This window comes from Aquarana catesbeiana, linkage group LG02 (genome assembly GCF_042186555.1).
Source record: "Aquarana catesbeiana isolate 2022-GZ linkage group LG02, ASM4218655v1, whole genome shotgun sequence".
NCBI lineage: Eukaryota > Metazoa > Chordata > Amphibia > Anura > Ranidae > Aquarana > Aquarana catesbeiana.
In genome coordinates this window covers 455,403,226-455,547,404 of record NC_133325.1, presented here as the reverse complement: position 1 = coordinate 455,547,404, position 144,179 = coordinate 455,403,226, and the positions used below count along the sequence as shown (strand labels likewise).

General features: G+C 42.4%; 1 protein-coding gene across 6 annotated transcripts; it reads right to left on the bottom strand.

The window, feature by feature from the left end:
• Positions 1–28,660: 28,660 nt before the first annotated feature.
• On the bottom strand, positions 28,661–142,259 carry THRAP3 (thyroid hormone receptor associated protein 3). 6 transcript variants are annotated; one of them, XM_073615614.1, is made up of 12 exons: positions 142,107–142,258; positions 104,200–104,262; positions 83,485–83,642; positions 60,186–61,040; positions 53,288–53,914; positions 47,969–48,141; positions 45,413–45,527; positions 44,775–44,859; positions 41,578–41,756; positions 37,367–37,556; positions 30,910–31,056; positions 28,661–29,389 (listed from the first exon to the last, which is right to left on the bottom strand). In XM_073615614.1, the coding sequence occupies exons 3-12, from the start codon at positions 83,610–83,612 to the stop codon at positions 29,177–29,179; spliced, it is 2,712 nt and encodes a 903-aa protein (XP_073471715.1). In that variant the 5' UTR covers positions 83,613–83,642; positions 104,200–104,262; positions 142,107–142,258; the 3' UTR covers positions 28,661–29,176. The 6 variants fall into 6 exon arrangements, with proteins under 6 accessions (XP_073471715.1, XP_073471718.1, XP_073471716.1 ...); XM_073615618.1 differs by having other exon boundaries at positions 29,359–29,494; positions 142,107–142,259; XM_073615617.1 differs by lacking the exon at positions 30,910–31,056 and having other exon boundaries at positions 142,107–142,259.
• Positions 142,260–144,179: the final 1,920 nt, after the last annotated feature.

Below are 144,179 nucleotides of genomic sequence, written 5' to 3'. Positions count from 1 at the left end.
GATGGAGCACTTTTTTTTTACTGCCATCCTGAAATATGACAGAACATCCTATTATAATCTAAGAAAATCAATGTTTAAGCAGTATAAACAATATGACAATATGTAAACACAATTTTTTAGTAAGTAAACATTTCCATTCCATTACTTCCATGTGCACAAAAAGAATACAATTTTGTCTGACTGAGCCGACCTTAACCACTTGCCGATCATCCGCCGCAGTTGTACTGCGGCAGAATGGTACAGCTGGGTGAAACGAAGTTATGTAACCTCGTTTTGCCCTGTGGCTCGCCCCCCGAGCCAATGCGAGTGGCTGGCGGTCACGATCACCGCCAGGCTCCTGCGATCGCTCGGGGCACACGGAGAACTGGGATCTGTGTGTGTAAACACACAGTTTCCGTTTCTCTGAGGGGAGAACAGACAGATCGTCTGTTCATACAGAGTATGAACAGCGATCTGTCATCTCCCCTGCACAGCCCCCTCCCCCCTTCAGTTAGAACACAAACTAGGGAACACATTAACCCCTTGATTGCCCCCTAGTGGTTAAGCCCTTCACTGCCAGTGACATTTTTAAAGTAATCAAGGCATTTTCTATAGCATTGATCGCTGTAATAATGCCAATGGATCCAAAAATGTGTCAGAATTCTCCGATGTGTCTGCCATAATGTTGCAGTCCTGATAAAAATCGCAGATCGCCACCATTACTAGTAAAAAAAAATTACTAATAAAAATGCCATAAAACTATCCCCTATTTTGTAGACGCTATAACTTTTGCGCAAACCAACAATATATGCTTATTGCGATTTTTTTTACCAAAAATATGTAGAAGAGTACATATCAGCCTAAACTGAGGAAAAAAATATTTTTTATAATATATTTTTTGGGGGTATTTATTACAGCAAAAAGTAAAAAATAATGTGTTTTTTTCAAAATTGTCGCTCTTTTTTTTATAGCGCAAAAAATAAAAACCGCAGAGGTGATCAAATACCACCAAAAGAAAGCTCTATTTGTGGGAAAAAAAGGACTTCAATTTTATTTGGGTACAATGTCGCACGATCGCGCAATTGTCAGTTAAAGCGACGCAGTGCCGAATCGCAAAAAGTGCTCTGGTCAGGAAGGGAGTAAAACCTTCCGGGGCTGAAGCGGTTAAAGAAGAACTTCATTAAAAACAGCAACTGTTGAGATAGTGAACACCTTGGTCAGGACTATGTAATTTACAACATAATGTATAGCATGCAGGGGTCAGGATAGGTACCATACAAAACAACTTATAGAGTGCAGCAGTCAGGATGAGCCTTCTGTTTACATCATAGTCCAACCTTATATCGAAATCCCCCCTCACATCAGGGTTTTTAGAGTCCCCAGTATTCCCCCTTACATCATTGTACCCCTCTTACGTCAGAGATACCCCTTAAATCAGAGTCTTTCCAGCATTCCTTCCTTACATCAAAGTCAAAACAGTCTCCCCTTACATTAGAGTCCCCCTTACTTTAGAGTTCCCAAAGCACTCCTTACATCACTGTACATTACAGTGCAAGATGGAACTCTGCAGACCCTGATGCAAAAGGGAACTCTGCGGACCCTAGTGTAGGGGGAAAACTATGGACACTGGTATAAAGGGCAACTCTGATGTAAGGGGGTCTCTGGTCACCAGAGCCCCCCTCCTTACCTTAGGGCCCCTATTCCTTCCTTACATCAGTGACCCCTACAGACTCTTTTCGGATGGAAAAAACTTTTACAGAAGCTTATTCCCATTCATTGATAATTACAGACGGGATCAAAGCTTCCTGCTTTTTCACAAACATAACTCTGCTTTGGGGGGTTTAGACACCTCTGACCCCCCCCCCCCCCCATATCTACATCCCTGATTGACAAGCAGGATGGAACAGGGAACCAATCTTGTCTGTTTGGAAGAGGCCAAGGTTTGTCCACCAGAAGTCTGAGCATGTCTGTGTACCATGTTCCTCTGGGCCAATTTGGCGTGATGAAAATAACCAGGACCCTTTCCTCCCCTATCTTGTCAAGCAGTTGAAGGGGCATCTTCTTCAGAGGGAAAGCATAAACAAGTTAAAATTGAGTCCAAGGAATCACCAGAGCATCTACTGCGAAGTTTAGAGGACCCCTGGTCTTGAGACACAAACTTGTTCAGCTTATTGTTGAACCTAGAACAAAGAACAAGGATGCGCTTCTCTCGTACATCAAGCCCACCATGGCCTAAAACTTAACTTTTATTAGATATATGTAGCAAGGTCCCAGGCCTCCTTCGGTCTAATGAGAACCTCAAGGGCCAGGGATAGCTGACATCCTTCTGTATGTAGTGGGTTGTGAGGCATAGTGGGTGCAAAGATGGTGAAAGTCATTGGGCGCCAGACACTTCTTGGATGTAAAAGATGTTTTATTTCTCTTAACAGTCCTTTTTGTATTTTGGGGGAAAGAGGGTTAGAGCCAGGACACCCTTAGATAGTTGCAAACTCAGTTAGTAGACTCCGAGACTTCAATAGAAGGACAGCCGTGCAGGCAAAGGCCTTCAGCAAGACGCCACATCTGCACATGCAGGAATGCTGTCTCCTATGGCAACAGTCTTACAGTTCCTAATACAAAGCGTAACAGTCCTTTCAACTTCACTTCAACTTCTCCTTTTAGTTCTTTCATACATTGAGCTCCCGGTCTCTCACTAGATCCACTGATTCACTGCCACTGAATCCCTTGTGCGTACGGTGGTATCTTCCTCAAGCGCCACCCCTGCTTCTCTGCTGGGTCCCTAGCTTGGCACTCTAGATACCTCTCAAGCTTCACCCACACTGGCCCGCTTGGTCACTAGCTTGACACTCAAGGCTGCTCTGCAAGCCTCACCTCCACTGGCTGGGTCCCTGGCTTGATTCCCACTGAAGTTTCCTGATTCTTCACCGTTCCCGGTTGGTGAGAATGTTGCTCTGATACTTGCTTCAGTTACTCACTGTTGTCCCTGGTAATAAGGTGGTTGGTCCCTTAGTGGCAACAGCTTCCCCTCTACCTCCGACCATGACAGGCTCTCCAGTCGACAGAACCGTCACTTTTGGTTGGACTGCAAGTCCCAACCCTGGGCTGCTCTCTTGCTTCTGGATAGGCCCTCAGATAGCATAGCAGCCAGATGCCCCTGGGATAGGCCCAATCTCTGGATTAGCAGCCCAGGCAATACAACATGCGTCCACCCAGACAGCCGTCCAGGTGGCACAGAACCCAGATCACCTGACTCCACCCGAATATATAGGTTCTCCCAGCAGGCCAAGGGATTCAAGAAAACCTCTGCCCATTGGCTGAGACACCCCACATACCCATAACCTGACATTGGGTTGCCCTTCTCATATCTAGTACCACCAAGTACCCGGCCACCTAGTGGTAGAGGAGAAAAGTGCAACAAGGCAAACTTAGGGAGAAATCAATAGATTTCTATCAATCAACCGGGACAACTACTCCTGGCAAGTAAATTTGTGAGGAGCTCCCTGCCTAAACTACAGGGTGCTACATATACATTAATTGTAAAGTCTCAAGGTTTTTCACCCTAATGCATTCTATGCATTAAGGTGAAAAACCTTCTTTGCTCCAGCTGCCCCCAAAGCCCCCCTTTTTCTTGCCTGAGTCCATCTTTTCCAGCGATGTGCATAAGCCCAGCAGCTCCAGCCGCTGTCTCTGTCCTCATTGGACAGATTGATAGCAGCAGGAGCCATTGGCTCCCGCTGCTGTCAATCAAATCCAGTGAAACGGGAGTGGGGGGCGGGGCTGAGTCCTGTTGTCTGTGTCAATTGAAGCAGCACGCCCGTATGTGTGCCCCCATGGAAAGCGACTCTCCGTGAGGGCACCGGATGAAGGAGAGGAGCCAGTAGCGCCGGCGGGGAACCCCAAAAGAGGAGAATTGGTGCTGCTTTTTGCAAAACCACTACACAGAGTAGGTAAGAATAGGAATGTTTGGTATTTTTATTTTTAAAAAATCTGTACCTTTACAACCCCTTTAAGAATGCTTTCAGAAATAGAAGTGGTAATAGTTTATTTTTATCAATTAACAAAATGAAAAGTAAATGAACATAAGAGAAATTCAAATCAAATCAATATTTGGTGTAACCACCCTTTGCCTTCAAAACAGCATCAATTCTTCTAGGTACACTTTTGCACACAGTTTTTGAAGGGACTCGGCAGGTAGGTTGTTCCAAACATCTTGGAGAACTAACCACAGATCTTTTGTAGATGTAGGCGCTCTGAAATCCTTCTGTCTCTTCATGTAATGCCAGACAGAGTCAATGATGTTAAGATAAGGGTTGTTATCCTGCTGCAGAAAAATTTGGAGGCCAATCACACACCTCCCTAATGGTATGGCATGAATGATGAGTATTTGTCTGTATTATTCAGCATTGAAGACACCATTGATCCTGAGAAATTCTCAACTCCATTTGCAGAAATGCAGCCCCAAATTTGCAAGGAACCTCCACCATGCTTCATTCTTGCTTGCAGACATTCATTATTGTTCTGCTTTCCAGCTCTTCTGTACCCCAGTTCCTATGTTTTTGTGCATAGTTGAGTCGCTTAGCCTTGTTTCCACATCGGAAGAATGGCTTTTTGGCTGCAATTTTTCCATTAACACCACTTCTGGACAGTAGATGATGTACCTGGGTCCCATTGGTTTCTGTCAGTTCTGTGCTGATGGCACTGCTGGAAATCTTTCAATGTCACAGAGAAGTAAGCATGATGTCTTTCATCTTTTGCGTTGTTTCCTTGGCCGACCACTGTGTATACAGTCCTCAACGTTGCCCATTTTTTTATGCTTCTTCCAAAATACTTGAACCCCCAGGCTGTTTTAAAATCTTGGTCTGGAAGTGACCTTGCTGAAGCAGTATAACTACCTTGGTTCTTGTTGCTGTGCCATGGTGTATGATCTGTGACATGAAACTGTCTTCCACAACCTCACCTTATTATCAGAGTTTGGCTGCTCCTCACCCAGTTTTAAGCCTCCTACACAGCTGTATCTGTTGCAGTTAATGACTGTGTTTCAATCCACATATGAAATTGATGATCGTTAGCACCTGCTTGGTATAGCTGATTACTCATAAACCTGACTAATTCTACAAAATATTTGATTTTGTAAGAACTGATGCTGTTTTGAAGCCAAAGGGTAGTCACAGCAAATATTGATTTAACTTTTTTCTTCTGTTCGCTCACTTTGCATTTTGTAAATTGATACAAATAAACAATTCAAATATAATATTTTTGAAAGCATTCTTATTTTACAGCATTTCTTCACACCCGACTAAAACTTTTGCACAGTACTGTGTATATATAAATATATATATATATATAAAAAATCAAATAGAAATATAATTGTAAGTTGAAGTACAAGTGACATGCAGGAGCAACAGTTAAAGTGTAAGTAACCCCCCTATCGTTTTCAGCCAAGGAAGCTGCCATCTTTGCCTCTGTTTAATCTACAACTGCCATAATGCTGCACATGTGATCAGTTTTAACACCAGCCATTGGATGGTTTGACAGTTTGGTTGAGAGCACAACCAATGGGAGTGTTATATTTCCAGCACGTGCAGGAAATTAAACTGTTTTATGGATGGGTTTACTTCCGCTTTAATATTGCTGGAGGTTATTACACAAAATATTTCCCCAACAATGGAAGATCTTGCTATTTCTCGCTGCAGTCCCATTCTATGTTCACAGAGAGAATTACCACTGCTAAGGAGGAGTGTATAAAGGGTGGTCTGTATATTGACCTACCCTTACTAACTACAGGCTTGGACTAATACTACGGGGTACTGTTCCAGGAAGTGAGTAGAGCCACTGTGGAACACAAAGGCAGAATGTGATGTCACACCTAGGGCTGGCTGGTTGCTATGATAACACAATTTGGAACTCCTATTTGCTCCTTTCTTAAACCCAATGTTCTTTCTGGAACGTTGGACTTGGTTTCTTCACTAGCAACACACTGTTTGTTGTCACAAGCGGCTCTTCTGGTAGACAGCTTCCATCCAATGTGGCATGGCTCAGGGGCGGATCCAGAGTCTAGTCTCGGGAGGGGCACTGCCAGAAAATATATTTTTTTGGGGTACATCTTTCGGGGAAATGGCTGGTGTTGGCGCTTCAATCATCACGGCACCATGGTTGTTATGGTGTCAGGATGATTGAAGCGCATTATTACTATTATTACATTGTTATAAAAAATTAAATAGATTAACTCACCATAATGCAGAATCAGTGGGAGCCCTGAGCGTCGCCTGCCACATGTTGCGGATTTTCACTTGCCACGTCACCTGTCACCAGATGCAGATTGTCACTTGCCACGTCGCCTGCCACATGTTGCGGATTTTCACTTGCCACGTCACCTGTCACCAGATGCAGATTGTCACTTGCCACGTCGCCTGCCACATGTTGCGGATTGTCACTTGCCACGTCGCCTGTCACCAGATGCAGATCGTCACTTGCCACGTCGCCTGCCACGTTGCGGATTGTCACTTGCCATGTCACTTGCCACATCGCCTGCCACATGTTGCGGATTGTCACTTGCCACGTCGCCTGTCACCAGATGAAGATTGTCACTTGCCACCTGCTAAGGTGGTCTCTTGTGTCCCAGAGACAGGCAGCAGAGAGATGATGTAATCTCTCTGCTGCCGCAGCTGCCTGCATGGTGGGGGGGAACTGCAGGGATGCAGGGCGGGCGCCGGGCGGTGAGAGATGATGTCATATCTCTGCTCCCCTGCCCGCCGGCTCCCTGATTGGCCAGCAGCCCGCCCACAAACACAAACAAATGCACATGTCAGCGGCGGCTCTCTCTCTCTCATCTATGGAGCCGCCCGGCAGCTCTCTCACAGTGACAGTCACTCAGACTCACCTGCATTTCTCGGAGGGGGCAATTGACCCGTTGCCCCCCCCCTGGATCCGCCCCTGGCATGGCTGCAAATAAGCTCTTTGATTTTATATTTCTGTGAGTTTGCATTTGGCTTTTTAATCATCATAAATCCATTGATGCTGCACTTAGCTGGCACCACCTTGTGTTTCTTTTTCATAATTTCAGAAATTTGTTCCTGTCTTAGGTGGAGCTGCCTACTGAAGTACAACACCCTTCCTATGGGATTTTTTATGACCTCCTTATGAACATTTTATGAACAGGTGTGTGACACATCCTGAGTTCTTAGGGGTTCATGCTGGGACCTGTAGTCCTTCACTTTTGGGGGGGGGTCACATCCACTACAAGTCCCAGCATGAACTACTTTGATCCAAGGATGTGACCCCCTCCCAACTAGTGAGGGACTACAAGTCCCAGCATGAACCCCTGCGATGTGACCCCCTTAGATCTCACAGGTAAATGCTGTGACCTGTAGTCCTTCACTAGCTGGGGGGTGCGACACATCCTAAGCTCTGAGGGGTTCATGCTGGGACCTGTAGTCACCTGTAGTCCTTCACTTTTAGAGGGTCACATCCCCTCCAAAAGTAGTATATAGACAGGCTAGGGTATTATACGGACAGCCTAGGGTAGTATATAGACAGGCTAGGGTAGTATACGGACAGGCTAGGGTAGTATAAGGACAGGCTAGGGTAGTATATAGACAGGCTAGGGTAGTAAGCAGACACAGGGGTGGCTCATATTCTACATATAAGAATAAACACATAGTTCCATGTGGGACTGTCACATCAGACAGTCAGATGACTTCTTCCACCAATCAGGTCCCTTCAGCCCTATGACCCCTAATACAGAGCCCATATACTTCTCCAGAAGTGGCATAATGTGAAGGCAGGATGTGATGCCCCAGGTGTGACATCACATCCTGCCTTTGTGTTCCACAGTGGCTCTACTCACTTCCTGGAACAGTACCCGTAGTATTAGTCCAAGCCTGTAGTTATTAAGGGTAGGTCAATATACAGACCACCCTTTATACACTCCTCCTTAGCAGTGGTAATTCTCTCTGTGAACATAGAATGGGACTGCAGCGAGAAATAGCAAGATCTTCCATTGTAGGGGAAATATTTTGTCTAATAACCTCCAGCAATATTAAAGCGGAAGTAAACCCATCCATAAAACAGTTTAATTTCCCACACTTCCCGGAAATGTAACACTCCCATTGGTTGTGCTCTCAACCAAACTGTCAAACCATCCAATGGCTGGTGTTCAGAAGGAAGACCGGGCAAACATGGAAGCTGCTAGAGACCGAGGAGAGCCTTGTCAGCACAACGTTGGAGGGCTATGTCTGCAGGTAAGTCTGTCATAATGTACAGTACTAGTATGCAGTGCATACTAGTATATTATGATCTAAGCCTGCACGAGGGATCATTTTAAAAAAAAAAAGAAACTTTAATATAGTGTAGTGGTATACTAATATTTAAGTTACACAGGTGTATGCAGCCTTCTATCATATAACCAGGTGTGTCAAAGGGTAAGCGCTAAATGTACAAATAAGATGCCTTATTTTTTTTCTCATCCATTGAAGGACACAAGAAGATGTAAACCTTCATGGAATTCAAAAGCAGTCTAAGTGACAGGTGGGCAACACAGCAACAATCGCTAACAGGCTCAAGATAAACACCAGACAGCTAAAGACTGACTACAACTCAATGAGCCACCTGAAGGACCTTGCATCTGAAGCTGGCATTAGGTGAGGCAGAAATATCAACCTGGTAAAACATCAAGAACAAGTGAACAGAAGACCAAGTGGCAGCCTTGCAAAACTAAGAAACCGATGCTTGATTAATGATTATGAAAAGCCCAAGATCTAGGAAAGTGCACCATGACAGGAAAAGGTGGATCCTGATCCTTGAGACCATAAGCATGAGTGATAATCTGTCTAAACTAACTATAGATGTTGACAAAAAGGGAATCACCCTTTCTGAAAGAAGCAGTGGCCGACAGGGACTCTCACAGCCCAAACCACATCTAGACGATGGGGGGAAAGCAGAAACTGCATAATGTAGATAGTCTTGGGCCTCAAAACCACCTTGTCCTTGTAGAAAGCTAAAAGGAATTCTTTGCAAGATAAGGGTGCCAGCTTTAGAAACTCACCTTGCAGAAGTGATGGATATACAATGAAAACTACTTGTGGGTGAAACTAGAGAGAGGAATACCACTAATGGGTCCCAATTGCAGTTTCTGAAGCACAGAGAGAACACGATTCAAGTCCAATAGGGTCACTGGGGCATAGGCAGGGTGAGCTACATAAGAGACCTGCTCGAGGCCAACAATCTCAGAAATGGGATAGAAAGAATAGAAACCTGACCCCTGATTGTGCCGAGTGCCAAACACTGTATCAGACTCAGCTGCAGGAAGGAGAGTGATTCATTCCAAGGAGGAACTCTTTGTGTGAATGTCACAAGACTCACACCAAGTGAAAAATGCCTTCCACATCTGATGGGAAACATTGCAGGAAGTAGACTTTCTAGCTTCGAACATCAAAAAGAATCATGGATTTAAATGCACTTGTCCCTCAGGACTTGAGCTTCCATAGCAATACTGTTAGATCCAGACACCAGGAAGCAGGATGGTAAATTTGTCTTTAGGACTGAAAATTCTGACGTTCAGCCAGGAGTCTTACCAGGTTGATGTACCACATCCATCCAACGAGTCCGGTACAAAGATGATCACTGGAATGTCCTCTATCTCCATCCTGTGAAGCAGCAAAGTAGTTTGAGGAGAGGAAATACATAAACAAGGGGTGTACTGATAGAAACAAAGAAGAATGGCAGCACATCCAGAAGTAAAACCAAAAGAACTTATTGAAAGTCAATAAAATCAAGCGAACATGACAAACATCAATCCAAAAAAGGTGCTCAGTGGCAGTGTTTCACACAGACATGCTTACTCATCACAAACACGTCAGTGTGAAACGCGTCCACTGAGCACCTTTTTTGGATTGATGTTTGTCATGTTCGCCTTGATTTTAGGGGCTTTCAATAAATTCTTTTGATTTTACTTCGGGATGTGCCGCCATTCTTCCTTGTCTCAATTGGATTTCCCTGGCTGCGGACCAGACGGGCACCCGGATCTCTTCAACAGTTCATGAGATCCTCACAGGTGGCTTTAAGCGGTGTGTTCCCAGCTCTTTCTCTCAAGGGGTGTACTGATGCCACAGAGCCACCTGAGCATTCACTGCTTCTTCTAGAAGATCCCTGCACTTGGAAACAAACTTGTACAGATTTATGTTGAACCTTGAGACCAGGAGGTCCACATCCTAAGTCTCCTACCAGTGACACAGGTCCTGGAACACTTCTGAGTGTAAGGACTGTTACCATGTGTCCAGGCACTGCTCACTGAGGAATTCTGCCTGCCAACTGTCTACCTCTGGAATTTACACAGCTGACAAAGCTGGAACACAAAGTTCTGCTCAAGAGAGGATCTATTTAGTCCCTCTTGTCTCAGCAAGATGTGTGTTTTCCTCCATGATGGTTGATGTACGCCACTGCTGTGGTGTTGTCTGACTGAACCTGGATTAAACGACTCTTCAGGAGGACAGTCCAACGCTGCTGAAACAAATTGCTTGAAGCTCCAGGATGTTGATTGGAGAAATACACTGCACCAACAGAGTTTCTAGGACTCCTACTCAGTCAGCCAGACAGCTAGTGTCCTTTATGAGGATCTTCCATGTCAGGAAGAAAAGACTTCTCTGGCTTCAGGGCCAGATTTCTCAGCCATCAAGCCAGAAACAACCTGGTCCATGGCATCACCCGGGTCAGTTTGTCCAGAGCCCAGTTAATCCCACAATGTCAGAATGTTACATTGTAGATGTATGGAGTGACATGGAGCAAGGTCAACTGCTTCAAAGAAAGGTACCATTAGGCCCATGACTCACCATTAACAAAATCAGAGAGTCTGCTTCTGTACTGAAGTGTTCAAGCCTGGGATGGTAGACTCTGAAGTTTCTCCCATGGAAGCAACACTCTGCCATTTGGCTTTGGAACTGTAAAAAAGTTTGAGTAAAACCACAAAACCTTTGAACTCTGGAACTGAAAGGATCACTCCTTAAGACTGAAGATTATCAAAAGCCTGCAAAACAACAATTCTTTTTTGCAGCTTAAAAAAAAAGTGAAAGCATGAAGTGCAGAGGAGGAACATTTTGGAATCCCAGCTTGTATCCATGAGCTATTGTACAGTGGGCTTATTCATCTGCTACCTTCTGCCATACTTCTGCAAAAAACCTGCAAACATTCCCGCTCCCAAGTGAGTGGGGACATCCCTTCCCTGGGAAGGAACCTTGGAGTATAAGTCTTACACACTAAAAACTTCTAGATATACTTATCCAAACCTGTTCCAAACAAGGGTTCCCTGTGTAAAGGAAAACTTGCCAACAAAAAATGTTTTGAAATACAAACCTGTTGGTCAGGATATACAGGTGGTCATCTGCTAAAGTGTTTTGTCATCATCAAAGGTTCAGAATTAGTCATGGCAAGAAGTAACTTGTGAATGCATGGTAGACTGGAATTTGGGTGGAGGGAAAATAGATGATCATCCTCTTAAAAACATATAATCTGGTGACTGAAGAAGATATGAATCTGATGAATTCCTTTCATATATCACATGTGTTTAACACATCCTCAGTTTCAGTTTCATAATTACCAACAATACATATGGAAATAATATGCTTCTTGCAAAACCCGCTGTAGTCAAGACAATATATTGAAAACAAATATGGGAGCTGTCATTGCTGACTTTTGCAAGGTACCACTTATAAGACTGTCACTCAGTCAGAACCCTGGAACAAACATGCAGCCAATGTATTAAAAGCCCCCAAACTACATGTTTGTTCATGGTCTGCTGTAAGTAATGGTGGAAGAAAATACATATAAAGAGGTAGGTGGCGCTGCCAAGAGACTTAGGGGGTTATTTACGAAAGGCAAATCCACTTTGCACTACAAGTGCACTGCAAGTACACTTGGAAGTGCAGTCACTGTAAATCTAAGGGGTAGATCTGAAATGAGGGGAAGCTCTGCTGATGTTATCATCCAATCATGTGCAAGCTAAAATGCTGTTTTTTATTTTCCTAGCATGTCCCCCTCGGGTTTACAGCGACTGCACTTTCAAGTGCACTGCAAGTGCACTTTTAGTGCAAAGTGAATTTGCCTTTCGTAAATAACCCCCTTAGTAATATATTGACCAAAGCAATCTTAAAAAAATGCTAAAGTGCATGTGCAAGTGCAAATTGTTACCAAAACTGCAAATGATCCTATTGTGCCAAAAACTTCATCATTAAAAATAAAAAAATGTTTTTCAAAACTTCAAATACTGCTGTGTGCCATCCCTGTTAAAATGTCAGGTTTTTGTGATGTAAAAAAATTAGACAAAGCTAAATCATTTCAGAACTTTTTCCACCTTTTAATGTGACCTATAAACTGTGCAACTCAATTGAAAAACAAACTGAAATCATTTAGGGGGAGGGAGTAAAAATGTAAAAATAAAATAATGTAGTTGCAAAAGTGTGTACACCCTCTTATAACTGGGGATGTAGCTTTGTTCACAATTAAGCAATCACATTCAAACTCATGTTAACTGCTTCAGCCCTGGAAGATTTTACCCCCTTCCTGACCAGAGCACTTTATGCAATTCGGCACTGCATCGCTTTAACTGACAATTGCGTGGTTGTGCGACGTTGCACCCAAACAAAATTGACGTCCTTTTTTTCCCACAAATAGAGTTTTCTTTTGGTGATATTTGATCACCTCTGCGGTTTTTATTTTTTGCGCTATAAACAAAAAAAGAGCGACAATTTTGAAAAAAACGCAATATTTTTACTTTTTGCTATAATAAATATCTCCGAAAAATATATAAAGAAACAATTTTTTCCTCAGTTTAGGCCGATATGTATTCTACATTATTTTGGTAAAAAAAATAGCAATAAGCGTATATTGATTGGTTTGCGCAAAAGTTATAGCCGTCTCAACCAATGGAGATACACTCCTCTTTATGGGAGAACTCCACCCCCCCCCCCCCCCCCCATTACTTCTTATTAGTGTCCACCAGTTCATAGGAGGAGTCCCTTCAGTTCTCCCATAAAGAGGAGTGTATCTTCCATGGTTTAGACGCAGGATCTTTCATTCTTTTACTAGTGTAGGACCCACTAATGAAGGGGTACTTTGATACAGTAAGTGGGCTGCCATATAGTGTGACCAAATCCCCATATTTTTTGAATATGTTCAGGTGTTTTTAAATAGCCTTGCAGGATTTAAATGTCATTTGTGTATGTGTGTAACACACACTACAAGAGATGGTCAGAGATTGTGAACATGATACAAGAGATGATCAAAGACTGCAGACATGATGCAGGAGATGGTCAGAGACTGCAGACATGGTACAGGAGATGGTCAGAGATTGCGGACATGGTACAGGAGATGGTCAGAGTCTGCGGACATGGTACAGGAGATGGTCAGAGACTGTGGACATGGTACAGGAGATGGTCAGAGACTGCAGACATGATATAGGAGATGGTCAGAGACTGCAGACATGATACAGGAGATGGTCAGAGATTGCAGACACATTAGAGGAGATGGTCAGAGACTGCAGACATGATACAGGAGACGGTCAGAGACCGCAGACATGATACAATAGTTGGTCAGAGACTGCAGACATGATACAGGAGATGGTCAGAGACTGCAGACATGATACAAGAGATGGTCAGAGATTGCGGACATGATACAGGAGATGGTTAGAGATTGCAGACACATTAGAGGAGATGGTCAGAGACTGCAGACATGATAAGGAGATGGTCAGAGACTGCAGACTAAGGATGAGCTCCGGCGTGTTCACACACCCCACGTGCAGAGCCCGCCAGGAAGTCGGCACTGCGCTGTGCTAATCACAGGCAGTGAGACATTTCCTGATCTCTGCAGCCGCGCAACGGGACAATGTCTCACTGCTTGTGATTAGCGCAGCGCCGACTTCCTGGCGGGCTCTGCACGTGGGGTGTGCGAACAAGCCAGAGCTCATCCTTACTGCAGACATGATACAGGGGATGGTTAGATACTGCAGACATAGTACAGGAGATGGGCAGAGAATGCATGTATGGCTGAACTCAGTGTAAAAGCGTATAGTAGGGCTGTGCCACTCTACTTACACCAGCTCTTCAAGATCAAGTTAGTAATCCTCCTTTTAAAGTACAACTAAGTGCCAGAAGACAGCAACACATCCAATTTCCAAAATTCAAATTGTCTTACAGTGAAGTGGTCAGGATTAGTGGAGAACAGTAAACAGTTAATGAGTCTGTGAAGCTTCTAGCCTGAATCAGCAGTAAACCATCCAAAAAACAGCAAACTGTGCAGAACACACAGAGCTCTGGCTAAATAGCTGAGCTGAAATGGTTAACAGCCAGCCATGTGTGACCCATCACTGGACACAGAATGCTGGCTGGCTGCAGCGTCTCCCAGAGATCTTATCAGTGTGCAGGTTAGGAAGCTAAAAAAAACAGAGTACAGAGCCAGACAGGATGGGGGGAGGCTGATTGGTAACCTGCACACTGCCCAAAAGGCATAGATTTCTGGATGACACCGGCCAGCCAGCATTACATATGACATTGCTCCCGACGATCTTGTTTCCATTCAGCCAGAGCTCTGTGTGCTGCAGGGTTAGTTTTGCTGTGGCTGTGGTCATACCTTCCTCTATCTCCTCGGCTTCAGGTACTGTGTATCTCCCTCCTTATGGCCCCATTTATCCCCGATCCAGCACCTGGGCACATTTAAATGTGGTGGGCTGGAGGGGGGGGGGTTACACTGTCTGCTGCACGATGGTTACTTGCTCCTTCGGCCCCCGCTGCTACACATTTCCTCAGCCAGCCCCGCCTCCTGTTCACAGCACAGCCACTGACGCTTCTCTCTCAGCTGTTCTTTTTTAAAAAAAAAAAGTTCCAGAGCTCCTAGCTGACAGCGGCCTCAGAGCAGGCGGCCTACCGGGAAATTTCCCGCTATTCCAGTAGGCCAGTCCGGCCCTGCTGACATTTTCTTAGTTGCGTTCTACAGCAAAAGCCATAGTCCGCAGAGAGCTTCTAAAGCATCAGAGTGATCTCATTGTTAAAAGGTATCAGTCAGGAGAAGGGTACAAAAGAGTTTACAGGGCATTAGATATACCATGGAACACAGTGAAGACAGTCAGGGAAGGATAAGAGGTCACACCTGGGGTGAGCTGATTGCTACAGTGACGCATTTTAGAACTCCTATTGGTTCCTTTCTAATACATTTTTTGATGCTTCACTTAGCTGGTGCCCCTTGGTGCCTCTGTTTTGTAATTATAGAGATTCGTTCCTGTCTCAGGTGGAGCTGCCTACTGAAGTACAACACCCTTCTTTTGGAATTTTTTATGAACTTCTTATGAATATTTTATGAACTCCTGATGCTTCACAAGCATATATCTTTACATTTATCTAGGGGGGTAGAGGCTTACTCTTGTGGATGGTGCATTAGCATTCGTTTGCACCACATTTTCAATTGTTTGCTCCAGGAAAGTGACTTACACAGCACTGAAGTCAGGCAGCTAGCATTTTTCAAGGTGGTCAGTAACGACAGTTTCCATATTTAGGTTCACTTTAGCATATCTTATTACACCCCCCCCCCCTTGCCTCCTTCCCCCCAAAAAATTATTTTACCAATCATTAGATGTAGCGACAGCATTAGTTTTATTTTTGCATACTTTCTTTTTTTATGCCTCAAAATCCCAAGAATACCACACCTGTCTCTAGGTAAGGGCTACACAACATTCTGGTATTATGAAGGCAGCCATGGTTGAACATCAAACATGTCTGACTTTGGCTTACCAAAGAAAGATAAAAGGAATTTTAACTTACCTGTAAATATCATATCATGGAGTACAGTGCAGGACACAGACTGAATATTCATAGACCCTGGTTATAGCCTTGTATAGCCTTGTAACTTAAGGTGATTGGACACGGGAGAGCGTTTGAGGACACACTCCCTACCCCACTTTGTAAATCCTACATTTTGTAGCAAGCAATGCAGAGTAACCCAGGAATAGAAGGAAGGGAGGCCTGTGTACTCCAAAATATAAAAAGCAGAAATACCTTTTATCTTGATCGTACAGTACAGGACACAGGTTGAATATTCATAGACCCTGGGGCGATCCCAAGCAATGAATGAGAAGGGCGGGCAACAAATAGGCAAACAGAACTGTGTCAACAAACCCAACTTCAGAGTGCTGCTGTAAGACCCTTGTGGCCATAAATTGGATGTCTACCTGGTAGAACTTTGACCAGGTGGCAGCCTTACAAAGCTGAGCAACCGAGGCTTGATGCCAGAATGCCCAGAAAACCCCCGCTGACCTGGCAGAGTGAAAGCATAAAAGCAGGGTTTAAGCTCTGGCAATGAGTTGTCCTATCCATCTAGTGATGATGAACATGGAAGCAGGCTGTCCCTTGTGAGGTTCTGAGGGTAAAACAAATAGGAATTTCATCTTCCTCATAGAAGCTGTTGCTTTAAGGTAGACTCTGAGGCTTTGACTACATACCAGAAGTGAATTTCCTTTGGGTACTTAGCAGCAGGGCGCAAAGATGGAGGACAATGGGGTTGATTGACTAAATCTGGTGCAGTTGTGCTGGTTCTAACTTCACATTGTTCAACTAAGCTTTGACAATAAAACCTGGAAGGTAATTCATTTCTATGGAGAGCTGCATCCGATTTTGCACACTCCAGCTTTAGTAAACCAACCCCATTGTCTTCACTAGGGTGGAAGACTTATACGAATAAACAATCTTGGGTGCAAGACTACCGACGCAGTGTGAAAGTGTGCTGTGGAAACACCCAATACAAAGTGGTAGATTTAAAGGAACAGAGCACTTTTCTTTGAAATACGGACACAAAGCACTTTTTGGAAAAGGGACACTAAGCACTTTTTTTTAATGAACTTTATTCGGCCAAAGATACTTTATGATGTTGGAAGTAATGAATTTGAGTATTTTTAATTTCTATTCAACTTGTACTTTATTAATAAGCATTTGTGAATGGCAGCTGCACAGAGTAAGCCCAGGATTTGGCAATTTTATTAAGCACATAGATGGATTTGTATTTATTTATGGCTCAATGTATGAATTTTGAAATAGTTTGTCTGCATACAAAATTTGCATATTGGGACAAATATTGTTTGCTGCTGCTGCTGCAGCAGATGAGGTGATTAGGGTGGTGCAGGTATACAAAAAAGCATTGGTGGTAAAATTATGTCCTGCTCCAGAGCAAGGGAAGCCTGGTCACTATGAGATTGCGTGTTGTGCAGGGCTTCAACAGAGCGAACATTTGCCTGAGCTTTTGCTATGGCTCCCTTTCCAATGGTTTACACAATGCTATGGGTGAGGGTATTCTCCTGAAGTTGGGTGTGAAATTAGGGTAAGCATGTCTCAAAAGGAATACACAGCAACCCAGATGAAGCATAATGCCCTGTACACACGATAGGATTTTCCGACAACAAATTCCATTTTTTTTTTCCAACGGATGTTGGCTAAAACTTGTCTTGCATACACACGGTCACACAAAGTTGGTTGGAAATTCCGAACGTCAAGAACGCAGGTCATCCATCTGAGACTAAGCTCTGAGTAGTTGAATTTTAGCTCCAAATGGGAAAGTTTACCCTGTAAATATTAATAAATTCCAAGCACAGTCCATTTTATTTTATTCTTTTACAGTAACAGTCAGATATACGGGGTGACCCTATCTTACCTGTCCCTGGTCCCTTTAGAGGTTCCATGTTTCACCTGGCACAGTGGGCACACCCCTGAAGTGCTACAGGGATGGACCATGGACCTCTATAAAACCCTGTGGCCAACTACATGCATTGCACAAAGTGCCAAGGTGAGCGACCTTGCAAATCCAAAGCCCGAAGGGACATAACAGGTTGTCCACACAATGTGATGCTGGGTACAACGCTCAGGGTTTTACGGAGGTTGCTCAGATCTGGATGAACTGCTTCTATTGTTGTATTAGAAGACAGTGAGGAGTTGACTGAAGAATAGGAAGAGAAAAACAGGATTTTTATAACAGCTTACCTGTAAAATCCTTTTCTTGGAGTACATCATGGGACACAGAGCCTAAGTAATAACTTAATGGGTTATGGGCCACCTTCAGGTGATGGACACTGGTATACCCAATACAGGAAGTTCACTCCCCTATATAACCCCTCCTCCTTCCAGGAGTTCCCTCAGTTTTTGTAGCAAAGCAATATACTTAAACCCAATAAAAGAGGGGAGGGACCTCTGTGTCCCATGATGTACTCCAAGAAAAGGATTTTACAGGTAAGCTGTTATAAAAATCCTATTTTCTTTATCGTACATGGGACACAGAGCCTAAGTAATAACTTAATGGGATATCCCATAGCAATGCTAATTTAGGGGAGGGAGAGCCACCCCGTAGGTCACCCCAAGACTTGAGGACTTATACTGCTGCCTGCAGCACACTGCGCCCAAAGGCGATATCCTCATACCTCCTTACATCCACCTGATAACATTTTGTGAATGTACATACTGAAGACCAAGTTGCAGCCTTGCAGATCTGAGCCATTGAGGCCTGGTGACGCACTGCCCAAGAAGCACTAAGTGACCTGGTAGTGTGCGCTTTGACTTGAAAAGGAGGAATCTTTCCCCTTAAATCATAAGTCTGAATTATAACTTGCCGAATCCACTTAGCGACAGTGGATTTCAACGCTGCCTGTCCTTTCTTAGGACCTTCTGGCAGAATAAATAAGACATCAGTCTTTCTAATCTGAGCAGTTGTCTTTAAATAGATTTTCAATGCTCTCACCACATCAAGGCAATGTAGTGACTTTTCTTCCCTGGAACATGGTTTTGGAAAAAACGATGGCAGGACAATATCTTGGTTCAGGTGAAAACCTGAGACCACTTTTGGCAAAAAATCTGGACGAGGGCGTAACAGCTCTCTGTCCTCATGAATAATCAAGTATGGCTCTTTACAAGAAAGAGCAGCCAATTCCGAAACCCTCCTTGCTGAGGATATAGCAACCAAGAACACTAGCTTCCTTGTCAGAAGGACTAAGGGAATATCAGTATCGGTTCAAATGGCTGTTTTTGTAACACTGACAAAAAGTTCAAGTCCCAAGGGCTCAAAGGTGATTTAACTGGCGGATTAATCCACATCACCCCTTGCATAAAACCCCGGACTAAAGAATGCGTAGTAAGCGGTCTTTGAAATAAGATCAATAAGGCTGAGACTTGGCCCTTAATAGCACTCAAGGCCAACTTCATCTCTACCCCTAATTGTAGAAAGGCAAGAATTCTGCCTATGATATATCTCCGAGGGTGCCAACCCTTGGATTCACACCAGGAAACATAAGCTCTCCAGACTCTATAATATATAGTTCTGGAAGCTGGCTTCCTTGCATTAATCAAAGTAGAGATAACTGACCCGGAAAGCCCACGTTTCTTCAGAATGTGGGTTTCAATAGCCAGGCTGTTAAATTTAGTGTTCGTAAAGTAGGATGGAATATCGGCCCCTGTGAGAGCAGGTCTGGCCTTAGTGGAAGCAACCATGGATCCTCCACTGCCATCTTTACGATTTCTGCATACCATGACTGCAAAGAAATCGTGGTAGCAACTGAATAGGGGGAAAGCATAGATCACTGATTCCACAGGGTTACCAACGCATGTTCCACATGCGAGTAGATCCCTTGTCCTGGACACAAAGTTGACTAACTTCACGTTGAATCTGGACGCTAGAAGATCTATGTCCGGAGCACCCATCTTTGGCAAACAGCCCGAAAAATGTCGGGGTGAAGAGGCCATTCCACCGGGAATAACTGCTGGCGACTTAAGTAATCCGCCTGCCAATTCTTTACTCCCGGAATAAAGACTGCTGATAGGCACGGAACATTCCTTTCTGCCCAAGGTTGAATTTGGTTCACCTCTCTCTGCGCTGAGAAACTCTTGGTGCCCCCTTGGTGACTGATATAGGCCACAGCTGTGGCATTGTCGGACTGGATCCTGACAGGACAATCCCTTAACCTGAAAGTCCAGGCCTTCAGAGCCAGATGCACTGCCCGAATCTCTAGGATGTTGATGGGCCAGGCTCTTTCGGTTCTTGACCACTGTCCCTGGACAGTTGTCTTCTCTAGTACTGCTCCCCAGCCAGAAAGGCTGGCATCTGTCGTTACTACTTTCCAGATAATTGGTCTGAATGATTTTCCTTTCAACAGATTCTGGGTTAGTAACCACCAACTGAGGCTTTGTGACACCCTCCTTGGGGACAGGCGCATTGGCAAGTTTAAAGCTTGGATCATTTTGTTCCAAGCAGATTGGATACTGTTTTGCAACAGTCTTGAATAGAACTAGGGGACTGCTTCGAACAAAGCCATCATCTTTCCTAACAACCTCATGCAAAGGCGAATGGAGGGATCTCCTTTGGACTTGACCATCCACACCAACTCTCGTATGGAGCGGATTTTTGACGGAGGCAAGAACACCTTTTTCTGGGCTGTGTCTATGATCAGGCCCACATACTCCAGCTTTTTTAAGTTTTAAGGAACACTTCTCTAGGTTGAGAATTCAACCCAGACTTTCCAGGTAACTGGTTGTAATGCGTACACTTTGCTCCAAGCGAGCCACTGACTGGTCTATTAGCAATAGATCGTCTAGGTACGCCAAGACTGTTATGCCTTGTGCCCTTAACCTGGCTAGAGGTGGAGCCAGCACTTTTGTGAACACCCAGGGTGCTGCAGCTAGCCCGAAGGGCGAGGCTACAAACTGAAAGTGCCGCTGTTCTACTTCGAATCGCAGAAATCTTTGGTGAGCGGGAAATATAGGGACATGCAGATATGCACCCCTGATGTCGATGGATGCCGGAAGTTCTCTTCCTTGTAGGATAGAAACTACTGACCTGATCGACACCATGCGAAAGGAGCAGATTTTCAGGAACTGATTTAGATTCTTTAGCTCTAGAATGGGTCTGACATCTCCATTTGGTTTTGGTACTGTAAACAGGTTTGAATAAAACCCCAAACCTTGCTCTTCTGTGGGGATCTGTATGATCACTCCCAAGCCAATAATCGGTCTAATGCTTGAAACAGAGATTGCCTTTTCCCTGGATCTTTGGGAACATTTGATCACAGAAAACGAGACGGTGGAAACTCCTGAAATTCTAGTTTGAGTCCTAGAGACACTATGGAGATGAACCATTTGTCCTGAATTTCCTTTTGCCAGACTTTTGAGTATTGCAGAAGTCTTCCCCCCACTCTGGCGAGGGGGGCGCCTCTTCATGATGAGGCTTTAGTATTCTGCTTTGCAAATTCCCAGCCCCAGGTCTTCTTTTGTGCCTGGCCCTGACCCTGAGGTTTTTCTCTAGAGTCTGACGGCAGAAGCCGTTGCCACTGCCTAGAGGCGGATGCCCCTGGCGCAGGAGAAAAAGTCTGTTTAAATGAAGGACGTTTATACTTTCTTTGGACTGGCAAATGAAAATGTATTTTATTTCACTTTATTAAATAAATTTTTATTACATTTTTAAAAAATATTTATTTTATTTATTCAAATTTATTTATCCAAATCATCCCCAAATAGTCGCTCCCCATGAAAAGGGAAACTAGTCAGAAGCCTTTTGCAAGGTGCTTCGGCTGACCAATTATTTAACCAAAGGGTCCTACGCATGTGTACTAGCACAAGCGCAAGGCGGGACGCCTGGTGAATAGAGTCTTTCATAGCGTCTATGGCAAAACATAATGCCTTTGGTATTTCGGCCAACTCAGGGGCCTGTTGTGCAGGGACTTCCTTAAGGGCCTCTCTGAACTGGTCCTTTAGGGACTGACAGATGCCTATTGCAGCGACTGAGTAATGGCCCCTGCCAAGGAAAAAGAGGGTTTTAACAGGAATTCCAACTTTTTATCTGTTGGACCTTTAAGCATTTGTGCATTGTCTACTGGACAAGTTATGCTTTTATTCACACTGGAAATCGCAGCGTCAACTGCTGGTACATTCCATCTTTTGGTGAATTGCTCCTCCATGGGATAGAGAACTGAGAATCACTTTGGAGGGAGAAAATGCTTATCCAGGTGATCCTATTCAGCATAAATAAGCTTTTCTAGTAATGCATTGACCGGAAACGCATGAAAAGGCTGTAAAGGTTTTAAAGAACCCAAGGAAGAAACCGAACTTTCAGTTGACTCTGTTAGGGGTAGTATGAAAGTGGAACGAACCATCTCCGTAAGAGTTTGTACCAGCAATTTCTCAGATTGCAAGGCCGAAAAAGATTCATCAACTGTTGTTTCCTCTGCAGAGGAATAATCGGCTTGTTTTTCCTCATGATCGCCTGAGGGTAATACCTCATCCTGTACCCAACGTTCCTTTGGTAAAGGGTTTGAGGTGGGGGAGGGGAATCTAGCACACTTCCTATCCATTTGGATGGAGGATGCAATTAAAGCCGCTAATCTTCCTTCTAGGCCCTGCAGGGCAGAGGAAAATGAAATGCATCTTCAGTCAGGTATACAGGAGCTGAAGTGTGAGAAGCAGTTGCACCACCAATTGGTTCCAATGACTCACACTGGCTTGCCATGTCTGGTATCTCCGGAGAGGATGACAGTGTGGAGGCATGACTGGAGTTCCCAGCGCCTGGGGGTGGAACTTTTGGAACCTTTGTGGTAGTTCTGGAAGTCATAGTGCTAAGCACAAAAGCAGAGGCACTTTAAGAAAAATGTACTACTTGCTGAGTAATAGTCTATCAAAACAACGCCACCATATGCAGACCCGATGAGGAGGCTGCGATCGTTGTCTGGCACTCTTGCCAGAGTTCTGAACGCACTGCCTTGTACAAGGGCTGGAGAGCAACAATTTCTCCTCCATGGGATAGTGGGCTTATATAAAAGGCAAGTATATAGCAATGTAATACCCATATGGGAAGCTGCCACAGCACCTCTCCGGGAAAGGAGGGGGGAGTTTTATCAGCAGTAGTAGGTTTGGCTCCCAGTTTGCAAGATAATGTAGTGACTTGTTTTATTAGGAGCCACTATACATGACAATATTTTGTTTATGAACTGCTACTGTACCCCCACTTAGTTCCCTCAGAAGAGGAAACGCCATCTGTTCAATTAAGAACCCCCCTTGGCCGCTGGGACACACACACATGCTGTTATAGCTGGACACAGAGTACCAGAACGTACCAAGGTATGTGTATTTTACTTCCTCTAGTGGAGATTTTAAGGCATACGTTTTTCATATGGAAGAAAAAAAAGCATAGGTGGACTTTTTACAGTTCCTAGGCTTCTTCCCTTACCCTCGCTGCAGGATACTGCTGTAACAGACAGATCCAAACTTCACCCATCACGGCGGGTTGCGTTAGTAAACCTTCAAAGACTGGTTCCCTATTATAGGGGTTCCACTCCTTTGGACCTGTATAGCACCCCTCAGGAGCAACTTTAGGTAATGTAGCAAGACCAAAAAGAGTCCTGAGTCCAGCCCTCAAAGAGAGGCGTTACAGGCAAAACCTTGTTCTTCTATGCGAGGCCCGGGTACCATCTTTTGGCCTCAGTGGCTTGGATGGATCCGGTGTGTGGAGGTTATTTACATCCAGCATGGATGCCTCTTGGAGCTCCTCAGAGCACATGTTCACTCGTGACCAACACCTTAGACACTGGCGAAAAAAGCTGAGGTACTCCTGGAAGGAGGAGGGGTTATATAGGGGAGTGAACTTCCTGTATTGGGTATAATAGTGTCCATCACCTGAAGGTGGCCCATACCCCATTAAGTTATTACTTAGGCTCTGTGTCCCATGATGTACGATAAAGAAATAATGAATTCGTAAAGCAAGGTACTCAATCACCTGAAGGTACCAACCTGTAACCAATGTGCTATGCAATTAAGATAAGATTGTTTTGTTTCCAAGCTAGCTAAAAGGAAGCGACAAGGACACAGATTCTGGTCAGAGCAACAGGTACTGTATTTTCTAAGTACTGGTAAACTGCAATATATTAGATTATTGGACTTGGTTTTAGTTATCTCTTATGCATTAGTGTGTATTGTAGCCTTTGACGGTGCAAGCCACACTTGGCACAATGGGGACAATCAATATACGTCAATATCAATGACGTCAATATATTTTTGAGTGTAAACTAAAGAAAAATAAGGGTTTTATAAAATTTAAATGAGGCTAATATTTTTGGACTAAATGAGAAATCAACCAGCAATTAAACATTTCAATTGTAACAAAAGTAAATAGCCTTTTAACCTGTGTCTGCTTTATAATGTTAAATATAATAGTGAATATGTGTTTTTGCTTGCAACAGTAAATTAAGCCTTTATTTAACAGTTTGCTTTTATAAATTGTGAACAAACTGGATATTATAGAACACAGTTCCAGGCAAAAAGTATTCATTGGCCATTGAAAGAACTAAAGACTACACCAGCCTTTTTCAACCTTGGCAAAGACTTAAAAAAACCACCCCAAAGCTCAGGGCTGAGCAATCTGTAGAATGCGATCTGGGCTTGTTGACCCACCATCCCAGAGCATCAAAAAGAGTGCAATGCAGAGGGATTACTTGTAAATTTGGAACTATAATAGGGCTCAAGAGCCGCATAAGCCAATGCCTCCTCTGTAATGCAGGATCCTGCCTAATGTTGAGTGATACCAACTGCACTCCATCTCTTATCCTGGCTAGCGGTCTCCAGAGTGGTGCCAGCAGCAGGAAAGAAGAGATCTTAAGGTCAGTGTGAAGCAGTACACTGGACATAATAGTATAGGGCTACTTTTACACTGATGTGCTTTGGTTTACCCACACTGCGGACACAGTGCAGCGTACCTGCAACTTTCCTGCACTTAGCCATCGACTTCTATTATATCCTGCTGTTTTACCACCCCAAAACTTTAGGTGTGAATGAGCCCTAAGGGTGTGTTGACAGGTATCGATATGTTGCCTCCTCACCACGTGATTTAAACCTATGATTGCTGTGAAATGCAGGCATTTGTGACACAGTAGTACTGCAATTAAGAGGTTTAAATCAGATGTTAAGAGGCGACACTGTGACCGGTGATCTTTGACTTCTCCCATGTTGTTCAGGTATTTCTCCACCCCTTTAAGGTTGCCTATCCCTGCATTAGCATTGAATGGATCCGAGCAACTGAGGTTGAAGAGAAACTCTGGAATACTAGTCAGTACCAGCATGCCAAGGTATATTGCTTTGTAAAAATAATCTCCAACATTGGGTGTTCTACATGTGACAATGCTGCTACATTACGCAAAACTATTTGTTTAGTTGTGCAGAGTTGCCACCACAGCTGCAAAATCCCCAACTGCATTGGGGACATGAACAAAAGGTGGAGGAAGGAGTGCAGCAGGATCAACCAGGTTTTTTGCAGAATACAGAAAACTAATCACATAGTGACAGAGTGTGTATGAACAGCATGTAATACACCATTTATTGATAGTTTTTTTTTATGATGTGGATATGACGACACCTCACAGTAACATGGTTATACTTTGATTTTCTCCTTTTCAGACTTCCAAATGCCCAACTGTGCTTCTGATCCTAAAACAAATGCCTTCTGAGTATGCAGCAAGTGATGTCACAGGACTGAAGCCATTGAATCCACATACCAGCTAGGCCTCAGGAAAGGTCTGCAGGGCAAACTTGTGTCTTTCAAAAGTAAACCTCTCCAGGGAGTAGAAAGAACAAAGTATAGTTGTGCACAACCCGAACAACCTCCAAATGTTTGTCATAGTCAGCCACCAGCTCATTCTTGCTTGGCCAATGCTTTTTGTGCAGAAATATCCTTAGGTTGCCTTGCATGTTTGAGATTTACACAAAGGTTATTAAAGCGGACCTTCAGTCTTTTTTTCCCATCTATTAAATTTTCTGCCCTTGTTATTTTACCTTTGGATAGTAAAACATTTTTTTTCCTGCCAGTAAATACCTTATACAGCCCACTTCCTGTTTGTCTTGTAAAAAGCCTAGGCTTATAACATGCACAACTCTCACTCTCACAAAAGTTTTCAAGGAAGGGAGGGGGGAATGAGTCATAAGAGGGCCAACTGGGGCTGGAGGTGCGTCTGTGTAAATCCAGGAAGTGGACAGCAGACCCAGCTGCCCACAGTTAAAATGGTTGCAGCCAGACTCAGTGGAGGGAGATTTTTGCAGGATATTTGGCAAGTACAGAATCACAGTACATATAAAAAAATATGCAAAGTGGTTGGAGGGAAGCTTCAGAATAGCAAAGATGTTTTTATTACAAATTATGTGAGCAGACTGCAGTTCATCTTTAATCATTTTGATTAGGGAATATGAAAGCCTTTAAAATAACAATTGTTTCTCAAAGTAGTTGATTTTAATGTTAATTTTGGAAGAATTTCATACTAGTAAAGAAATATGAGGAATAAAGAAAAAAAAGAAAAAAAAGAAAAAAGGGTTAGGGGGTCGTTAGCCTCCATTAGCTGGCAATACTGCAATAAATATACAGTCTTCTATATGTACCAAGTGCCACTAGAAACCACAAAATCATATAGCAAAAAAATAGATCCACTTAATATAAGTTTCAGACCACAGCGCGTAGTTCCAAAATACCTCCTTGTGGGTTTTGCATACTTAAATTGAAGAATATCTGTAATGAGATTACAAATATGGCCACCCTGCCAATGACTGTCCCATAAAAATCATATTAATGCACCACTGACATTAAGCTTTCCAGAAAGTGGTTTCCATCCCGGAGGTTTTTGGGTTTTCATTCTTACTTTCCAGTGGCAAGAAAACGTATGTAAACCCCTCTGAAGCATCTGGTTTTCTGCAGGAATTTGCCAAAAGTCACAATAGACAAAACACAATCCCTGTAACAGAAAAATACTGGAGCAGATTTTGTGAAAATTACTCTCGTGTTCTAAAAGAGGTGCAGCATGCAGCACATTCATGTACCGGTCTAGAACTTGCTCTTGAATTTGGCTGCGCCACTTTTAGAAAGCGCACAAGAAACTTTGGCAAAATCAGTCTGCACCAGTTTCTCCCTGTACACCAAAAAAAAAAAGAGTTGGCATACAGGGAGCTCCAATTTCGTAGGATACAAACTCAGTATTTTACATTACATTTTGGCTTATTGAATGTGACACAATATATTTCGGTGCATTCAATGCGACAATGTAAAAGTGGCACATTTAGGAATTTGATACACGAGTTGCTGTCAGACAAAAGTGTTGCATATGCTTCATGAATCTTGCGCAATACCATAACAAGGTGGAAAAACCAGAATAGTGGAGCAGTAAGCTAACACACAAACTATTCCAATTCCTCGTGTCTTTATTGAACACACCCATTAAACATTTACAGTGCTAGAGGAAAAAAGAAAGTGAACCCCTGGCCTTAATAGCCGTTCAAAGCTCTTTTGGCAGGAAGAACTTCAAGGTAGCTCTGGAGAATGCCTGCAGAACGTTCAGGAGAAATTTGACCATTCACTCTGACATTATTTTGTGGGAAATCTGGTAAACGTAGGAATTTATTTTCCCCTGAATGATGCCAAGTGGTCCAGGCCCTGAGGCAGCAAAACAAGTCCAAATTGTGATGTCCCCCCTACCATACTACTTCAGTTGGGACGAGGTTTTAATGTTGATAAGCTGTGTCCTTTTTGTGTGATACATAGTGATGAGTATTCTTCCTGAACAATTCAACTTTTTGGTCCACAAAACATTTTCCCAATAGAGTTGGACTTTATGTAGCATATATACTGTTTATGTAATTCTGCAAAAGAAGCACATTTGATCTTTGCAGAAGCTGTGCAACAATGAAACACCTGTTTACCGGAGAAAAGAATCTAAGTGTTTTAACAAGTGTAATCAGCATGTGTGTGCGTTCACTGTATTACCAACTAAAGCTGGCCATAGATGGATTAAAATTTGGCTGGTTCAGCAGGGACCAGACAAAATTGATCCATCTATGGTGGTTCCTGTTCGAGGGAAGCTTATCTAAAGATGGACGCATCTCGAACGGGACTGCAGGTAAATTTTCATTCGACAAGCATCTGCAAGCCAATCAGGAGCATTGCTGATCAGAGTATTTTGACACAGGTGCTCCTGCTGTCAACATCCAATAGTGCAGCAGGGAGGATTCCTCTATCCACCTTGATTGTGGAATCATCTATTTACTGAGCTAATTGTGTATCCTTTTCTTTTGGAGAGTTGTAGATCTTCCTTGATATATTAGAACAGTATCTATGTATTGTGCTTTTCTCCAAATCACCACCTTGCTTGATTACTGTAGATTTTGTATTTACTACAATTTTTTCTACAAGGTATACTTCTGTATATCATTTCTTAACTTTTTTTTTTTTTTACTTACATAATTTTACACCCTTTTTGTGTAGAATCAGATGTAGGGTTAGCACCTGTTCACATTTTTGTCAGTGGTTCAAAAAACTCAATCAAGGTCCTCTTTACATATCTAGGATCAAGGCTTAGCACATCTAAAAGTCTATGTACACCTTTACTAGTAGGTTGCATAAAAGAAATCTGTCATGATAGAAACAGATTGTCATTGCTGACCTTCTGAAAATGCTAGTTGCCCACTCAAATTTATATTTTATTCTTCATGTGTTTGATATGGGAAGATAAGCGTTTTGTCATTTTATGAACATACATTAGGTCACTGTAAATGCCAAAAGTAGAAAATTTAATTTTGTACCCATTTCTAAAGGACATAGTAACTAACTTGTTATGTATAATTAAAACATTTCATACAAAAAACACTAAACACAATTGTTTGTACCCATAAACGTTTATTTTAACGTTAAGGAAAAGACTCAAAATATTTCTCTAAAAAGGTACCATATTTGTGGTAACTATGTATTAAGCAAGCTTAAAACAGGTACAGGTAATTAAAAAAACAAACAAAAAAACAAAAAAAAAAACAAATTCTTTACAGGAATTCCAATATAACAAAATGATACATGACATTGCTTTGTGGATGGCATGTTAAAGTTACACACAAATATCCGATTTAGGTTTCATAAAAGATCAAAATGTATGCATACACAGGGTAGGTAGTGGAAATGTGTCAAGGTCCAGGCCTAAAGTATCCCCTTAAATTTATATTATTCACCAAAATTGACATAACATATGAATAAAACAAAAAAAATTACAAATCAAATGAGTGAAAAATATAAAATCAAGTCAATAGAGAACTATTTGATTACGTGGAAAAATATCAGCAGATCACAATATCCTATGGAAGGGGTTGTAGGAAAGAGTCCAATGTTAGAATCTGAAATCTGGCTAATCCATTTGCAAGCTGCCTTTCTCATCCTTTTCTGCTCCACTCTCGTCTTCCTCTATTTCTCCCTCCTCTCCGCTGAACTTGTCATGGGACCACTTAGGACTGGTGCCAGGCTTTCGAAATAAGAATCTGCCCCTTCCTCGAGGAAAACTGGCACGGCCTCTCCCACGATTCACCCATTTTTCCTCGTTTTCCCCTTCCCGGTCATCATGCTGCAGAGAGATGAGAATGGATCAAGACGGTGTCGGGATACTGAATGTCACTGTAATGTATGGGCGACTCCACATTATGCACTGGTCTTTTGTTTACCACCGCACCTGAAAATGAACATGCTGCTATAACACGCAAAATGGGAACATGACCTTTTATTCTAAGCTGTTTAACGTGCAAAATTACCCTCCATAAAACAAAATTACTAAATATTTATTCTGTAAATTTTGTAACCAGTTCTGTGCCCATTAGGATTAGACAGTTTCAGAGTGTTGAATGCTAAAGGAAATAAGTAGGACGACCATGTACAAATCACTAAAAACTATATAATCTAAAGTGACAGTTTAGGTAAAGATGCTAAACAAAAGTCCATCTTCCAGGCAGCACTTATCAAAAAAGAGCAAAGGAGACATATTGAATAGAAATGAAAGGCTCCTGTCACATGGCTTCCTGTCCCCAAGCACAGATCCCATGAAGTGTTCTTGAATATACATAATTCAGCCCACTTAACCACTTCAGCCCCGGAAGAAACGGCTGCTTAATGACCAGGCCATTTTTTGCGATACGGCACTGCGTCGCTTTAACTGACAATTGCGCGGTCATGCGACGCTGTACCCAAACAAAATTTAAGTCTTTTTTTCCACAAATAGAGCTTTCTTTTGGTGGTATTTGATCACTTCTGTGGGTTTTATTTTTTTGCGCTTTAAACAAAAGAGCGACAATTTTGAAAGGAAAAACAAAACCAAAAAAAAAAACACAATACAATATTTTGTACTTTTTGCTATAATAAATATCCCACTTTTTTTCTAAAAACCAAATTTTTTCCTCAGTTTAGGCCGATATGTATTCTTCTATATATATATATATTTTTTTTTAAAACAAAAATAATCGCAACGTATATTGAGTGGTTTGCGCAAAAGTTATAGCATCTACAAAATAGGGGATAGATTTATGGCTTTTAAAAATTATTTTCTTTCATTCACTAGTAATGGCGGCGATCTGTGATTTGTATTGAGACTGCGATATTGCGGCGGACAAATTGGACACATTTTTGGGACCATTGACATTTATACAGCGATCAGTGCTATAAAAATGCACTGATTACTGTATAAATGTCACTGGCAGGAAGGGGTTAACACTAGGGGGTGATCAAGGGGTTACCTCTGTTCCCTAGTGTGTGTTCCAACTGTGGGGGGATAGGACTGTTCTAGGAGAGAGAGAGAGATTGGTGTTCATACTTAGTATGAACACACAATCCGTCTCTACTCTCCCGAAAGAACCGGGATTTGTGTGTGTCACAAGTGATCGTGGCTGCCCGGTGGCCATCACTCCCACCGGGCACTCGCATCGGCCCCGGGCACATGCTGCGGGCGCTCCCCTAGTGGCCAAAAGACGAAGTGACGTAAGGCAACGTCGCTTTGACCAGCCGAGCCAACCTGCCGCAGTTAAACTGCGGCGGCTGGTCCGGATGAGGTTAAAAGCGCACCAATTCAACTACCAAAACTATTGGAAGCATACTTACCAGGTAGTACTTTTTGCTTTTGGGTGTGTACTCTGGATCCCATTCCTCTTCCCGGTTGTTTCGTTTCTGGAAATCATTATTGTTGTTATTGTTATTTCCTGGAAATGCACCTCTGCCCCAAGGTCTTGTCCCTCTGGCCCTGTATTGCTGTGGGGACAGATTCCAATTTTAAATTCACATAGAAAACAAATGTCACCGTCAATTAAACTGAAAGAGCAGGTTAACGCACAAAGAATTCAATGTACTGGTGTGTAAGCATAATGCTAAGAGATGCAAACTTTTTTAATCATAATTGCATCCACACAAGCCAACAGCTGTTTCTACAAGGCAAACTGAGAATGTTAGTACAGCACCTTCCATCAACTGAAGCACAACAGTGAGTTTTGGAATAAAACCTACAGAGTTGTGTAATTGCACAGAAAATAAAAAAAAAACTCCTAAATTCACTCCTCTTTTCTGGAGACAACAAAAGTAAAAACGGATTTCAATATATCTATCCCTAAAGAAACATTGCAGTATATAGTAGACATACAGATTTCTGTATCTCTACACAGCACTCGGTTTTTCCACATTCCCCATGCAGAATAGTTTTTCTTGTAAATGTGTTTGGGTTAAGGCAACTAGGTCAATGCCACCTGCATCTTTGCATACATATTCAGCTGCAGTTCTTAAGGGAAAGAAAAATAAACTCAGCACAAAACTACCCTATAATTTATGTTATATGCGATTTTCTGAAACTAAAGAAACACAAATCCAAAAAATAAGTACTTTTTCCCCTATTTTAGGATAGTGGATGGGGCACTGCAAATCATACCTTGGTGGCCAACTTACAGCCAGAACTAGGGGTTTACAGTATAGACCCAGCCTATTACAGAGTAAATAATTTCAGACTACATACAGCAGTTTCAAGCTAGCTGGCCATCAGCGCAGTGTAAGGAAACTATTGCTTCTGTGGAGCAGAAGGAAGGGGCACATGCTTACAACCCCAAAAAAAGTTGGGACACAGTAAAAACTACATAAAAAAAAAAAAAAAACAGAAAGCAATGATTTGGAAATCTCAAACTCATTGTATATATGATAGAAAACACAAAACAAATGTTTAAACTAAGAAAATGTATCATTTTAATAAAAAAAGGAAGTCATTTTGAAATTGATGGCAGCAAGAGGTCTCAAAACAGTTGGGACAGTACAACAAAAAGCTGGAAAAGTAAGCAGTACTAACAAGAGGTGAAAGAACATTTTGCAACTAATTAGGTTAATTGGCAACAGGTCAGTAATGTGATTGGGTATTAAAAAAAAAGAGCATCTTAGAGGGTCAGAGGGTCCCAGAAGTAAAGGTTCACCAATCTGTAAAAAGCTACAACTAAAAATGTGTTCAATTTAATAATATTACTAAACGTAAAATTGTAAAGCTTTAAGAATATCATCTACAGTACACATCAAAAGACTCAGAATCTGAGGAAATCTCAATGTAAGGGGGACAAGCTGAAAGCAATGCTTGGATACCCATGATCTTCAGGCACTACATTAAAAGACAGGCATGTTTCTGTGATGGACATCCCTGCATGGATTCAGAAAGACTTCCAAAAATCACTGACTGAACACAGTTCACCGTGCTATCCAAATATGCAAGGTAAAGCTCTATCATACAAAGAAGCAGCCATAGCTGAACATGAACCAGAAAACACTGCCGTCTTCTCTAGGCCAAAGCTCATTTAAAGGATATGTTTACTTCAAAGGAGCCTGTAAAGCATCATACCAGCGACCAGCAGACCGTTGGAGTCATCCAGGTCTCCTGCAGTCAGTATGAGCTGACTGTCCATGCATCAGACAGGCAGGCAGTTTCACATAACAGGAAGAATTAACTATCTACCACAGCACTCAACAGCGCCCTGGTAGTTCATTGAGAACTGCAAGCAGAAAGCCGAAAAGGCTGTTGGCAGTTGTAGTTCATCCATTCACAGAACTCTGAATTAATGACACGGCGGATCCCTGCACAGCCACCCTTGTTTCAAAAAGTGACAGCTAGCACATGGAAGTTCTCCCTGAACTGCCGTCAGAGTGCGGGAATCGCCAAGTGTCTGCAGGAACAGTTACATGTTCCATCCTAAACGAGTGCCACGTCCTGCTCCGTTACCAGTGCTCAGTTCAAAAGCCTGTACCCTTTGATGCTATGCGGGTTTGTATGGAATGGGCAGCTTGCACATTAGAAAAAGCATCATCAATGCTAAAAGATATATCCAGGATTTAGAGCAGCATATGCTCCTATCCAGATGTCTTTTTCAGAGAAGGCCTTTCATATTTCAGCAGAACATTGCTGCATCTATGACAACAGCATGGCTTCGCAGAAGAGTCTGGGTGCCTAACTTGCCTGCCTACATAATAGATCTTTCAGCAATATAAAATATTTAGCGCATCTTGAAACTAAAAATATGACAAGGCTGACCCAGGACTGTTGAGCAGTCAGAATCCTATATCAGGCAAGAATGGGACAACATTACTCTCCCAAAACTCCAGCAACTGGTCTCCTCAGTTCCCAGATGTCTACAGAGTGTTAAAAGAAGAGGGGATAATAGCCCTGACAGGGCCCTGTAGCCAAGACTACTGGAAAGTGTTACAACTTCAACACTTCTTCAGTTCTCTTCCTCTGCCAAGCAACTATTGGCGTCTGTTGACTACCTTTGAATAACTCCATACTGCATAAGGTACCCTACCTCGCACTCTATCCAAAATGCATTCCCCGTTAGTTTCATCATCGGATGACCTCACCTTGCCTTATCTCCATAAATGTGAGACTGACTTGGGCAGAACATCCACAGAGGATCAAAAGAGGATCAAAAGAGGCTTTACCGTTAAATCATTCATCTGTACAAGAACACAGGAAAACAACTTCAAGATCTTTACCGGGTGGTATCGTACCCCATCTGGTCTTCACAAATATTTTACGGAGGAACAGAGGATGCTGCTGCACATCTTTTGGTCCTGCCCGAGACCTGACTGCTTCTGGAAGGAAGTGCGCAGAATACCACAAAAGTTTACTATCGGATGCCAGAGGATCCTTCCTTTTATCTTCTTTAGGTCTCAGACATTCCGACTAAAACTTATAGGGAATTATGCGCCATCTTCTTAACACTGAAAAATCATGCATTTTGCTCCCGTGGAAAGATCCACAAACCTCCCTCCATTGGGCTCTGGCTCAACAGGGTAGAAGAGCTCAACCAGATGGAGGACCTTGTGCTTTTTGCTCAAAATAAACACACAACATTGTATGGCAAAACCTGGATCCTTTGGAACATATATCTATTTTGAAGAGGGTAAGGCTCTCCTCAAGACGAGTCCTGTTGGTTGCCGAGTTCCCCCTAGCCGGCTTCCCAGATCTGCAGTATCCTACTCCCCTTTGGCCCCCTTTTTTGGATGTGAGATAGGATACCTACTGGAACATTCCATGCTAGGGAACAACGACCGAACCGTTGTCATATCTTTGAGGTCTGGGTTTCAATCCATGTCCACTTTGTTGTACTGGTTTGCATCCAGCATATATGTTGGGTCCTCTTAGGAAAAACAGTTATTGTTTTGCATATTGGCCAGGTCGCTTTGTTTCTGGTCAGTGATTTGTGCGCTTCAAGTAGTATGGTTTCCATCGTCGTTTTCTATACAGCTTGTTGGATGCTGCAATTCTTAAATAAAATTAAAAAACGGAAGGGTGCTACACCGTTGTAATTATGGCTCTGTCCCAACTTTTTTTTTGAGACATGCTGCCGTCCATCTCGAAACAAATTTTTTTTCTTAATATGGTACTTTCTCAGTTAAAGCGGTAGTAAACTTTTTTCTAAATTGTCCCTACAGGTAAGCCCATTTTAAGGCTTACCTGTAGGTGTAGTGAATATCTGCTAAACTTGTGATGTTTAGGAGATAATCACACTGGATGCAGCCAGTGACATCACTGGCGCATGCGCTCTGAAGGTCCGGCATACCTTGCTGGATCTTCAGAGCGTCGTGCCAGAGCCGAGGACTCCTGCGCGCATGTGCAGGAGGTAAGTCACCCGCTTGTCCTGGCCACTCAGCTGGAGCTTGCAAACCCAGAAGGAAGACAGGGGGAAGATGGAAGCCCTGTATGCGTGCCAATGGAGGGCTTAGTCCCAAGGTAAATATTTAATAATGTGCTAGTATGCAATGCATAACTAGCACATTATGCCTTTGCCTTGCAAGGGTTGTTTTTTTTACTTGGCATGGTTTACTACCGCTTTAAAACATTTGATAGTTTTTCTATTTCGAATAAAATATGGGTTTATGAGAATTTGCAAATCACTGCATTCTGTTTTTATGTAGATTGTACACAGTGTCCCAACTTTTTTGGAATTGGGTGTATTTTAAAAGGCCGACAACAGAACAACCAGACATGTTATGGTTAGGTGGGCTAAATAAAGGATTTGCATGGTTCCACCCACTATCCTATTAGGAGTGATAAAGCCCCTATTTTTTGGATCTGTGAGTGAAGCTAGACCTGCAATTACATGCATTTTAGGTAGACCTTGCTGTGTTCCACAATAGGTAGGGAGTTTTTTGGTTTAGTGCACATGACTATACAGTGTCTGCTTGTACTGTTGTCTCAGTCCATAAGCCCTACTCCACAAAAGCCAAGGTTTCCTTATACTGCAGTAATGACTGTTAACTAGCCCAAACCCGATCTGAATGTGCAGTTGGCCACAAAACAGCATAAAGTGACAGACTGCATGAAATGAGAAATAATCTGGATCTGTGATGAAAATAAGACTTGCAAATACACTCGGTTTTAAGAAGGCTCTACTGTGTTGCTTGCTACATGGGGGCTTTTTGATTCCTTTTAACCCACCTCAGACACCAGTATTAGTAGGGCAAAACTGCCATTTCTTATCACTTAACCACTTGTTCATACTAGCAGTGATAACTGCAATCTGCATTCAGATCACTTTTCAGAGAGCATGCGACAGCTGCTGAGGAAGCGCATATTATTGGGTGCTTGCCGGGTGGCCCCATTTACATGAATGGCTTGTGTTAGGCAGGTGTTGTGCTACAAAGCACAGTTAAAATGGGTAGTAGTAGTTGGGGATGGCAAAAGTGCAGCTCAACCACGGGTTTTGCCACACCCCAACCATTACATGTGAACAAGCCCTTAAAGTTTCAGTAATAACACAGATGTTGTTACTCATTTCCATAACAAACTCAACTGATGTTTCCAGATTGGGATATGGAACACTTAAAATCTGAATTCTGGAAAATAACTTTGTGCAAGCACCATAAATGGTCTTCCCATTTGTTTCTTGCTGCTGACTCAAACAGGGTATACACACTTTTTTTTTTTTCATTCAAGCAGTGGGTTGAAAAAAACAAAAAGCAAACTTCTTCTAAAAGCAGAGATCTTTCTCGCTATGATATTGTATTCTGACAGTGGGGACTCAAGTCACACCCCCACCAGAACACACAGATCAGCACTGCTGCAGAAATTGACTGAAAGCGCTGATTGAATGCTGTGTGCCGCTCCTGCAACCACTGTGTGAACTACACGGTTTTAAAAAGGTAAAAAGAACTAAAATTATATATATATATATATATATATATATATATATATATATATATATATATATATATATATATATTTTTTTTTTAAATTACACAAACTGTCACCAGTGTCCCTGATCACCGCCCCACCAGTCATATGATGATGGTGTACTGCACTGGTGGCCGTATGTAAATAAATACATTTCTTCATTTTCCAAAAAAATGTAACAAAAAAAATTACAACCTCAAAAAACTTGACGTGCCGCTTAATAAATCTCAGACTAATTTTCAAAAAATGGGTCATTTGGGGGGTATTTGTACTGGCCTGGCATTTTAAGAGCCTCAACAAGAGAGATCGGCTGTCAGTATATCAGAAATGATCAATTTTCAAATCTATATACCATAGTTCGTAGACGCTATAACTTTCACACAAACCAATTAACATACACTTAGGATTTTTTTTTTTTTACCAAAGACATGTAGCAGAACACATTTTAGCCTAAATTTATGAAGGCATTTGATGTTTTGATCATTTTATTGGATATGTATCATAACAGAAAGTAGAAAATATCAGTTTTTTTCTGCAAAATGTTTGGTCTTTTTTGCATTTAAAGAAAAAAATAAACCCAGTGGTGATCAAATGCCACCAAAAGAAAGCTCTATTTAAAAAAAATGCTATAAATTTAATTTGCATACTGTTGCAGGACCGCGCAATTACCAATTAAAAGTAGCGCAGTGCAGAATAGCAAAAAAATAGGGGGTAAAACCTTCTGGAGCTCAAATGGTTAAAAAATGCTATTGAACGTTGTTGCAGAATACCAACTATAAAAAAATCAAGAGCCATTATATTTATGCAGTATTCTGCATTTTCCAGTGCAGTCTAGTTATTCCACTGCTCCGGATGCTATTAATAGCTTACAAAAGTTCCTCTTGCTCGTCCTCTGTCACTGCTTCCTTGGAAATCCTTGTTTCCTAAACGTGCAGAGCTTTCCTCTTTTTCTTCACTATCATGAGGGAATTCTTCTGTTGCCGGTGGTGCTCGCATGGAATGGGAAGAACGCGAGGAAGAAGAGGAAGAGCGAGATCGCTCCCGCACTTTCCTGTGCTTCCTGTTAAAATAAAAAAAAAAAAAAGAAAAAAAGGTCAGATGTCCATGAAACTAAGATTTACAGATTTTCCACAAGTATCCAACTCCATAGCTAGCTACTGTATAAAAGTAATATCTAACAGCATGAATACTATGGCATGTTAAAGACAATAGCTTTTCACTCATGGCATACTTGTAAACAAGTAAAAAAGTTTTTTCATCATGGGGACTGCCAATCCTGTTGCCACCAACGCCATACACGTGGCATGTGGAAATAATTCTTATTAAATGATATGAATAATGCATATGGATAATGCCTATACTAAAAAAACAAACAGAATCTTGCGAGCTACCATGTGAAAATCCAAATAATAATTAGAGATGATTAAAGGACATCTGCTAGCATTGATCACGTCACATATGCTCGTGCCAAAAAGTTTTGTACCAATATAATGCTGCGCTATCCAAATGTAATCATACTGTAACCGTAACTAAATCATATTACTGGCTGCAGTTAAATAGTGGTGGTGAGATATTCTATTCCTATATAAAAAAAATCTAGTGAATATAATAATGAAATCTTATGCGATTATAAGTTGTGATCATGAATAAAAATTGCAATCCTATGCGATCCTCCCAATGACAACCTATGTAGCATACATACCTCTATATACACATGTAGTATTCATATGCAATAGAGACATTTGCAACCCAGTTTTATCATCTGCAATGAGCACCAGAAGAATGGAGTAATTAAGAATAGACTTAATGCTGCGATTTTATGGACACAGATTAATGCATGAATTAGTTTGGCACAAGAGCACTTTAAACAAGGTTCACTTTATTTCTATATTGATTATTGTATATTGATGCTATGGATGCATCGAAATTTTGGCGGCCAAAACATATCGTTTGAAAATGGCATTTTCTGCACTTTGCCGAAAGAGAAGTCACTCCGATAATGGGGCCGAAAATGGGGCGGGGCACCGTCCCTGGTGCCGCCCATTACGGGGGTGTCATTCTGGCACGGCACGCTGCAGTCCACTACTTCCCTCTCGCCGCGATCTCCGTGTATCACGGAGCTTAACTACACAGACCGCAGTAACAATGTCCCTCCTGCTGTGACAGGCGGCACACTGATCCAATGGTGGGACATTGAATCAGTGTGACGTGATTACAGGAGGCGGGACATCGTTACTGTGACCCGGGCAATTAAAATGCAGCTCCATGACACACGAAAATCGCCGCTCTGATTCGGGAACTGGCAAGCTACATGACGGGCACTGGCAAGCTGCATGACGGGCACAGGTGAGGCTGCATGACGGGCACAGGTGAGGCTGCATGACGGGCACAGGTGAGGCTGCATGACGGGCACAGGTGAGGCTGCATCTGACAGGCACTGGTGAGGCTGCATCTGACAGGCACTGGTGAGGCTGCATCTGACAGGCACTGGTGAGGCTGCATCTGACAGGCACTGGTGAGGCTGCATCTGACAGGCACTGGTGAGGCTGCATCTGACAGGCACTGGTGAGGCTGCATCTGACAGGCACTGGTGAGGCTGCATTGATCTCTTGTATCATGTCCCCAGTCTCTGACCATATCCTGTACCATGTCCCCAGTCTCTGGACCATCTCCTGTATCATATCTGCTAGAGGTGTACTGCATGGAAATTTTACTAATACTGTTAGAAATGTGGTATAAAAAAAATGTATACATTTTATTTAAAATATCTAAAAATATTTTTTTTAAATAGTCATTTTTCAGTATCGGTCATTTTCGGTTTTTGGCCTAGTGTATTTTTCATTTTAGGTATCAGTTTTGGCACCAAAAGGATCGCATTGGATTGCAATTTTTTATTGTTCATGATCGCAACTTATAAATCGCATAAGACTGCATTATTATATTCACTAGATTTTTTTTATATAGGAATAGAATATATCTCACCACCACTGCAGCCAGTAATATTCTGATTTAGTACGGTTACCGTATGATTACATTTGGATAGCGCAGCATTATATTGGTACAAGATAATGCCTATACTGTTTACACAAAGCCAACTAGTGACTCCTTGATCAGATCAATCAACAGATATAGGTCTTTAGAAAGATGGCCTATAATAAATCATTTTGGATAAAAGTGTATAAGCCTAAAGCAGTATTAAACCCAAAAGCAAACATTTAATTTATTGCAGCTTAACACTACTTAGATGTGATGGCTGTATTAGTTTTATTAGGCTTTTTCCTTTTCACCTGGTGATCCAGCCAGTATTTTTGCTGTTTTTCAAAAGAACAAGCTCTCCAGCAGAATATATAAGTTTACAGGGATGAGACCAACCATTAAACACTGGCAGGGGTGCTTAAAATGATCAGCTTTTATTTATATTTTATGTAAAACCTTTATCTTAAAGAGGAGTTCCACCCATTTAAAAGTCAGAAGCTACAAAAAAAGTGTAGCTGCTTGCTGACTTTTAATAATCAGACACTCACCTGTCCCACAGTCCAGCAATGCGGGCACACAAAGCCCCGCTCCTCTCCCTCCTCCTCCACATGGAGCCAGCATTCTAACTGTGGCTTCCAGCCCAGAGCGCACGCGCATCCCAGAAGATTGCAGGGAGGGGGAGAGGTGATCTTCCTTCCGGCGCCAGGGGAGGAAGTGGGAGCTGGGTGCTTCTAAAAACAGGGTACCCACTCCCCCCCCAAAAAATGACATGCCAAATGTGGCATGTCAGGAGGTCACCAGCACTTAAAGCGGAAGTTCAATTTTTGGGTGGAACTCTGCTTTAAAAAAGGTAAAAAAAATTAAAAAAAAAAAAAAAAGTGTTTGCTTTAACTGATTGAATATAAAGTGTGATCTGGAGTTTGGTGTCAATTTGCTAGAGTATTAAAATCTACTAGTACATCTAATACTTTCCTCCCCTCAGACTGACAATTCTGCTGTCCAAAAGGTCCTCCCTGAGCTCCTTAATCCAGAGTAGGGGCACTCTAATACAGGAGGTGAGTTACTGGCCAGAGCACCAGGTGAAAACAGAGGGGAAAAAAGCCTAAAGGAAAAAGAAAAAAAAAAAAAAAAAAAAAAAAAAGAAAAAAAAAGCTGATGCAGCCACCACATCTGACTGGTAAGCTGCAATATATTACATTATTAGTTTTGGGTTTAATACCACTTAAAGGTGATTTGGCATGTGGCCACTGTACCTGTGCAGTAGTCACAAATGACAATATTTCGGGAACGGTGTACTACAAGCTTGAAAGACCACATCAAAGATGCATAAAGGTTCTTTGGTGTGGTTCCCATTAAGACTCCATACATTTATGCACACCACCATACACCATGTACTGTATTAATTGTAGTCAACACGTGGTGACCATAGACCAAATTAGCACAGTAACCACATTCTAGGACAGCCACTGTTTTATTCTTTGTAGAACATTCCCCCTAAAATTAAATTCACAGAATAAAGAAACTGTCTCTATTCTCAGAGAAATTGCCTGTTACTACTTTCAAACCAGGTCCATGGCACAGAACAGCACTAAAGCATACTCTGGGAAAAAACCATAAACCATAAACACCCAAGCAACTGAGAGATTTCATCATAATACGATTACAATCATTGACAGTAAAATTTGTTCCTAAGACACTTCTGCAATATATAAAACATCAGTGCTATTACATGTTGATATTTTGGTAAAGGCTCAATTCACTAAAATAGCTAAACATTTTCTGCCACACATTATTTTTTTACTGCATAAAAAAAAAAAAAAAAAAAAAAAAAAAATTGTTGTAGCAACTAAATTCTTCTGAGAAGTTGTCAAATATAAGGGTCAATTTACATCTATCCATTCAGGGAAGCTGCTGTTGCAGAAACACATCAAACAAGCATTCGTGCATTGCAGTACATTTTCATGGGTATCCCAAGGTCCTAAGGAAACGTACCTCTGAGTCGCATACATTTTGGCACATGCAGCACATCCTCTGACATGGTGAAAGCCCGCCATGGAGAACAAAGTAAGCAGAATTTCTAATAACTAATTTTTAGTCTCACATACTTGTGTTTTTTTGAGGACTTCCTAGTCTTCTCTGGTTTTTCAGGTGACCTCTCCCTGGACCGACTTGAATCTCGAGAGTCTCCAGAGTCCCTGGAATGGTCACGCTTGTCCTTATGTTTTTTGCGGCGCTCAATATCCTGCCGCAGATCAGAAGGCTCCTCTCTGTATTTTCCTTCCCCCTAGAGTGGTAAAGAAGCAAATGAAACAGTGCCTAAAGAAACTAAAGCACATACATCAAAAAAAGGTGGGTGGGTGGGTGGGTGGGTGTGTGTGTGTGTGTGTGTGTGTGTGTGTGTGTGTGTGTGTGTGTATATATATATACACATATACACACACACACACACACACACACACACACACACACGGGGTCTTCAAAACATTTTAAGAGAGTTGAATTAAAAAAAAAAAAAAAAAAAAGGAAAATTTTTGAAGAACACATATATACACACACAAAACTGAATTGTCAATTACATTAGTCATACCAGTGACAATTTCTGAGAAATGTATGCACCATGAAACAAGTATCTCCTCAATTTATTTTACTACTAAATAACTGTGCTTGCACCTTAAATATGCAGATAGTTTTACCCCAAACCTAGCTTCATAAAATCAACACCACATTAAAAAAGGTCCATGCACACTGGTTTTAAAAATCGCTGCTTCTACAGGAGTTGTGTTTTACATGTAGAAGCAGCCAGATGTTATCCTATGTGTCCATGCACATTGGGACAATTAGAAGCATATTTTAGACTCAGCATTTAGAGGCAGGGAAAAAAAACAAAAAAAACACATTCAGGTTTGCGTTTTTGATTGGAGCTCTCTAGCATAAAAAAACGCTACTCTTCTAAACCCGTATTTTTTCTGCCAAGGAAACCGGCATGCTTTTTTTTTTTTTTTTTTTTTATTTTTTTTAAGCCCAGTGCGCATGAATTATATATCTTATATCTTTTATTACTAAATACCTAGAATCAATAAATCTTAGTACCAAAAAAAAAAACTGGTCTTCCCAGCACTGATCCTATGAATGCATACAGGTACATTATTCTCTTTCAAACTGTATAGTGATAAGACACATTAAGCTAGAACTACTTCATCTGTCACAAAATGTTTAATAAAAATTAAAAACGACAGCAAAATGGCTGAAAATAATTATGATGACAAACCGGTAGACTGAGTATTATATTACAGTAATCTGTTATACATTTCAAAACTGTTGCTCTATAATAGTGGATAGAGAACCATTTGAAAGTAAGCAACCATTTAGCAGCTGGTTTCTAGTTGCACTTATGACCACTAACACCCATATCAAAAATCAGAGGATCACCCTAAGGCACAGCAGTTGTTTCTGCGCTATAAAAGTTGTGCGATTTAAAAACAATTTTAAGCTTTCACTGTTGCTACAGTGGGTACGGCAAAGCATGGCACAACAAATCTGATTAAAAAGACCCCGTCACTAGCTGTTTTCACAACAAATCTTCCTATAAGATTATATATGTGGGTTTATTGCATTTTATATACCTATGTAGACATCCAAAAGGTCTAAGACTACAGCTGGGCACCATTATCTTGGATGGGATTATCAGCGGCTCTAGCAGACACTGAGCTGTCACTCAAGCGACACACTATAGCATACTCCTTTCCTCATTTTTCAACAGCTACATAAATGGTTATGCAAGTAGGGTGAGGAGTGGAGATGCTAGATCAGCGTAAATGAAAGATATTCTCAGAAAAGAAGGCTATGATGGACAAGGGAAGGGGCTTTTTAAGTTGGTGACAGGGTCTCTTTAAGGCTACCAATCTGCAAATATCCATATTATCCTTTATAAAAAGTAAAGCATAAAAATAAAACAAATCAGACCTGTATTAGGTACTAATAGCAGGCTGCGACATTACAATGCAAACATCTATAAATGCCAGTACATATACTCACATGATTTATATAGATTCCCAGGTGCCCTGAACTGCTGGCTGAGCAGTATTGAGAACTGATCCCCTATTATGTCTTATCAACCCATCACAATGGATGCCGTCTTGGAAATGGAAACCATTAGAAACCTCTAGTAAAGGGGCTGGCTAGCTTGAGACCAAAGCAAGATACTGATTTGTGCATTACAGCAGCCTGGGATTTTGGTATCTTTAGAATCTGGGGGAGTTATCCATTTGTGTGCACAGGTGCTAGTTGCCTGCATTCTAAGGCCGGCCATAGACGGCTCGAATCCCGGCTAGTTCAGCAGGAACCAGACAAGATTTGAACCACATATGGGTAGGCTAAATGTAAATACTATTTTTGCTAGCGGCTGATATAGCCACTAGCTAGCAGTAAACACGGGTTTCTTCAGGCAGGGGCGGCTTCCCCCACCAGGGGAACACAATGGCTTGGCAGGAGGGATTCACCTGTTAACAATGTGTTAAAGGGGGACCATGCGAATTAAAGAAAATTTGCTCCATGTATAGCCTGCCTAAGGCCACTGCCTGACAAATACCTCTAAAAGGTAATGACAATTCTTACATACCTAGAAGTCGTAACCAACTAGAAAAGCAATAGAAATATATGTCAGCAACAGTAAACATAGAAGTATAATCCTGCAGACAAAAACCCCATTTCATTTCATAGATGTTTTAGAAGAATGAACTGCAGTAAGCATTCTTTTTGTAATATATATATATATATATATATATATATATATATATATATATATATATATATAGTGTGCATACCAACTAACTCGTGGCAATGGTGGCAATGTTTGCCAAAGCAAAACAACTAAACACTGAAGATGGAATTCCCATCTTCCAAGACATGCAATTGGCTTTTATGAACACAGCGAGTCTTGTATACAATAGAGTAAGATACTTACAAGCAGAACCTCAAAAATACATTAGGGTCACTTTGCTCATCATTGGAGATTTTGGATCCAAATTTCCTCTTTTTTTCAAGTTCAATCACAATAGACTTTGGAGTGATTTCATTTTTTACCATATCCTAAACCACTTCATAAAGGTTGTTGATATATAGATTTTGTTTTATTAAAAATTTAACATTTTTGCAGTTTTTTTTTTAGAATTATTTCACATCCTTAAAAGAAAAACACAAACTTAAGTAGAGAGCAAGAGAGAAGCATGGCTTATTAGATAGAAAACACCTACTTAGATCTTTTAGTCCACAATGCCAATTTGTTACTAGAGCACTTCCTTACCTTGTGGCTGCCTTCTTTTGTGTGTTTTCCCTCCTCCTGCATAAATCCATGCTTTCTAAAAGCACTGGGAGAAATGTCAATTCTCCTGCAGAAGACATTAAATACTGCATCAGAAACGAAAGCAAATAGGAAGTAGAATTTCATGAAACATACATGCAAAGTGCACAATACAGACACATTCCTGGCTAAGGCACCGTCCAAACAAAAGTTGCCCAGCCAATTGTCATTTGACTCCAAAGAAAGATTTTGCAGAAGATAAAAGGATGCTTTTGAAATCACAGATGTGTTTTCAACATATTGAATATTGTCCCATTCACATCAATTTGTTTCAGTCCATTGAGAATATCATATTAGAAGTTAATTTCAGATCAGTGAATTAAGATGCTAAATCTCACTGCTGCTTGCAGCCCACTTAATAGAATAGCCGTTCTGCATTGAAGAAGAGTAACGATTCCAGTTTCTACCACGTTGGTTTTTATACAATTATTGCAGAAAGCACAATGTGATCACACTATTCATTCAGTGGAACTATCAACAAGCATTCTTAGATGTCCATGTAGCGCGAGTCAAACATGAAGTGAGGCGAGACTAAGCTCCCCTTCTTTAGGAATTGGGCAGGTAAGGACAATGACAAGCACCTGTGAATTTCTGGACTCTTTCGAGTTTTTGATGAAGGCTCCTGCTCCTTTGTTTTCTTTAGGTAGCTGGAAAAACGCTCACTCAATGTCATCGTTGTTGGACCAAAATTATGTTCTGGAAAGATAAAAGCATTACTTTGCAATAAAGAAAAACAAATTAACTGTCCTGTCTGGATTACAATTCCTGACTTGTGTAAAGAACATAGTGTGCGTGCAATTGGAATTTGTATTGCTGTATGGTTTTGAGTACATTATTACACATCATACTATTTTGGGGCTCCGTGTGGTGATCTATTTATCATAGAGGGCGAGCTGCCCAGACATGTCTGACCAGTATTGAGCCATCCATTGTGGGGATCAGGATGGAAGTTACATGTGATGGCACAACTATCAGGCTTACTCTTCTCATTAACTCTGGTGCATAGTGGTGGTGGAATCATTACAAAGTGCAATGGTTATACAATATAGGCTTACACAAAGAAGCTCTTTCAGCGGTACTCATCTTGGAAATACCCTTGTTTGGACATTTGATTATATGAACTATTATTTTGCGTTTATATAATTTATGAGTATATCCTATGCATTTTGGCACATTAATTTTAAAGCGTTTGTATACCCCCAGGGAAAAAAAACACAACTGTAAGGCAAAGGCATAATGAGCTAGTATGCAGTGCATACTAGCTCATTATGAAATACCTTAGAACGAGGCATTGGTATCTAATCCCGGTCCACGCCGAGGGAGCTGACATTTTGCCCTTGGCGTGTCTTCCAGGTTCGTGGCTACGGCGCTGTGAGTGGCCGGAGCCGCGATGACGTCACTCCAGCAGCATCTGCCGGACCTTCAGCCGGGCATTCACAGCGCATGCGCCGCCGATGTCAGCATGCAAAGTGAATATCTCCTAAACCATACAGGTTTAGGAGATATTAATTGTATCTACAGGTAAGCCTTATTATAAGCTTACCTGTAGATAAAAATAATCAGGGTACACAACCACTTTAATTTTTGTATTTACTTTTATGCGTCTTTTGCACTTTCAATATTGCTGTGCACTGCTGCTTTTATATATGAATGTGACTAGTTTTTCAAAAGTTTAAAACGGTTTATTGACACTTATATATTTATTGACACTTATAAATATTGACACTTTAAATATTATAAATATTGACACTTTGGGCCCAATTTGGACATTTTCACTTAGGGATGTACAATAAATATATATATATATATATATATATATATATATATATATATATACACACACACACACACACAATTTTTTTTAGATATATAAAATCTGTTCAGCTGGATTTTTTTGCACAAAATGCACATTCTGCTGCTCAAAAGAAATGGAAGAATTTTTTTTTTTTAACCAATCATTTGTGTATGAAAACTTTTCTTCAAGCCTAAGGCTAGGTGGTTATGCATGCAGTGTTTGTACAGGCACATTCATTTGGATGGGCTGCTGTACCTGTGTTTCCTGCAGGGGGGGAAAAAAAAAAAAAAAAAAAAAATCACCACGTGCATTTTAAACCGCATGCAAAAAAAAAAAAAAAAAAAAAACCGCACTGTGTTGGGGTGCCATTAAAAAAAGTTGCTTTTCCAAAAAATAAAAACAAAATCACTCACCTAAGTGGATACAGCGTCACTGCGATGCTGCATCTATTCCTTGCCGCTTTTAAGACCAGACACGAGCGATCAAAGACCGTTAAATCACTCAGTTCTCAGTGAGCAGAGAGCGGTGACTGTCTAACTGCTCTTCGCTCTGCCCCTCCACTGCTCACTGGAGCGTCAAGCTGTGCAGGAAGCGGGAGGACCTGTCTCAGAGATAGTTGCCGGTCAGGCATCTGGGCAAAACCTGACATTGTTGTGATCCTTTAACATAGCCTGGACTAGCTCTGTGATGTCAATCAACAGCGGACTTTATCCCACTGGCGGATGAATCTGGATCAAAGGAGTGCAGAACCAAGTGAATGGCCAAAAGAGCTTTGGCTGTACTTCTCCTTTAACCACTTAATGATAATGGCTCACTCACACGTTTTCCTAACGCAGAATGTTTTTCGTGCAGCTGAATGCAGGCGCTTTATGCACACTCCCACACATATGTGAACCTAGCCTATACTTTCGATGCACTAAACCCTACCAATCTTGAATGCTGCCTCAATTGCCATATATACACACATGTACAAAGCAAGTGTGAAGGAAACCACTATACTGGGGGTCTGTATCTACCTGCACTATACGAAGCTCTACAATATGGCCAGTACACACCTGCTCTTCAGGTTTTAAAAAAGTAAGCAGGATGCCACGTGTGCAGGAGGTTTTCAAAGAAGCGGACTGCTTTTGATTTTGGGGTATGCATATTATTCACTGACTAGTGTTTTTCTTCCCAAAACTACATCAAATGAACAAAGACATTGCATTTCAAGATGCATAGCAGGGGCTGAACATGTAACAAAACATTCTTGTGGGGGGAAAGACTGTCTGTGGGAGGAAATCTTTTACAGATTAATGAAGGTCATCCTATTCACAACATCCACAATAAAAACAGAACTTACCTCTAACATGATGGACAATGGTCACAATATGCTGCGCAAACAGCTCAGATGGACTGCGCTGGGACTGTGCAGACTGGATGTGCTGAAAAATGGACTTAAACTCCTGATCCTTCTTATTGCTGTGGACAAGATCTCGTGACAGCTTCCTCTCATGAGCCATTACTCCAGTTGGACTACAAACCAGGGAAGAGAGGAAAAAAAAAATGAATATTTGTACTATTTTATATATTCAATTTCTTCAAAGCTATTTATTTTTTGCAGACACACCAAATAATTCAATAAAATGGCACAAGATACTCTGAAAGGAAAGTTCAGGGGCAATGAGTGCTTAAAGGTTAAAGTGTTACTAAAGGGCCCTGCATTCACTATATCTGGTCTCCCACAGTACACAGAACGTGGAATTGCAATCGTTTTAGGAAATCTAAAAACTGTAGGGCTGAAACAACTAATCGATTATGAAATTAATCGATTACTATTTTCATAATCGATTAATCGGCCAGTAACAATGTGGTTTAAAAAAAAAAAAAAAAAAAACACTAAAATGAACCCTTTATTTGTACAAAAAGAGCAAATAATTGCTACTGTACCGTATATACTCGAGTATAAGTTGATCCGAGTATAAGTCGAGGCCCTAATTTACCACAAAAAACTGGGAAAAACTTATTGACCCGAGTATAAGACTAGGGTGAGAAATGAAGCAGCTACTGTAAGTGGAAAAAAGGGTCAACAATGCCCATCTGCAGCTGCATGCGTCCCTGCGCATGTGTCCTGTGCATGCCTCCATGTGGCGATCTCCATCCTCTGTGTGCCGCTCTGCACCGATCAGCCTGTGATAATACCATTCAGCGGCCAATCTACTGTTCAAAAGCCGCGCCTCCTCCTCGTCTGTGATAGGCAGAACACTCCATTTCCCAGCAGTCAGCCTATCACGGACATTCTCTCATCCTCATACCACGGACGAGGATGAGAGAATGTGAGTGATATGCTGTACACTGACTGCTGGAAAATGGAATTTTCTGCCTATCACAGACGAGGAGGAGGCGCGGCTTTTGAACAGTGGACAGGCCGCCGAATGGTAATATCACACGCTGGCCGCCGTCTGTCTACATGACACGCTGATCATGTAGGCAGACGGCGGTGACTCGAGTATAAGTCGAGGGGGGCACTTTCAGCCCAAAAAAAAAAAAAAAAAACGGCTGAAAATCTCGACTTACACTCGAGTATATATGGTAAATATTACTTTCACAGTTCTACAGTAAAAAAAATGAACCCTTTACAGTAGTGATTATTTGCTTTTTTGTACTAAAGGGCTATTTTTAGTTTAACCCCATTACGTTACTAAAAGTCTTAGACCTGGTTCAAATCCATGTGTTTTTTGGTGCTTTTTGCAGAAATGCACTACAGTTCATTTACATGGTTTCCTATAGGACACGTTCACATCAATGCTTTTTTCAGCCACTGCGTATTTGGAAAGGGTTGGGGACTTTTTTTTTTTTTTTTTTCCCTTACGCAAAACGGTGCTTTTTTAGTTCAATATACTTTAATGGAGAAGCTGCAGAAAAGAATGTAATGCGTTTTTGCAGCAATTTGTGTTTAATCTGTACAACAAATTGGCCAAAAAAAAAAAAAAAAAAAAAAAAGCAAAAACGCAAATCGCAGCAAAATCACGTGCGCAAAAAAATCAAAATGCACAGCAAAAACGAATCAAAAGCAAACTGCATAGGTGTGTACCGAGCCTTATGCTGGCCACCCAGATCAATTTTCAGACGAGAATATTTAGACGAAAAATCTTTGTACATTTGCTGAATGAAAGAATGTTGTTTGACATTTTCACTTGTTTTTAACATTTTGTTTTGAAAATGAATGTAATTTCTGAATGAAAACCACATACACTGTCTGAAAATTCCTTTGACCAAGAAGTTTTCTATTATTTCTAAATTTTCTCATCACTGTGGTTGAAAATGGTCGATTTGACTCCACTAATTAGAAAATCGAACAAACGTTCTTAAAATGACAATTTTTTTGAAGGAAGACATTGTTGCCTTTTTTTTAAATAAAAATAATTTGATCTGAGTCTGATATTTACCAGATTCACCCTTTAATAGTATATCTCTCCTCTAATAGTATATACACAGTATATATCCTCTAATAGTATATACACAGTACATATCCTCTAATAGTATATACAGTATATCGACTAATAGTATATTAAGTATATTTCTACTATTTGTTATTCTCATATTGGATTGGAGATTTTGCTCTCTAACCATATAGTTCGTTATTTATATTTACCACTGCAGAAAGATATTTAAGAATAAATTGCCTTTTTTTAAAAACTTTACATATCAACTAAATTATACACAATTTTTTTAAAGGTTATTAACCGATTAATCGAAACAATAATCGGCCAACTAATAGATTATGAAAATAATCGTTAGATGCAGCCCTAAAAAACTTTTCTCATCAGCATTATATAGCAGGCTTGTGACTCATTAGTGCCTGGTAAAGCTTATAGGAGTTTTCATACTGCACTGAGCTGTACCATCAGGGTGCAAGACCCCTGACTCTGTACAATGTCGATGGGCCCTGTGCTGATCACATGCACCCTTCCAAGGCGAAAAAAACAAAAAAAAAAACCTCCAGCAATACACACCAAACGGAGCATGTGCATCTTGACTCCAAAGGCTCTGTCTTATCCGGACATGTTCTGGAGTCAGTGGAAGGATCTGTGCATACAGGATCAAACAGCCTTTTTACCCAATGCACAGGATTAACCCCTTAGGTTCCACAATAAGTATAACAAGCATGCTTTACTGCATATACAGACTGATTTTACTGTTGTGGGTTTAGTAACACTAACTCCACAAGAAAAAAAAAAAAAAAACTGGTTACATTCACATTTAGGCCCCTTACACACACACACACACACACACACACACACACACCCGCTTTAATGGACTCCGGTCGCTCAGGAGGGATCGCTCCTTTGAGCCAGCGGATGACAGGTCTGTCTCTGCTTACTGTGCAGGGACGGACCTGTCAGAGCTCCGCTCTCCTCTATGGGGACAGCCTGTCCAGTTTCATCCGATAGACTGATGGAAAATAGGGTTTCTATCCGTCTGGAATCAGCGGATCGGATGTCAGCGGACATGTCACCGCTGACATCCGTTGCTCCATAGACCTGCAAGGAGGGTCCGTTCAGGTCCGCATGTGTGAAAGGGGCCTAAGCGTTACATGCTACAAGGTCAAGGCCCAGGATCTCTCATACTTTTCCCATCACAGACTTTTCAGGAATGATCAAAGGCAAAGCAGTAACCTATAGCTTTGGGGCAAAACTCAACCTCTCAAATGAGAAACAGTGCAAAAGCAAGGAAGGAACATTTGTTTTAATTTCCTATACCCGGACCGGTGTCCAAAACATCTTCATATTGATTACTTGTTAGTAGGCATCCTTGGAGGCCTGTGCTTAAAGTGAATAATGAGCACCATTACAAGCCAAACCCATCGCTTCTAATTCTTGAAATTCTTTGCTTTCTACAGAAAGAATCACATACTGGCTGCAAGAGATTTTAAAGTTTACAGTAAAATCTCATTAACACCCCTAAAGACCATAACTGGGCAAACAGCCCCCAACCTTCCAAAACATTATGGCTGCCTAAAGTATGTTATGGTAAGTACAGTGGCTTGCGAAAGCATTCGGCCCCCTTAAACTTTTCAACTTTTTGCCACATTTCAGGCTTCAAACATAAAGATATAACATTTTAATTTTTTGTGAAGAATCACCAACAAGTGGGACACAATTGTGAAGTGGAACGAAATCTATTGGATCTTTTAAACTTTTTTAGCAATTAAAAAACTGAAAAGTGGTGCGTGCAAAATTATTCGGCCCTTTACTTTCAGTGCAGCAAACTCACTCCAGAAGTTCAGCGAGGATCTCTGAATGATCCAATGTTGTCCTAAATGACTGATGGTGATAAATAGAATCCACCTGTGTGTAATCAAGTCTCTGTATAAATGCACCTGCTCTGTGATAGTCTCAGGGTTGTTGAAAGCGCAGAGAGCATCATGAAGACCAAGGAACACACCAGGCAGGTCCGTAATACTGTTTTGGAGAAGTTTAAAGCCGGATTTGGATACAAAAAGATTTCCCAAGCTTTAAACATCCCAAGGAGCACTGTGAAAGCGATCATTTTGAAATGGAAGGAGTATCAGACCACCGCAAATCTACCAAGACCTGGCTGCCCCTCTAAACTTTCAGCTCAGACAAGGAGAAGACTGATCAGAGATGCAGCCAAGAGGCCCATGATCACTCTGGATGAACTGCAGAGAACTACAGCTGAGGTGGGAGAGTCTGTCCATAGGACAACAATCAGTCGTACACTGCACAAATCTGGCCTTTATGGAAGAGTGGCAAGAAGAAAGCCATTTCTCAAAGATATCCATAAAAAGTCTCGTCTAAAGTTTGCCACAAGCCACCTGGGAGACACACCAAACATGTGGAAGAAGGTGCTCTGGTCCGATGAAACCAAAATCAAACTTTTTGGCCACAATGCAAAACGATATTTTTGGCGTAAAAGCAACACAGCTCATCACACTCAACACACCATCCCCACTGTCAAACATGGTGGTGGCAGCATCATGGTTTGGGCCTGCTTTTCTTCAGCAGGGACAAGGAAGATGGTTAAAATTGAGGGGAAGATGGATGCAGCCAAATACAGGACCATTCTGGATGAAAACCTGTCAGTCTGCAAAAGACCTGAAACTGGGACGGAGATTTATCTTCCAACAAGACAATGATCCCAAACATACAGCAAAATCTACAAAGGAATGGTTCACAAATAAACGTATCCAGGTGTTAGAATGGCCAAGTCAAAGTCTAGACCTGAATCCAATCGAGAATCTGTGGAAAGAGCTGAAAACTGCTGTTCACAAACGCTCTCCATCCAGCCTCACTGAGCTCGAGCTGTTTTGCAAGGAAGAATGGGCAAGAATTTCAGTCTCTCGATGTGCAAAACTGATAGACATACCCCAAGCGACTTGCAGCTGTAATTGCAGCAAAAGGTGGCTCTACAAAGTATTAACGCAAGGGGGCCGAATAATTTTGCATGCCCCACTTTTCATTTTTTTATTAAAGTTTCAAAAATCCAAAAGATTTCGTTCCACTTCACAATTGTGTCCCACTTGTTGGTGATTCTTCACAAAAAATAAAAATTTTATATCTTTATGTTTGAAGCCTGAAATGTAGCAAGAGGTTGAAAAGTTCAAGGGGGCCGAATACTTTCGCAAGCCACTGTAAGATCTATATCAATCTTAACTTACCGTGCCAGATCCTCATCAAAGGAATCCATTCGGAGACTAGGACCAGTTTCTCGACTAACTGAGAAATTTGATTTTGAGAAGGAAATATCTTCTTTGGATAAAAGCTTCTCTTTGCTTTCTGATTTTCTAGGTGGTGGGGATTCACTTTTCTCTTTAGAAGCCTTAAAGTTTGTGACTCTGAAGTTTTTTTCAGGTAGAAATCCTTTATGGCTAGACTTTGTGGCTCTCTCTTCTTTCTTAGACTTTTCCATATATATTTCATCATCTGTATCTTCAGACTTCTTTCGTTTATCTTTGGAGCTTGGTATGAAAGACAGCTCTTCCCACTTTGCAGGGTCGTATGGGTCTTGATTCTTGGAATCACTATCAGAGTCTTTCCTTGCTCTTCCCCTTTTCTCCTGTTCAAGTTCCTCCTTTGCGTATCTCAATTCAGCCAACTTTAATTTTTCCATATCCTCTTTCTTATAGCGCTTGGGGGATATGCTTTTTTTATAAGCCCTTTCCAACTCGCTCATAGCAAAATCAGTAGGACTGCTACGATCCTTCATTTTCTCCAAATTAGACAGTTTATCTTTCCCGTTTTCTTTTTCTAGTTCTGATGCCTTGTTTTTCTGTTCTTCCATAAACCTTTAGAGGAAAGGAAAATGAATGAAGTCTGGCCCACAAAGCACTGCATAAACACAAACAGTAGAGAACATACAAAAACACGATTCAAAAGCTTCCCTCAGTTACTTCCAGTAAGCATAGCTGTTCATGAAACAGTTGCAAGTCCACTCATCACAACCACTTCCCGTGTGCAGCTGACAGAGTTCTCTTTTTATTGACAGTCACAACTTTGTCAACTAAAGCAGCCAAATCCAAAACTGTAAATTGAAGGACCTCTCACTTGTACACTGTTAAACAATACCTTAAATAGGTATTAACGATATTGGAAGAAGCAAATCAAAATTTGCAGATGGATAAAAAAAAAAAAAGCACAGTTAGTTAAAAATGTCACAGAAATAGCAAAAATAGAAACTCTAGCACACTAGGATCTAACATATGCATATGAAATGAAATTCATGGGGGGGGGGGAACCACACACACCAAAAAGTAAATCTTGGGGAAAAGAATAGTTACAAATGAACATACATGAAAGCAGCAGTTCTACATGTGCACTTTATTAAAGCAGAATCTACCTCGCACAAAACATGTCTCACATGATTTTCTTTTGACAAAACATTGCCTTTTTGATAAGAATAATGTTTTTTCAATGTGTGCAACTTCTACCATTTAAGTCACCCCAAACTGCCAGCGAAAAAACACAGGATTTTATTTTGGCAGGTCTGTAAGAGTTAGGGTATTTGTTGCAACTCTTAAAGTATATTTCCACTTTTGCAGACAAATTTGTGAAAATGCATCGGTGTGTTATGTGTTCCCATTAATACAGGGTACCTTTTTTTCATAATTACCTTTTAAAAGTTTCTTAGGAGAAGGTGTCATGGCTAATTACAAACATTTCCAAACAAGTTCGGTGTTAGTCTGTCCAATACGATAGCCTTAAGCCAGCCATAGAGGGATCGAATCTTGGTTCAGCAAAGACCGTCTGAGATTTGAACCCTCTATGGGCAGGCCGATTGTACCCAAGTTGATCCATTCATCAACTTGATTACAGCCACCATGTCAGATTTTTAGCATGCGATTATTTCCATCAGCTATAGCCGCTAGCAGTAATTATTGTGCTCTCCCAGCAGGGACACAAAAGCTTTTCGGGAGTGAACAAACAGTGTGTTGAAAGAAAATCGCATAATCTAGGACTTGTCTTATGCCCCGTACACATGGGCCGAATAGCAGGCTGTATCGGCCGGTTCAACAGAAACCAAGCGACATTAGGCCCGTGTGTAGGGCAGCCTGTCTGACTTCTGTCAAAGGGGCATGACTGAAAAACCTTTGCCGAACGCGGAGAGCACTGACTGGCGTGTTCTGGTAGGGGGAACTGCACAGCTCCACGGGGAGATCACTGTACTAATATCGGATAGTTAGTAGAGCAAGCACCTCAGAACTGATAGCGTGTGCCCAGCTTTGGAACTAGATGAGAGCCCTCTCAATAACATACTACGAAGGTAAGCTTTTAAACCTGTAACTTTTTTTTTTAGGACAGGCAGTGTGCAAATCTAGTTTACAGCTATGAGATCTGCAAGCAAGAAACATCTTGAAAGGTAAGCTGCAATTTACAATTTTTTCTTTTAACGCTATGGGAATGGACTATATAGATGTTATTCCAATTTGGCAGCAAGAGTGGAAATGCACATTAAAGTAGAACTTTGGCTTCCCTTTAAAAGAAAATATGGGCTGCAGAATTTAAATTCAAGTTCATCTACATTTACAGTCCCCTGCTATGTCCCAAACACACGCTGAGGCTGCAAAATTTTCATTTATATAGGCCATTGTCTGCTTGTACTACAGTGGGATGAAAAAAATGTTGCAGGTGGTGTGGCTTCTGATCCACAAGCCCGTCACTTGGCAGCACAAGGTGTGGCCAGATGCTGATGGACAACAGCTTTCTGGATTGGCAGAACAGATGGTACCATTAAAACCAGAGACACAAAGAAGGATCTGGCTCAGTCAGTAACGTTAAAGGAATTTGATTTTGTTTACTTCATTATACTTGTGCCATCACAAAGCAACTAGATTTGGCTTACATGGTTATATAGGAGCCTTTAGTTGTATTTAAGGAGGTAAAAAATAAAATGTAATAGACTCCAGTGTATCAGGGTATCAACTAACTTCAAAAATTACCAATTTTGCTTCACAGGAGAAAAAAAGATGTTATCTCGACTCCGCAAGGGTTGGATCAATTCCTGAATGAAAATATTTCCATTTTACCCTTCAGTAATTTTATCATTAGATGCAAGAACATTAAACAGTCCATATTATAAATTCCATGATTTATTTCGTCATTGATAGCTCATGTGGGAATGCATTCCACAACTAAACCACTGAGGTCTTATTTCCTTTATAAAGCGAGGAAAAAAAAAAATAAACACTCCATACCATTATTTGGTTTGCCTGGTTTTGATTGAACCCTCTGCGTTACAGTGTGGTGGCCAAAATTTTACCTCACCCAGTGGAGCTGCTGCTTTAGGATGAAACAATGATTCACATACAATACCCATCTGTGCGCAGTTAAAACCAGTTACTTACCACGGTTTGTCCTAAACCTATAACGTGATCCTAAATAGAATTTATGCTTTCATCCAAGCTACTTGAGTCACTTTACCAACCTGAACTTGGTAGAACAGCATTTTTGAATGTGCTTTTTATATTATGTTATTTGGTCTGAATTTAAGAACATGATTTTTTTTTTCTCCTCTGCAGCGGAGCGATTCTCTTTAAAAACAAACTGGAAAAGAAAGCCTCAACAGGCTAAAAAATACTTGAACATTGCTGAAAGTCTCCTAGAGGGTTTAAAAATTGCCTGCACACTGTAAATAAAATAAAAACAAAAATATATATATAAAAAAACTTGGAAAAGGAAAACATTTTTATTAGTCTGGCCAAAACTACAGTCAAGATTTTTTTTGGGGGGGAGAATGTTGCCCCCTAGAACCAACATAATTGTAGAATTATTCACAAGTCTCAATAAGGATTTGTTCACATCTAGGTACAGTTCCTGAAAACAGACACCTTTTAGGACAAACTTTATTGCACACATGGGAATTTATTTTACACAGGCCACACATTTAGAATTTCCTTCTAAGACCAGATCAATATTTATAATATTTCAATGTACATTAGTAATTTATCAGCTCTTAGCCTAGGTTGACATTGGAGCGATTTCACATGTCAAATCGCATGCCAAATCAGCAGCAATTGCACCATCCGAATTGGTGCGACTCCACATTTGCGGCACCACACCGATTCCCAAAAGTAGTTTTTGTACTGCTTTTGGCGACTTCGGGTGCGATTTCCATAGACATCTGTGCAGCAACCCACACAGATGTCTCTGAAATCGCCAAAGACAGGACTGACATGCAGGAATGAAGTTGTGAGAGTTCAGCTGAACTCTCACAAATTAATTCCTGCTGTCAGTGTGAACCTGGGAAGAAATTTAGATTAAAAAAAAAAAAAAAAAAAGAAGGAGATACTTACCTAGGTGGAGGTAGTGGTGGTCTGATGCTGCATCTGTCCCCTGCCAGCTTTAAGACTGAGAACCAAGCGATCACCGCTGATTGCAGTTCACAGAGCTCCGTGACATGAGAGCTGGTTACTGTCAGTCACTGACTCTCTGCGCTCACTAGAGCGCTGGGCTGTGAAGGGATTGGGAGCGGCCGGTTCAGGCTGTCAATGGCACACAGAGGCTGAGCTGGGTGCCGGTCCAGGCATGTGGACGAATCCTGACTTTGTCGCGATCTTGCCCCAGTATGAACTGGCTCTGTGACATCGGCCGACATCAGGCTTAAACCCGCTGTCTGCTGAAAACGGGTTACAGGAGTGTAGAATGGAAATGAGCTTTGGGGGGATTCCCCATACAGTGGGCTAATGGGTTAATGGCTCATTTTGGCTAAAGGTGAACACCGAGCTTATGCGCACCCAATCCTTTAGAAAACCGCACTCCCCCACGTCCAGCGCAGACTATTACTGTGTCCTCACATCCAGAACCAGTCTATGACATCACAAACAGCCCACCGCGGGGGGGCTGGGATAGGATGTGGCAGCGACTGGTCTTGTGCTGGAAAGATCGGACGATTAGGTGAGGGAGTATCTCGGCTCTCCTCTCCCCTAGAGAAAAACAGTCAAAAATATTTTTCTCTAAAGTACTGCTTCAAGACAGTGATTGGATATGTCCCAAGCATTCTGCAGTGACATCACCTCGTACAGCAACTCCATTATAAGCTACTGACTGTAATATCAGAAAAAATGTATTCAGATGCTGAACAGCATCGTGAAAGGAGTGCACGAAGGCTTGTCAACACTCACTAAAGCTCATGCATTAACACAAGTTTGAAGAAACTTGTAATAAGAGATCGATCTAACGTAACTGAATTGACCAAAACAGGTTAACAGGTAAAAGGACTTTAGGGGACTAGTCACAGCACAATGTATGCATTAAACACACGTGTGCCAACATGCATTCATACGCTGTGTTGCCATTTTAAAATATGATGCAATATATATTTTTTTTACCTTCACTACTGGTATTAAAGAGGTTTTAAAGGCAGAAGGTTTAACTTAATGCATTCTCTGCATTATTGTAAAAAAACAAAAAACCAAAACAAACCCCCCCCCCCATACTTATCTGAGCCTGATGTCAATGCAGGAGAGCAGCATCGCTGCTTTCTCCTCACAGGCTCAGAAAGAGCAGTGGAAGCCATTGGCTCATGCTGCTGTCAATTACAGCTAGTGTGGGGGGGGGGGGGGGGGGGGGGAGAGTGTGTAAGTGTGTGTGTGTCTCTCAATGGAAAAACATCAACATGGCTCAGGAGCAAGCTGGATTGCAATGGGGGCACTCAGGAGGAGCCAGGAGTGCTGGCGGGGGAACCCAAGAAAGAGGATGGGGCTGCTATGCAAAGCTATTGTACAGAGCATGCAAGTATGACATGTTTGTTTAACAAACAAAACACTTTACTCCACTATTCTGGCTCTTGCATTTATGCACATTGTGGCGCACTTGCCTGCATTTACATGTTGCAAAAAAAAAAAAAAACCCAAACACACCATACACACACCTCTTTATCCCCAACTAAACTTCCCAAGGCTGCCAGAATACCTGAACAGTGACTGCCACTGTTCAGCTGACAACTTTCTGCACAGCACCTCTGATCTTCAGACCGAAGTTTATTGAGCCAGGTGGACATCAGGCCACCCATGGATCAAATTTTATCTGAACCAGCAGAAAATAGAAAGGAGAAGTTAGGAAGAACAGCCAATCAACACGTTTTTGCAAGTGCTGCTGATGTGAATGGGCCCAGAGTACACCGTCACATGCATTTATCTGAAAAAACACCATTCCCATGATGTGACAGAACCAGTAAAAACAGGAACTTTATAACAGTGCAATCCGTTATGGCAGGGGTCTCAAAACTATGGCACTCCAGTTGTTCAGGAACTACAATGTCAAAGTTTTACAATGCGTCATTAGACGTGTAGTTCCGCAACAGCTGGAGGGCTGTCGTTTGGAGATCCGTGTTATGGCATGCAGTCACCCCAGTAATAAACCATAGAGCAACGTTCATTGCTGGCCACTCTGTTGCGCTAAAAAGATGGTTTATGACTACAATAAGGCACTGCAATGTGCAATTTAATAAACCCTTCAAAAGCTTTTTTTTTTTTTTACACAAATAGATGTGAACACAGCGTACTTCAGGTAGCAACTGTTTCAGCTTTTAACTGATGGAAGGAGAAACCAGGTATGGAAAAAACAAATCATGGAGTGCGGCAAGCACAGGATTATGTAGACCAAATATTATAATATATACAGCAATTTAAAAAAAAAAAATAAAAAAAAAATGCTTACACCAACTAAAAGCAACTGTGCACAACATAGAAGGTTAAGTGGGATTTATGTTGGTTTTACATTCCAGCTTATGTAGAGGGTAGGAGTAGTTAACATGCATCTGGGTAACATGTAGATGTAACTTTAGAAAATATCACAGGGAAGAGACATCTACTAGATTCTTGGGTAGCCACATTCCTAAATGTAACCGATGTATTTCTAGACATGGACATAAACGTCTTTGGTTTTGCATACCATTGGACATATATATTAGGATTATCAAATTGCACAGCAAAGCCATCTACACTAAATCAATAGAAAAAGGTTACACATGTATAACATTATATATTAAAGTTTTCAATACAGGTAAGCAGTGTAAATTGAGCTATACTTAAAGAGTGATCATAATCCTACAAAGTATACCTTTTATATCCAGTGCCAATTGGTGCAGTCAACTCTCCAGATCTGCCCTCTTCTTTTTGACTTCCATAGAGCGAACCCATTGTGGGTGGGCTCTTGGTCATAGGACTCTTTCTTGGTGGGCTCAAGCTGTGATCAAAAGGACTCTGGCGAGATGACGACCTGAAAGTGCCACCACTCTGTAATACAGAGGGGGAAGAAGGACTGGGTTTTTGCCCTGGACTTGGCCTGGGAGAGCAGCGTCTCACCACTACAGATTGTACAGAGCTTTTAACGGTTGGTGCACGTTCTTCAGGACTGTGCTGGCGTACAGGACTTGTATCATAAGCTTCCATATCCTGCCATGTCTTGCCACCTTCTGTTTTATCATCATTATCAGCTACTGATGCAGATTGTTCCTTTGAGTCATCATCTGTTGCCTGGACAGAGCTTCTTTGATTCTTTGAATGACTCTTCTTCTCCTTTTTTGATTTACGTTTAGTCTCCACTCTACTGTGATTAGAGGAAGACCTAGAGGAGGAAGACCTCCTGGAGCGATCAGAGGATGACTTGTCTGAGTTTCTTGAGTGGCTCCTGGACCTAGGAGAGAGTGATCTCCTTTTTGGGGAGCGAGAACGAGACCGACCCCTACGGGGACTATATTGTTGGCGGTTGTAATTCTGCCAGTTAGGGCGATAATTTACATATCCACCGCGATTATGCTGACCACGTGGATAAAATCCTCTTCCACGATTGCGGAAATAGTATGGTCTTCTATAACCTCTGTTATGCCCTCTGAAGTCACGATTTTGATAAACTCTTGGATAATTTCTCTCTCTACCATACCCAGGCGAATAAGATCTTGAGCGAGAGCGAGAACTAAAAGGGAAAAAAAAAAATAAAGTGTACAGTTAAACTAGAGAAATAAAATGGAGTTCCACACAAGCAGTATTTATTAAACGTCAAGAGAAAATGCATCCCTGCCCCAATTTTGGGGTAAAAAGGCTAATATGCTAGCCTTACAAATATGTTAATTTCAATTTTAAAATAATTTCTGAAATTCACTGCACTATAAATATTTTGATTAACCGGTAACTGTTTTAGTTGAAAAGTAACCAACCATATCCTCGTAGAGGATCCAGTCAATTTGGACCAAAGCAATCTTTCTTCATATGTAAAGATATATTGGTGTAGCGTTAAATTTTAACATTTAAAAATATATATCATTGAGTGGAAAGACTTCGAAAAAAATATATAATAGAGAACTCAGAATGCAAAAGAACTGTGAAAAATTACACAAATAAGAGAATCAATAGCCCATAGATGAAGGTGTATAATAAGTCCATCAATTCCTAAACATATAGTGCATAAATTCCTCCTTAACTTTATTCAAGCTGCGAGAATAACACTGTGAAAATCCACGGTGCCAAAGCCACCAACACACCACACTCACCGGAACATGTGGCTGCCAAAAATTGAAACAACATGTGGCAGTGATAAATTCTAATCACTGAGACAACAGCTCTCTCACGCAAGTGGTCCCTTTAAAACTGCTCCACTGACCAGATCTTCACAGTCCAGGGCGCATGAACAGAGTGACTGTATGGGATAGATGCTCCGCAAACAGAGCCAGATATAAAAATGTGTCCGTCGCGCATGTGGTAAATGTGGCAGTGTGACATCACCGCCCAAAACTCTAGCCACTGAGTTTCATGCTTTAGCGCAGTGGTGTCCAAACTATGGCCCTCCAGTTGTTAAGGAACTACAACTCCCATCATGCCTAGTCATGTCTGTGAATGTCAGAGTTTTACAATGCCTCATGGGAAGTGTAGTTCCGCAACAGCTGGAGGGCCGTAGTTTGGACACCCCTGCTTTAGCGCATCCTCAGGGATCAAAAAAGTGCTGACTGCAACAATTTATATACACAAACACACACACCTCAATTAGATTAAATTGGGAAAATGCACTGATTGCATGTCTATACAGGAAAATAGGATTTTTTACTTACCGTAAAATTCGTTTCTCTGAGTTAATTGACAGACACAGCCTTCTTTATTCATAAAGATAGGTTTATATCGTCTCGGCAGGAGTAGGACTAGGCGTGATAGGGACATCCCAAAAGCAGTGCCAACATGAGGGCCAGGGAAAACAAAAATCCCCAAACTAATACAAGAGCCAACAGGAACTTCACCCAGGACAAGCTGCAACTCAACCTGGATGATACCCCTTCAAGAGGGAATAGACCCTCTAAGCAGCGGCCTGCAAAAAAGCTTGCGGCCAAAAGAGGCATCCGCAGATGCTAAACCATCTACTTCGTAGAACTTGTGAAAATATGCACCAACGACCAGTGGCCACCTTGCTAACTTGCTCAACGGCCACCTGATGACAGAGGGCCCAAGAAGCACTAGGTGCCCGAGAAGAATGCGCCATAACCGGGAAAGGAGGAAAACGATCCCTGACAGAATAGCCCAGAGACATCATCTGTCCGATCCATCCAGACCAAAATGCATCCCCCAAAACACATCCAAGCCAAATAAAGCCAATTCCTTAGGATGTGCTGACCAGGGACACAAGGAGCCAACCCAATGTCCTTATTCAAATGGAAATCCAAGGACGGGACTCTGTAAAAAAAAAAAGAAAAAAAAAAAAGGACCAAAACACCACGCTACCCTGGGTAAGGTGAACGACAAGATAACGCCACCCTGAGAGTAGAGGTGATAGCCAACAAGAGGCCACCTTCCGAGATAGAGTAAGCAGTGGAACCTCCCGAATATTTTGAGAGAAAGATAGAGAGGCCTTTGGAGAACCGAAAACACCAAGTTCAGATCCCACGGAGGTGAAAGGAACCGCCCCGGTGGAAACAGACGTCCAACCCCATGAACAAAAAGGCACACACCAGGGAGTGCGAGACCCAGAGACGCTGAAGAAGACTGCCCAGGCCAACACCTGGCCCTCTGTGGTACTCAAGGCCTATTCCTGCTCATCCCTCTGTAAATGGAGGTTGGAAATGGAGCCACCTAACAGGAACAAGGACAAATCTGACGAAAACATAGTCCAGAGAAAGGCCCACCCCATGGCCCAACTGAGGTATTCGTCTGACAGCATTCCACTCCTGGAATGCGTTAGTCGGAAAGGGCCGGAACTAGACATTCTGCCTACCGGAGGGGGATACTGGCAACAGCCAAGGTCACCAACAGCCTTTTTGGCCCACCCTGGTGAGGGACATAAGCCACAGCTGTTGCCCTGTCCAAATGGATCCGTACTAGGAGCCCCCAAAGTCGACCCATCCGTGATCCAGACCTAGTCTGATCAACTGAAGTTCCAGGATATTACCTGGTAGTCCGTATTCCACCATTGTCCAATGACCCCGAGCCGAGCTCAGTCCCAGGACATCTCCCCACCCGGACAGACCGGTATTGGTGGTCACCCTGTTCAATACAAGGGGAGAAAGGATCTTCCCCACTGAAGAACCGGAGAACGAAGCCACCAGACTAGGGAACCTCTGGTTTCCTGACTGAGCCGAATCAGATTGTTCAGAGACCTTTGGAATTTGTCCTATTATGGCAGGATCTCCCCAAAGGGAGCCTACATGGAACTGTGCAAATGACCTTGTCTCAAAAAAAGGGGTAGATACCGTCAGATCCAACACCCACATGTAGATCCGCAAAGGATCAGAGAAAGTCTGTATAGGAACTACGTTGCTCCTTGGGGTAATCGAGAATTGGGCGGGCAGCCCAGGACAGTCAACCCCTACTGACGTAACCACGCCAGAGACGGGGCCAACACCTCATGAACCCCCGAGGAGTGGTGGCCAGATCAAAAGGACCATACCACGCACCGATAATGCTCCGCACCCACAGCAGCTGGAGGAAGTGCTGGAGTCGGGCACATAACAGAATGCTTAAGCATTCATGATGTCATAGAAGTCAGAAAGACCCCATGATAGAGTGCCACCGATGCGTGGACGGACTCCATCCTGAACTCTTGCACCCACACAAGGCAGGTCAGGGCCTTGAGGTCCAGAATTAGACGTACCATGCCCTCCATCTTTTAGACTATGCACAGGCTCGAACAAACCCCCTGACACTGTTCCCAGCACAGGAACCAGGACAATCACACTCTGCAGCAACAGGGCTTACATAGCCAGCCCCCCACGGAGAACAGCAAGCAGTCAGGGGGCACAGAATCCTGCAGCACCACCTCTCAGGAAAGGGGGCCGCCACAAGGCCTAGTAGGCCACCGAAGCCGCGGCCGGCTAAATTTCTGGATGCCCGCAGCCCGGTCATCCCTGAATCAGCGCTGGGGATGACCGGGCTGATCCTCAGGAAAGGGAGCTGCCATGAGGCCTAGCTGCCACCAAAGCCGCGGCCTAAATTTCTGGCCACCCACAAGGGGGGGGGGGGGGGTCGCCAATCCTGAGCCGGTAGGCCGCGGGCTAAATTTTTGGCCGCCCGCCGCAAGCACTAACCCTGAGCCCTGGATGGACACTTGGCTTAAATTTTCGCATGCCGGCCGCGAGCAGGCCCATCCTAGCTAGTAGGTCACAAAACAGCGGCCTAAATTAGTCAGCAGGACCCCCGATCCCCCGCCTTCCAGGCCTAACCACCAGATACCCCCCCAATACAAACCCGAGGGTGGTAAAAAGGGCAGCGTGTCCCAAAAAGTCCCTAGGCCGGAAGCCTGGGCCTCACCCGGGAAAGAGGGTGGAGGAGAACCCCCGAGGGTCCGACCACCCCAGAGAGTACCCACGTCCCACACCACTCCAGGGAAGGAGAGGAGGGGACTACTTACCTCTCCAGCGATCGGACAGATCCTCCTCGCCAAAGTGGGAGGGGGGCTGTCGGCCATGAGGAGCGCTGCGACACAGGCCGAGACCCGGTCGTATGCGACCTCGCAAGACGTTTAACTCACAGGGCCAGCCCCTGTCCAGTGGGGCTATGTCGCGGCTGACCTAGCCCGTAGCTGCGGTCTGCACGCGCTCGCTGACCAGACTGAGGTGACCCCTGGACCAAGTGTCCAGTCCGTAGCCCAGCCCGGCAGTTGATTGGAGAACTCACTGGAAAAAAATCCAGAAAAAGCAAAAAGAAAATAAACAAAAATTCCCAGGACTAGCGATCCCAGCAGGTAACTAAGTCCTTACTCCTGACTAGGCAGAAAAAAACTGAATACCTAGAGCAGGGAGGGGGTTCTATACTGACCGAGGACGGCCATGGGTGTGGCCAAGTGTTGTTTTTCTGTTCTGCCTAGTCCTACTCCTGTGGAGGCGATATAACCCTATCGTTATCAATAAAGAAGGCTGTGTCAATGAACAAATGAGCATGCGTTTCATGCTTTAGCGCATCCTCAGGGATCAAAAAAGTGCTGACTGCAACAATTTATACACACACACATACATACGTACATACATACACACCTCAATTAGATTACATTTAAATTGGGCAAACGCACTGATTGCACGTCTATACAGGAAATATATATCTTCCATTCTGCAGTTTACCAGTCCCTTCGAAATTAAGGTTTTCAGGCGAACAGCTTTTTCAGCAAGTACAGGAAATGCCTTCTAATCCTGCCGGAAAGTCAAGGTCTTTGTTACTTCCTTTGATGTGAAACGAAAGCAGAAAAACATAGCTTTCTTCTGTAAACTACTAATCCCACCAACTCCCACTTAACATCAAAGACAGGCATGTTTCAAGTCCATGCTCAGTGACAAGCATGGCTACCGCCAAAGATACAGAGAAGGAGTGAACCAAGAGAGTACTAGGTGAAAATAAAGGCACTTCCAATTTTGTTTGCTTTTAACATTCGGTTTTGGAATGAATGGCACCTCTCAAAAGAAAACTGCATGCACTGAATCCTGCATCCTGCCCTTTCAAAATTTTCTGTGACTGAAGAAGCAAATGAACATAAAATTCACCCCTATTAGTGTTTCAAATATAGAACGAGTGGTCCTGAAACTAAAGTTATCAAAATAAAATTCTTCTAGTGTATGGCCAGCTTAAAGGGATAATAATAATAATAAAAATTATAAAATATATAAATTATATATATTAGCGAGCAGTCACTTGCCTTTTTCCAGTCTCCCACCAGTACTATCCATTCCACTTTCTCCAGGTGCCACCTTAGAAAGCCAGGTTTTATAGGGGCACCCATACAGGCAAGCTCCCAAGCCAGGCTGTGAGCATTCATAGACATGCAAAGCGCCGGTAAGCCACGACCCACTCCCTCCTCATAGAAGTTTGACTGACAGCAGCAGGAGCCTATGATTCCCCCTGCTCTCAGTGTCTCCCTTGAGACCAGGAAGAGACAAGACGTGATGCAGCCAGGACAGTGCTAGATCAGTAACTCAGGTATTTATGAGAATGACTAGGTTAGGCAGTAAGGAGTTTTTTTTTTTTTACCTTCATGCAGTTAGTACATTAAAGGTAAAAAAAACATTTTAAGCTTAGCACCACTTTAAGAGTAGTAGACACAATAAGTTATCTTGCTTCTCTTGTCTGAGATCACGCATTAAGCCCCAACCCTCATTGGCTCCATTTAATTGCCAAGAAGGCACCATCATAGGGCAAGTGGGAAAGGTTTTGGTCCCACGTCATGGAAATAAAGCCTCCATAAGAAAGTAAAAAATAGTCAGAATGAAGGATAGCTTCACTTAGCTTTGAAAATAATTTTAAATACGTTGCTTTCTAAAAGCATGGAGGCAGCTGCATGGAGGAAGCTCTTTATTTTGCCCATTGGAAGGTTGGCATTATATGTTTGAATTTTACAAAGAATGCCAATAGTCAATAGAAAGCAGCTGAAAAAGCAGGGTACGTTTTCAACTTTAAGCCCAAATGTCAAATCGCATGCCAAAACGGCAGCTATTGATGGCAATAGCACCTTGTGAATCGGTGCACTGCTGACTTTGCGGCGCCATACCGACTGCCAAAAATAGTTCCTGCAGGAACCCACACAGAGGTCTCTGAAATCGCTCCCGAAGTCAGACTGACATGCGGGTATGAAATCATGCGAGTTCAGTTGAACTCCCACAATTTCTAACCTGCAGTCAGTGTGAACCTAGGCTAAGAGGTGAAAAGAAAAATTGAACATAAAAAAAAAAAAATATATTGCTGCTGCCGCCATGGTCTATGTAAGGAATTAAAACTCACTTTTTATGACCGCATGAGCAAACCCACAAGCACTTAATCTTAACTGTAAGATGTGTTCATGCACACATAGGCTGTCATCAGCAGTTTTTGACTGGGGCGTTTTCTAGCTGGAAAAAAACCCCAGATTTAGTGGGTTTTGAGAGGCATTTTGCAGCCGTAAAAATGCTCTGTGACAAAAGCTTTAAAACGCTGAAAGTGCGTCTATTCTGCATTTATCAGGGTTCTTGAGCAATAAGCTTTTGTGGGAGTATAGTTTTTAGCAAAACACACACGCTGCAAAACGCTACTGCAAAAAACAGTGCAAAACTAATTCTACAGCTAACTCTACTTGGTTTTTATAGCGTCCAGTGTGCATGAGGCCTAACTAGTTGCAGACTTGGGCGCGCTAGAAATGCTCAAAAAATGGGTCATCATTGTGCACAGGAGTTGTGAAGCACATCCAGTCTCTCTGCCCATTTGCCACCCAACACCCCCACCCAATAACTGTTGGCTTTGATTAGTCAAGCATTGTGTACACAGAGAAGGAAAAAGAAATAAAGAGCAAGCAGTCTGACATTGTTTAGCATTTATAAATAACACTTTGCCCTACAGAAAGATACAATTTAACAAAGTTACTTGTACCATTCTGTTCATCCATCTGTAGATCAAAGTGATGAATTCTAATCTACAGATGTCATAAGCCGACTTTTTTTTTTTTTTTTTTTTTTTTAATATTCCCCATTTAGCCCCTTATTAACCCATAGTTTACTCTAATCAGCCCTAATTCCTTATTCTCCTTTTCCATTTATTTTATTATTTTTTTAACCATTAATATTTAAACTTAACGTTTGTTATGTTCATTTTATACATTTATCAAAGTTTAAAAAAAGCACAAAATAAAAAAAATAAAATCTGATTTCATTTGTAAAATAACTTTGCAATGCTTTGTACCAAAATCATAATTTTAGTGCAATTTTTAACAGGACAAATTACAGAATAAAATATGCACGGTTTATCTGCAGTAACACTATATTTTTAACTTAACAATGCTCAAAAAACAACAAAAAGTGTGTGTTTAGTTTTCTTACATTTTATTGCCTAAAGGACTGTCAGAATAAATAAATTCATTGTTGCAAAACAATATGAAAAGAAAGCCTTGTTTTTACATTTTTTTTTCTTCTTAAGAACAAAGAGCTCTAGTCATAGGTGTGAGATGCAAAGCGGCAAAATATACCAATATGGGTACAGAGATTTTTTTTTTCCCCTCTTCATTATCAGTAGGACTATACTGCTTTTTCAAGTGAAAAAGCTGTACAACCACATGTATGTTCCCTATACAGCAGCAGCATATGCAGCACTTTACAGCATACATAACCACCCATATAAGCTAATGTCCCTGCCAAAGTCATACATGCATACACACAAAGGTCTCAGACACAAATACAGAAAGGCAAGCATGCTGACCGTCGCCATTACTTGAAAAGTAGTGATAATAAAGTATTGCCTTTAAGTATTGTAATACTTTCCAGAGCATTCTATTAAAAAAAAAAAAAAATAGGGAATGAATAGAGCGACTGGATCACACTTAATTTGTGTTATTTGAAATGGACAAAAAAATTTTTTTTTTTACCAAAAACCTCAAAAAAAAAAATAAAAAAAAATCAAGCATTAAAAATATACTTTATATCATAACAGGACAATGATTGTCTTTACAAGAAATGTGAGCATCTTGCAGAGCACCTATTGTAACCATATTACCAGTGCCTAAACATTTCTCCTTTTTTCTTCCTTGCAATTAGCCCCAACACTATCAATAAGAAGACTGGCCGCTGTAGTGTTGAGATTTCTTTAGCCTGATCAGGCTTGGCAGAATCGGTCATGTGCATGCACCTAGCAAGGCATACATCAGCGGAAAAAAAACTGCACTAATTGGGTATACCTGTTTGAAATGGGAGGATTAACAAAGCAGAACATATGCTTTGAAGAGTTCTCTGCAAGCAGTAAAATGCAACATTCTGACATAATTGCACACTAGCATCGTACATGGTACTGTTATTCCTGGTTGCTACAAAATATGTTAGTAAAGCGAAAATCTATTGGTAATTGCCAAGTCCACATCTTAATTTAAATTGGGGAATTTAAAACCTATTAATTTCTAGGAGAGTCCAATATTATTTGAATGTCCATTAAATACAGGAAAGCGTTTATCAAGCCCTGTAAACATTTAAGATGATATATACCTTGTGATTACAAAAATAGTTGCGTTAGATTAAAAAAATAATGTAAATACACTGGAAAAAAAGTAAATGTGCGCATGTGTGCAGATAACATGCACTTATTAACTGTTTTACTGTAACTCTGAAAGCAGTGCCTTGACTGTACTCAAAAAGTTTAAAGATCTGCTCCCTTGTCTCCATTCCTGGCAAATACATACAAAAAAATATTTTTTATGCCATTTAAGAAAAAAAGTTCTCAATATTGCTACATGACATTTTTACGTTGCTTGCGATCATAGGACCTCTAGAACAGACCTGTATAGAGAACAACGTAACTGGAAACAAAGTCGTTTGTATAACCCTTTTGTGAAGGTTTGCTTTAGAAAAACATATGCTGATAGAGCTGTAGAAGCTCTGAAGGAAAAGGATGTCTAGAGTTTTTTTCTACAAAATAGGGGTCTTTCCGGATAATAGAGCATATACAACTGTGGTAAATGCAATAGAAATACAATTTAAGGCTTTTCCTATTTTCTTGTGTTTGACGTAACACACAAAAAAAAACAAACATACAAAAATTAGAAAAAGTTAACACCGCAGGAAATATATAAATTTAAATTTATATTTAACTGCATATACAACAAAAAGTAGGACGACAGACAACAAGGATGGCAGAAAATATTAAATCCTTTAGCTCACCCTAAGAGAAATAGATTAACAGAAAAGTAGATAAATCCTTGAACTTCTTACCTCTTCTTGGATTTCATTGGATTCCAGTCAGAATCACTAACCAAACAAAAGCATGCACCTCAGAACTAGACAGCTGAAGTGATTCAAAAACTAATGCCACATACTTCACAAAGTCGATGCAAAAACATACCCTTTAAAAAACACTGCTCATCCTAGGGTGCCCAGGAGAATACATCAATTCTAACAAGAAATAAATTATTAGCAGTGCAACAAGCCAAGATCTGTGCAAAAGAAACCAGGGGTAAAATTCAGAGAACTTCAGTAAGGCCAGGTGCCAAAAAGATGTTTCAATTGCTACTGGCAAAGAATGAATACTAAAAGCCCCTGAACGACTGATGCGTGTCACACAATACATAGATATGAGGAGGAGCTGGCTAGCTTAGAAACTCTAGTACCAAGTACAGATACCACATGGGATGCACACCATCAATTTAAACCACTTGTCAATAATGGCACACAGATTCAAGGGAGTAGAGCCTCCTCCTGTAAGATTCAATTATGTTTACACAAGTCTCATAGGGGATTTCTGTTTTCCCATATGAACCACACGAAAGTTAACCTCTCAAGTACAATGTCAGGAAGATCAGTTAAAACATTTATTACTGTATATCTAAAGGGCTACTACCATGACAGAAATACAACAGCCGTTACTGCTAACCTCTTTCGGGAGGGGTTAGTTGCTTGGCCGACTCTGGCTTCAATACATTAAATCGAGTCTGCAGTCAGTGAATTAAAATGAACTCTGAACATCTTGAGCCCATCAGCTAATCAGCATTAGAAAGGCAAAAAGCATTTTAGGAGGAAGGTCAGCAATAGTATTATATTATATAATAGTAAATATTCCAACATATTTCTCTCAGCACATATTTAATTTTAAACATGTCTGTACTCCTGTGTATAGGTAATAAAACCGTGTTGAATAGGTTTATGCTTGAGGAAAAAAAAAAAAAAAAAAAAGTTTGTAGCCCTTATCAAAACAGCATTTACCAGATAAGGAAAATTCTACTCTACTACCAAGTTTGTTATTAAACCTGGAAAATGCAAACAAGACATATAATTGGGAAAAAAAAATACATTAAAAAAAAAAAAAAACAAAAAAAAACAAAAAACAAAAACGCACTTGCTTTCAATGGACACACTTCTGCTTTAACCTCCCTGGCAGTATTCCCGAGTCTGGCTCGGGGTGGATCTTCAGTACCAAAGGCAGTAACCCCGAGCCAGACTCGGGATTGCATCGCAGGATCCAGGAAGAGCTTACTTACCTACGTTCCCAGAATCCTGCGATGTCTCCCCGCAGTGTGAGCGAGCTGTCCTCCGCTCGATCTATCACTGTGCCCGGGCTCCGTTCCCTGCGAGCGTTGCAACGCACGGGGATGGAGATCGGCGCCAAATTCAAAAAGTAAAACACACAATACATATACATTACACTGTAATCTAACAAATTACATTACTGTATCAAATTATTTCAACTCCCTTTTGTCCCTAGTGGTTTCTGCAGTGCCCTGCATGCAGTTTTATATTATAAAAACTGTTTTTTTGTCTGGAAACTGGAGATTGTCCATAGCAACCAAAACTGTCCCTTTACATCAAAAGCAGGTTTAGACCAGCTAGAAAACACCGATAATAAATTAGAATCACTTGCAGAATTGAGCGATAGTGGTTTGTGGGGAAATCCGTCAAACACTGAAAGTAATGACAGTGACAATTCTGCAACTGAGAAAATTTTAGTGTTTTTGATTTGATTACATTATTGAATCATTATTATATTATTATTTCTTATAATTATTTATAGATTATATTATAATTTATGATTTCGTTTTTCAAACTTTATCATACCCGGATATGTCTACTAGACTCTTGTTTGGACAGATTTAAGCGAGTTATTCCTAAGAATTACAGGCCTACAATATAAAACACCAAATTTCCATGCAAAATAATGGTACCGCTTTCAGCACCAAAAATCTGAAATAATCATACCGCCAGGGAGGTTAAGCACTCCTTTGCCTCCTGATGGGGGGGTACCTGGTTTAGAGTGCGACTTGCTCCTTCCTGCTCTTGGCCACGTAGGCGACTCCTCCTCTCCCTGCAATCTTCTGGGACATGTCACAGGTCCCAGAAGATTGCCTGCCCACTAGCAGAGTGCAGCATGACTCACATGCACAGTGCGCGCCCGGCCGTGAAGCCGTCATGGCCAGGTGCCCACAGTTGCTATGATGGCACCAGCGGAGAGGAGGGGGGAGAGGAGCAAGGCTCCGGGCGGCCACATTGCTGGACCGTGGGACCGGTGAGTGCCTGTTTATTAAAAGACAGCAGCTACACTTTTTGTAGCTGACGACTTTTAATAAACTAAAAAAAGGGTGGAACTCTGCTTTAAAATGCTTAGTAGCTCATCAATTATAGCCTGCTGAATTTATATAAAGATTTAGACTTTTCTCCCCCGTTCCAGTTTTAAAAACCATGTCTGGTTTCAAGGCCAAGGAGATGAAAGGATAGAGGCAAGTTAAATTTTTAACGAGGTAAAGACTTACACATAACATAGCTGTCTTTTTGTCTGGATTCACTAATAATTTTTTTCACATGTTTTCACAAACAGTAAACTCAGTCTATGCATTTTGTAACTAAGCCCTGGTTCACATTGCTGCTACTTCACTTGTGCAGGAACCTTTTTTTTTTAAATCGGTGCAGCACCGCAAAGTTTGATTCGCACTGATTTGAATGGTTCCATTGCCGACAACTGTCAAATCACGTCAACTCGCACCGGTGTGAACGGGGGCTAAGGGTTCATTGAGCTGCAGTGCTCAACACAAGGATATGAAGAAACACCGTTGTCTATGTTCCTGGGTCGGGTATTGCATATAAAGTACAGTAGGGCCTTGTTCATACAGGCATAGTGCAGCATACACCTGTGCGAAAGCTGTGTTTTAACTGCAGAGGAATACACTTGTTCCATGCATTCCCATTGGGTTGGAGTGGCTGCACCCGCACAGCCGCTGCTCGCAATATGCTGTGTGAGTGGCCCCAAACACACACTGTTGGCTGGCAAATTGAGAGAAGCAGCTGTGTCCGTACAGCTGCTGCAACCCAATTGAAATGAATGGAACTGCCTGCACAATACATGAAAACACCTGTGCATCCCCCTTGCAGGAAAACAAGGCCATCATGAATGAGGCCCATGTCTGCATTTTTATGTAACACAACAAACAAAAATGTCTTAGGATGCAATTCAGTGCATCTTAGCTCGCTGTAGAGCATAGAATTTAATGAAGTTTTTTTTTTTACCACTTCTCGTTCGCATGACATCATAGACTGAGAGGGGATATCTGGCTAATGCCTGCAGCTACAGGCAACATCCAGATTTTTTTTTTCAGCCAGGCGATTCCCTGCATTGTAAAAGCCATCCTAGTGGCTCATTCATCGGCTGAATCTTTACCTGACGCCCTCTGGTGACTCTTGGCTCTCCACCACAATGGGGAAGCCAAAAATCTGATCCAGTGGCGGACTTCCACAGAGCTGGCCGAGGACCAGATGGACATGATATTGCTTCCAGCTCTGTGATATGTAAACTCTGCCATTTATTTCTCCTAGAAAGCAGATCCTTTTTTTTTTTTAATCTTATACTTTCCAGGATAGAGGAGATATCTGGGGTCTTATAGACCCCAGATCTCTCCATAAAGAGTACCCATCATGCCTTATTTCTATCACAAGGGATGTTTACATTTCTTGTGACAGGAATAAAATTGATGAAAAAAACAAATTTTAATTATAAAAAAAAATTGAAAAAAAAGATTGTAAGCTCTAACGAGCAGGGCCCTCCGATTACTCCTGTATTGTATCTGTACTATCTGCACTAACTTGTAAAGCACTGCTCAAACTGTTGGTGCTCGTACGCAGAAGCAAGTGCATACGTAGATCGCACCCGCATATGTAAACAGTGTTCATGCCACACATGTGAGGTATCGGCACAAATGTTATAGCGAGAGCAATAGTTCTAGCACTGGATCTCCTTTGAAACTCTACAAAGGTAACCTGTAAAAAAAAAAAAAAAAAAAAAAAAATTTTAGGCATCACATACGGAAGTTTAGTACCGTAGTTTGGTGCCATTCCGTGAGCAATTCTAAAGAGTGACATGTTGGGTGTCGGCGTGACATTTTATATTTTACAAAAAAAAAAAAAAATTAAAAATGGGATAGAATATATATATATATATATATATATATATATATATATATATATATATATATATATATATATATATATATATATATATATATATATATATATATATATTTTGCCATTATTTCACCAAAAACTGGTTTTGAAAAATTGCTGGGCAAAAACCCTGTGACATGAATTTCAATGATCGCCATTTAATTCTCTAGGGTCTCTACTAAAAAAAAAAAAATAATATATATATATATAGATAGATAGATAGATAGATAGATAGATAGATAGGAGATATATCTCTCTCTCTCTATCTATCAAAAACCACACAACTCGCATATGTTTGGGGGGTTCTGAGTAATTTTCTAGCAAAAAAATAAAAATAAAACGCGGATTTTAACATGTAGGAGAAAAAAAAAAAAAAAAGTCAGCATTGGCCTGGGTGGAAACTGGTTAAACTTGAAGGAAAAAAATAAATAAATAATACGGCAAGGTAAGGTCCGGGAAGCAATGTGACAACACACTGTAGCGTGACTGTACAATATATGCATCATAATGTGTGCCCGCTGGTGTGACAGGCCCAACTTCTGTTCTATGAAATTTTCCAAGTTTGTGATTAGTGTGCCAAGAAAAAAGTAGAGACTGTTCTGTGTAAACAATGTGCATTATGCAGCTTTGCAAAGTAAAAATTTGAGCTCTACCACTATGCAAGTTAGGACTTTATAACCTGTGTACAACGCATCTTTCTGACCTCTACAACTGCCAGTTCGCAAACAGCTGAGAACTTTTATTCACGGTGCTCGGTCAAGGATGGCAACGGCATTATTATGTTGCATGTAGATAAACATCAGTAAGACTTGAAACTTGACCTTTCCTCTGGAAGGACTGATTTACAGTTTTTAAGAACTGAGACACTTAGTTTTAATCTATTAATTTGATGGGCGTCTCAAATGCTTAGCAGAGGGTCAAAACCTCACCTAATAATAATCTTAACATCACAGCTGTTAGAAGTGTCAGGATCATTTAAAGGTGCAAAAGCACTTCTAAACACAAAAACACTTTTGACACATTTTGTTTCCAAAAGGACCTGTTTCAATGTTTATTTTTATATACTAAAATAACATGGTAGCGTAAATTAAAAAGGAGAAAAAAAAAAACATTTACCAAAAACATTTCTCCTAATTGCACATATAGTCATTTGATACTACTCCTGTTTGAAAACATGTCACAAAGTACCCACAACAATTATTTTGTGTCATGTTAATTAGCATTCCTAACTTTTCATTAGTTCCATCATTAAACTCGCTGCATTTTAATGCAAATAAAACAAAATTTTAAATCCACAACACTGATTTATACTAACCTAAAATACTGCTTCCTTCTGACTCCCCGTTGTACAGCTCCTGGCAAAGATCTAAGGGCCCATTCATATCAGCCCCATCCGTTGTGGTGCATTGTAAAATGCACATGCATTAGGGCAGTCCATTTGTTTTAATGGACTAACATTGCACCACAACAGATCAAAAATTGTGCATGCATAGCAATGCATGTTGTGCTGCACTGCAACTAAAGTGCACTTAGAATGAATGAACCAACTGCACCAATGAGTATTACCATGAATTACAGTATTGCATGCAATGGTGTTTACAGGCCCTCAAGGGCTTGTTTACACCTGCACTAGAATGCAGCAGTTTGTGTGTGGTGAGAAGGCTGCAGGTCAATGTGCTGAAACGAGTGCATTGCGCAGCATTTTTTTCCCCCCCATTTTCAAGCTTAAATAAAAATGTCAAACATTTCATATAGTTATATCAGTCTAATGTCACGCAGTGAACTCAAGTAGAAAAATAGGATTTTTTCGTCATACCTGGAAAATCCTTTTCTTTTGAGTACATCATGGGACACAGAGTACTTCAGTTTTGTAGCAAGCACGGAATCCTCAAAAAAAGAGGAGGGACCTCTGTGTCCCATGATGTACTCAAAGAAAAGGAAAGGATTTTACAAGTATGATGAAAAAAATCCTATTTTCTTTTTCATACATCTTGAGACACAGAGTCAGGGTAATATTAATTACCTGCTGAGATGTCCCACAGCCATAGCCTTGAGGGGAAGGAGACACCCTGCCAAACAATAGCTATCAGAACCTATATGGCAGCCCACAGTACACTGCAGCCAAAAGCAGAATCCTCGGCTGCTTGAACATCCACTTGATAAAATTTTGTGAACGTATGCACTGAAGACCAGGTAGCAGCCTTACAAATCTGAGCCACAGATACCTGATGGCGAAAAGCCCAGGAGGTTCCTACACCCCTGGTAGAATGAGCTCTCACCCTAAAGGGAGGAGCTTTACGTTTCAGACCATAGGCCTGAATGACCAATTGACAGACCCAATTGGCAACGGAAGCTGCCTGCCCCTTCTTGGGTCCTTTTGGTAAAACTAAAGAATCTGATCCTCAGATCTCCGCAGATCTAGGCAAATAAACCTTGACTGCATGGACAACGTCCAATGAATGCAATCTTCTCTCTTCCGCCGAACGAGGCTGAGAGAAATAATGTCCTGATTTAAATGAAAGGCTGACACCACTTTTGGCAAACAGGATGGACCCTGTCGTGGTGAAGGCTCAAGTATGGTTCTCTGCACAAAAGGGCCGCCAACTCCGACACCCTTCTAGTTGAGGTGATGGCCATCAGGAAGGCTAGCTTGCGTGACAGCAAGTCTAATGGAATTTCCTTGATAAGTTCAAATGGTTCCTGTAACACAGACAGCACCAAGTTCAAGTCCCAAGGACACATAGGTGACCTAATAGGGGGAAGCAAGCGAATTACCCCTTGCATAAAGGTTCTGACCAGTGAATGGGAGGCTAAAGGCCTTTGGAAAAATACTGATGGGGCTGAAACTTGATTGTACTCCAAAGCCAATCTGATTTCCACAGCTGACTTTAGAAAAGAGAATTCTCCCAATCACGTTTTTCCGAGGATGCCATCTTTTGGCTTCACACAAGCAATAAGTCTTCCAGACCTTATGATAGATCTTCCTAGTGACAGCTTTTCTAGCATTCACTAGGGTAGACACCACGGTCCTTAAACATCCTGGCCTCAATAGCAATGCTGTCAAATTTAGAGACTGTAAATTTGGGTGGAATATTAGGACCTTGAGACAGTAGATCGGGGCGATGTGGAAGCGTCCATGACCTGTCTATTGTCAGTCTCACAATCTCCAGGAACCAGGGCCTTCTGGGCCAGGCTGTTGCCACCAGAATGACTGGAACCCCCTCCCACCGAATCCTGTGCAACAAAATGTGGAAGGAGAAGGATCAGAGGGAAAAGCATAAACCAGGGAGTACTGGCTCCATGGAACTACCAGAGCATCTGCTCCGATTGCAGAGGATCTCTTGTTTGGGACACAAACTGTTGTAGCTTGTTGTTGAACCAGGATGGCAGTAGGTCGACCTCTGGCCATCCCCAACGTTGGCAAATTTCCTGGAACACTCCTAGGTGTCAGGAACCATTTCCCCGGGCAGATCTGCTGGCGGCTGAGATAATCTGCCCTCCAATTCTCTACTCCTGGGATATGGACTGCTAATAGAATCAGCGCATGTTCCTCTGACCAGGCTAGTATTTGGTTCACCTCCTTCAGAGCTGAAGGACTCCTGGTACCGCCTTGGTGGTTCATATAGGCCACTGCAGTGGCATTGTCGGACTCAACCCCGATAGGACAGTCCTGACGCTCCACCATCCAGGAGTGTAGGGGCCAGACGTACTGCCCGTAATTCCAGGACGTTGATAGGCAAGATCTGCTCTGTCCCTGACCATCTCCCCTGAGCTGTGAGCCCTTCTAGGGTCGCTCTCCAGCCTGAGAGACTGGCATCTGTAGTCAGTACTCTCAAAGTTACCGGGAGGAAGGATTTTCCCTTTTGCAGGTTCTGATCTTGCAACCACCAGTTTAGGCTTAAGCGTGCCCAAGGAAATAAGCACATCCAGGATAATCCAGGGCTTGTCCTCTTCTGTTCCAAGCCAACAAGATGTCTTGTTGTAAAGGCCTGGAATGGAACTGGGCATAGGGCACTGCCTCAAAAGGAGGATACCATCCTCCCTAGAAGACTCACACAAAGCCACATGGAGGGTTGTCTGGTGCCCCTTATCTGATGCACCTGATCCTTCAGGGCACAAATCCTTCAGGGTGGCAAGAATACTCTTGCTTGGACCGTATCTAGGATAAGACCTAAATACTTCAGACTTTGAGCTGGTTTCAAGGCTGATTTTTCGGTATTTATGATCCAGCCTAAGCTTTTCAAATACCACACTGTGCATGTTATGCTCTGTTCTAGAGCCTGTAATGAGTGATCTCCGAGCACCAGGATCCCTAGGGCCCTTAAAAGACGCAGTACTGGTGCTAGGACCTTTGTGAACACCCTGAAAATGACGTTCCTCTACTGCAAATCGCAGGAACCTCTGATGAGGCTGAAAGATAGGTACGTGTAAATACGCATCTTTTATATCGATGGAGGCTAGAAAGTCTCCCATCTGGAGTGAGGCTACTACTGAGCAGACAGACTCCATCCAAAAGGACTGTATCAGATACTTATTCCGAGATCTTAGGCCTATTTTGGGCCTTGTGTCCATTTGGTTTTTGAACCGTAAACAGGTTTGAGTAAAACCCTGTGCCCTTTTCGGATACAGGAACCTCTACAATCACTCCTCACTAAATGATGTAGTAGTGCTTGAAGCAATAAGACTCTTTTTGGAGGATCCGAGGGAACACTGGATCTTAAAAATCTGAGGGGGGAACCACCCACAACTCCAGCTTGTAACCGTGGGATATAGTTGGTGACCCACTCATCCTGAATTATTGTTCTCCAAATGTCCGCAAAGTGCAGCAGCCTTCCCCCCACCCTATGGAGTGGGGGCAACCCCTCAAAAGGAGGGCTTGGTGCTGGGTTTAGAAGAATTTTGGACCCAGGGCTTTTTCTGGCCCTGGCCTTGCGCCTTGCCCCTGGCCCTAACGCCCTGCTGGTGACGGAACTGCCTTGGTGCTGAGACATTTGAGGAAGCAGTCCCTGAGGTTTTAAACGAGGGACGCCTGGTACGCTTCTTCACAGGAAGTAGAAAACTCTTCCCTCCGGAAATCTTTTGAATAGATTTGTCCAAATGATTACCAAATAAACGTTCCCCATGAAAGGGAAAACCTGCCAATAACTTTTTACAAGGAAGCTCGGCTGACCAGTTCTTAAGCCACAAAAGTTTGCACATATGTACAGATAAGAGAGCCAAATGAGAAACCTGCTGTATTGAATCCTTTAAGGCATCAACAGCAAAACACAGCGCTCGAGGAATATCTTACTTTCAGGCAGATCATCCTCCTAGTTAGGCCTATCAGGCTGTTTGACCTGATCCTTTAAGGCAGGGATCTCCAAACTATGGCCCTCCAGCTGTTGCAGAACTACATGTCCCATGAGGAATTGTAAAACTGACATTCACAGACATGACTAGGCATGATGGGAATTGTAGTTGTTGAACACCTGGAGGGCCATAGTTTGGAGACCCCTGCTTTAAGGACTGGCAAATACCAATTACTGCAACAGCTGACTGAATAGCTGAACTGGCCAAAAAAAAAAGGAAGCCTTTAATAATGAATTCATTATGACTCCAATTTCTTGTCAACAGGGTCCTTCAAGCCCTGTGAGTTATCTACCGGACAAGTTAGGTTTTTGTTTAAGGAAGAGACTGCTGCATCTACGGCTGACATGCTTTAAACTTTTCATCCATGGGATATAAAAAGGGAAAACCTCTTAGGAGGAACAAAAATTCTGTCAGGTGGTTCCCAATTAGCATACACCGCCTGTTCCAACAGGGGGTGTAGGGGGAAAGCCTGTGCAGCCTGAAGAGGCCTCAGGGATCCCAAAGAGGACCAGGGGGGCTCAGTCACCTCTGCAAGAGGCAACTTAAAGGCAGAATGAACCATTTCAGTCAGAGTCAGGATCAAAAGCCTGACTGAGAGGCAGACATCAACTGGATATCTTCTTTTCCAGATTGCTCGGAAGCAGACTCATCTGCCGGGCCTTCCACAGAATCCTGAGCTTTTAGCTCTTCCCCATCCTCAACCCATTCCTGCTCCAGACTAGGAGGCTCCGGGAAAGGGGATCTGTCACGCTTCTTGCCACCCTGCGGGATGGAGGGAATCATGCCAGCAATCCTGTGCTCTAACCCAGCTAGGCCCGAGGACAGTTCATCCTTGGGGATAAAAGGGTGAAGCAGCAGCGTTGACTGTAGGCACAATACCAGATAGGCGCAGCGGCTCAGATTGCCCGGACGACTCTGGTCTTTAAGGGTATACAACACTAGGGATACAACTAAGTTCATCAGGAACTACTGACAACATAGGTGTGCCCATCCCTGTAGTGTTATTCCCGCTCCTCTTTTTTGAAGACATTAGCCACAAGAAGAGAGTACTTGGGGGTAGTATTAAAACACTTCAGAAGGGAGACCCTTTAATAGGGCTCACCAAGTCCCTATGTGACAATCCTGCCAAGCACCTTTAGCCTGCCAAGCAACACTTTGTAACTTACGTGACCCAGGTAAGGAGAAATGAACCGCTTCAAGTACCTGTTCAGAGCCTGCTTTGTGTTCCACAGCTGCTTTCTGGAAGAACCGCATGCTTAGCACACACTGTTTAAATAAGCTGTGTGTGCGCCAGAACGTTCTGTGCGTGCATGTGCACACACGCACGTGTGCGGTCCCAGCGACCGGACGTAGATGTATTTGTGAAGCCGCATGTGCCCTGGCCGCCAAACAAACTGCCAAGTCCAGCAGCGCTCTTGCGAATGCACGTGCGCCATGGCCAAACTGCTGAGCACTGCGGCACTCTTGTGAACGCATGTACGCCATGGCGAACCAAGGCGAAATGGTGCACCGTCATGCGCCATCATACAGGTAAAAAACAGCCAGACAAGCAAAAAAGGTACACTTTGCAAACACCCAAAGCTAGCCCACAACTCCCCCCGTATGGTCACTGCACACAGGTGTCCAGCCTCTAGCTAGCTTGACTGATTGTTACAATCACTGGGACACCCCACAATAAGTAAATAAAGGGGTTTTATTCACCCGTCCAGGTGCAGGGCAGCTTAGAAACTAAGAGCCCAAACTTCACCCATCACGGCGGGTTCCTGTCACTTGAGGACCTTCAAGAACTGGGTACCCTTTTCATGTTTATGGTCCACTCCCTTGGACCTGTACAGCACCCTGCAGAAATGCCTTAGTGCTGTGGTGTCCAGGATTCCACTTCGAAGGGTCCACCGCCTGTAGGCCGCATTACAGGCAAAACTTTGCAGGATCTTGAGTCTTCTTTGCAAGGCCCGGGTACCATTTATCTAAGCATAAAAAGCGTGTGGATCTGATCGGTCAACCCCTTGATTCATTTAAGAACCGTTTGTGGGACTAGAGACCTGGAGCTCAGAGAGCTCAAACAACCGTGCCATCCACCTTGCAGACACTTGTAAAAAAAACTGAAGTACTTCCTGTATGGGAGGGGTTATATATAGGGGATCACTTCCTGTCTAAAGTCCTTTGGTCTATCAGTCTCCATTCACCTGGAGATGAAGTATAGCCCAGCAGGTAATGAATATTAGCCTGACTCTGTGTCCCATGATGTATCAAAAAGAAAGCTAGTCCTTTGCCAGCATGCTGTAGAAAAGGAACCTTGCTCTGAGTGGAAGCATTGGTCTCTCTGCAAAAGTCTGATCCACCCCTGGCAGAGTCAGAGCTGGACTTCTACAATTTGCAGGGAGCTTAAAGGATAAGTTCAATTTTTTTTTTTTTTTAAAAAGTATTTTGCAGGTAAAACAAATTAAAAAATGGATGCGATTTATTTTTTTGGAGCCTGTAAAGCATTGCACCAGCGATCAGCAGATCGCTGGTGCCATGCAGGTCTCCAGCAGATCTGTCAGTGTATCTGTGTGCCCATACATCCTGTATGGGTAAGCAGATACAATCTGACAGGAAGAGATTTAACTGCCACTGCGCTCCACATGGGGAAGAGATTGCCGCTAGCTGTCAGGTCGAGGAGAAGCGGGGGTCGGTTCGTACATAACATTACCATCCGGAATATGGGTGTAACATGTAATTAAAGGTGAACTGTAGCTCTATATTGGAGGGTGATGGCGCCCGCTATTTCTGGTTGTACACTGGCTTGTATGTTAAACTTCCTCCAGGACAGTAGGGCGGTGGCTTATTGGCACATTCTCTGAAAAAAATAAACCATGTGTACTACATATAATGCCCATAGTGCAAGCTAATTATGTGGATCTAGGTTAACGTTAAAGTGATTGAAAAGTCTATTTTTTTTTCTGCTCTTCGCTGCTCCTGGCCCCTCCATCCTGTCGGGTGCCCCCAAAGCAAGCAGCTTTCTATGTGGGCACTCGAGCCGAGCTGCAGCTCCATGTATCCAGTCAGACACGGAGCTGTCGTTCGGGTCCGCCCCCTTTCTCCTGATTGGCTGACAGACAGCAGCGGGAGCCAATGGCGCCGCTGCTGTGTCTCAGCCAATCAGAAGAGAGCTGCACACAGAAGGCTTTTTATCTTAATGCATTAAGAAAGCTTCTGCCTTTACAACCCCTTTAACTTCTCAAAAAGGCAAGCAATCATGCATTGTAGGGGTCTGTATTTGTCTGATTGCATTGTCAGACGTCTTGTAGAGCTCCCAGAACCCAATATGCAAACAGCTGCATCAGTTGCTAAAGCAGAAGAATGAGGCAGAAGACAAATGACACTTAGTGCTCTGGACTGAGACAAGTAATCACTATAGAAAGATGTGCTTTGTTCATGTTTTACATCAGATATTTACCACCACTTTAACATTTACTATTGGCTCATACCTATGCTGCACAGTTTAACTAAACAATACTGAGGCTTGAAATATGGAAGGGAGTAAAGTAACGTCAAGGCTCCCAAGGAGCTTTCTACAATATCAGATGATGCCTTGCTACAAATGTGAGTGAAATTGCACACAGGTTCACTTTAAGGAATGCCCTCTAGATCAGCAAATTATAAATATTGTACTGCACGTAAGCACAGAATTCTTACCTGTGCCTGCGTTTTCTTGAGTGTGAAGCAGACCTTGAACGTGACCGCGATTTAGAGAATGAACGGGATCTTGAGCGAGATACAGAGCGGGATGACCCCGACCTTGATTTGGACTTATTTTTGGACATTTTTCAAACACACAGCCAGCCCTTTGCAACCTAAAAAAATAAATATACATATATAAAAAGAACTGAATTATATCACTAATCAACTAAAACAAGTCTGATCAATGTTCAAGGGCTGACAGATCCACAGAATGAAACTAGCAAAAGTCAAATTCATTTTTGATCCCCACGTATGAAAAAAAATAATAAAGTTCCCACATTAAAATATTGACAAATGTCCTAGTTCCCAAAAAACAATCCACACACATCCGATCTTATAACATATTTATGAAAGTTTTTTTGCCTCTTTGCTAACATCCTATGTGAGCTCCTAAACCTTTATTTTTCCCCCTCGATTTTTGTTTGGCAAGTACAGTGCACACTTTTTGCAGTCATGTGCACTTCTCTATGCCCGCAAAAAGAGTCTCATAGTTCATAGCATTTCTTAGGAATGAGCAAGAGAGGGTGGTTACCTTCCTACATACAGTGGGACCATGGAAAATGAACATAGCCATCCTCCAATAGGAAGTCCGATCACAGCAGCAGCACACACAAAAAAAATAAAAAATAAAAAAACACATTTGTAGGATGACTTTTTTTTTAAGCCAGAGTTTAGGATCATTTAAAGGAATAGAAACAGGTGATAGACTGGTTACTATGGATCATTTTTAGAATATACTTTAACACTAAAAGAAAAGTAACAACGCTGAGGCCATTTGTATATTTAAGCTGTTAAACTTAAAAACGACATGGTCATTACTTCTGCAGTTACTTCAGGATTATGTCACCAAACAATTACCAACAGAGTCTAGATTACACTTAGACTTTAGTACAAGTGTTTGTCACCTGTTTAAGAACCAAGCTATTCACATAGTGTTAATGATCATGAGCAGGCAGGCAGATGTTTTTAACTGGGCAAGGAATAAAACAGTTTGTGTATTTATCCAGATCTCAACTTTAAGCCCCGGTTCACACAGGGGCGGCACGACTTGCAGGTCGCCTCACCGAGGCGACCTGCACACAACTTCCACAACGACTTGCAAAACGACTACTGTATAGAAGTTTATGCAAGTCGCCTCAGAAATGCTACAGGAACCTTTTTCTAAGTTGGAGCGACTTGCGTCGCTCCTATTAGAACGGTTCCGTAGTACAGAACGGGAGGCGACTTGTCAGGCGGCTAGGTCGCCTGACAAGTCACCCCGTGTGAACTGGCACTAAAAGGGCAACTCCACTTTTGTTTGTGTTTAAAAAATAAAAATTTTTAAATTTTTTTTGCAAATCGTCAAAAATGAAAAAACTCCTGTAAATGAAAAGAAGCTAAATGCGAATTACCGCATTTACAAGCTCTGACAGGTATTTAGCCTTTCAAATGCCTTTGAACATTCATTCTGAACGCATTTTTTTGCTTTCCAAAAAATGCTTCTAAACTCAAACTGCTTAGAAACGACTATAAACGAACCTGTGAACATGTACTGATAAGATAACAGAGGAGAGTTTAGGGGCAGCTGAAAAAAATGCCCAACTGCTCCTAAACGTCCGTTTACCAGCAGTGGTGTACATGAAGCCTTAAATGCCAGATAGCAGTGGAAGCTCCCAAAGATGCAAGATAGCAGTGGAAGCTCACAAAGTTCTATCATCACTAGTTTCTTTCATTTGGAATTTCCTGGACTGTACCTCTCAGTATTTTTTCAAACAGAACAAAATCAGTTATCTTCAATATATTGATTGCAAAATATAAAGTCGTTTACAGCTGTCCACAAATACTACCTGCCAATTGTTAGAGGTTTGATGAAAGCATTGAATCCTTAAGGCTCCTTCACATGGGCAGACAGGCTCATCTTATGAGGAGCAATCTGCAGTGGATCACTTTTTCAGAGGTGGTTAAGTGCTGGTTTACAGGCATTCAGGAAGTGATACTGCTGTCTACAGAATGCCTGTTTTTTCTAATCTCAAGGGATTTAACATTTAAAAAGCCAGCACCGCAAATTCACGGCAAACCTTTAGCATGTGGTTGCAGCATTGACCGTTCTACCAGTTTGGAAAGTGGCAGCACTTGCCAAACTCGTTATGCTTAGAGTTGTACCATCACAAAGTAAAGCATTGTGACAGCAGCATATATAAACAGACCCAAGTAGCTACAAGGTGTGTGGTCAAAACATTGATTAACCTTGTTTTAACAGCCCCACCTTTCTAGCCAACTGTGTGAAAATTCAGATTCAATAGGGTCAGTCTTTGCTTCAAAGTGTCAAATGTTTTTTTTTTCAGTGAAAGATGGTATATCAAATATATATATGACTGACTGCTGAGCATTACATGTATGTGGTTGTGAGATTACATACAAAATAAATACACACAATGCAGGTCAATACTTTTTGACTTCCTATTCATACCATTTATAAAATGATAAAAAATACAGGGCTGGCTGCTTATACAAATAAAATATAAAATTAAAGCCTAATGAAACCTTAGACACACAACTGTATGCCAAATCTGAATTTATAAATAAAATGAAGCATCAATTCAAAGCACAATACTGTATTTAGGGTCTAATAAAACCAAACTATAGTGACCAGATTAAATTTAAAATTTCTGTAAATTAAAGTTAAATTTGTCTGGTAATTGCAAGCAACAGCAGCAGTTTTTTTTTCCTCCAATTTCCTTATACTTTCCATATGTTAACCAAACAGCACGTCTCTTTCTTTGTGCTCCAGGGGCCACACCAACACAGCCATATTTCATCTGTGCTTTTTAAAGTACCACATATGTTCTTTTCCACCTTAAAATGTTTTACTGAATTCAAGTTTAAGAGCCCATTTACATCTCTATGATGCATAACACACGTCAGCATTATCAGTAGTGCGTTACTGTGGCATTCATAATAAACAGCAATGCAGTGCACCAACATACATAATGTGCGTTGCCTGGGCTTTACTGCAATACAACAATGTGAAATGAGCCATTTCAAGGTTAGCAGGCAATTTTTTTCAGTTTTGATCTTTTTTTTAACCTTTGATCTTTTCCCCAGAGATATGGCAATGTAAAAAAGCAGCAGGTGAGATTCAAAACTGTTTACTACTTGCATACTCAGGAGATACTGGCACACACCTGAGGACAGGGTGGAACAAATAGCTTCAGGGGTCAGATGATTCTCAGTTCATATCCAGTAAACAGAGACAAACAGCAAACTAAAAGTATCATTCCTATCAGAGGTACAGAAGAAACACGAGGCTACTAAAGAAAAAAAAAAAAAGTAGGACAAATTCTGCTCTATAAAAAAGGAAACCACACGCCAATTTGTTTCTCAAATAAGATGCAGTAGAAATGTACTTACAATCTTTATACTGTAGTATGAATTTATTTAAAATGTGTGTACCGAGTGAGTATATACTTTGCACAAGCAGCTTTAAATCTCATACTTGACAATTATTTGCATGATTAATTTAAACAATTATAAAATCACTAAGTATGTACATTCTAATGAATAATATTAAAAGAAAAAAATACAGAATTTAAATCAGATATAGAATACATTGAGCATCTACATCTCTGTTTACTAGCAATGCAAAATCTTGAAATTCTTTTACATTGAGGGGAAAAAAAGTTCAATGTAAAAACCATGCTCTTCCTTTTGGATCAATATAAATGAGAAGGGATACTATTTGTTCTATAGGAGAAGAAAACTATAGAAAAACTGATGAGCATTTTAAAACATGGTGGGGAGGGGCTGTGAACTTTGAAACAGCATGACAACTGGACGAGAGAGAGAGAGAAAGAGAGAGAGAAAAAAAATAATCAAGGTTCACGGACGCAGAAAGTAGCTTTGTTTGAACATTAAACATCTTTCCACAAATAAGAAATAGTAAGAGAAGTTTGCAAATAAAACATCTGAGAACTTACAGTGAACAGACAAGTGGGAGAGAAGCGAGATCCACACTAGCAGCACAAGAAAGGTCACATTTCCTTCCTGCTTTCATGTATAAAACAGTTTTGTAAATCTTCAATGCTTTAACTCCACCCAACAATCTCTTAAAGGGGCCACAGTTTGGTGCTTACATTTTTTTTTTTAAATAAAATACTACGGCTTGCAGGTATTGTATAACTAGGCAAGTTAAAAATCAGACAATAGAATATCATTTTGTTTTAGAAATTATGTTCCTGCTTAAAAGAAAAACAAATGCTTTAAAAAGAGAAGTATTGCCAAAGCTTTTTTAGCCATACTTCTCTTGTGGGAGAAGTGAACCTACTTCTGCTCTACTGTGGCCCAGATTAAGCAGACAGTTGGGTATAGCCCACTGTTAGCTGATGTCCCCAGCCTCCGCAAGGATCCCGATAATGTCAGCTAAGTCATAAATGCATTGAAGCAACAGCCAAATCTGTTTTAGAAAGTGTGTAGTTAATATGTAAAGTTTTAAAACAAAAGGCAATCTATTCTTAAATATCTCTAATATAACTATATGGTTAGGGAGCAAAATCTCTAATCCACCGAGAACAACAGACAGAAGAGATATAGTGTATATACTATTAAAGGTTAAAGCTGGTAAATATCATCAGACTCAGAGATCACATTTTTTTATTTAAAGAAAAAAAAAAAAAAAAGTTAGACAATGTCTTCCTTCAAAAAAAAAAAAAAAAAAAAATGTAATTTTAAGAACGTTTGTTCGATTTTCTAATCATTAGTGGGGTCAAATCGACGTTTGCTGTATGAATATTGATCCGTGTGGCCAGCATAAGGCTCGGCGCACACCTATGCAGTTTGCTTTTTCTGCTGTGAGTTTTGATTTTTGCAAACGTGATTTTGCTGAGATTTGCATGTTTGTATTTTCTTTATGTTTTTTTTTGGCCAATTTGTTGGGCAGATTAAAAAAAAAAAAAAAAAAACCACACAAATTGCTGCAAAAATGCACTACATGCTTTTCTACAGTTTCTCCGTTAAAGTATAGTGAACCAAAAAAAGCACCGTTTTGCGTTGAAAAAAGTCCCCGACCCTTTCCAAATATGCAGCAGCTGAAAAAAAGCATAGATGTGAATGTGTCCCATAGGAAACCATGTTAAATGAACTGTCGTGTGTTTCTGCAAAAAACACATAGGTGTGAACCAGGCCCAAGATGTATAGTAAAATAATGGGGTTAACAAAACCAAAATGAACCCTTTATAGTACAAGAGCAGCAAATCGCTACTGTAAGGGGTTAATTTTTTTATTTTTTTTTTTTACTGTGGAACAGTGAAAGTAATATTTACAGTAGCGATTATTTGCTCTTTTTGTACTATAAAGGGCTAATTTTAGATTTTTTAACCCCATTATGTTACTGGCCGATTAATTGATTTTGAAAACAGTAAACGATTAATTTCATCATTGATTAGTTCTCGATTAATCGATTAGTTGTTTTGGCCCTAGTCTCCTTATTGGAGAGTTTAAAAAGAAAAGCAAAAGACATGGTGCCACCCCCCGCTGTCGGTGGTGGGGTGCTGCAGTCTTAAGATGGTGTGGATGCCTCAAAATGTTATATATTTTACAGTACTCATCGCTTTGGATTAATGGAAGTTGGTTCAGGAGGATACTTTATTTAGGGAACTGGTATGGAGAAGGAAACAGGCAAGGATACGTCTGTGTACTGCAGCTGTCAAAAGACGGGAGGTTTGGCAGTGCCACATTAGTTCATGGGGGCCCAATTACAACAGCTGTGGGGATGCGCACTGGGAAGGGGTACTGTATGTCACCGTGTACAGGCACTATTATCCTGTACTCCACACACACATTAATTGAGGCATTAGAAGCAAGGTCATTGAGGAAGGATATAGACTGCCCTACAACTCACTTATTAGAAAAAGTATGGGAGATGGTATGCTCCCTTCTCCAGTTCATGCAGTTTACGGAGTTCTCACCGATATTGGAGAATAAAAATCTGAGAGACTGGAAAACCTTAACAACTGTAAAGAAAGGGGAGTGGTAAGGCTGCCACAACTATATAGTGCTAGAACAATGAAAATCTTCCAGGAGTTAAGAGGAATTCGGGGTCTCAAATAAATGCTTCTACCACCATTTGCAGATAAACTGTACTGACAACACGTGTCTTAAGACAAAGTTAGAATGGAGTAAGGCCCCTCTCAAATTGTGGTGAATGCGACCTCATCCAAAGAGTTAATATCAAATTAGAAAAAAGTAATTCTCAAAGTAGAAAAAAGATCTGGACCTTCCTTGCAGGGCAAAATGGGAAGACGACATGGGAGAATTGACGGATGCTCAGTGGAATGGCGTTTTAAAAATCAGTGGAGCCAAATTTCCTTGGACCCTGTAAAAAGACTGTCGCAGATCTCTATCAAAAGAAACCTGGGCTTCCATACCACCTCAGCAGTGCCACAGGCTGATCGCCTCCATGCCACGCTGCATTGATGCAGTAATTCATGTAGGGCTGCAACTAACGATTATTTTCATAATCGATAAGTTGGCCGATTGTTTTGATTAATTGGATAATAACCTTAAAAAAAAAAAAAAAAAAAGGCAATTTATTCTTAACCCCTTGCTGACCAGCTCACACCGATATACGTCGGCAGAAGGGCATGTACAGGCAGCGGTTTGCAGGGGTGAGCCCGCTACGACCCCCACGATCGTCTCACGGAGAGGAAGAACGGGGAAATGCTGATGTAAACAAGCATTTCCCCATTCTGCCTAGTGACAGGACACTGATCACAGCTCCCTGTAATCGGGAGTGGTGATCAGTGTTGTGTCACACATAGCGCCCCCCCCCACAGTTAGAATCACTCCCTAGGACACAACCCCTTCACTGTCATTTACACAGGAATCAATGCATTTGTATAGCACTAATTGCTGTATAAATGACAATGGTCCCAAAAATGTGTCAAAAATGTCCGATATCCGCCATAATGTCACAGTCCCGATAAAAATCGCAGATCGCCGCCATTACTAGTAAAAAATAAAATAAAAATGCCATAAAACTATCCCCTATTTTGTAGACGCTATAACTTTTGCGCAAACCAATAAACGCTTATTGCAATTTTTTTTACCAAAAATATGTAGAATACATATAGGCCTAAACCAATATGTATGTTTGTTTGTTTATATATTTTTTGGGGACATTATAGCAAAAATTTTTTTACAATTTTTAAGTTAATAGCGCAAAAATAAAAACCGCAGAGGTGGTCCGGGTCTTAAGTGGTTAAATATCTCTATGCAGTGGTAAATATAAATAACCAACTATATGGTTAGGGAGCAAAATCTCTAATCCACTTTGAGAATAACAGACAGAAGAAATATAATGTATATAGTATTAGAGGTTGAATCTGGGAAATATCAGACTGTAAACAGTGAAAGTAATTTATATATATATATATATATAAAAAAAACTTATTTTTTTATTTATTTTTTATTTATTTTTTTTGAGCGACGGGCGTTTTGCTTTAGGCGGCAGAACGCTCAGATGTGAACAGCGGCCATTGAAATGAATGGGAATTGTCTTGTTGGCCATTTTTAGAGCTGAGGCTTAGATCAGAAAAATGCCTAGATGTGAATGGAGCCTGAAGAAATGATACTTTGCCACAATGTAAAGTAGTGAGTGTACAGCTTATATAACAGTGTGTGTCTAATGATAGAGAGAGATAGAATATATATATATATATATATATACACACACACATATACACACACACATATATATATATATATATATATATATATATATATATATACACACACACACACACACACACATATATACATATATACATACACACACATACACACAGAAGAAGGATATACGGGCATTTTTAACTGGGAGTCAGACATGAATTTATATGAAGGGTTAAAGGGAGATATAAATCTTTTATAATAAAAGTAGTACTAAAAGCTAAGACTTTTTTTCATGGATATGATCATTTTAAATATAATGTAAAATACTGGTAAATGTTTACTTTAAATGTAACTGTAATGCCTTCTATTACCTCCAGTCTATCAGCCTTCACCTTCTCTGGGTTCAGATGCTGATCTTCCCTGCACAGTGTCTTTAAAATGATTTTATTTCAAAACAAACAGGTTATACTTACCTGCTCTGTGTAATGGTTTTGCACAGAACAGCCCTGATTCTCCTCTTCTGGCTCATCCTGCCTTCAGAGTGCCCCAATAGCAAGCTGCAAAGTATAGTACAGAGGCCCCTATAGCAAGATAAGAAAAACTTCTGTCTTTAGAGCCACTCACTTCCTGCTCTTGGCTTCATGTCCCATGAGGCATTGCTCCTCACACATTCACAAGTTCTCAGGCACTTATTGACATGTATGGATGGTGTATTGAGCAGTATGTGTGCTGCACTGTATTTCCTGATATGTACACAAATAATGCATTCTGTATGCAGGCCAACTAATTGGCTGGCCGATTAATCGATTATGAAAACAGTTGACAACTATTTTCATAATCGATTAGTTGTTTCGGCCCTATATTCATGCAAAAGGAGCCCCGACCAAGTATTGTGCATACTATATTGTACATGGACCTACTTTTCAGTAAGCCATTTCTGTATTAAAAATCTTTATTGGTCATCTTTAATATTCTAATTTTCAGAGAGAGTGAATTTGGGGTTTTCCACTTGCTGCAAGTCATAATCAAAAAATTAAAAGGAAATGCTTGAAATATATCACTGTGTGTAAAATATATATATAAAAAACGAGTTTCACTTTTTGAATTGAATTACTGAAATAAAATTAACTTTTTGATAATATTAGAGATATATATATATATATATATATATATATATATATATATATATATATATATATATATATCTCTCTCTATCTCCATCTATCTATACACACATATATACACATACACACACACACACAGAAGTGAGCACACTCCTCACATTTTTGTAAAGATTTTATTATACCTTTTCATGTGACACGTACTTTTTTTGAGCGACGGGCGTTTTGCTTTAGGCGACAGAACGCTCAGATGTGAACATGGGCCATTGAAATGAATGGGATTTGTCTTGTTGGCCATTTTTAGAGCTGAGGCTTAGAGCAGGAAAACGCCTAGATGTGAACGGTGCCTGAAGAAATGACACTTTGCTACAATGTAAAGTAGTGAGTGTACAGCTTGTATAACAGTGTAACTTTGCTGTCCCCTCAATGGTCTAAACCAAAGTGTCAATATTTTGTGTGGCCACCATTATTTTCCAACACTGCTTTAACCCTCTTGGGCATGGAGTTCACCAGAGCTTCACAGGTTGCCTCTGGAGTCGTCCTCCACAACATCACGGAGCTGGTCGATGTTAGAGACCTTGCGCTCCTCCACCTTCCATTTGATGCCCCACAGATGCTCAATAGGGTTTAGGTCTGGAGACATGCTTGGCCGGTCCATCACCTTTACCCTCAGCTTCTTTAGCAAGGCAGTGGTCGTCTTGGAGGTGTGATTGGGGTTGTTATGTTGGAATACAGCCCTGCGGCCCAGTCTTCGAAGGGAGGGAGATCATGCACTGCCACAGTATGGCATTCATGGTTTCCACAATGAACTGTTGCTTCCCATTCCCGGCAGCACTCAGACCATGACACTCCCACCACCATGCTTGACTGTAGGCAAGACACACTTGTCTTTGTACTCCTCACCTGGTTGCAGCCACACACGCTTGACACCATCTGAACCAATAAGTTTATCTTGGGTTCATCAGACCACAGGACATGGTTCTAGAAGCTTCCTTCTGGGACAACAGCCATGCAGACCAATTTGATGCAGTGTTCGGCGTATGGTCTGAGCACTGACAGGTTGACTCCCCCACCACTACACACCTCTGCAGCAATGCTGGCAGCACTCATATGTCAATTTCCCAAAGACAACCTCTGGATATGATGCTGAGCATGTGCACTCAACTCCTTTGGTTGACCATGGCGAGGCCTGTTCTGAGTGGAACCTGTCCTGTTAAACCGCTGTATGGTCTTGGCCACCATGCTGCAGCTCAGTTTCAGAGTCTTGGCAATCTTCTTATAGCCTAGGCCATCTTTATGTAGAGCAACAATTCTTTTTTTCAGATCCTCAGAGAGTTCTTTGCCATGACGTGCCATGTTGAACTTCCAGTGACCAGTATGAGAGTGAGAGCGATAACACCAAATTTAACACAACTGCTCCCCATTCATACCTGAGACCTTGTAACACTAACGAGTCACATGACACTGAAGAGGGAAAATAGCTAATTTGGCCCAATTTGGACATTTTCACATAGGAGTGTACTCACTTTTGTTGCCAGTGGTTTAGACATTAACGGCTATGCGTTGAGTTATTTTGAGGGGACAGCAAATTTACACCGTTATACAAGCTGTACACTCACTACTTTACATTGTAGCAAAGTGTCATTTCTTCAGGGTTGTCACATGAACACACACTATTTTTTAAGACCTTTTAATACAAGATAAGGCATTTACTAAAAATGTCTAACATTTACTACACATTCTTTTAGGGGTTGGAAGTAGATAAACTTGAAGATCAGCAATTTACGCTCATGGCTAAAGGTTATATATGTACGATGACGAAGGCTGGATGTCACGCACACACAAAATCTATGCAAATCAGCGATATGTGTACAAATGTAACCATCATTTCTCTAAGCTTGGAAAACCCCACTATCTTTGACTGATAACATTATTTCAAACTAAAGATCGGCTTTACACAGTTTACTTTTTCAAAGTTCTATTATACATATGAATATATCCACCAACTACTGGGTTTTACAAATGACCAATTACATGTGAGGGAAAGTTGAGAGACAAAAATAAAAAAAAAAAAATATTAAAAACTAAAATCAATAGGCTGCTAATCCTATCCAGCAACCACTGCAGCTGTGTTACAATCGGAAAATTCACTCAATTTACCTTAAAGAAAATCTGAAACTTGAAAATGTAGGTCCTCATTACTGACCTCAAATACCAATTCTCTGCAAACCCAATTGTATCACTATTTTTTCAGTCACCGACACAAGCATGCAGATCAGTAGTATTTGCTGATCTGCATGCTTACTTTAGGTCTGTCTCTTAAAAAGGGGTTGTAAACCCTCATGTTTTAATCTTAATGCATCCTATGCATTAAAAAGGTGAAAAAACTGACCCCCCCCCCCCAGTTTTACTCACCTGAGCCCATTAGTTTCCTCGGAGACACGCTCTTCCCCTCTGTCCCTTTTGTCTCGGCTCGATTGGATAGATTGAGAGCAGCGCAGCCATTGGGTCCCGCTGCTATCAATTCCAATGATGTGGGCGCTGGGGGCAGGGCCGAGTCATACACGGGTGTCCACCATAGGAGAGGTTTCTCCAAGTGGACACTCGATGCGGGGAGGAGAAACCAGTGCCGCCGGGGGACCCCAAAGGTCAAGGATCAGGGCCACGCTATGCAAAACAAACTGCATAGTGGAGGTATGACTTTTTTTTTTTTTTTTTTAGAAAAAAAACAGGGTGTAAACCCCTTTAACCTCCCTGGCAGTATGATTATGTTAGATTTTTTTAGTCTCAAAGCGGTACATCGTTTTGCATAGAAATTTGGCGTTTTATATTGTAGGTCAGTAATTCTTAGGAATAACTCACTTAAATCTGTCCAAGAGTCTAGTAGACATCTCGGGTATGAGTGTGAAACACGAAGTCATAAATAATAATAAATAACTATAAATCAAAAATAAAAAACGTATTAAATAATGTAATCAGATCAAAAACACTGAAATTTGCTCAGTTGCAGAATTGCGATGTTGTCATATATGTTACCATTACATTTTTTGCATCAACATGATCATAATCCATCTAGTCTTAGGCTATTGGCTTGGAAGTTATGGGTGAGGATGCCGATACTGGCAGGCGCTTTCAGGGACTTTGTATCTTTTGGATACATCGCTTAGGAGCCTTATCACCTAGGGGCCTGAATGTGGGGTTGGATGTTCAGACTTTTATGTAACCCCCAGGTCCCCCTCCCACTTCTGTTTCTATTCTGTTTTTGCCTTCATGTTGGCGTCCTTCCAGGAGCTCATTATACAAATATGTCCTGTTTCTTTGGTTTCTTCTTTTTCATCCAAGTATTTGTGTACTTTATCTTTATTTAACCACCTCAATACAGGGCACTTACAACCCCTTCCTGCCCAAGCCATTTTTCAGTTTTCAGCGCTGTCGCACTTTGAATGACAATTGCGCGGTCATGTTACACTGCACCCTAATTAAATTTTTATCATTTTTTCCCCACAAATAGAGCTTTCTTTTGGTGGTATTTGATCACCTCTGCAGTTTTTATTTATTGCGCTATAAACAAAAGAAGAGGGACAATTTTGAAAAAACACAATATTTTTTACTTTTTGCTATAATATCCATTTTTTTTTTTTTTTTAACAATTTTTTTCCTCAGTTTAGGCCGATAAGTATTTTTCTACATATTTTTGGTAAAAAAAAATTGCGATAAGCGTATATTGATTGGTTTGCGCAAAAGTTATAGCATCTACAAAATAGGGGATAGATTTATAGCATTTTTATTATTTATTTTTTACTAGTAATGGCGGCGATCTGCAATTTTTACTGTGACTGCGATATTGCGGTGGACACATCGGACACTTTTGACACGTTTTTGGGACCATTCACATTTATACAGCGATCAATGCTATAAAATTGCATTGATTACTGTGTAAATGTGACTGGCAGGGAAGGGGTTAACACTAGGGGGCGCTCGAGGGGTTAATGTATGACCTAAGGAGGTGATTCTAACTGTGGGGGGAGGGGACTGACTGGGGGAGGTGACCGATCGCTGTCCCTATGTACAAGGGACACGCCATCGGTCTCCTCTCCTCTCTGACAGGACGTGGATCTGTGTTTACATGCACAGATCCACGCTCCTGCTCTGTTACCCGGCAATCGCGGGTGCCCGGCGGACATCGCGGCCTCCGGGCACGCGCACCGGGTCCCGAGCGACGCAGCGGGCGCGCGCCCCCTAGTGGCTCGGGAGGGCGAGGACATCATATGACGTCCTCCCAGAACAATAGAAGCCTCGTCCCGCCGTCATATGACGGTGGGCGGTGGCTTAGTGGTTAAAATTCTCTTTTTCATTTTTTTATTATTAAATTACAATTTTTACTTGAATCTACCATTAACAACTAGCTGCTATTGATTACCAATTACTACAGCAACAAACTTTTATAGATTTTTTTTTTTGTAGGGTTGGCTTTCACGTACTTCAGGGCTCAACGCTTTTCATTAATGGTTGCACACTGGGGAATCATCATCGCTGTGCAAAATTCATCGCAATAAAAATAAAAAATGTTATTTTTAGTAAATTTACTATTTCCTAGTGGTCCAGTTTTGTCAGATACTTTTAATTTTTTAATTACATTTTTGAAAAATTTTTGAAAAAAATTATTTTAAAAAGATCATTTTTTTTCTTTCCCGCCCCTTTGGGGGCGTGGCTTGGACACAATTTTCAATTCCACCATTCACTATAAAACCGCTTGCCCGTGGAATACGAGACTAGCCTAGCTCTGAGGAAGGGGGGTGCGCCCCCGAAACGCGTTAGCTGTACCCTGTGTTCTGTGCATGTCCATGCACTGTGTTTATGGCCTTTTGTCAGTTGCATTTTGTGAGTACCTACTTACATTAGGGCTGGGAGATTTTCCCCCAAAAAAATCAATCTGCGATTTTCTTAAACTCGATTCAAAATTTTTTTGGACACCGCGTTGGTCCTGAAGAGCTGTGCGCAGGAGTTTTTAGGCGAGGCCGCAGCTTTGGCCTAGTCCTGGCGACCTAAAAACTCCTGAGAGCAGCTCTTCAGGACCAGCGCGGTGAAAAAAAAAATTCTAAAAAAAAATCAATTTGCTTAAATTTTGAATCGATTTGACCTCTCAACTCGATTCAAGATTTAAATCGATTTTTTCCCCCAGCCATAACTTATATACAAAAATTTCTTGTTAAATTATCCCTGGTAATGCACTAGGTGTGCGCGCCTTCCATTTCTGTTTTTCTTGTAGTTCCTTTCGGATTACCCCATCTGAGGAAGGCAGCATCCGCCTAGTTTTAGGATAACATATATACCTTTCACACAACCATTTTATCTGACATCTGTTACTCCACACCTTGGAAGAAACATTAGCTCTGGAAGTGAGTTTTTGTATCTCTCCTATAACTATTGTAGCCAGAATACAGAGGCTGCTTCACAGGGTCACTGGGAGTGTATATTCTGAAGTCTGTACTGTGTAACTTCACTTTATTTTGCTTCCTGCATCACCCTTCATATTCAAGCGTACAATGAAGAGCAGGGTCCAATGCAGAAAATTAAAAACAGTTGAGTGGGAGTAGACTGGTGCTAAAAACGAAATACTGAGTATGTAGGCTGTGTTCTCTGTATTACATATCAAGGGCTACAATTATAATGGGAGTATAGCTTAAAGTGATATTAAACCTTCGGGTTTTTTTTTAAACAAACATGTCTATACTTACTGCATATGCTCTTTTGCACAGAACAGCCCCCGCCCCCCCCCCATCTTCTGGGGTCCCCCACTGGTGATCCAGGTCCTTCCTCTTCAGCGGGTGCCCCCACAGAAAGCTGCGTCCATTGACAGACAGTAGCCCGCAGCACTCCGCCGTGCCCCCCCCCCATTCCTGTGTCACAGCAATCCCAATGAGTAAGACATCTCGAGCGCTGCAGCACAGGTTTTTCGCTGCTTCCACACTGCGGCCACGTTGGCAGTAAAAAGCTGCTAGTCTTAGCGGTGCTTTTCGGCCGCTAGCAGGGCGCTTTTAACCCCTGCTAGCGGGGTTAAGGGGTTAAAAGTACCCGTGTTGTGGTGCTTCCGAAACACTTTTCAGGCGCTTCTGAAGTGCTGCCCATTCATTCCAATGGGCAGGGGCAGTTTAGGAATGCTGTATACAGAGCTCCCAAACCACCCCAAAGATGCTGCTTGCAGGACTTTTCCTGTCCCGGAAGCGCACCGCTTTCACCCTGGGGAGGCACAAGAAGCAGTTTTCAGGCGCTATTTTTAGAGCTAAAACGCCTAAAAATGGCTTTAGAACCAGAAAAAATAAATAAATAAAAAACCCCTACACGAATTAGTTACACCTTAACATATTATATTTATTATCTATATCTCATTCCTTTGACATTAAATACTGTTATGGCAGCAGCTAGCTGTTATAACCCCGATATCTTTTTTTCTGTGGGCGATTTGGCGGCTGATAAAACTGATCCCAATGGCGCATTGACCGCAGAATCACTTTTAAAGGCAGAGGGAGAGATAAAAAGAAAAAATCTCCATAGGCCAACGCTTTAAGTACCGTAGTTTGTCACCATTCCACAAGCGTTAGCAATTTTAAAGCATGACATGTTAGGTATTTATTTACTCGGCGTAACATCTTTCACATTATACAAAAAGTTGGGGCAACTATAGTGGTTTATGTTTACATTTTTTTTTAATTCATTAAAGTTTTTTTTTTTGGAAAAAATACGTGTTGGAAAGAACACTGCACAAATAGAGTGTGAGAAAATATTGCAATGATCACCATTTTATTTCTCTAGGGTCTATGCTTAAAAAAAAAAAATTTGTTTTGAAATAAAATCATTTTAAAGACACTGTGCAGGGAAGATCAGCATCTGAACCCAGAGAAGGTGAAGGCTGATAGACTGGAGGTAATAGAAGGCATTACAGTTACATTTAAAGTAAACATTTACCAGTATTTTACATTATATTTAAAATGATCATATCCATGAAAAAAAGTCTTAGCTTTTAGTACTACTTTTATTATAAAATATTTATATCTCCCTTTAACCCTTCATATAAATTCATGTCTGACTCCCAGTTAAAAATGCCTGTATATCCTTCTTCTGGGGTGGGGGTGTGTGTGTGTGTGTGTGTGTGTGTGTGTGTGTGTGTGTGTGTGTGTGATATAGATATATATATATAGAGAGATAGAGATAGAGATAGAGATAGAGATAGAGATAGAGATAGAGATAGAGATAGAGATAGAGATAGAGATAGAGATAGAGATAGAGATAGAGATAGAGATAGAGATAGAGATAGAGATAGAGATAGAGATAGAGATAGAGATAGAGATAGAGATAGAGATAGAGATAGAGATAGAGATAGAGATAGAGATAGAGATAGAGATAGAGATAGAGATAGAGATAGAGATGATAGAGATAGAGATGATAGAGATAGAGATGATAGAGATAGAGATAGAGATGATAGAGATAGAGATAGAGATAGAGATATATATATATATATATATATATATATATATATATATATATATATATATATATATATATATAGCAGGGCTTGACAAATTTGCTTGGAATCTAGGAGCCAGCTAAAAAAGTTAGGAGCCAGGTTTTTTTTTTTTTTTAAACGACCGACAAAGCTTTATTTTCAATATAAAAATTAACCAATCTTAAATTTACACAGAGACGACTAGAACTAATGTGACTGCTTTTATTTCCTGCCATGCAGGTACACAAGACCGTCATATTCCCACTAAGGATCCAATCAGGTCCGCCTGAAAAACTGACAGGCGAACCTGATCAGACAGCCCGTGTGAAAGGGGACAAGCAGGGAGATGACAAATAATAAATTCATTTTAATTAACCACTTCCTTCCCGCAGGACGACTATATACGTCCTGTCTTTGAAGAGAAATACCGTAGTTATGGTAGCAGCTAGCTACCATAACCCCGGTATCTTCTTCAAGAGCCGGCGGTTCTCTTTCAGATAAAAGTGGTCTCTGCAGCAGATTAGCAGCGAGATCACTTTTATCGGCGGCAGGAGAGGGCCCCCCCTATCGCCACGATCGTTAGAGCGAGAGCAATAATTCTAGTCCTAGACCTCCTCTGTAACTCAAAACATGTAACCTGTAGAATTTTTTAAATGACACCTATGGAGATTTTAAAGGGTAAAAGTTTGTCGCCATTCCACGAGCGGATGAAATTTTGAAGCGTGACATGTTGGGAATCAATTTACTCGGCGTAACATTATCTTTCACAATATAAAAAAAATTGGGCTAACTTTACTGTTTTCTTATTTTTTAATTAAAAAAAGTATTTTTTCCCAAAAAAGTGCGCTTGTAAGTCCGCTGCGCAAATACGGTGTGACAGAAAGTATTGCAATTACCGCCATTTTATTCTCTAGGGTGTTAGAATAAAAAATATATATAATGTTTGGGGGTTCTAAGTAAAGGGAAGGAGATGAGCAGGCAGTGAAAACAGGTAGGAAAAGCTCCATTAGCATTGGTGGATGTCTTGTCATACCAACGGCCACCACCAGAGGGCGCCCGATTGCAGAAAGAACCAGGAACCATAGGACTGCAGTAGGCCGCAAAGCCGGGGCCTCAATTACCGGCGCGGCCCAGCGCGATCGCGGCGGGAGGGGGGGGGGTGTCGAACGGACACACAGCTGTGCCGCCCCAGGTCGCTAATTCTAGTCGCAAATGCGACCTGGCGCCCGGGTTTTGTCGAGCCCTGATTATATATATATATATATATATATATATATATATATATATATATATATATATATATAGTTTGGGGGTTCTGAGTAATTTTCTAACAAAAAATACAACATTTACACTACACTTAAAACAAAAGTTTATAGAAAAGGCCTGATCAGCAAGTGGTTAAATCTGTTACAGTTAACACAATAAAAACCACACTAAATAAAAAATTCAGCCATAAATCTAACTTGTTCAAAAAGAACAGTAGGGAGATCTAATGTCAGAGTTTAATGTGCGATACAAACTATTTGAGATTCTATAATACCAGACAGCTAAAGTGCAGGAAGGCATTATATATATGCCGAGACGTAAATTGTGTGTATAGAATTGCATTACCTGAATTCAATACATTAAAATAAAAAAATAAATAAGTGTGTGTATATATAATTTATATTAAAAAACACACACTCCCTCTATAAAATGTGCTCACCAAGCAGTTTGAGTTCTCTGTCTAGAGGAGGGCCCTTTCGTCACTGCTCAGCATATACTGGTTTACATCCAGGATAAAAAGAAGCTGTTATTTAAATGTGCCTTATCCATGTTTGGAAACTCCCTTGTTAAAACAATTCCCCCCTTAAGAAAACCAATCTATGCCATTACAAACAGTTGGCAAAATAGTTACTAATCCAGTGTCTAAAAAATGCTGTAGGAAGGTAAAGGCCAACAGCTGGTGTTATCAGCAAAACACAATGTCAGGGATGCACAGTGATAATACAAACATAAGTCCAATTAGGAAAATATGTCTAAATATTGAGGCAGCATTGCTACAAACACCTGTTTCTGTTAATATGGAGATAGAAGAGCAAAGGATAAACATGTCACACTCAAGTAAAGACAGAAGCAAACCTATGGTTCAATATAAGGGTTTGCTGACAATTGAAGTAATAAAACACTTTTGGCTAAATCTGAAAGGAGGACATTAAAAAAAAAAAAATAATAATAATAATAATGCCAGATAGTGCATCTTATCCATTTATAATTTGTCAACTGTGGACATGTAAATTAAAGCATATCTAAACCCACAACAAGATTTCATATATTGCAGAGCTTACCAGTCCTTACTTAAAATGTGGCATTTTACATTAGTTTTCTTTTTACAGCTTGTATTTCCTTCTTCTCCTACACACTTCTTATCCTAGAGTGACAACGCTCACTGGGTGTCGCACTAGGCTGCTCACCTGATTTAGACTTCAAACACATCTACTTCTCTTCACCTCCATTAAATGAGAGGTAGTTTAGAGAGGATAACTTGAAAGGAAAAATTATTATATAGTTTGTAATTTCAGCTCAGAGAAGTGACAAGGACACTTTATTTCCCAGCAAGGCATTTTCTGTACATGCTGAAAAGGACTGGTAAACAATCATACTTTAAATTATATTTGACAATAACACCACTTTACTGTGCTGTAAAATAGGATTTTAGTACTGTTACCATTGAAATCTGTTTCTTGGAGTACATTACAGACACAAATTTCCTTTGGATGGTTTGGAAAAGAACATTGGGAGGGAAGGACGAGGTTTTGATTAAAGTGAAAGGCAGAGAGCACCTCTGGGAGTAAGGAGGTGTTAGACCTCAAGACAAATATTCTACCTGTGCAACAAGAATGGGCACTTACAAGACAAAGGCTTCTAATTTAGAGACCCTTTGAACAGAGGTGACAGCAACAAGAAAGACCGCCTTACAAGTTAAAGACAAGGATCTATCCCTAATAGATTCAAAAGGCAGCTTCTAAAGAGCCAAGAGAAATGGATTAAGGTCCAGTGAGGACACAGGAGAGCGAATGTGGGTAAGATGTGCGATATGACCTGAACAATGCCCATGCCTAAAGGAGTGAATGACCAAAGGTCTCTTAAATAGAACTGTCATGACCAAGATTTGTTCTTTGATGGTACTTAAAGCCAGAAGCCAATCCAGACTGGTCTGCAGGAAATACAGACCACTGCCCAGAGAGTACTTTCTAGCAGGAAAAGATCCTCGACTTGAGCTTCTGGTGTAGTTGTAGACTTTGCAAGTCGTCGGCTTTTAATCCTTCAACAGAGTAGGGTTAAACGAGTCTGAAACGGCCGTCTCAAATGAACGTGGCTTCAACCAATAAAGCCAGCGACCGAGAACCAGGATGGAACCAAAAGCAAAACATTTTTGCTGTAACTGCTTATAAAGTATGAGCTGGAGCATGGCTTCAATTTGTTAGTGGTTCTAAATCTGCTAATATGTTGCTGTGCTCATTCATCCAGAGTTCTCTCACACTAATACAGGTGGTATGTTACTGGCCAGACCACCAAGTGAAAACAGCAGGGAAAAAGCATAAAAAAATCAAACAGATGCAGCCACCACTAATAATTGGCAAGTTGCAATACATTACATATTTAGTTTTGGGTTTAAATACCACTTTTAAAGAGTAACTCCTTTAGTTGGGAAAAAAAACAAATTCCCCTCTGAGTGATCTATATTTAAGGCTGCATTTACACCTGAGCGTTTTTAGCTCATAAAACGCCTGAAAAATGCCCAACAAGCAAAATCCCATTCATTTCAATGGCACCTGTTCACATCTGAGCGTTGTGTCACCTGAAGCAAAACTCCCTGAGCTCAAAAAAGAGCTTCGTTGAGGCAGATTACAGGCATTTTTCTGCCTTTTACATTGGCGACCTGTACAAAATTGCAGTAAAAATGCCAGACGGTCAGTTTTGAATGCAGCCTAAAGCAACGATTTTAATAAACTGTTGCATTTTGAGAATTGTCAATCAGCTGCTAGATATCATGGTGTCAGTAGACTCAGGTTGCTCTAATGTTAAGCAGCAATGTACACAGCGTCAAAAACAGGGTCGCTATGATATCCTTTCAATTTGGATGAAATTTCTTCTATAGGTACGTCATGAACTAAGAAAGGAGGAGAACAATCATCCTTGGCCAGTGTCTAGTCAACTGAAGGTAGCAGCATATAAACCAGTCATAATGATTTAAGTGTGTGTGCGCCCCATACTGTAGGATTAGGAAATACATATTTAAATGGACCATTTCCCATCTGTTGTAATTTTACTGCATTAATGTCTATGTGAAACAAGTGATTTTAATTAGATGATTACTATATAAATTTCAAACAGACTATTTAAAGGCTAAAACATTACCTTGGTTGAAATAACCTTTAGGAGGATACAGCTGTAGGATTGCAGGTAATCAACGTTGTACATCTGAAAAATACAAAGAATAAATTATTAAAAAAAAGTGTTACTTTGACAATTTTTTAAGTTTGGGATAAGTTTACAGACGGCCATGTACCACCCAGATTTCAGCTGCTGCTTTTTTGGAGGAAAAAAAAAGGAAGAGTGCTGATGTATAACAATGTGCTGCTTTCTTCATCACCACTACATTTTTGGCCCCTTATATACAATAAAGTCAAAATGCCCTCCACATATATAGCCCTCTCTGCAGCAAAAACATACCAAGTTGCTTCCTTCTAACAGTCCAACAGTGAAAATACTATTAATTTTTTTTTTGACAGCATAGCTACATAAGAGCCTCCAAACAGAGAATATCTTTAACCACTTGCCCACCAGGCCAATTCTGACATTTCTCTCCTACATGTAAAAATCATCTTTTTTTGCTAGAAAATTATATAGAACCCCCAAATAATATATATGTTCTTTTAGCAGAGACCCTAGAGAATAAAATGGTGGTCATTGTAACTTTTTATCTCGCACGGTATTTGCGCAGCAATTTTTCAAGCGCGTTTTTTTTGTGGGGTTTCAACACCGTTTTCATATGTGGGCAAGACTTACGTATGCGTTCGCTTCTGTGTGTGAGCACACGGGGACAGGGGCACTTTAATTTTTTTTTTTTTTGTCAATTTTACTTAAAATTTTCGAATTTGACACTTTAAAAAAAACAGTTTTGAACACTTTTATTCTTATTACAAGGATTGTAAACATCCCTTGTAATAGGAATATGGCATGACAAGACCTCTTTACAGTGAGATATGGGGGTCGATAAGACCCCACATCTCACCTATGGGCTGGGAAGCCTAAAATAAAAAAAAAACAAAAAAAAAAAAAAAAAAACGATCACGGCTTCCCAGCTGAGGCGGCACCGTTTTTTTTAATGCAGAGACCGGGTGTGACATCATAACATCGCGCCCAGCTTCCAACGATCTGGTCTGCCAGAAATCTCTATGGTGGACATCCGGGGCCTGCGGATCCGTTCTCCGAATCACCGATCGCAGAGGTGAGTCGGTAGAAGCACCGGAGGACGGCGGGAGGGACGTCCCCTCTGGCTGCCTGCAAGAGCAATCTAGCGGCTGACCAGCTGTCATGATCGTCCTTATGGTGTAGGAAATCGCCGATATCTGAATGATGCCTGTAGCTTCAGGCATCATTCAGATATACCACCACAAAGCACAGGACGTCCAGCCGTCGGCAAGTGGTTTAAAACTACACATTTTCTTACACATAAGCTCTACCGAAAAGAGCAGGCCAGCCCGAGTTCTGATCCTACTTTTCCAGCAGAGATCACTTGACCGAGTGCTTAGCCTTTTGGTTACATAGGTGACACAGGAGGAACCCCAGAGAAAAGGAATACTGTTATGTAGTGACAGAGAAACTGTTTTGTGATGACAAAATTAAAATTATGATTTAAAATAAAGGTTAGGGTGTCCATGCATTACCATTTGTTTATAGACTAGAATATTGAGATGCCAAGCAGTTACCGACGAGCCATCATATTACTCTTGACTTATATCGCATACATCTTTTGACATTAACACACGTTTTTATTATAGGGCAGCAGTGTGGCTAAGTGCACTTCTACCAAGCAGCCCTAGGCTCATCGGTTCAAATCCAAACCACGACACTACCTGCATGGGGTTTGCATGTTCTCCCTGTGCCCACACTTCAAAAGACATGCTGCTAGGTTAATTGGCTCATGTCTAAATTGACCCTAGTATATGTACAAGTTAGGGACCTTAGATTGCTAGCTCCTAGGAGGCAACAACTGATGTGAGAGAATATATATATATATATATATATATATATATATATATATATATATATATATATATAAGATAGAGTGTGAGAGAGAGATACCGTATTTATCGGCGTATAACACGCACCCCAAGTTTAGGAGGGAAGTTGAAGGGGGAAAAAAAAAAACAAAAAAAAAACTTACATTTAAATGCCCATCAGTGCAGCCTTGCCCCAGTGCAGCCTTCGATCCTGTGCTTCAAAATCGCCGACCGCAATTTGAAAATGGCGCCGAAATACACAGAGCCGGTCCTCGGCTCTTCTCGGCGGCTCTCGTTCACTTTCGGCTCCACTCGTATTCCCGCCCAGGATGGGCGTGATTGTGAGCGGGGCTATCCGAACCTAGCCGAGTACACTCGGCTAGGTTCGGCCGGCGCTCGAGTGAAGCCAAAAGTGGCCGAGAAGAGCCGAGGACCGGCTCTGTGTATTTCGGCGCCATTTTCAAATCGCGGTCTGCAATTTTGAAGATCTGGCAGCTCAGGATCGCAGGGGATCAGCGTATAACACGCACCCGCGATTTTCCCCTGATTTTAAGGGGAAAAAAGTGTGTGTTATACACCGATATATAGATATAGATATAGATATATATCTATACACACACACACAAAGCTCTGCGTGAATTGTCAGTGCTATATATAGAGAGACGGGTGTATTGCGGCCGCGAGGTGAAAGCATCTGGAAGCGAGCGTACATCTGCTGTACAGAGGATACTCCGCATAGAGAGTCCGGGGACATCTAGCAATTCAAGTTCATAGACCCAGGGCTGGGGATAAGAGCCACAGGCACTCACGATCTCCTTAAAGAGATCTAACAAGCTGGTAAGCGGCAGTAATATTACAGGTGGAGGAACTTTCCTGTCGCACTCTATCACATCCTTTTTGGTGTTGTGGTCGCATGTCACTACTATTTAGAGGGCTGAAATATCACCACTTTGAAGATCACTATGAACTGTACATTCAGTGGGGCTTCTATCTAACAGCCCATCGGAGTGGACTTAACTTTCAGAAGTTTTTTTAATTTATTTTGTTTTTTTATTTAATCATTTTCTGCACATTTCACTTGTAATTGCATTTAATATTTATGTAATAGTGTGACATATGGAGTCTTTACTAGAGGTCGACCGATATTTGGCTTTTTTTACTTAATCGGCATCAGCCGATTGTGCTGATAAAAAAAGCCGATTATAACTTCAGCAGGACTTGCAAATGTCTTCTGTAATAGAAGTCAATGCAAGTTGTCTGAAAGTTATCTGTGGAGAGGATTCTCTCCTCCCTGGGCAGCCTGCCAAGTCTGATAAGAAGATACATTGTATCTTTTCAGGTTCTTTTTTCAATGAGCTGAACTCTGTGTGTAGAAGCTCTCAGTTTAACCATTTAAAGACAATCTTTTCTGACACTTGTTGCTTACAAGTAAAAATTCTGTATTTTCTGCTAGAAAATCACTTCGAACCCCCAAACATTATATATATATATTTTTTTTAGCAGAGACCCTAGGGAATAAAATAGCAGTTGTTGCAATATTTTATGTCACACGGTATTTGCGCAGCGGTCTTTCAAACGCAATTTTTAAAAAAAAAAATACACTAATGAAATTTAAAAAAAATAAGCAGTAAAGTTAGCCCATTTTTTTTTCGTCCAAAAGTTTTGATTACCTGTTTTTGTGTATTTCATATTTAAGATATCTTTTTTTTTTTTTAAATCTAAATTATACATACAAGTGAACTGATTGGAGGTTTGTTTTGTTTAATAAATGTTAAAAAATTTCTGTATTACTTAAGGTTGCTTTCACACTGGAGCGGGCATGCGTTGACGGTAAAACGCTGTTGGTTTTAGCGGCGCTTTACCGTCATTTTAGCGCCGCTATTCGGCTGCTAGCGGGGCGCTTATAACCCAGCTAGCGGCTGAGGAAGGGGTTAAATGCGCCCCTGAATCGCTGCTGCCGACGCTTTGGCAGCAGTGCGCATTCATTTCATTGGGCAGGAGTGGTGGAGGAGCGGTATACACCGCTCCAAAGATGCCGCTTGCAGGACTTTTTTTAAACATCCTGCCAGCGCATCGCCTCAGTGTGAAAGCACTCGAGCTTTCACACAGACTGCAGGGGAGACATTTTACAGGCACTTTACAGGTGCTATTTTTAGCCCAAAAGCGCCTGAAAAACACCCCAGTGTGAAAGTGGTCTGTTAGATTTTGAGAGATGAAGGGAAAAAAAAAAAAAAAAAAAAAAAAAAAAAAAAAAAATCGGCCTAATATATCGGCCCAAAAAAAAAAAAAAGCGGCATCTTACACCGGCCACCGCGATTTCTAAATATCGGCATCGGCCAGAGAAAAACCCATATCGGTCGACCTCTAGTCTTTAACATCTCTATTCATTTAGATGAACACTTTTCAAAGCACATTTTTTGATCACCAAAATTATATAGCGCAGCTTTTTTTTATGTTAAGTGCTATATATGTACCTGTAATATAGAACTAAAATAAATTACACAAAAGAGAAACTATTGCAAATCACTCCAGTAGGCCATATCAGATTTCATGAACAGGCATGAATGAAAGTTTCAACATGGTCACCATGTAAAACAAACTGCAAAGATAGCCTGAACAAATGGATTACATCAACAGCTGGTAACCATCAATACAAAAATGCCCCAGTCACCAACTCACAGCTGCTGTGGCTTAACTAACCAGCATTGTAGGTCATGAATTTCTTAAACACAAAATGACTATTGAATATAAAAATAAAAAGCTCCATGAATTTCAGGATAACAAATGGCAACATGGTGTCGAAAATTCATAATGGTAATTAATTATATTTGAATCCAGTAGGTATGATAGCTGTTTCTGCAACCTATTCCTTTCACCACTTGTGCAAAAACAAATATTTTTTTTGGCCTACTTGTCACATAGTGAAATCAGGAATGTTAGACAGCTGAAGCAAGCCGTAAACACCAGTTCCACTGTTCTGCATATCATTATCAGCCCATAAGTTCATGTAAGTAAAATGTGCAGCTACTTGACCGACAAGAGACCTCGATCATACTATACAGTATTGTCAGGGAAGGAAAATTCCCTAAAAACCTCTGCCATCCAGGGCATCCTTGTGGGGTTAGATGTGCCAAGCCAGAAACACTCCACTTGCCCACTAAGAGCTCCAATTCCCCTACATCACTGCCAGTCATTGCCACCAATTGGCTCTCAACCCAAACCTCACCTACATTGGCAGAAGCCCAAGGAAAGATCTGAAAAGCAGAGCCTTGCCACCAGAGGACGACAATGCTTTCGTACAACACTACCTGAAGACTGGCCAGCTGATTGGCAACAGAACAAAGCCCAGTCCATTTTGTGGGATGCCATTTCTTTTCCAGGGCATATAGGGGGCATCCAGTGACTCGCCTGGCCAGCAATTAAATGTGTCCCGTGTACCGTTTAAAGTAGAAATCCTGAGTCCTTTGCCCCTGGATACCCTAGCAGCAGTGTTCTGGTGCTGTTGGGGTTAAAATCAATGGCTGCGCCTATAGCAAGCACTCGAAAAAGTCCCGACTATGCCTGACCTTTCTGCCCCAATCAGTGTCAGTACTACAGGTTCCCACAATGCATTCAATTTAATAGTCAGATGAGGTGGATCTTCAATGACCTGTCCATCCCCACCAACCGAAACTGTATCACATTTGTTAATGGCAGCCCTTTTAGGGGGTTTATAAGAGGGTTTTTTTTCCCCCCTTTTAAAATAACAAACATGGTATATTTATCTGCTCTGTGTAATGGGAAAGAATATTTGGGAGATATGGGACTTTAAGGGTGCATTGTGACAGGAAACTAAATCAACAGTATATTTAAAAAAAAATTATATACAAATTTTATTAAATCGTAAAATCAATACATACAATCATAGCCATAAGTGTGTGCAAAACATCCTATTAAAAAGGACAATGATTTACTTTAATCACGTTCATGTTTTCTACATGTTACTTCTTCAGGAAAGAATGTGACAATTTATTTATTAGGTATAAGAACCTGTAATCAGTCAACTTTATTTGTGCCATAAAAACAAAAACAAAAATTAATACATTGAATATAGGCATATAATATCTTATTGTATACATATGGCTGCATTTACACACATGGTGAATGACTCCCAAACAAAAAAAAACAAAAAAAAAAAAACTCCTCCTACCTCTTGGACTATAGGAGCCTGAATAGAATTAAAAAATGAACAGGGAATGGGATCCAGCGATACACTACTTCTGCATAACCATATGCGCCAATATATTGCTGGGTCACCCGTAGGGAGGGGTAGAGAACAATATGATAACCAATACCAGAGGTAACCTGTCAATATAAACGAATATACACATTAGGTTAACTGGATAGGAGTATAATATGAAAGTTCATGGCAGGGATATATACATATGCTCAACTAACTCACTCATACCAGGTTTATCTTAAAGAGTATTATAAACTGGGCAGTATACTGGCCTATATGGTTATGCGGAAGTAGTGTATCGCTGGATCCCATTCCCTGTTCATTTTTTAATTCTATTCAGGCTCCTATACTCAGTCCAAGAGTAAGGAGTTTTTTTTTTGTTTTGTTTGGGAGTCATTCACCATGTGTGTAAATGCAGCCATATGTATACAGTAAGATATTATATGCCTATATTCGATGTACTAATTTTTGTTTTTATTGCACAATTAAACGTTGACTGACTACAGATTCTTATACCTAATGAATTGTCACGTTCTTTCCTGAAGAAGCCACATGGCTAAACATGTAGAAAACATGAACGTGCTTACAGTAAATCATTCTCTTTAATAGGATGTTTTGAACACACCTATGGCTATGATTGTATGTATTGATTTTATGATGTTCATTTAATAAAATTTGTATATAATTTTTTTTAATATACTGTCGGATTAGTTTCCTGTCGCAAAGCCTTAAAGTCCCATAGCTCCCAAATATTTTTTCCTACTTAACAAGGAATGTTGGTGTTATGTGGGCAGAGACCAGTATCAAGATCTACATATTCTATTATGCTCTGTGTAATGGTTTTGCACAGAGCAGCCCCAATCCGTCTGTTCTCCCCCCCCCCCCCCCGCTGAGTACCCCATAGCAAGCTGCTTGCTCACTCCCGAACTGCTTCTGTATGTCTGAGAAGGACCCACCTTTGGCTCCTGCTGTATCTCGGCCATAGAGGGGGCAGGAGAGCTTCTGCTCTTGTGCATATTGGGATCTGGTGAGTATTTGGGGGGGGGAATGGAGTTGCACACTGAAGGTTTTGTTTTACCTTCATGCATAAAGGGAAAAAAAAAAAAAAAAACCTTCAGTCTTTACTGTAGAACCACGTTAAGAGCCATGGGCTGAAAAGTCAGGCCAATCGTTGGGTAAATACGGCACTGCATGAGAACGTAGCAGCTATTGACTGTATGGACAGCCAACATTGCGCAAGATAAATTGAACAAAGATCTGCTAGCATGAACGAACCTAGCTCAGTTTGTCTTGTGCAATCTTGCCAGTCACATTGGCAAGCCAATAGCCATTCCCTCACAGCATCAGCTGACAATAGCCACACCATTTCAGTGCCTGCCTCAATACCGGCAACAGCTTTATCAGCCTGCTAGTGAAACTACATTGGAAAGTGTGGTTATCAGTGCGGGTGCCATTAGGGATTAATGACACCTGTCCACGGGCCCCACATGTCACTGTGTGGGTGGTTGGGAATTTGTGTGGGTCCAAAGCAGCACCACTCCCACACAGGTGTGAACCTAACATAATAGACTTTGTACTTTTCTTTTTTCATAGTAAGTGTCAATGTCAAAGCATCACTATGCAAAGAACACCCAATCTAGTGCAAGCAAAACATGATTGGATTATAGAAATCAGCAGAGCTTTACCTCATTTACTAATCTCTGGAGAAAATGAGTGCAACCGCACAATTTGCTGTTAGTAAATCAAACACCAAAGTCTTTGTGACCAAAAAAATTCAAGTTAGACTTACCGGTAACTTGTTTTCTAATAGTCTTTCAGGACAGCACCCGAGAGATTATGGCTCCTCCTCCAAAAAGGAAACACCTCATAATTCCAAGCTTTAACAGGAGGTCTCCACGCAGCTTCCTTCAGTAGTTTGTAGAGCAGCTCCAGCACCAGCTACAATACATAAGGGACAGTTATATCATAGTATTACAAAAAAAAAAAAAAAAAAAAAAAAAAAAAGGGGCGTGTTACTGCTGTTCTGAAAGACTATTGGAAAACAAGATACCGGTAAGTCTAACTTGAATTTTCCCAAAACGTCTTTCAGGACAGCACACGAGAGGATAATCAAGACTTACCCCATTTAGGGCGGGACAACAGCCTGCAAGATTTTCCTTCCAAAAGCCTGGTCCCCAGCCATCAGGAGGTCTAATCTATAATGAGGGGCAAAGGTCGTCAGACGGGACCATGTAGCTGCCTTACAAATCTGTTCGGGGGTGGCACCAGCTTTTTCTGCCCAACTTGTCGCCAAAGCTCTTGTAGAATGAGCCAACTGGACTCTCCTGGCCTGAAAGAGAATAGGCCTCTGTGATCGCCATTCTCAACCACCTGGCAATGGTTCCTCTGGTAGCTTGTCTACCTTTTACTACCAGAATATGAAACAAATAATGTGTCTGAACACCTAAAGTCCTTAGTGGCTTCCAGGTAACTCAAGACTGCTCTTTTAACATCCAAGGTATGGAATTCTTCTTTCCCGATGGATTAGAGCAAAACGTAGGAGGTATCATCTCCCGAGCTCGATTTTGGACCGAAGCGACCTTCGGTCCAAAATTAGGATCTGTCTTCAGAACAATTCAGTCTGAAGAGATAGAAAAAAAAAATGGCTCCCTGATTGAAGAATTGGTGAGCTTCAAGCCTGGTCAAAGTAAAGTTTTCAAAGTAATCAGTCTCAGGGAGGCTAAATTAATAGGTTCAAATGGTTCCCTGGCCAGGGCCTATAGAACAACCGATAAGTCCCATCTTGGACAGCTTCTGATCACTACCGGTCTGGACTGGATGAAGGCTTTGAAGAAACTGATCACTAGGGATTCTGATGAGATCGATTTTTCCAAAAATAACCCCAGTGCAGCAACTTGAACTTTAGGGGACTGACTAAGCCCTTATCCGCTACTTCCTGCAGGAATTCCAAAATAGAAGATGCTTTTAAGGATCTGCTGGATGCAGTGCACCGGGAGTTGAAAACTCTCCAAACTTTGGAATAAATTGCTCAGGTAACACTTACTGCTAGATAGGAGGGTAGCAACAAATCTCTCAGAAAACCCCTTCTTCCTTAGGAGCTGCTCTTCAGAAGCCAAGCTGTGAGCTTTAGCTTTGCTACTTCCTGGTGAAGTAAGGGACCTTGTATCAGCAGGTCTTGTCTCAACGGAAGGTGCCAATACGGTTCAAGTTGTATCTGGAGATGGGTTGAAAACCAAGCTCTCTTGGACCAAGAGTGATGATGATTACTGTTGAATCCTCCTTTTGGATTTTCCTTATGACCTAAGGGATAAGCTGAAAAAGGGGGAAAGGCGTAGCAAAGGTGAAAATTCCAATTGTGCGCCAGAGCATCTAACCCCAGGGATCGCTCGGTTCTGTTCAGGGAGAAGAGAGACACCTGTGCATTTTCCTGAGTTGCAAAAAGATCCTCTTTTGGCTGCCCCATTTCCACGATCGTATGGAAGATTTCCGGGTTCAATCGCCACTCTGCCTTGTACACCTGGTTTCTGCTAAGGAAGTCTGCTACCCTGTATAGTCCCTTTTAGATGGACCACAGACAATGATAGAATATGGAGCTCTGCTCATTTTAGAATACTTCCTGCTAGGCTCTGAAGAGCTCTGCTTCTGGTGCCCCCCTGTTTATGTAGGCCACTGCTGTGGCGTTGTCTGACCCCTGCACTTCTCTGGCAAATGTCAGCAAAGCCATTTCTATTGCTTTTAGTTCCCTCAAATTCGAGGGTCTTACTGCTTCTCTTGTGGACCATAAGCCTTGAGCCCATGACCACTCATGTGAGCCCACCAACACCAGGAGCTGGCATCCGTTGTTAACCTTAACTGGACCAGGAAGGAACATAACAGACCTGATGTAAACCTTGTCCGGTTCTTTCACCACCAAAGACTCCCTTTCACCGAGGTGGGGATTCTCACTAGCGAATCTTGCTGGTGACCCCAGACTTTTCACTTCAAACCCCTGCAAGGTTTCTTGTTAAGTCTTGCCCATTGAACTGCAGGTATGGGAGAGGTCAGGGTTCCCAATGGTGACATGACCTTCCTGATGGACAGGACTAGATACGTGCAAGTAGAACCCTTGGAAGAACTCTCTTTTAGGGACCGGAACAATGACTCTGGGATCTCAGTTCCTGAATAAGGGACTTCATGGCGAGAGCCTTGGCTGGATTCCTTGGTGCGTTTGTCAACAAGAATCTTTCTTTCTCGAACATCACGGGACACAGAGCCACAGTAATTACTGATGGGTTATATAGGTATCACTGGTGATTGGACACTGGCACACCCTATCAGGAAGTTCAACCCCCTATATAATCGCTCCCCCTTGCAGGGATACCTCAGTTTTTACGCCAGTGTCTTAGGTGATGGACGTGTAAAGATGTCCTGTGCTGAGCTCCAAAGGGAATATCCTAAGATCCTATACTGGGGCAAGCCAGGCGAACCGGATCCATTCAAAGTGTCTTTTCATGGCCGAATTGAATGGTACCCGGGCCTCGTGTCCGAAGAAACGAGGTTTTACCCATAATGCTTCTCTTTTTAGAGAGCTGGACCCCGCAGATCAGAAAATGGCTTTAAACTTCCTAATTTCTGGCGAGGTGCTTTACGGTCCCAGAACTGTTGGATCCCCCTACTGATGGGGGCCCCAGTCTGACGGTTTTTTCAAACGGAGCCCACCGTGAGAGGTGAAGATTGGGTCTGTGTAAACAGCACCCTGCGGCTGGATAAGGTAAGAGGAGATTCCACAGAATTTTTGAGTTCTAGTGGCTTTTCTCCTTTAAGGTAAATGCATGCTATGCCTATTGTGACCACTGGGGGCTGCCAAGAGCACAAACCTACACATGCTGACTGACTGTCTCAGGTGTTCAGCGCTGATTATGTCCCAGCATCTCAAAGCAGGCAAGGTGGAAAGGGGGATTTCTCATGTTTGAATGTTCCCCCCAGGCTAGAGAGGGGCCACAGGGGTCTAGAAAGTGGTTATACCACCCGGGCTCTGCGGCCTAATGGCCACCATCTCTGAAGATAGCCGTTCAGGCAGATCTTGTTACCTCACCTCCCCCCCCCCCTCCCCCCTCCCGTTCAGGCAGATCTTGTTACCTCCCCCCCCCTCCCCATCCCCCCCCCCCCCCAGCCTTTTCTCCAGAAGCATGACAGGAGAGTCGGCAGTGCGGGAAGCGCTCGTTTTTTTCAAAACTCGAGGGGGGGGGGGCGGTAGAGGAGGGGGCGGGACGTCAGCACAGAGTGTTTAGACTCCCACTCAGGCCAGCTGCAGGCTATTAAAGGCACTCTGTACAGGTGCACTCAGCCTTCTGAGAGACACAGAGCTGACGGTCGCATGTAAGGTGGGACACAGGCATTCTCCTAGGCAGCATTTACTGAAGTAACACCAGACTGAGCATTGGGTAGCAAGGCTTTTAGCCAGACTACATCGCTCAGCGGGCAGTGTTCATTTGTATACCTCACACCTTGTTGCTTTGCACTATGGGTAGAAGAGGTTCAAGCACCCCAGGAACCAGAGACACTAGGGGATCTCGTTCAGGTTCTGAGGGCCCACTGTCGGCAGCATCCTCCCCCCCCTAAAGATGGGCCAGGGACGGCGGGCCAGGGAGAGCCATCGGGGTCAGGGGCTACACCTGCTTCTGGCACTTCAGCCCCTGTATATATTACACAAGAGGTTTTTTCCTCAACCATTAATGGTCTAGAGGAAAGATTAATGGCCGTGATTACGTCTTCACTCAGTGGAAGAAAACGCACTAGGCTTTCCTCTGTTCCCCAAGACCCTCAGACAGAGGAGCTCTGGGATAAAGGAGATGAATCCCTTTCAGAGGATCGGGATGGGATGGATGATTCCTCTTCGGAGGATTCAGGTGGAGAGGGACCCTCTGCGACTTCCCAAGAGGAGAAAGTCTTAGTGCAGATCCTCACTGGATTGGTCCGCTCCACATTTAAGTTGCCCATACCTGAAACTGCTAAAGAATCCTCTTCTGCTTTGGGGTCACTGAAACCTTTCCAAGCAGCACATGCTTTTCCTGTTCATACTTTACTTGAAAAGCTTATTTATTCTGAGTGGGATCACCCAGACAAACGTTTTTTTCCGCCGGGAAAGTTTAACACTTTATCCGATGGAAGAAAAGTTTATTAAAATGTGGGGAATACCGGCTATTGATGCCGCCATTTCCTCCGTAAATAATAGCCTGACTTGTCCTGTAGACAATGCTCAGATGCTCAGGGATCCTGTAGATAAAAGGATGGAATCCCTATTGAAGGATGTTTTCTCCTTAGCAGGATCAGTGGCCCAACCTGCAGTAGCAGCGATTGGAGTCTGTCAATACTTAAGAGACCAAGTTAAGCAGGTCATCAAAGGATTACCTGAACAGCAGGCCCAGGGGTTTGCTAACCTTCCAGCGGCCTTATGCTTTGTGGTTGACGCCATTAGAGATTCTATCGTGCAAACCTCCCGTCTTTCACTGGGGTTGGTGCATATACGTAGAATCCTATGGTTGAAAAATTGGTCAGCCGAAGCACCATGTAAGAAGCTACTGGCTGGGTTTCCATTTCGTGGTGCAAGGTTGTTTGGAGAGGACTTGGATAACTATATCAAGAGAATCTCTGGTGGGAAAAGCACTCTCTTACCTGTCAAGAAGAAGAGTAAGCGTCCCTCTTTCAAACTGACTCTATCCCCAGCGCCGGGGGCAGTCTCGACGGCCGCCTCCATCGGGGTCCAGAGACAAGAGTCAACCCCAGGGACAAAAGAAGTCCTGGGGAAAGAAGCCTACTAGGCAAAACACTAAGACCTCTGCATGAGGGGGCGCCCCCGCTCACTCGAGTGGGGGGAAGACTGGGACAGTTCTCAGAGCTCTGGCACGAGGACTTCCAGGACAGATGGGTAGTCTCCACGGTAACCTTAGGGTACAAGCTGGAGTTTCAGGAATTCCCTTCTCCTCGGTTCCTCAGATCAAATGTTCCCAGAGACCCAGAGAAGAAGCAGTCGCTCCTTCTAGCGTTAGAGCGACTTTTGTCGCAGGAGGTCATTATGATAGTTCCCGCAAAGGACCAGGGATTGGGCTTCTATTCCAACCTTTTTATGGTCCAAAAGCCAAATGGGGATGTCAGGCCCATTTTGGACTTAAGGGATCTGAACCGATTCCTAAGGATTCAATCCTTCCGCATGGAATCAATTCGAACAGTAGTTCCCACCCTGCAGGGAGGAGAATTTCTGGCATCAATAGACATCAGAGATGCATATCTGCATGTGCCCATTTTTCCTGCTCATCAGAAGTTTCTGCGCTTCGAGGTAGGAGGGCGCCATTTCCAGTTTGTGGCTCTGCCTTTTGGGATAGCCACTGCACCTCGAGTGTTCACAAAGATCTTGGCTCCTCCTCTAGCCAGATTAAGGGCTCAGGGTATAGCTGTCATAGCATACCTAGACGACCTGTTCTTGATAGACCGGTCGGTAGCCTCTTTGAATGGAAACTTGAGGACCACGGTCAGGTATCTAGAACACCTGGGTTGGATCCTCAACTTAGAAAAGTCTTTCCTAAAACCAGTAAGAAGACTGGAGTATTTAGGTCTGATTATAGATACAAGCCAGGAGAAAATATTTCTACCCCAGGCAAAGATCACTGCTTTGAGAGAGCTGATTCTGACAGTAAGGACCAAGAAGGGTCCCTCAGTCCGCCTTTGTATGAGGCTACTAGGGAAGATGGTGTCTTCATTCGAAGCAGTTCCCTATGCTCAGTTTCACTCAAGAATGCTGCAACACAGCATTCTGTCGACCTGGAACAAGAAGGTTCAGGCATTAGACTTTCCGATGCATCTGTCGCATGCGGTGCGTCAGAGCCTCAATTGGTGGCTCATACCCGAAAACCTGCAGAAGGGGAAATCCTTTCTACCGGTTACCTGGACGGTGGTAACAACAGATGCCAGTCTGTCAGGTTGGGGAGCAGTTCTGGAACAGGCTGCAGTCCAAGGGGTATGGTCCAAGACAGAGAGGACCTTACCCATCAACATTCTGGAGATCCGGGCGATACATCTAGCTCTAAAAGCCTGGACTATCAGGCTACAGGGTTGTCCGGTCAGGATCCAGTCCGACAATGCCACAGCAGTGGCTTATGTCAATCATCAGGGAGGCACCCGGAGCCGAGCTGCTCAAAAAGAGGTGAACCAGATCTTAGTCTGGGCAGAGATGCATGTGCCATGCATATCGGCAGTTTTCATCCCGGGAATAGAGAATTGGCAGGCGGACTATCGAAGTCGCCAGCAGTTACTTCCAGGGGAATGGTCTCTGCATCCCGACGTCTTTTGGGCCATATGCCAAAGATGGGGGATTCCAGATGTAGATCTCTTTGCATCCCGATTCAACAAAAAGATAGACAGATTTGTGGCAAGGACAAAAGATCCTCTTGCATGCGGGACGGATGCGTTGGTGATTCTTTGGCATCGGTTCTCACTGATTTACGCATTCCCGCCTATTCTGCTACTACCACGACTCCTTCGCAGGATCAGGCAGGAAAGGAAGTCGGTACTTCTGGTGGCCCCCGCTTGGCCCAGAAGGACTTGGTATGCAGAAATAGTAAGGATGACGGTGGGTTCCCCGTGGACCCTACCGGTACACCCAGACCTGTTATCTCAGGGTCCAGTGTTCCATCCTGCCTTACAAACGCTAAATTTGACGGTTTGGCTATTGAGACCCACGTTCTGAAGAGTCGTGGGCTCTCAGGTCCTGTCATATCTACCTTGATTAATGCAAGGAAGCCAGCTTCCAGGATGATTTATCATAGAGTCTGGAAGGCTTATATAACCTGGTGTGAATCCAGAGGTTGGCATCCCAGGAAATATGTCATAGGTAGAATCCTTGATTTTCTACAGATGGGATTAGAGATGAAGCTGGCCTTGAGTACCATCAAGGGCCAGGTTTCTGCTTTATCAGTATTATTTCAGCGGCCACTTGCTTCGCATTCTTTGGTCCGAAACTTTATGCAGGGGGTGATGCGTCTTAATCCTCCGGTTAAAGTGCCCCTAAACCCCTGGGACTTGAATTTGGTCCTGGCTGTGTTACAGAAACAGCCTTTTGAACCAATAAGTCAGATTCCTTTGGTCTTGTTGACAAGGAAATTAATTTTTCTGGTGGCCATCTCTTCTGCTAGAAGAGTATCAGAATTAGCAGCTCTTTCCTGTAAGGAGCCTTATTTGATTATACACAAGGATAGAGTGGTACTACGCCCTCATCCTAGTTTTTTACCGAAGGTGGTTTCTGATTTTCATTTAAACCAAGACATTGTTCTACCTTCCTTTTTTCCCAGATCCCTGTTCTCCGGAAGAGAGATCTCTACATTCGTTGGATGTAGTAAGAGCAGTTAAGGCCTATCTAGGGGCAACTACTCAGATCCGCAAGACGGATGTTTTGTTTGTGCTGCCAGAGGGCCCCAATAGAGGACAAGCAGCGTCAAAAGCTACCATTTCTAAATGGATTCGACAGTTGATCATTCAAGCTTACGGTTTGAAACAGAAGATTCCTCCGTTTCAGATCAGGGCACATTCCACAAGGGCTATTGGTGCTTCTTGGGCAGTGAATCACCGGGCCTCTATGGCTCAAATCTGCAAGGCCGCAACCTGGTCTTCAGTTCATACATTCACCAGATTCTATCAGGTGGATGTGAGAAGGCATGAGGATATCGCCTTTGGGCGTAGTGTGCTGCAGGCAGCGGTACAGGGTCCTCAGGTCTGATTGCACCCTACTTGGTCGTGGTTCCCCCCCCTCAGGTAGCATTGCTCTGGGACATCCCATCAGTAATTACTGTGGCTCTGTGTCCCGTGATGTTCGAGAAAGAAAATAGGATTTTTTAAAACAGCTTACCTGTAAAATCCTTTTCTTTCGAAGGACATCACGGGACACAGAGGTCCCGCCCCTCTTCTAATACACTATATTGCTTGGCTACAAAACTGAGGTATCCCTGCAAGGGGGAGGGATTATATAGGGGGTTGAACTTCCTGATAGGGTGTGCCAGTGTCCAATCACCAGTGATACCTATATAACCCCATCAGTAATTACTGTGGCTCTGTGTCCCGTGATGTCCTTCGAAAGAAAAGGATTTTACAGGTAAGCCGTTTTAAAAAATCCTATTTTTTGTAGGTTCTTCCGTGAACTCGATAACATATCCCTGCGAGAGCATGTTTAAAATAAATTGGTTTGGTGTAATGCCTCTCCACTGTGGAAGAAACTCCTGGAGACTTCCTCCGACTGGGAGGAAGGAGTCACTGCGAATTTCCAGAAGTCGCAGGAGGATTGAAGAGCACCTTTGGGCTTCTGGAAAGACCATGGTTTCCTTTTTTCCCTGCATTTTACTTTCCTGGTGTCCTTTGAGGCCGAAAAAAAAATGCTTACAGGTCTGCACCTGCTTCTTCTTGACTGGAAAATATTTATTTTTAATCGACAGTTCGGTCAAGAATGGATTCTAGGATCTGAACAGAAAATCCCCTGCAAAGTGAATGCTACGGCCAGGTTTTTAGCCATAAAGCCCTCCTAGCAGAGTTTGTTAATGCTGCGGACCTAGCCGACATGCGTATGGACTCTGCCAAGGCATCTGCAGTATATGACACTGCTGCAAATAAGGTTGTAAAAGGAGTCCAAAATCTCGTTTTGGGGAATCCGCAGTAACGTGGGCCTTCATCTGGTTAATCCAGTGCTCTAAATTTCCTGGCAACACATGTTGTTGCCATTGCCGGCTTCAGATTGTTCATCACCGATTGCCAGGGCCTTTTAAGAAGTAGGTCCATCCGTTTATCCATGGGCTCCTTTAGCTTGCCCATATATTCAAAGGCAAGGTCAGTTGACTTCGAGACCTGCGAGAAAGCAGAATCCAGTTTTGGAACCTTGTTCCAGATAGTTAGGATTTTCCTCAAACGGGAATGGCTTCTTCTCAGGTTCCAGCCATTCTTTTTTAATCATGTCTGTGATTATCGAATGTACTGGAAAAGTATGGCCTTTGAGTCTCCCTGCCCAGCGTACATGTGCTCATGCATTAAGAGCTCCTTCTTTTCCTCCTCTATCTCCAAGGTAGCGTGGATTACTTTCAAGAGTCCTCCTATCTCTTCTAGTGACAACTTGGCAGCATCTGCTTCATTTTCCTTCTCTTCTGAATCTGATCCATCTGGAGCGAGGGAAGCAGGTTCTTGGGAAGTATCCTGGGAGACTGGACCTCCCGCCTGTATCAGAGAAACCCCTTGGGATTCTGAAGATGGATGCGGAGCCCTAGGCTCCCCTCTCAGGTTTGACCTGAAAGCTGGATAAGGTGGCGCAGAGCTCATCCTTAATGGCTGAAACCAGATCGCCACAAATGGATTGAGACTCCTCCCTGACTAAATCTGCAATACAAGCTGCACAAAGATTTTGTCCAAGCTTCGCTTATTTTCCTTTGCAGTCAGGGCACCTTCTCTTGACTGGTTGAACAGAGCTTTTGGCCTGGACAAACCAAAGAAAAAACAAAAAAACAAAAAAGGACCACACTGAAATGCTGCTGTACAGCATAGGTAAAAACAAACACCCAGGTGCACTAGGAAAGAACCTCTCACTTCCGTGTCCAAGCAAGCCACCACTTTGTGGAGTCCCTTATGCTAGGCAGATAAACTAACCCACTAGCCACTGCACTACACATGCACCGGGGAGAACTCACACCCATAGGAGAAAACGGCCCACGGTAAAAAAAAAAAAAAAAAAGGATTTTTATAAACAGCTTACCTGTAAAATCCTTTTCTTTTTTTTCAAATATAGTTTTTATTTCGGCAAAAGAAAGGGCAGAGCCCCAAATTCACAACATGTATAAATGCAAAAGTTGAGGGCACAGCCTCTTGTAAATCACATTAGAAATTACATTTGATGTGTTAGCAGTTACATACTAGCATTGGAATTAGTACGTTGATCAGGATCGCTACCCTTTTTAGACTTAACTGGGTAACCCCTTCCTCCTGCCTATTTTCTTTTAAGAGAGAGAGTAAGAAAAGTAAGTAGGAGAGAGCTTAGCAAGAAAGAAACAGGAGGGAGATGGATGGGGGAAGGAAGGGAGGGGGGGGAGGTTAGACGGGGGCACACATGTAGGCGGCCACAACCCCATACGCGGGGTCGACGTATCAGATTGGCTAGTACAGCATTTTCAGTTTTCCTCAAGAAGAATCTGTCCTTCCCTTGAGAATATAAAGGTCAGCCATAGGGACCAGGTTTTAGTGTATAACTCATTTTTATGTTGTGCCGTGAGGATGAGATCCTCCATGTTCCTAATTTCCTCAACTTTCCTGACCCACATTCCTGTGGTTGGGGGTTTGGTGGACTTCCATAGTAATGGAATACATGATTTCGCTGCATCCAATAAATGTCTGATCAGGGATTTTTTATATTTTTTGCTTGTCATATCTGTCGCATGTAATAGGTAAGTACCCGGCTCCAAAGGCATGGGGCGCTCTGTGAAATTTTGTATCGTCTGTTGTATACTCTTCCAGTATTTATCTAATAAAGGACAGCTCCAGAAGATGTGTAAAATCATCCCCCGGTCCCCCTGACATCTCCAACATAACCCAGGGGAGGATGGGTAGAATTTCTGCAGTTTTGTGGGTGTATTGTACCATCTGGTGAGTATTTTGAAATTAGTTTCCTGCATCTTTGTACATATTGAGGATTTAAACGTAAAAAAGGACAATAATTTTGCTTTTGACGAGATGAGAATGTGCATTGTAAGTCCCTTTCCCATGTCCCCAGCGCGGGTAGCTCATAATTTTCTGGTGGAGCGATCAGCAGCTGGTAGGTGGTCGACAGTGCGTGAGGTAGTACTCCCTCCTCCGAGCACAAAGCTTCAAAGATTGTCAGGGTCTGCGCAGGGCCCTCAGAAGGGGGTAACGTATTGAGGTAGTGTTTGAGTTGAAGGGCTCTCAAAAAGTCCAAACCAAACCGCCCCTCTGGATTCATGAGCTCCTCCACTGTAGGCCACCTCCCATTCACCACAAAGTGGGAAGACTGAGAGCAACCCCTGCTACTTAAAGATCTGAACATTGGGTCTGTGTGTCCTGGAGTGAAATCTGGTGTTCCCAAAATCGGACGCAGTGGGGAGTTGGGAGAAGTCAATTTAGCACTTGTGAAAAGAGATGCACATATTTTGGATGTTACTCCAATGAGAGGGTGATTCCTGATCGTGCGTGGTAGAGAGTTATGGCACCAGGGTAATCTATTTAAAGGTATTTCACTTTGTGTCTGCTCAATTTGGGTCCATAATTTAATAGATTGGTGTCGAATCCAGTCTATCAGTCTGGTCAAATGGGTCGCCTGTTGGTATTTACGGAGGTTCGGAACCGCCAGGCCTCTGAATGTCTTGGGTAGTGTGATCAGTCGTTTGTTAAGTCTGGGTCTTTTATTGGCCCAGATAAAGTTTGAAAACAGGGCACTAGTTTGGTTAAAGAAGTGGGAAGGTATATGAATTGGTAGGGCTTGTAATAGGTACAGAAACTTTGGTAAGATGCACATCTTTAGAATGTTACATCTCCCAAACCAAGAATGTAACCCCTTGCACCATGTTGTAAGCAGAGTCCTAACTGTGGATAGTAATGGAGGGAAGTTCAAGGCGAACAGCTGTGACAATTTAGGGGGGATGTACGTGCCCAAGTATTTAATGGCTGTGTTCGTCCATTTAAAGTTAAAACTGTCTCTAAAAGTTGTCATGGCACTTGAGGATAGGCCCACTCCCATTGCTACCGATTTGTTAAAGTTTATCTTCATATTGGAGAGCTTACCATAAATTTGGAATTCTTGCATTAAATTGGGTACAGATACTATTGGGTTAGTTAGGGTGAATAACATGTCATCTGCATAAGCAGCTATTTTTTGCTGCGTCTCTCCCATCGTCACGCCGGTCACGTCCGGGTTTGCTCGCACGGTCCGCAGGAAGGGTTCCAATGACAGGGCGAAGAGGAGTGGCGACAATGGACAGCCCTGGCGGGTTCCGTTCCTGATCTCAAAGGGATCCGATAAGACTCCATTCACACGGACCCGAGCTGTGGGGTCCGCGTAAACCGAGTTGATCCAGTTAATCATCCTGCTGCCCAGTCCGATATGCCTCAGAACAGATACCATGAAAGTCCAGTCCACCCTGTCAAAGGCCTTCTCTGCGTCCGTGCTGAGGAAGACACAGGGAGTTTCATTCTGATTCACTCCATGTAGAATGTTGAGTACTTTGATTGTATTATCCCTAGCCTCTCTTGTAGGTACGAACCCGACCTGATCCAAATGGATCAAAGAAGGGAGATATGTTTGGATTCTGATGGACAATATTTTCATAAATATCTTGAGATCAAGGTTCAGTAGTGAGATTGGTCTGTAGTTCCCGCAAGCGGACGTGTCTTTACCCTCTTTAGGAATTACTGTGATATGAGCTAATAACGTGTCCCTTGGTATGTGTAAGCCCGAACCCAGCGAGCTGAAGAAGTTTTGCAAGTGGTCTCCCAGTGCCGGCAGTAGGGTTTTGTAGTATTGGGCCGTAAGGCCGTTCGGTCCCGGAGCTTTGCCCAACTTTAAGGAAGCTACTGCTTTCTGTATTTCTTCTATAGTTATGTGTTCATCCAACAGCTCACTGGATTCCGCCGACAAGTGGGGCATACCAGACTTATTTAAATAGTCGTCTATTTGTGACCGTGTCGTGAATGGTGTCTGTAAGTTATAGAGTTTAGAATAAAACTCCCGGAACACCGAGGCTATTTTCTGTGGGTGTGAAACTCTCTGACCCGATGGTGATACAATACGTGGGATGTAGTTCGCCAGAGTCTGTTCTTTCAGTGACTTGGCGAGAAGTTTGCCACATTTGTTCCCGGATTCGTATGTGATCCTACGGCAGATTTGGAGCGAAGCCTTCACCCTAAATTGCATTAGATCCGTTATTTTATTTCGTAATTGTATAAGTTCTGCCTCCCCCTCTGATGTCTGGGCGTGTTTGTGTCTTGCTTCTGCTAGATGTAGATCTTGGAGTAAGGATGTAATCTGTCTTGAACGCTCTCGTTTAATGCGTGCTCCGTGTTTGATTAGGACCCCCCGGATTACCGCCTTGTGGGCTTCCCAAACAATTCCGGGGTCACTGCCTGGGGTATTATTGGTTTTGAAATAATTATCTAGTTCTATAGAGACGTCTTTTAACACTTCTTCGTCTTGAAGAAGACTTTCATTTAGTCGCCATGTTTTGGATCTGGTAGTGGTATTCTCCGTCAGGGCTTATGTTAGCATAACCGGGGCGTGGTCAGACCATGTAATTGACCCTATTTTGGAGTCCCGCAGGGCGTGTAATTGGGCATGTGGGATTAGAAAGTAATCAATCCTTGAGTAATTTTTGTGTGGGGTCGAGTAGAAAGTGTAATCGCGTTCAGTCGGGTGTAGAAGCCTCCACACATCTATCAGTTGTGTTCTATGAAGTGTCTTGGAAATTTGTTTTCTAGAATTCGGCGTTACCGATGATTTCCCAGAGGAAGTATCCTCAGTAGGGATTAGTGGGACATTAAAATCGCCGCCTACTATGAGGTGGCCACTTGTGAATTCTAGGAGGATTTCCATGATTTTGTGGATAAAGTGGTCTTGGTGACAGTTCGGTACATAAATATTAGCGAGAGTCACTTGAACTCCCCCAATCTCCCCTTTAAGGAACATATATCTTCCCTCTGGGTCTGCTCTCATATCTGTACATTTCCAGGGGACTTTGTGTGAAATAAGTATAGACACTCCGCGGGTCTTGGAGGAGCCGTTAGTGGCATGGTATGCTATTGGAAAGAGTCTATTTTTTAAAATGGGAAGGTTACTGCTTTTAAAGTGGGTCTCCTGTAATAGGACTAGGTCTGCTCTGTGGTGTTTTAAGTCTTGGAAAAGCATCTCTTTTCCGGTATGTTCAAGCCTTTTACGTTTAACGAGAGGATGTTTACCGCCTCCATGCTGCCCGAGATAGGAGAAAGGGGTTAGGTTCAGAAGGAAGGGGGGGCTATTGGGAAGGAGAGGGGGGTGAGGGGAGGGATTAGAGATCAGAGGAAAAGATAAAGAGGAAGGAATATGAAATAGAATCTGAGGTCGAGGACTTAGTGTGATCGACTGAAAAACTAAATTTAAAGAAGTTAAAGATCGAGAGAAGAAATAAGAGGTTTGAAAATGCGGAAACGCACCTATAAACTCTATAGAGAGTGGTCTAAATCAGTAGCACTATGGTGCTATGACGCTCACCAGTATTAACTGGTAATTGAGCGCTGGCCTACTTGGGGTTGTGGAAAGCAATAACCAGAAGAACACTCACCGGTTCCCCCCTCCCACCCTTCTGTGGGATTGTATGTGTCATATTTGTGATTGAAAACGGCAGCAATATCTAATTGCAAATAAATGGCATGTGCCAAACTTTTAACATCAATTTCCATATAAGTAAAAGAAATCATTTCAAGCAATAATACGTTGAGCATAACCTTTTAAACAGAGGGTAATCTTACCCGAGCACAGGATAGGGTCCCTTTTAGGCCTAATTGCGTAAACCTGAGCTCAGCTTTTGACTGTAACATAAAAGGAAAACAGAAAGAACACAGAAAAACAACAGCAGCTTAAAACTGCTTCTCTTCCCATCCCCGTTGTGTATTGCTTAAGCTTATTTCTCCTGGTGAGGAGGATTTCTAGTGGTCAATTCTCCTCACACTCTCCCTCTACCCCTGGCCGATCAAAGAACTTCAGGTAAATGAAACCGTCCCAGATGAATGGAGGTCACAATCCCACACATTTATTATGGGACCAGAGTTTCACCATATCCCCCCTCCCTTTGCCCCTCCCCCCATTTCATTAAGTCCTACATGTATGTACAGCTTCTCGCTCGTATCGTATAACATCTGTTGCAAAATACAATACCCTTTCAGAGTTCGACCGGTCTGCAACTGCTTTTGCAATTTCCTGATGCAATCTGATCTTCTCGCTTGCGGATGCATCCAGTGTTCTACATATAGCAGGTGTACAAGTATAAACGTGGGGTTGGGGTCCAAGGCAAAGAGGAAAAACCCTTACAGCTCATGCTTATATGACCTAAATAGTTCCCAGAGTTCTACCATGAGCTCCTCCCTCTGGCTCTTTGCAGGGTAGTGGGGACTGCGATTCAACCATGTACAGCTGTGCTGTCTTCCTACTCCTCTCTGCAATGTGAATGTGTGTAGGGGAGCAAGAGTCTCCTGTATTCGGGCATGACATTTCTAATTGCTTGAGAGTCAGTGGGGATAGGAGTACCCAGCTATCATACACAAAAGGGGGGGTCCGACCATTGGCCAATCATTCTAAGAGTGTCAAAAGGCATGCTATGCTCGGGCAGTGCTATATTCCTGTATGAAATCGCTAAACTTAGGACTCACGTGTCCCCTCGTTAGAAGGCGCCCTGGATCTTCTTCTGGAGCGTTGCTGGCGAGGTGGTTGAAAACGTTGAGTGTAGAGGCCTGTTCTTCCTGTGGGACGGGGCACAATTGTCAGCCAATCTGGAACATCGATCGGTTCCGATCCTAAAAAGGTAAAAAGGGCCGGCAAGTCTGATGGGGTACGTAGGGTAAAGGAAGTCGTGGTGTTCCGAAAAGTGATAGCTACCAAAGGGTAGCCCCACCGATACGTGCAGCCTTGTCTTCTGGCAAGTTCCAGGACGGGTTTCAATAGCGCTCTCCTTTGAAGTGTGGCTCTGGAGAGGTCCGGAAGGATTTTAATTTCTACTCCATCAAACATTGCCACTCCCTGCTCCCAGGCCCTGCGGAGGATGAGGTCTTTCTGGGTGTAACGGTGCACCCTACACAGAACGTCTCTGGGTCTGTCTGGATCTGTGGGTCTGGGACCTAGTGTCCTGTGGACACGGTCTAATTCGATAGTCGACTGCGGTGTGCCCAAGACCCCCTGGAAGATAGCTGTAACAGTTGCTTCCAAATCCTCCGCTCCGGTGGCCTCCGGAAGACCCCGCAGCCGCAGGTTGTTGCGGCGGCTGCGGTCCTCCAAATGGAGCTGCAGATCTACTGCCGTAGCCGCCTGTGTCTCCCGCGATTGCTCCAGGGCTGAGATTCGCTGTGAAAGGGCAGAAATCGAGCTTTCTCCAACCTCCACTCTGTCAATTATTGTCTGTAATTCCACCCTTATCTCCTGTATGTCTCTGGCATGAGCTTCTTCTACTCGTTGGATAAGGGTCTCAATGTCCGATTTGGACGGGAGGGCCTCAAAGTCTGCCTTAGTAGGCAGAGCCTGTAGAATCGCGCGGAGATCGTCGGGCATGTCTCCCATCTGCCTCTGATGGCCCGCCATGTCGTATCGGGATTCCCTGTCTGAGTTGCCTACCTCGATCGTCGGGGAGGGTGCAGACACGGAGGGCGAAGCAGCTTCAGCCGTGGTATGTACACGTGGCGCTGAAACAATGGCGCCTGGTGAGCTCCTCTGTGAGTCCCGAAAGTAGCTTCTAATACTGCTCCGTGGGGTGGAATTCAGATTGTTGCTCACCGATGCTCTTGTCCTGTATTTCCTCGGAGTTGGCATGCCGTGGAAATGAGTGAGTTAGCCGTCTTTTGTATGGGTAGGAAGAGGGGAAGCCAGGAGCTCCTCAAAGACACTTCTTCACTCGGCCATTGCTAAGCCACGCCCCGTAAAATCCTTTTCTATTGAAGTACATCACAAGACACAGAGCCATAGTAATTACTAAGTGGGTTATAGTCCACCTTCAGGTGCTGGACACTGGCACACCCTAAACAGGAAGTTGCCTCCCTATATAACCCATACCGGGAGTATGTCAGTTTTGTAGCAAAGCAATACACGTGTATACTAGAAAGAGGGGCGGGACCTCTATATCCTGTGATGTACTTCAAAAGAAAAGGATTTTACAGGTAAGCTGTTATAAAAATCCTATTTTCTTTAATCGTACATCATGGGACACAGAGCCATAGTAATTACTATGTGGGATGTCCCAGAGCAATGCCAACTGAGGGGAGGGAGACAACAAAAGTAGAGCACCATGAGATCAGAGGACTTGTACTGCTGTTTGCAGTACACTGCGCCCAAAGGCGACATCCTCATGTCTTTTTACATCCACCTGATAGAATCTGGTAAATGTATGGATTGAAGACCAAGTTACAGCCTTGCAGATTTGAGCCATGGAGGCTTGGTGATGCACTGCCCACGAAGCACTAACAGCTCTAGAGGAGTACGCTTTGATTTGAGAGGGTAGAAACTACCTCTTTAAACCATAAGCTTGAACGATTACTTGTCGAATCCATTTAGAAATCGTAGATTTCAATGCTGCCTGTCCTTTTTTTTTTTAGGAGCAGTCGCCTTTAAGTAGATTACAGCAGATATGGTTACCAGAAAAAATAGTTTCCTTGTAAAAAAAAAAAAAAAAAAAAAAAAAAAAAAAAAAAAAGGACAAAAGGAAATATGTTGTATCGGCCCAAAAAAAAGTCCCACGGGTTCAGGGGTGACCTAACTGGAGATTAAGCCGTGTTATTCCCTGAATAAAGTTACGAACCAAAGAATGCGAAGCAAGTGGTCGTTGAAATAATACCGATAAGGCCGAGACCTGTCCTTAGAAAGCACTCAAGGCCAGCTTTATTTCTCACCCCATCTGCAGAAAGTCAAGGATTCTACCTTTGACCTATTTCCTGGGGTGCAACCCCTGGTTTCACACCAGGAAACATATGCTTCCCAGATTCCATAATATATAATTATGGATGCTGGCTCCCTTGCATTAACCAAGGTAGAAACCACTAAACCTGACAGCCCACGCTTCTTCAGAGTGTGGGTCTCAATAGCCAAACCGTTAAATTTTGCGTTTTTTAAAGTAGGATGGAATACTAGACCTTGCAAGAGAAGGTCTGGCCGTGGTGGTAGGGTCCATGGGTCCCCTACTGCCATCTTTACGATCTCTGCATAAAAAAATTCCTGGGCCCCAAGAATCACCAACTTCCCTTCCTGCTTGATCCTGTGAAGAAGTCGTGGACGCCAAATAAGAGGGTATGCATAAATCAGTGAGAACCGATTCCATGGGAACAGCAAGGCATCTGTTCCGCATGCTAGCGGATCCTTTGTTCTTGACACAAAGTTGTCGATTTCTCTGTTGAACCTGGACGCAAACAGATCTACGCCTGGGATCCCCCATCTTTGACATATTGACAGGAAAATATCCATAAATGTGGAGTAGAGGTCAACCGATATATCGGCCGATATTTGGTGTTTTTTACTTAATCAGCATCGGCCGATTGTGCTGATAAAAAAGGCCGATATAACTTCAGCGCGACTTGCAAATTACTTCTGTAAGGCCCCTTTCACACGATCGGACCGTTCAGGTCCGCCTGTCAGTTTTGACGGCGGACCTGAACGGGAGCTCCATGTTAGTCTATGGAGCGTCGGATGTCAGCTGACATCCGACCCGGTCCGATCCGCTGAAGAGCAGACGGATGGCCCTACGTCCAGGTCCGTCGCTGGCGGGGCGGATCGGATCGAGATCTGACGAAAACGGACACGCTGTCCGTTTTTGTCCGATCCCTCCATAGGCGGCAGCGGCACCTGACAAGCCCCTCCCCGCTCAGTGAGCAGAGAGGGACCTGTCATCCGCCGGCTCAGCGGAGATCAACGGACAGATCTCCCGCTGAGCCAGCGGACCGAGGCGGGCTCCGTAGAAACGGAGTCGGCCTCATGTGAAAGGGGCCTAACAGAAGTCAATACAAGTTGCCTGAAATCTTCTGTGAAGTGACTTCTCTCCTCTCTGGGCAGCCTGCCAAATCTGATAAAAAGAACCTGAAGAGATACAATGTTTACACTTATGAATGAATTTAAAGACTAAATCTTTTGACATTTGTTGCTTACAAGTAAAGATCCTGTATTTTCTGCTAGAAAATCACTTAGAACCCCCAAACACATATATATATATATATTTTTAGCAGAGACCCTAGGGAATAAAATAGCGATTGTTGCAATATTTTATGTCACACGGTATTTGCGCAGCAGTCTTTCAAACGCAATTTAAAAAAAAAAAAAACACTAATTAAAAAAAACTAAGCAGTAAAGTTAGCCCATTTTTTGTCGTCCAAAAGTTTTGATTACCTGTTTTTGTGTATTTAATATTTAAGGTTTTTTTCTTGTTTTTTTTTTTTTAATCTAAATTCTACATACAAGTGAACCGATTGGAGGTTTGTTTTGTTTAATAAATGTTTAAATGTAAAAAAATTTTCTGTATCACTTAAGGTTGCTTACACACTGGAGCGGGCATGCGTTGACGGTAAAACGATGCTAGTTTTAGCGGCGCTTTACCGTCATTTTAGTGGAGCTATTCGGCTGCTAGCGGGGCGCTTATAACCCAGCTAGCAGCCGAGGAAGGGGTTAAATGCGCCCCTGAAGCGCCGCTGCTGAAACGCTTTGGCAGTGGTACGCATTCATTTCAATGGGCAGGAGTGGTGGTATACACCGCTCCAAAGATGCTGCTTTCAGGACTTTTTTTTTTTTTAACATCACGCCAGCACATCGCCTCAGTGTGAAAGCACTCGGGCTTTCACACTGAGACTGCAGGTGAGCCGTTTTGCAGGCACTTTACAGGCGCTATTTTTAGCCCAAAATCACCTGAAAAATGCCCCAGTGTGAAAGGGGTCTAACTGTTAGATTTTATGAAATGAAGGGGGGAAAAAAAAAAAAAAAAAAAAAAAAAAAAAAAAAAAAAAAAAAAAAAAAAAAATCGGCATCACATATCGGCCACCGCGATTTCTAAATATCGGCATCGGCCAGAGAAGAACCCATATCGGTCAACCTCTAATGTGGAGCGGACTATTCAGCAATAAATTGCACCATCAATCTTTTTAATAACATAAACAGGGGCTGCAGTGATGAAAACAATTGCAAACATTTCATGGCCCCGATGCTCACTCTGACCAGCCACCCCTTCTCAGGGGAGGATGCTATTTGCAGAGATGAATAGGCTTTCCAGAGCTTGAGGGAGACCCTTTTAGCTCTTTTTTTGGGGGTGTTTCAACCCCCCCCCTTTCTTACCTTAGCCTGATGCACAAAGCAGAGGTACTACCAGAAGAAAATCGCATCCACTGCTTGAGAAATAGTCAGCCACTGCTATTAATGCTCAGCCTGATGCAAATAGTAAATGTCTCAAATAGGAAATGCCTTTGTCACCAACCTCTTTCATGCCCCTCTTTGCTCTCGTGTCCCTCTGACAATTTTTGCAGCCAGCACAAAATTTTTTTTTTCTTTTTAAAAGCACAACCCTGTGTTGGAGAACACCAATGCCGCATTAAGCCCCGCCCCCTCCATCGCGCCCGCCCCCCCCTCAAAAAAGTTTTCCCGCGCGAGCCTCCAATCCGGCAGGAACGGTTTGTGTGTGAGGGAGGGATGGCGTGGAGGAGACCTGAAAGCCGCCGCCGTGTAGGGGCGGTGCAAGAAAACAACATCGATAGTTTTTTTTAGCTCCCCCTCAATGCTCAGCCTCGTGAAGAGGGGAAGAGTTCAGCCCAGGTGGGGGGTGTCTGGTGGAAGCAAACCCCCCCAAACTCACCGGAGGTCTGCCTTCTAGCCGGAGGAAAAAAGCCTGCTGCTTCTATGACAGAGCGTGATCTCTGAGCAAAGCATTAGAAGGTACGTGCTCCATACAGCCCCGAGTGGTGACACTTAGGCATGACAACATTTATTTTTTTTAAAGGAGACATTTCATAAGAAAATGTAAAAATTCCTGAGAAAAACTCCACTTACCTTTCCCGCCGCAGAGTTTTCTGTGGTAAACCCAACAGATCCAATCTTCACCCTTCACGGTGGGTTCCGTTAAACCTTCGGGAACCGGGGACCCTCAGAGAACCCACAATCCTGGACCTCTAATAGCACCCCGCCAGTAAAACTTTATAGCTTAAAATACCAAAGTACTGGATCCTGGGGTCCAGTTGTTTAAAAAGAGAAGTGTTTACAAAGACCTCGTTTCTTCGGACACAAGGCCCGGGTACCATTCAATTTGGCCCAAAAAAAAGACACTTTGAACGTATCCGCCTGCATAGCTAGCCCCAGCAAGGATTGCTCCAGTGGAGCCCAGCACAGCACATCTTCACTTGTGACCAACACCTTAGACACTGGCGAAAAAACTGAGATACTCCCGGTATGGGAGGGGTTATATAGGGAGGCAACTTCCTGTTTAGGGTGTGCCAGTGTCCAGCACCTGAAGGTGGACTATAACCCACATAGTAATTACTATGGCTCTGTGTCCCGTGATGTATGATTAAAGAAAGGAACACAGTCCCTTACCTTGCCCCCTTATCCACTGCATCCTTCATTGCAGAGCGCACTGCGGTTGCGTGGCTGAAAGAAGGCAGGTTCCGAGATTCAAAAACGCCACCGCGCCAACCCAGAGGTTAAGCGTACTAGGGGACCCTGCCCTCGCCCCCTGCGCTTTGCAGCCGGAAACGACATTGCGCCTGACCTGGAAGTGCTGCCTCTTGACGTGGCTGAGGGCTCTCCTCAGCCACCAGAACAATGGCGGATGCTCGGCTTTGTACCGTAGGCAGCCAGCGAGGAACCACAAGCAAAAAAAGCACAGCACCCCCCGGCAGTACAGGCTCTTTTGTCTCCCAGGAAAGCCCTGAGAGATCATGGCCCCCACCAGAGGTGTTCCGCCAGCTGGAGGAAACACAAAAAAACTGAAGGAAGCTGCGTGGAGGCCTCCTGTTAAGAGCTTGGAATGATGAAGTGTTTACTATTGGAGGAGGAGCTATGATCTCTCAGGTGCTGTCCTGAAAGACGTTTTGGGAAAAATAGTTGCCCCAATGCTCCTACTGATTTTTTTTTTCTTTGTATGTACACTGCACAAAACATGAGCACCACCATTGTTTAGCAATGCAAAGCATGATGCAGAGCCTGCATGTCAATAGCAAATATGAATACCTCCATGTGCATAAATAAATACAAATTATTAATACACTTAGTGTTACTAAAGGTTCATTTAAATTTTTTTTTCTATTAAAAACGAAAAACATGTTATACTTCCTCACTCTGTGCATAGGTATTGCACAAAGTGGCCTCAATCATCCTCTTCTTGGGTCCTCCGCCAGCGATCATCCTATTTATTATTTATTTCAGGTATTTATATAGCGTCGTCAATTTACGCAGCACTTTACATATACATTCACATCAGTCCCTACCCTCAAGGAGCTTACAATCTAAGGTCCCTATCTCACATTCATACATACTAGGGACAATTTAGACAGGATCCAATTAGCCTACTAGCATGTCTTTGGAGTGTGGGAGGAAACCCACGCAGACACAGGGAGAACATGCAAACTCCAGGCAGGTAGTGTCGTGGTTGGGATTCGAACCAGCGACCCTTCTTACTGCTAGGCGAAAGTGCTATCCACTACACCACTGTGCCGCCCGATCTTGGTTCCTTCTCTTTGTGTCTCCCCATTGCAAACAGTATGCTATGGGGGCACACGGTGCCCGTTTGCTCTCAAGTTGTGTGTCTAAGGAGCCACGCTTAGCCCCACCCCCACTTCTCCACACTGCATTTGATGGACTGGTCCCTTTGGGAAAAGGAAGAAGGGGGGGGGGGGGGAAGAGATGCAGCTGCGCACAACGCTGGATCTCTTCTTCCCTCTCCTCCCCTTCACACTAGAAAGCGGGAGGACAGAGAAACATAAAATGTTTTTTACATTAATGCAAGCCGTACATAAAAAAATTAACGTTTTTAGCTTTAGTATCACTTTAAAGATTATTCACCTAGGCCACTTATACACGGAACGGGGTCCGCTTGCTCAGCAGGGGATCTGTCCACTGAACCCCACCTAGCAGGCGGATGGCTGGTCCACTTATGCCGAGTGGACATTTACACCTGACTGCAATTCAATCCACTAGAGGGAAGGGGAACAGATCCCCAATCTGTCCGTTTTTAGTGTATCAAATAGGACGTAAGCAGGTTAAAACAGACGTCTGTTTACACTCACCGCTTCATAAAAAGGACAATGGAGTGTCTGATCGTGTTTGCCTGAAAAAAGGACAGGTGGACTCGATCAGACCACTAGTGTGAAAGAGGCCATAGAGTCTGATCTCTTATCCAACTTTATTACTATTTGTGAGGAGTTTGACAGCAGCTGCTATGTCGCTACGAAGTGAAGTGGCACTGGCCTTTGTATTACATTCTCAACAGCAAGTACCATCACACTGAAATCTCCTCTGCTCTTAGCAGCTGTGCAACAATTTACCCAGGTCCTTTTTACAGGACATTCCACTCAGTTTTTCAACTAGCCACCTAACTTGGGCTCTTAACCCACCTATTTCACTCAACTTTTTAGTTTTAAACGCAAGGTACGCTTGATTCTAACCATCTATGGCCCGCTTTAGACTGCTGGAGCTAGGGAAGAAGATGCTGCAGGGATCGGTCTAGAAACACAGGGGACTGGGAAAGTAAATGTACTCTAACAAGCCTCCTAGACTTAAACAAGCTGGCGCAGACCCACTGCAAGGGTTAATTTTCAAGTTAAATGGCGTTGGGCTTAAATTCACCCAAACTGATTCGCTTCACCCTGGCCTGTCAAGTGCAGGGCCTCACTGGTGGTGACCTCGAGACAGAATTCCCTTTCTGTGAAGAACACTTGCTTCAAGCAGGCCCTCCCTCTTCTGCATTAAGCTTGTGGTAAAACTGCTCTGCTCTTGAACCAAACCTCATTCGTGCCATTTTTATATCAGTTATGCATTCTGCTTAAAGTCATTAACTTTCACCCAGCTAGCAGATCATGACAGAAACCTGCTGTAACTACAGGGATTTACACTAATCTTATCAGAGTAACACATTAATGCTGAACTCCAGGCAACAAACACTTATCTTAAAGAATAGCACACTTAACCTCTTCATGCCGACAGTACACAAATATGGGGCCTCTCGGCAGGTGGGCCTTGACGGCAAGCAGTCGCATTTTTGCGTATCAAAGATATAAACAAACCTGTGCTGAGAACGCGTGCCCTGCACCCAACAGAAAGCTTCCGATCATGTGACCTCTGTGGTAGCCAGTCACATGATCATAAACCCCGCTCTGCCTCCTGGCATTGGAAACCCCTTGAAGGGCCAGGAGGCGCCAGCGTTAAGCATCGCACACATGATGAAAATATCTGATGAATGATCGTCGGTTTTCTTTTTGCATGCTAGTCTCATATCGAAAACCAATAGGTTTTAAAGTTACAAATATTCCAATGCAACAGAATACAACTACCTAAGTGATGTAATGTATTGTATTGTATTCTTTTGTTCCGAGCACGCGTGGTCTTGCTCTTCCTTTTTTAGACAAACTGTACTAATTAAACGAAAATCGTTTAATCTGGTATTGTACAAAAAACATTATCAAGTTTGCTCTTCAGATAATTTCAGATGAACTGTCGTGATGGGCTCTTGAAAGTTGTGTACTAAAGATCTCATGTGTACTAAGCATTATTCTTTTTGCCCTGAACTAAACAAACTCTCTCCTCCACACACGCATACCTAAAAATTCCTGATGGCCTTTCCAATTCATCCCATAGGTGTTCTATCGGGATGAGGTCAGGACTCTGTGCAGGCCAGACAGGTTCCTCCACCCCAAACTCGCTCACCCATGTCTTTATGGACCTTGCTTTGTGCACTGGTGGGCAGTCATGTTGGAATGGGAAGGCGCCATCCCCAAACTGTTCCCATAACGTTGGGAGCATGAAATTGTCCAAAATGTCTTGGTATGCTGACGCCTTATAAGTTCCCTTTACTGGAACTAAGGGGCCAAGACCAACCCCTAAAAAAAAAAAAAAACAAACTCACACCATAATCCCCCCTCCACCAAATGATTTGGATCAGGGCACAAATGTTCACCCCTAGAGAAAGCGAATGGACACAGCCCTATTGTATAGGGGAAAAAAGATTTGCCCTGTGTTGGGCTTTCAGCCCTGGTTCACACATGCAATGCGGGAAATGCACAAGACTGGCTGCATTTCCCACATCACACTTCAAAGCAATTGCAGTGTCCATGCGATCTGCTGAGCGTGTCAATGTTATTTTAACCCTTTCATGACTAAGCCTATTTCTGACATTTGGTGTTTACAAGTTAAAATACGTATTTGTTGCTATAAAATTACTTAGAGCCCCCCAAACATATACATATATATATTTTTTTTTTTTTTTAGCAGAGAATAAAATGGCGATTGTTTTAATATTTTATGTCACACGGTATTTGTGCAGCTGTGTTTTAAACGCAACTTTTTGGGAAAAGGGACACTTTCATGAATTTTAAAAAAACAAGGAGTAAAGTTAGCCCAATTTTTTTGTATAATATGAAAGATGATATTACGCCGAGTAAATAGATACCAAACATGTCACGCTTTATAATTGCACGCACTGGTGGAATGGCGACAAACTACGGTACCTAAGAATCTCCATAGGCGACGCTATAATTTTTTTTACGGTTACCAGGTTAGAGTTACAGAGGAGGTCTAGTGCTAGAATTATTGCTCTCGCTCGGACGATCACGGCGATACCTCACACGTGTGATTTGAATACCATTTAAATATGCGGGCGTGACTTCTGTATGCGTTTTCTTTGCTGTGTGAGCTCGCGGGGACGGGGGCGCTTTAAAAAAACATTTTTCCTTATTTTATTTATTTTTATATTATTAAATTGTGTTTAAAAAAAAAAAATTTGATCACTTTTTTTGCTGTCACAAGCAATGTAAACATCCCTTGTGACAGTAATAGGTGGTGACAGGTACTCTTTATGGAGGGATTGGGGGTCTAAAAAAAAAAAAAAAAAGAGACAAATCCCTCCTTTGCACTTCAAAGTATTCAGATCGCCGTTTTCTTTTAAAACCGGCGCCATTGGCAGCCGAGTAAACAGGAAGTGGCGTCGCTTCCATGTTTACAATCAGGAGACTGGAACGAAGCTGTTTGCGGCTTTGTGCCAGTCTGTCCCTTGCCGCCGCAAGTGGCGGATCGTCGATCGGGTCTCCTGGTGGAATGGAAGCCCTGTTCAGAGTGGCAGGAGGCTGCAGGACGTCCCCTCCCGCTCCTCCAGGATAACAGCCAAGCGGCTTTTAGCCGCATCAGTTGTTATCCCTGGAAAGCCGATCGCCCGCTTTACAAAACGGTACTGGGATATAGCCTGCAGCTGCGGGCATCATCCCAGTATAACCACTGAAAGCCGCACATCTGCGTACGCTCAGCGGGAAGGGGTTAATGACACCCTGAAACAGATCGCTTAACGTAGTGCAATTGTCAGAATCACATAGGTGCAATTTAGGCGCTGGTGGGAAAAAAGGGTCCTGCACCATTTTGGTGCAGATGCAATTTCAGCCATACATAATGTATGGCTAAAATTGCACTGCACAGACATCGCATGTGGTCTGCACAGGAATGTGGTGGGATTCCTGTGTGAATCGCATGCAATGTTTTTCATGCACAGTGTGAACCTGGGCTCAGGGTGCTTATACACGTGGGTTAAACCTCAGATGGGACCTGGATTTACATTTAAATGTATTCCCCTTTGTACCACCTGCCTCTTCCTTTTTAGCACGATTTCTATTCTCCTACTAGGCATTCTTGCTTATTCTTCATTTTTTGGATTGGATTTTAATGTCTTTTTCTAATTATGTAAACAATTAGGCTTGTGCTTTTGTCCATGTATGGTGTTTCACCTCTCCAAGTAACTTTAATTATCTATTAATTGGCAAATTAACAACATGCAATGCCAGGAAGGGTTTATACACTATATATCGTGGCATTTTTGTACATGGCAATTGTAGTGAACAAGGCCGAAATGGGTTTACATCTGCTGTCTGCTCCTTTTATGGAGAACCAATAAATTCTGAAGATTTTTTAGAGCAAGCAAGGAGTTAGACTATCTTTTGCTACGATCGCCTCTGCAGCTGCCTTTCTACACACAGGTAGCTGTGAAAATTCTCTCATCTTATTGGGTAGTAGCACCCCACCTCTGCTTTACTTGTAAACGGTACTGATTTATGAACATTAGATATTCCTGGGAGGAAAAAGTGAGAATAGGCAGTGTAGCTCTTGCAGCATATTCATGTGTAGGCATACACGCATGTAAAAATTCCTGTTTTGTTTTTTTTGGTTTTTATCAAGGGAGGGTGGTGTGTGCACATAGTCTTTTGAGAAAATACTTACTGCCAACAGAGATGTGTTTTTTTTTTAAAGATCTATATGCAGTGCAAGCTTATGGGCCTGTATACAGGGGCCATTAAAAATAATGGGCTGCATTTAGATCAGTAAAGAAATATGCCTAAAAATAATGCACTTTTAGGTGTCAAGAGTGCAAGAGGCCTAGAGGAAAGCATATTAAAGTAATTGGAAAGTCTTTTTTAAAAAAAAAAACAAACCTGTTATACTTACCTCCTCTGTGCAGCTGGTTTTGCACAGAGCAACCCAAATCCTCCTTTTCTCAGGTTCCTCTTTGCTCCTCCTATCAAGGGCACTTGAGCCAAATCAGAGCTCCGTGTATCCATTCAGACACAGAGCCCTGACCTGGCCCCCTTTCTCCCCTGATTGGCTGACTTTGATTGACAGCCGCGGGAGCCAATGGCGCCGCTGCTGTGTCTCAACCAATCAGGAGGAGTGTCCCAGGCGGCTTAGACATTTGTGGATATTGCTGGAGAAAGGGCTCAGGTAAGTAATTGGGGGGCGTTTGGGGGGCTGCTACACACAAGGCTTTTTTTATCTTAACAGAATGCATTAAGAAAAAAAAAAAAACCCTTCTGCATTTACAACTCCTTGGTTCTGTTACCCGGATATGACGTCTTTTGGGTTAACGAGGCGGCGCACAGTGCGGCGATCACTATTGCGGTGTCAGACTGACACACCACAACTCCGATCTAGGTAAAAGGGCCTCTGACAGAGGCTCTTTACCACATGATCAGCTGTGTCCATTCAGAGTATCGGCTTTTCCTCTATCGCTCTCCTGAAAGAGGGGGTCTGTGCCGATTATCAGTGCAGCAGCACCCTCCCCGAGCATGTCCTCCCAGGACCATCAGGGATGCCCACCACTGATGGCCACCAGGGATGCCAATCTGTGCCCACAAATGATGCCCAGTGCCACCACCACCAAGTACCCATTAGTGCAGCCTTTCAGTGCCACCTATAGGTGCCCATCAGTGAAGGAAAAAAAATAAAAAAAAAAAAAAACAAAAAAAAAAAAAAAAAAACTTTACAAAATTTTAAGACAGAAACGAAGAAAAACATTTTTCACACCAAAAGAAAGCTCTATTTGTTTGAACAAAATGATAAACAATTTTGTTTGGGTACAGTGTAGCATGACTGCGCAACTATCATTTAAAAGCGACAGCGCTGAAAATTGGTGGCTTGGGCAGAAGAGCCTGGTATTGAAGAGGTTAAAGAGGAACTGCAGTCTGCTAACATAAATATGTAATAAAAACCATTTTTGCCATTCTGAAGCTTCCCTTCAACCACTTTGCATATATATTTTATATATACAGGGGGTCCCCGGGTTACAAACAAGTTAGGGACTGTAGGTTTGTTCTTAAGTTGAATCTGTTTGTAAGTCGGAACAGGTACATTTTTTAAGTGTAGCTCCAGCCAAAAAAATCTATTTTTAAGTTTTGTAGATAGCATAGGGAAGGGTTATCACCCCTGTAACATTTGTTTTGCTGTGTGTGCCCCTGTTCAGAAGATTTCACCTCACTTTCTGTCCCAATGACAATTGGATTTTGAAAATTTGGGGTTAATAGGGAAATAAGGATTGGTGATAAAGCATCAGTGGAGACACCTTACAGGAGTGAATATCCCTTCCTAGGGGTAGATTTCCTCTCACTTCCTGTTGTCTCCCTCCGTTTGTAAGTAGGAGTCGTTTGTAAGTCGGATGTTTGTAAGTAGGGGACCCCCTGTACTGCGATTCTGTACTTGCCAAATATGCTGCAGAAATCTTCCTTCACTGAGTCTGGCTGCAACCATTTTAACTGTGGGCAACTGTTGCCTGTTCACCTCCTGGATTTACACAGACACACCTCCAGCTCTGCAGCTCTCATTGGCCCTCTTATGACTCACCTCCCAAGCAAAATCTCACGAGAGTGAGAGCGCGCTGTGTCATAAGCCTAGGCTTTTTACCAGACAAACAGGAAGTGGGCTGTATAAGGTATTTACTGGCAGAAAAAAAAAGATTTAGTATCCTAAGTTAAAACAACAGAAAGGCAGAAGCTTTAATAGATGGAAAGATGAAAAAAAAATGACTGAAGGTCCGCCTTTCTAAAGGCGGTCATGTATGTGTTTTTTTTCTGCTTTCGTTTGCAAATCAGCTGGACATTGAACCCAATGCAAAACAGCAATGCAACGCCCCACCATAAGCATATTTTAGCAGACTTCCCACACTACTAGTAGATCTAGCCATCTGCACAGATCCATACTATCCATAGCTGAGCATGTAGTACACTAGATCATCACAGAGGACACAAACCGAGATGGGGCTTTGAAATGGCAGCACATGTATGTTTAGCTGTGTTACACCTTCATACATAGCATAGAGTGGCGCGAACATATAATAATAATTAAAAAAAAAATAGTCGGGTCCAATCCCCTAACCTTGTAATCCCTATTAGAAGATACCTGCCCCCTCCCCCATAACAACATCCCCACCTCCACCCAGGCTTGTGAAGCGCCCAAGGCCCGTGCACGGCGGGAAGGGCCCAGCTCATAAGATGGCGACGGGCATACGTGATGGGGAAAAAACCTCAGAAAGCCATGCAGACAGCAACGACGTCTCTATTCAGGAAAGCTCCATTACTGAAGCCTGGCCACTTACCTAGGTACCACCACCGCCGCCTCACCTTCCTCACACACCAGCGTCCAGCCGCGGCTCACGATAACACCTAGCAGGATGTACCGCGAGACTTACTGCATGGAAACACAACGCAAGTATAGCCCGCCTGCGTGCGCGCTCCCGAGGACGTAGGTGTACGCGGCGCATGTTTCCTCCCTGAAAGCAAGGCTGAGGGGGGGCTGGTCACGTGATACAGACTCTTCTCAACCTAGCCCGATGACATCATGGCGAGAGCCCATAGTACTGTTCACTGACTTTGTGAAGGAGCACAGTCACCACTGTTTATTATTATTATTAATAGGCCTCATGCCCACTTGAGTTCCCCACCATGCTAACCCATGAGTTCATGCACACACACTATAGGCGTTTACAAGGATTTAGAGGCAGAAAAAATAAAACTAGCACGTTCAAGAGAGGAGCGTTTTGGCGGTAGGTGCTTTTAGCGCTTGAGCATTTTTTCATTTCAATGGCCAGAATAAATGAATATTCTGGCCAATGAAATGAATAAATGCCCAAGAGCACGATGTGCCTTTGCGTTTTTGTAGCTGCTTTTCTCCTGTAAGGGGAAAAGCATTTACCCTAGGTTCACACCTGTGTGTTTTACAGTTTGTAGAAAGGCACTACAGTTATGGCTGCCACCTCATCCCTTTAAACCCCGAACACATATTAATTACACAGGTTCTCTGGCTGATTAAGGTGGTAAATAAACTCACATAGTGCCTTATCTGCATTAAATCAGCCTCAGAACCTGTGTAATTAATATGTGTTCAGGTTTAAAGAGATGAGGTGGCAACCCTAACTACAGTCCATTTAACATGGTTTCTTATGGTACACGTTCATATCTATGCATTTTTCAGCCAGTGCATTTTTAGAAAGGGTCAAGGACTTTTTTCCCACAGAAGATTGTGTTTTGCTTGTAATAGAATTTAATGGACCCACATACGTCTCTTTTAAAGAGACGTATGGGAATCAGGGTTACTGCAGATTTATACTTACCTAGGTGGATGCTGCATCTGTCCCCCGGCGCCTCTTCACTGAGAACCGAGTGATCAAACATCGCTGATGCCTCTGTTCTCTCAGCTCCCCGAGCAGAGAGCTGCTGCCTGTCAATCAGCAGCTCTCCTGCCCTGCTCCTCCACGCTCACTGGAGTGCTGAGCTGTAGAGGGGTGGGGAGCGGCCGTCTCAGCGGCTTGCTGAGAGGCTGAGACGGCTATCAGTCCAGGAATCTGGCGGATCCAGACTCCCAGAGTCGGCGTGACATGGTGCCTGAATTGATATTGGTGACGTCAGCAGAGAGTGGACTTCAGACCGCTCTCTGCTGAAAATGGGTCACAGGAGTGCAAAACGAATTGGACTCCTGTGACCCATAGGAGAAGCCCAGCCAAACTAGCTCGGGCTGGACTTCTACTTTAAGAAAGATTCCAAACAAGCTGGCAGGTCCTTCTCCTATTGTGTCAGTCCAAATAGTGGGTAGCTATATCATGGTCTTCTGAATTCTGGAGCTCAAGTGACACTGATGTACCAGGTCTTCTGTGATAAACCTCTAAATCATCTACCCCTGCAAAAGCCAGAGGATCCGGAGATTTTGGGTATGCACCCCATGCTACAGGTGGTGTACCAATGCCTGTTGCAAGAGCAGAAAGTCCCAGCTGAAAGAGTGGTAAAGCTATGGAGTCTGGACAAGGGTGAGAAGACACTGCAGCCAGGAGAAGTGGTGTGAGTCTACAGGCGTCAGTCAGCACCCTTGGTTCCCGCTGCTGTCAATCAAAGTCAGTGAGCCAATGAGGAGAGAGAAGGGAAGGGGCCGAGCCGCAGCTCCGTGTCTGAATAGACACACAGAGCAGCGGCTCGAATTGGGTGCCCCCATAGCAAGCTGCTTGCTGTAGGGACACTCAGCAGGAGGGAGGAGCCAGGAGTGCCAATGAGGGACCCCAGAAGAGGAAGATCAGGGCTGCTCTGTGCAAAACCACTGTATAGAGCGGGTAAGTATAACATGTTTGTTATTTTTTAAACAAAAAAAAACAAGACTTTAATATCACTTTAAACTAATTTAA

Bases quoted from the DNA above. Each gene is read 5' to 3' on its own strand.
- THRAP3 (XM_073615614.1), bottom strand. From the start codon at position 83,612: ATGTCCAAAAATAAGTCCAAATCAAGGTCGGGGTCATCCCGCTCTGTA. The intron at 48,142-53,287 runs GTAAGTTAAGAT...CCTGGTTTGTAG, and splicing joins TTTGATGAGGATCTGGCACG to TCCAACTGGAGTAATGGCTC. The intron at 31,057-37,366 runs GTAAGCTATTAA...CTGTCCCCACAG, and splicing joins GACGAGCAAGAGGAACTTTT to CAATACAGGGCCAGAGGGAC.